This window comes from Zonotrichia leucophrys, chromosome 11 (genome assembly GCF_028769735.1).
Source record: "Zonotrichia leucophrys gambelii isolate GWCS_2022_RI chromosome 11, RI_Zleu_2.0, whole genome shotgun sequence".
NCBI lineage: Eukaryota > Metazoa > Chordata > Aves > Passeriformes > Passerellidae > Zonotrichia > Zonotrichia leucophrys.
The window spans coordinates 9984176-10128354 of record NC_088181.1 but is presented as its reverse complement, the minus strand read 5'-3'; the positions used below and the strand labels follow the sequence as shown (position 1 = coordinate 10128354).

The window sequence follows — 144179 nt, the reverse complement described above, 5'->3', positions numbered from 1 at the left end:
AGTAAGATAATTTGAACTCTCCCAATGGATAGGAAATGTGCCAATGTACTGTTAAAATTATTCTCTGCACAATGAGAAGAGTGGCCCCTTTCTCTGAGCCCCAGAAGTTGCTCTACCTGAGGACCTACATATGTTCACATGCTTAGCGGATTCCCCCACAACTCCACAGCTGTGATCAACTCTCCTCTTAGATGTACAAATCAACAATCAAAGGCAGTAAATATGTAATGGCACGTGACTTGGGACACCTCCAATTTGTGACTTAGACACTCCTGTGCAGCTCCTGAGGTGACCACATGAGGAAGGCTCTGCTTGCTCTACTGCTAGACCCCATGGAAGGACAGAGGCACAAAGTCACCATCAGAGCCCACCTCAGTATCCACCCAAATGGGAAAGTAAGTGACAAAAGTAAGTTCCAAAGACACTGCTCACTTGCTGCTTGCTGCAATGTGATGGCCTGAGGTCAGGCTATGGCCAAGGGCTCCTGCAAACGCCCTCCTCAGAGCCCAGCTGTGCCTATTCATCATCATCTGCTTCATGGGGATTTTAGTCTGTCGGGCGGGGGCACCTCGGCTTTCGTGAGTACTCGGAATGTTATGTAAAGAGAAATCTCACTGTTTCCACTGTGAAATTTTGCCTCGGGCAACTTATGAATGTTCCAGGGAAGATATTCACCATTTTCAGCAAAACAGCTGACAGATCCATCTGCTGCTCTTGGTGATATTGGGTGCAATTTTCAAGTGCCTCAGCAACATACACTCCTACAGTCCCAGTGAAAAGCCAAGTTCCTCCTGCATGACAATTTCAAGGGATGGGAGACAATAAACTTTTGCTCTAAATTTTTGAATAATTTTAAGGGTGATTTGCTTTTGAAATATCTCAACATTGACAATTATGAAGTTTGGTGGAGCTGGTTTTATACAGTTACAACAAGTTTCCCAAGAAATGTAGGTGCTCAAAGGGGAAATTTCCAGTTCTTTTTGTCTAAATATTTTATTTTATAAAACTTACCCTTATTTTATCCAGAAAAAATATCCATGGAATTTTAGTTGCCTTAATATTATAATATGGAAATCTTGTTATCTCACACTTTTTAAACAGTAAAAATGTAGGTTTATAGCTATTGCAATATTCTTTGATAGCCTGGTGGATTATGTTTTCACTTGGTTGCTTTTAATGCAAAAGTAAAAATGCTTCTTTTGATATAAAGAAATGAAACATTCCAATTTGAAATTTATTTTCACTGTATGAAAACCAGGTTTGAAGATGAAGTGCTTAATTTCAGTTTAAATTACATGGTTTAGCTGAATTCATATATATTACTTAAGATTTTGATTAGCCAAACAAACAAATTTTTCTTGCTTTGAAACCTTTTCACCATAATTTTTCAGCATGATTCTGAATTAAAAGTGAGTCATTCACACAGATGTCAATGCAAATTTATGGGTCAGGGAATTTTGAGTTTTCTCTGCCACAAATGTGTGAAAGAGAAGGACTTGAATGCTGCTCTATGGAAGAGCTCCCTGTAAGTTCACCTGCAACAGAGCTGCGCAGGCACCTACAACCGCCACAGGCACACTCGTGCCCATGGGCTCAGCTGCCAGCAACCTCAGCTGCCAAACATCCTGTGGATGTGGCATCAGGGACACACATATTTATATATTTAACCCACAGGGGAGCACATCACCATGTCTGTAAGGGAGCCCCAAGGCTGGCATCCTTTCCCTATGCCTTGTGTCAGGTTAATAAATAAAGATGGTCACCCCTGCTTTGGTCCTCTTGACCCGTGTCAGCAAGCAGGGAGTAGGAATTTGCTGCATCTGACGGCCTCCTCACCTTGTGAATAAAAGAGAACAGTATAAAAAAATAGCCCACTGAAACTCATGTTTGGCAGCTGGCAACCTCTCCTGAACTGCCATGGGGGCTTTCATCTTTCTATGAACACTGCACAACTGCTGGGGGAAGAGATGGCGACAGAGCAACAACAAAAAAATTACACACAACTGTGTTCATCGGTGCCAAATCTCACTCTCCCAGTGCTGGTAAAAAAGGCAAAGTTTCTCAGGCTTTCCTGTAAGGTCACAGCTGGTACTTCTATGAATCTTCTTATTACATGGGAACGAGGCAGAGGTTCATAGAGAGAGACAGATGGCGAGGAGCAATGTTACTTATCCTAATGTGCATGTGAGACAAAGAGCTGCTTGGCATACCTCTCACTCCCAGTCCTCGCTGGGCCATGGCGGGCAGCCGACCCCCGCCAAGTGTTTGTTCCCCTCCACTTTCTATTCCTCCCCTCCGTGAGTCTGATCCTACTTGTCTTTGGTGTTTACATGAATCATACTAGATGTTTTCCAGAGATTTGGGCTCTAATGAGCAAGGCCAGCAAAAACAGCAGCAACAAACAAACAAGCCGGCCCAAGCCAAGCTTGCCCACCGCCGTGCATTTGCATCCACGTAGGCCACCCGCTCCGCCTGCCCCGTCTGCCAAACCCTGAGAGGGCTGGCAGCGCTGGGAATGGGCAGCCTGGGATGGAGCTTCAGGATTTGGGTTGTAGATGTACATATTAATAACGCTGAAAACACAAACTGTGCCTGGGGTTTTCATGTGGGAGAGACAGGAGGGAAGCAAGATTTGTGTTGGAGGGAAGGGGGATATTAATTGTGGCTCAAGCCAGGACTTCAACTGTGGGAATTAGGAGAAGGAAAAGAGAAGGTAAAAATGCAGTTTGCATATTCATTGAAGTATAGCTTAGAATATGAGGGAAGAAGGGCAGACTTTGATCTCTGTGGTATAAGGCTATCGCTGGAAGAACCTCACTCATTCCAGCTGAATTATTTCTGTTTTTCAGCAGCAATGGAGAGGAGAATCTAGTCTCCTGAGCCCAACCTCTTTCTTCAGCTGCAAATGGAAAAATTCACATAGCACTTCCACTGCCATCACAGTGAAAATGCATCTGGAATTAATGCTGAAATCATATGAGCAGGATCTTCCAGGAAAGACCTTGCAGAACCAGAGGCAGCACTTCTGAGAGAAGATAAGACAAGAACGGCTCCATCACATGGCAATTGCCCTTTCAGACCACCAGCCAAGGATGCAATTCTTCATTCAGGCAAGTCACTATTTATAACCAGGCTGGTTGTGGAGAAACCCATGCTACCTCCTGAAAATGTGATGGCCAAAAATGCAAAGATTGCCCCTCAAACTGGCACTCAGAGGGAGGAGGAGGAGCTGGACTGGGAATTGGCAAGTTGCAGCAAGAAGATGAAGGGAATTGCTCATCCGAGGTATTTTTATCTTGTGGTTCTGTAGGCAGGAAGATAAATGGAAAGGCAGAATATGATTTGCAGCTTATACAGAACTTTGAGTAACTCCTAACTAGCATGCCATCATGGAGGGAAAGAAGACAAGATAAAAGCACAGCTTTTTTCTTTGCCTTTTTTTTCCAACTATTACTAAAACAGTTTAATTCCTCAGCAGAGCAGATGATATCACATTCACTTTAATACCAATTGCATTTAACTAGGTTTTACTTAGAAGTCACTAGAGAACTTTCTTTCAAACAAACCAAACAATGTTTAATATGTTGGAAATGCGACAAATGGACACATGTAGATGAAAGTCTACTGCAAAATTGTTCATGATCCATCCTGTACCAGCTCTATTGATTCACACACATTTCTCTATACACTGAGACCCCCATATTCCATATACCTCAGAACCAGTGTAAATTTTTGTAGGCTCAGCAAAAGGCTGATCCCTGGCTCTATGTCATTCAGCCTCTGCTATCATTCTGCCTGCTGTCCTTGGATCACAGGCCTGGAAGTGCCAATAGTTCTTCCTGAAAAGAACTAGGCACCTCTTCATGAGAAGAACTAGTGGAACCATCATTCTCAGCTTCAGTGATGATGACTCCCTGACATAGGAAACCAAGGAATGGGGTCCCCCTTCCTGCAGCAAGGCTTACACAGGCTCATTGTCACAGCTACTACAAACCTAGAGACACTGGGCCAGCAGTAACTTTATATTAATGAGCATCATTTCACTCAGGACTAGGAACATGGCCACCCCCCAGGCATCAATGTTCCTGTGACTTGCAATTAAAAGGAGATGAGGCAGCACATGTGCTTGAAATAAATACTGAAAATGTTTGAGGAACTTTTGTGTTTACTATTTACTTGTGATTTTTGTAACAAACACCAAGGAGGAGGAAAATAAAATTTCATTTGGCATCATTATGGTTTCCTTCATGTTTGTAAGCAACTCCCACCGTCTCCACTACAAAAAGCATCACCACCACTTCTGGATGTCCCACAACACAGCATGGCCAGTTTCCAGCTCCCACTACAACACGTGGGAGTTTCCCTATTGGTTTCAGTGGGACATATGAGCAATCAGCACCTCAGAAAATCAATTAACTTCCATGACTCATCTGTGCTTTAGCCTAAGCTGACTTGTCAACATAAGGGGCAGAAGTCTGCTGGCACTGACTTTAAAATTCAAAGCACCCTTTCTACCTCTGATATAATTTCAGCTAAGACCTACTGCAGCCAAGTGCTTCAGGATTTGAGAGTCTCTGAGTTTGAAGGGCTGTTAACATTTTACAGGTTACTGTTTCTTGCTGGAATGGGGTATCAGGTTCTGCTGCAGCAAAACAGGGTACTGGATTCATGCTAACACACCTTCCCTGCCAGCTTACCCAAAGCAAGAACAACTGTTCAACCAAGAACAACTGAACAACTGTGAGGCAGACCTTTGGCAAACCAGCACAAATGCAGAAATCTGGGTTTTCAAACACACAAGGCCCCTGGCCACAGCCACACCGTGGGGTAGGAGCCAAAGGTGCAGATTTCCATGCACACAACAGTCCCAGATCCTGCCAGGATCTCAGCACGGCAGCTCTGCAGCCACAGGAGCAGGTGGATGGGCTGTGCCATGGGTGTGCTGCCCTGCCTGGCACCAGGAGCCCCGGCAGAGGCAGGGCTGGAGCACAGACACCTCCTCACACCGAGCGCGGCTCACACTGAGCACGGCGCACGCGCTGCCGTGAGCAGAGTGGGGAACTAAACCAATGGGTTAAATATTTTCTTTCCTTTGAGGACAAAAGTAAAGGGAGCATCATAAAATGTCCTAATTTGGAAGGACCATCAAGTCCAGCTCCTGGCCCAGCACAGGACAGCCCCAAGAACCCCACCCTGCTTGCAAAAGGTGCCTTATATTGCTCTTCCCATCCATGCAATATTCATATTTGTACACCTAACTCAGAGAACATTTTCAGCAGATAAGCAAAAGAAAGACTTTATTTAGAGGTTAAGTATTTACAATACTGCAGTATGTCTCATATTTCTGCCAAGCATCTATTTCCTAAGCTGCACTGAACACAGAGACTGTATTTCCAGTACAAATATTCAAACTTGCACCTTGATTTCTGCACTTTTATCACTGCAAATAGTCATAATAAAAACACTACTAGCAACAACGCGATATTAATATACTCCATACTTAATAAGAAAAACCCTACAGTGAGCTGAATTGGCATTCATTATTCCAGTTGTTTCATATCTTTAAATGATTCTGGTAAATCGATAAAGCTCTGCAAAGTGGCTGTTGTCTGCTGATTTCTAACTCTAGTCAGTGGCATCCACTCTTTAGTGCACCACACACTTGCTGTGTAGCCATTAGATGAAAGCACTATCACCTGTCAAACAAACTGCTAGAACTGTGATAAATTAATGATCAAATAGTACAGTCTGATGTACAGTAGCAGTGCCGAGGCTAGTTACAACCAGGCCTCATGCTTTAAAAATGTAGCTGACATTAAAAAAAAATCAGCCATTAAAGAAAAATGTCACACAGCTTTTCAAAAAAATATCTATTTAAAAAATGACCACATACTGATACTCCAGGATTTGCGGTTTTACTAAGGAAAAAAAAAAAAAAAAGTGAATATTACAGTAAAACCTTTCTGTATACTATGACTTTTCAAGGCAAGAAACAACACAGAGCTAAGCTGAGAGGATGTTTGTATTTTTTTGGTAAGCAGTGCTGTGTACAAATCTGTACCTTGGAGGAATCCTCTGGTGTGTGACGGACAAAACTCTTGTTTGCAAGGGAAATGTCCCGAGTTCTTCTTATCCCCTAATGCTTTTGATTTTTGACATCATGGGTAAAATATTTCAAGGAAGCTCCATATCACTTCTAAATATAAACAATACAAAATAAGCCTTTGCTTTTGAAGCACTTGACATCCTTTGAGCTTTGAATTTCGACTCCTAATAACTCTTGATGCTCACTGCATTAATGTATAAAGTCCTTTTTGTGAGCTAGAAATGGTTCCTCATGTCCCTCCTGCCATTGGCTTTATGAGCTTAATTTATTCTTTTTAATATAAAATCTCATTACCTGAACATGACACCACCACTTCCATTTTATCTTTGATATAAGAACAGAGAGAAACCAAAATCAAAACCTTAAATAAAGTCTGTAATCATCCCTCACTTTCTCTTGCTTTTCAAATTTCTAAACAAAATTAAGTAAAAATACCTTCCAGGGCACACTAAGAAATGTAAAGAGTGGGGAAAAAAAAAAGAAAATTACTTTATAGTGAACTAACAAGGGACATAATTACTTACACAAGCAGCATATCTTTTTCTTGATGATATTCCTTCATGTTTATTTTGCTGTATTTGTAAAAGATGGGGAGTGCCTAGGAAGAATGGATATGCTGGAAAGCTTGATCTACTGAAGCAAGTTCTGAACAAAGAGTTACTTAACCTTAGGCAAAATACACTTTTTCTAAACTTTACTTTAGCATAAAACACTTAATAGACTGCCAAATATGTAGTAAAGGATTTTTAAAAAATCTTTAAGAAGTGGATACAGCTAAGGAAAAGCCACCACTGAGAGAATTCATTGAGATGGAGGATTTAGTTGGGACTTCCTGAGTCCTGATTTTAACTGAAAATTGGAGTGATCAAGGTATTAGCACATGAAAGCATCACTTCCATGCACTAATGGCAGCTCCTTTATGTTGTTGTTGTTGTTAGAGATGTGACTTAAGCGTTGACTTAAATTATGAATTTGGCAGGGATCAAACTCCATGATCTAATTATGTCTTAGGGCTTTCACTGAGTCTTTTGAGGTAGCTGGTTGCAAAGATAAAGACTTTTTCACAAGGAACATGCTTTTCATCTGAATTCACATCCCAGATCCTGCAGAATCTTTATGTTCTGTCCACTTATATGGAAGTCTTCAACAAATAAAGGCTTTCCATCCCTGGAAAACTATATTTTAACTGTGAAATGTCAACTACTCCCTGTAAATTTTTCACTCATGTGCTGTGCTTTTTCCTCTGATACTAACACTAAGTGGGACTGTGTTCATCTGAGGTTATCATACTGGATCTATTGCTGTGAACATCAATTAGAATGAGTGAGACTAAATTAGGCACTTTGTGTTGCTGAAGATTCATTTCAGGTACCCTATGAAAATCCCATTTCCCACTCAAAAGTCATTCAATGCCTTGGGATTAGGGTATGTTTTAAAACCATGACAACTTCAACAATTTTTTATATACTGGCAATAGGAAGCTGGATTTTACGTTCACACTGAGGGAACAATAGATGAATCCCCCTGAAAATTTGTGCAAATGGATATGTGAGAATTTGGCTCCATGAACCTGCCATCCGATTGCATTGGGAAAAGAAGAAAGCTTGCTAATCATGATGAGAAACTGATATGTTGTTGAATATAGATTGGATACATTGATTCCAATGTACAAACACATTCTGCAATAATTACACCAAAGGGTACAGAGCTTGTAATTAAACCATCTGAGCTGATGTTAGCTCATTTTGTCATTTATCCTTTGTTTACACCCCCACTATTACTAAGTACTCTTCATTTAATTAAACATACTCGTAACATTCCTTCAATTAGATAAATAATGCAGCTGCTTCCTCCATCACATAAGGAGGGGAAATCAAGATAATGCAATATTTATTTTTATTCTAGTTCTCTCTCTGTCAGACACTTTGCAATCAAATCCATGCAGCTGCCAGGTCTATCAGTGGTATTTCAATGCATACACATATTAAAAGAAGAAAATATCTCATTATCTACTTAACTATCATAATCTGTTAAAAATTTTGGCAGACCAGGTAAAGGAAAATTGAAAGTGGCTTTATAAAAACAACTTATTAACAGACTCTTCAGTGATAAAAGGCTTCAAGATAAATACCACAGATAGTAAAAGCTAGTTTAAACCACTGATTTGAAACTCTTACAAAAGGTTGACGGTTTCTAAATAAGTAGCAATTAGTCTGAAGTAATCCATTTATCTCCTCTGCAAGTGACTGAAATAAAGAGAAATTAGATAAAACTACATGCAGAGAAACAACTAAGTGATAACAGAAATGCAATCAGATGGAATTGAACAAAAATTATAAAGGCAGGGCAATAATATATAGTTCATTTGCTTATTGGAGGCTTTGATTCATTCCCTGTGGTAATTGTAAAATTTAATAATATCTGTATACTTACAGTGTTCTGAAAAAAGCACCACCATTACACATTGTTATCCCTGTAGGTTGGATGACAAATGCCTGGGGCAATACTACCATCAAAGCATGTGACATACCCAACATGGGTCTTCTAATCTTCATAGGGACGACAACTGTCATTTTAAAGTGCATGGCAAATGAAGAGGGTGTAAGAAAGGAAACTTCTTATTTTTGGGGGGCTGCTGGTGGTAGGGACTGCTTAAGCCTCCACTGTGATTTAAAATTGCAGTAGCAAACCCCAAGTAATTCACTTGAACAGTTATATAGATTTCTTAATGCTTAAAAAGTGCTGTCCAGGCTGGGAATAACCTTCCTGGGTTATTCCTTCGAGAACCCATACTCTCCTAGCTAATATATACAGCTAATACACTGTATAGCTTATATGTCAAAAATAGATCAATGCCTGCCAAAGGAAGATGTGTACTGTTCCAGCAAACAGCTCTGCTTAAAAGTTTGTGCCTTTCTTTTTTTTCCAGTGATAATTTTTTTCAGGCTATGCAAATGAAAGAAAAAAATCTCCAGTCTGTTGATTTCTATTTACATTTTTTGCTCATGTAATTTTAAGTACTAGCCCTTGTCTGCTTCTCTTTATTTCCCTGTGCTACAAAACGTGGCACAGGCAGTGCAAATCACCAACCCTGATAGTTGGAATAGGATTGTCACTTTAATGTTCAACGTGTTTTCTTCTTAACATTTTTTTGCTTTATAACAAGACTGTACTGTGAGAAACCTTTTGTTATGTATATACAAACAAAAGCAGTCAGAACAAATTTAGTACACTGAGCAGGGGAACTAAAAGTTGACAACAGCTAATAGACAAGGTACTCTGTACTAGATTTAATCTGCTCTTAAATTTGCCTTCCTGAGACTACGTTGGTCAGACAGATAAGTGTCATACACCTTCAGATGGAAAAAGTTAATGCAGGATCTAGATAAAAAACAAACAAAAGCCCCACAATCCCCCCAAACCATGAGTTCAAGATATGTTTTATTCTATGAGCTCCCAAAGTAATAGTCTGGCATTTTCCTGTGGCAGCTATAATAGTGTAAATACAGATTTCACACAGTCTATAAGTATTTTTTTTTTCTGTGACCAGTGCAGTGAAACTGTGGTCTGGGAAAAAGGATCACAAACTGATGAAATGAGAGCACCCAAAACCACTGGCCACTTTAGTTCCATTAAGTGGCACTAGAATCACCAATGAAATCCAGGCACCCAGCAGTCTTTCCCTATACCCTGCACTAAAAATAGTGCCTTGTTACACCCCTTAGATTCCTGCCACAGGTTTCAGTAAGATGGGGACCCGACCAACTGTCAGCGGGTTGTTGCAAGTACTAGATGAAGTTAAACATGAAACATCTTTGTTCAATCAGTACAAAATAAAAGTGATAAAAGAAACCATCTTTCACAGGAAGTTCTTTCTGTTGCTGAAGTACAAGATTTATCCCCTTTAAAAAAAACAACCCAGACAGTAGAGATGACAGAGCCATTCTTATTTTGAAAAAGGCCTGAGATTTTCAAGGAGTGTGGGTTGGTAATTTCTTTCAGTGGAGTTCAACACTGAGACAGAGGACAGAGACTTAGATCTGTGCTCAGATGCATGGTTATGCAAATTTCAGAAAGTCACAAGGACAACTTTTTCTGTGTCTGTTCATTGCTACTTGCACAATGGCCTCCCATTACCAAGCAGAGCTTCCAAGATCTGCAGCAATAAAAAAAACCTAACTAGTAACAAAAAATAAGTATACTTATATTGAACTTTAAAATATAGTAGTGGAATTTAATGCAGTCTGCATTTCATTAGTTTTAACCCATATTGGATTAACTTGAATAAAATGAGTAGATAGGAACATTTTTGAATGAAATGCCTGAAAACAAGCATGCTAGATGAAAATTTCTCCCATACTCTCTTTTAAAATAAAAAAAAAAAAAATCATGCTTTTAATCTAATCTATCATTTCAAAAAAGAGTTTCATAGCAAGATGCTGTTGTATCTGATCTGGAGTTTTGAGATATTGTTCAAGAGTCAGATAACGTGGCAGTGATATACTTAACCCAGGAATTCTGAATGAGGCTGGACTAGATGAACAGCCAGATCATCACCAGCCAGCACTCACCAACCTGGCAAGATTCAAATCCCCACTGCAGAGGGAATGAGCAGGCTTTTCCAATCAGCTGAGAGCAGATGAAGCGAACATTCCTGGGGAACGCTGCAGTGCAGGGACTGAGCTCCAGGCAGAGAATCAGCAGCCAGAGCTCCTCAGTGCCCCGGGGCCAGGGGATTCCCACACCGAATGGTCCCAGCAGGGCAGCACAGGTACCACCAACTGCTGCCAAGGACAAATGGGTTAGAAAGCAGATTTTATTTCCTCATGCTACACAGCATGGTGACATCAGGCTGTTCGCTTCTGACCCACAATTTATACATGGAAGAACATACACACCTATATAATAAATATACATTCATTAATGATACCTTGCTATGTATTATACAGAAACAATGCTAATAGGTTTTAGGTCGAATTGATCAAACTCTGCAGACCCCTCTGCCAAGAACTGCATCACCTCCAGAAGCAAATTTCATGCACACCTGGACCTCAGTCTGTTGCCCTGCCTGGATTCAGCTTTGCATGACCAAATTCATGTTAACAATAAAAAGTCCTGTTCTGCCAGTGATCATTGATTCCACTTGCTATAACTGAGATGGAAGACTTGTACTAAACCCAGTGCTCCCAATTGTCAACATTCTGTTTCAACTCTTACACACTGAATGCTTTTATTTAGTTTATTTAGTTTAATAACTCCTCACATGCTTGAAACCAGGCAGACTGTTTAATTTAGGCTTCTAGCCTTACACTTAGGCAAAAGCATCAAAAATGACCAAAATATATCCCAAAGAGTCAAAAAGACAAAAAGTAGGTTAAAATCAATTCAGCCTTAATAAAAACATAATTAAGAATGTTATGGAAATCTGCCCAGAAAACGACAGTTCTCAAAATATCTTTGCAAGGATCAGCAATTTGATTTTGTACTACAGTAAAATAACTAATATTTTTCAAAATGTAAACTTTTCAGAGTTTAAAAAAAGAAACCTGGATTTCTCTTGAATCAGCCAGCTCATCTCCAATTCTAGAAATTTTGTCAAAACACTGCAAGATTTTCCACACTGAGCAAAGATGCATGTTTTTTAAGCACATTCAGACAGTCCTTCCTGTGTTGCAGGTCTTAAGTTATGGGATGAAATAAGGGAAATATTCCCATTTTTATCTTATGCCAAAAAGACTAATAATTCTTTTTAGTTTTACTATGACTTCTCAGGATTAAGCAGCCAGGAGACAGACTTTCTGCTATTTAATATTTTTTTTTTTAATACTAATAAAATGAACTCAACATCCTTTCAATTGAGTTGATAATTCTGTAGACACATATATACTTCTCATTGACTCATGGAGTATTTGATGGAGCCGCCTGAAGATTTAGCCCTAATTCTGACCAGCATAAAACAAAACCCATTGAGAATCATGACAGAGTATTTGATTCTGTGTGTGCAGAGCTCACATGTGAACAGTAGCCTTTGACAACCCCACATTACAAAGATCTCAATGATTTATGCTGGCACTTTTGCAGGCATGATTTATGCAGTGTGGTGCTCTCTCAGCCATGAACATCCTCTATTACTGTGAACTTACTTTCCACGTCCCACTTTACCAGTCACCAAGAACCCAGTGCACAGAGACAATGGCAACTTATTGTTCACTTCCTAAATCTCCAGTACAGTGCTCTGCCCAGATGTAAGAAGGTAACTTGATCCCAATTAATGAAAGTGACTGGGTCAGCCTGTCACCTCCCATGCTCTTTATGTGCTGCTCAGACATCTATACGCTTATTAAAACCTCAGGCACTCTACATAAGCTCTGCCTTGAAACCAGTTGCCAGAGGCATCACTGCTCAGAACCTGTCTACAGGTTCCTTGGTTTCAGATCTGACATCACATAAACCTCTCTTATCCGCCTTGGCAGCACAGATCAGATGAAAAGAGGCCCTGTCCTCACAGAATAATACTCACAAAAAGGATGGAGGCACACAATAATAAACATTTCACTGCTGCTGTTCCTCACAGATGTACCTTACTGCTAACATGCTCCAAGGTTAGACAATGCCTACCACACTTGGCAAACCTCCCTTATTTTTTTATCAGTTCAGAGTGTGGAACCTTTTACTGGAAGCTTTTTTCCCAACTAATCGTCTCTGTACTGTTTAAGGCAAAGCTGGAGCACAAGCAGTGACAGAAAACGATTTCTGAAAACATTTTTGCTTCTGAATAATTTTTTGTCTTTAGACTGGTTGATGATTATCGTCCAAGTTCTCCTCCTTGAGTTTGACTGACCACCAGTCACACAGCATCATTTTTACTCCTAACAGGATGGGTACGTTTCATCTTGACACAGTCAGTTAAAACCTAACACTGGAATTCCAGTAAGAGTGATTGACTTTGATAGAAAGAATAAAGTAGTGTGAGGTATCTGCCTTGCATCTGGACTCTGGGCTACCTCATGTCCAAACAAGCACCCGTGACAGCACAGGCCTCTTTGTTTCTGCCAGCAGCCCAGAGCCACTGCTGTCCTGCAAGAAGCTGTTCCATGGCTCTGTGGCTGCTCAGTCCAATAAAATCCTCCACTTTCAGAAAGCAGCTTCCTAAAAAATGCAGTTGTAACCCACGTCTGCTTCTCCTAAACTGGTGACCTACAACAACAGCCAGTCCATCTTCAAGAGATTAAGTCTTTTTATTTAAATGGCACACAATGTAACGTTCAGGTTAGGCACATAAGAAGAACAAATGGTCTCTTAAAAAGACTTTGAACTTTATTTCTTCTTCAAAGAAGTTTGGCTCTTGGAGGAAGTGGTTTAATAACTGAACTTGCCAGCACAGGCAGGAAATAGTATTTCCTATTTACATCCTGGCACCAAAACTAGATTGTAGTAGGAAAGGTTTCTGATTTCCTTAAAAAATGCAGTGGGATGGGAAGAGCAAAGCATTGCCTTGGAAAGGACTTCACTAATTTGAATTTTCAATTGCTGATTCAGAGAAAGGGTTTGGATCTGGTCTGTGGTACAAATCAAAGGGCCAAGAGCCTTTACCAGCACTGAGTGATAGGGATGGCTGGAGTTCTCCTGCTTTAACAAGAACCCCTGTTTATTATTATCATCAGAATTTCCTCTTCTTTTGCAGGCTCATTCACAGGCTGGCTAATGGGTTTCCATAAATACTAACAAGTGCTGCCTTAAGGCTTTGTTGTGCTGCACAACATTAAGCAACAACAATAGGGAACAGCTGCTCCCAAATAGCTTTGCAGTTAATTACACCATATACCTACAGAATGTCTTCGTGCCCTACATTAAGGGAGCTATTGCACATGTACTGTCCAAATAATGATGGAAGATATTCAAGACAGTGCTACACATTCCAAGCAAAATAAATGGGAACCAGACTCAAACATGGACACTGCCCTGGCTGCAGGAGACATGAAAAGCAAAACAAATGAACATTACAGTAATAACATTATCATCACAACAGAAGAAGCTTGCGTGTATTTTTTCATTTGTATTTGTATCTGTAAAATAAGTATTAGATGGCCTAACATCTGGTTTGTCAGAGAAGTTTGTCAGGTATTTCACAGATGTGTAATACTTTTATTTTTACAATCTGGAACAATCACAGTCTGGCAGACAAAGAAATAACTTTTATAATCAAGTTCCTCACCCAAACACATCCCCATCTCCAAGATATGCACATGAAACATTTAAATTAAGAAATAACTCCAGGATGATAAAACCTATGCTTATAAGTGGTTTATATTACAATTTATAACAGGCACATTTGCTCAGATCTTGGCTTTCTTTAATAACTTTTCAATTCTTAGGCCCAGCTGGAAGCCTAAAAATAGGCAATAGAAAATTGGCATTTGTTTTGTTCAAGGTATTTGAAAGGATAGCATATTAATCTTACCAGGGCCAGGTTAAAGGAATTCTGCAAGTCTCCAAAGAAAAAACAAATTTACAACATACATGCGGGCAACAAATGCAGCCATTTAATGTGGGATTTGAAATTGTGAATTCAGCTCAAACGTCTCCGATTCTCAAGCTTGACCAAGATTACCAACATTTCTCTCAAACATGTCCAATCTCAGCCTGTTCTCTGTCTCTGCTCTGGTTTTGTTACTGTCCTTCCACTAGTACATCTTATAAAACTCTAAACCATAGGCATCCAAAGGCAAAGATGACAGCAGCATGTCTGGTGAAGGAATAATGGCAGGTCCTGGCATAAGTTTAGGTCTGTCCAGAATTTTGCTCAGCCCCATCTTTTTCAGCAGTCCATTGTGCAAAGCTAGGAAAGTAATTTCAACTCCATGGGCCTCACTTTTTACACATCTACCATGATGCTGGTAATGCTGGCCTTTGGAAAGGGATGCTCTGCAACTTCTGTAGAAAAGGGAGTTGCCATAATATTCCCTTCTTTTTTAACATGCAATGGTACTACAGTTCAGAAGAATAAAGAAAAATTAAATTAAAAGGCCATAGTCCATTTTATTCCATGAGATTAAAAATAAACTCAGAATTATTCATATTAAAAGAAAAGCACAACTAGATTCTGTCTCTAGGTAAAACATAGAATCATAAATATGCTGAGTTGGGTGTCTTCTAGTTGGTGAGCAGTCATCTGAGCCAAACGTTTAGAAATATTTATGTACTCACAGATGTAGAAAATCATAGCTCCCTTATTTATCCCATGAAAAAATTGCTGTGGCTGGGCCAAGCCATGTGCTACAGTAATGGCACCAAATGCAGCTGCACTACACACTGCTCAGGAAGGAACTGCTGCTAATAAGCCACAATTTAAAATACTTTAAATTGCAAAGTACTCTTTTGAGTAAAACATGCCATCTCTGCCAGGGTTAGGGTGCCTGGCCCTAGACACTACACGCCAAGGATGTGTGAGATGAAGCTCCAGTAAGAGCAGCCTGTGATTGTGGTTATGCTGAAGGTCCTGCTGAGCCACACCACACTGACAGAACTCAGAGAGGTGAATCAGCTGCTGCTCGTGTTTGTTGCACCAGCTGGGGTTCATGAACTTTCCCCTGACCTCTCTTCTAATTCAAGACTTTGTGGTTTTTCAATGATTTAAAATTTTAGCTTGAATGTGTATATATACATACATGTGTGTGTTTATATGTATATATAACCTCCACTGTGCTAAAATTAGGTTCTCCACAGCTAAAACTACCAAGGGACAGAAGCAGCTCACATTTTAGTCACTGCTAGGGGCCAAAAAGCCATCCTCTTCCTGCTCAGCCTTACTAAAAGCAGCTTCATGTCAGCATGACAGATGTAGAGAGGTACCACTGTCTCAGTGTGTCTGCATTGCTCAACTTTTAATGTGAGCCTGTTATTCTGGTCACTGCAACACTCAATCCAGAGCTGGCTCTGGTACCTCCCCAGGGCTCTGGAAGTGCTGGTAACCAATGTGCAGCCCACCACATTCTTGGCTGTAGGTGAGAGCATGGAAAGGGAGAGCATCAATTCCTCCTGGGCAGGATTTAGATCCCTCAGTCTCAGCTGGATTTCCCTGTGCTTGGGAAACCCAAGTTTTGTCTACAAGATCAGCACTACACCTGTACTGGCACAGAGAGCCTCTACTCAGTAGCAGTGCTGAAATCCTAATTCAGAGCTTTTCCTTGGAACAGCACTGATGTGTCCACCACCACTCTGGGGTAAATGGTGCTCAGATGCAGGAGTTACAAGCCCTACACAGGTTCATAGAGAGAAATGAGAGACACTAAATGAAAAACCTATAAATATAAATCTGAACCTCTTCTATAATCAAATAAGGAACAAGACTCTTTAGATAACAGAGCTGAGTGCCACCCAGCCATCCAGACTTTGCTTTCACTTTGTTATGAAACTACAACAAAAATCTCCCTCACTCTCTGCACCTTTGCTGATGGTCAAACAGCATCAAGAAACAGAAATATCCATAACCCTAGATACAGAATAAAACAAGACATATTTTTCCTGCTTCCCTGGGATAGTCTGAGGAAGTCACAAATGACCAATGAAGCACACATGGAAGCACACAGCATGCAATATTCCCTATCTTTTTGCAGTTTCCCCCTGTGAAGACCAACACTAATCACAAAAATTTTCCCACTTAGGTGATTGAACTGTCTTGATGCATAAGAAGTCCATTTTAGAAAATGTGTGTCCCCTGAGACTCCAACTCAGGATTTTTTAGTGTTACACCTCATTATTTGCTCAGGGTTGAAATTCAAAATATGCCTACTTTCTTTTATTAGGCTCCAGTCCTCCAGTTACAAAGATGAATCATGGCACTGCTCTCCCAAAGACAGGCTGGACCTACTTCACATAGCTCAAACACCACATACAATTAGCATGCAAGACTTGTTGCCTGAGGGTATTGGAGAGGCCAGGAGTATTAACAGGTTCAAAGTAGGATTAGACAAATCCATGCAGGATAAAGGTCCATCAGCGGACGATCACTAACCACTATTATCTGAAACCCACAGAGCACGTTAGGAGAAGCACTGCTGTGTCTGTGTCCTACATCTTAGCCTCTTCCTTGGGACCCACTGCTGTACCAGGCTGAAAACAAGATACTGCTCTGGACAGTCTGGCAGTCCTTATAGGAAGGAGAAACAACAACATGACCAAAAAACTGAGAACCAAAAGTCAATAGTGACAGCAATGAAGGCAAAGTAAAAAAAAAAAATCTAGTCTCTTTTTAAAGGGAAGCTTAATTATTGAAGACAGGACACAGAGTGTAAACCCATTCCATCACTCTCCTTCCCTTCCTCATTCCCTTTGGTCCTTGCTCCAAAGATGAACAGGCTAGAGCTAGCTTTTGTACCACCATTGGTGACACACAGCTCAGCAGTCAGATACAGGACAGCCCTGGTGGGTTTGAGTTAGAAGAAAGCCATCCTGAATCTTTGTATTCTTTGAAGCACCTGAAGCTGACCCCTCTGAATCCTCCTCCTCTGCCACTTGCATTTTCAGACATTCAAAACTCAGTTAACTTTCACAGCAAATGATGAGTCTGAGAGAACAAGACTGTTCCTGGGCTATTTTCTCATTAATTGTTTTAACAGGGCTCTTTCCTTTACCTGCTACCGTTCACATTTAAAAGTCCTTCATTTTGAGAACGTTTACTTTAGTGGATGAAAATGTGCTTTTGAAGTATTTCTGCTTGGAAACAAGATAAAAAATACTTCAAGAGTGATTTTATACAAATGTAACATTTTCATTTAAAGTAGACAAACAACAAAGTGGCTTAATGTTTGTTTTTGCCTTAGTTACAGGCAACAGTTTCATGAAAAAAAAAATCCTGCCCAGGTACTTAAATAAATATGCAAAAATAAGATTCATTTTGGGCTAAATTCAGAGGAGTAAGACATTTAAAGGTACATGTGCCTAGAAAGTCTGAAATACAGCTATGCTGTGGTGCTATTGATGCAATTTGAAGGCTACTAAATTTGGGGAATCAAACTGACACACTAGGGATCAGGGCCAAAGCTGTGTCAGTTATGCCAGTTCTTGGCAGAAAAGAATAAAAAGGTTTCTACTTCCATTTGAGTAAATATGAAGAATTTGCAGTAAATATACAAATATTTTAAATACAACAGAATATTTCATCTGCTGACTTAATTATATTTGTAATAAATTAATACTTACATTTTTAAAACACAGGCATCTTTAAAAACATTTTAAGTAACAGTAAAGTTAATATTAAAAAATGACATTGAATTAGGTAATTCTGAAGAAATAATAATAATTTATTTGGAAGGTTGGAAGTGGCATCCAATTTTCTTTCCTCTGAAAATGTTTACTAAAATCAAGATAATTCAAAAAAGTTTCAGTGACCTGAACAGAATTACTCCAGGAAGGGAGAAAGGAAGTACCAATTGAAATATTGAGTCCAGTTCTGTATGCTTCTAAGAAAAGGCTTTCATTCTGATAATTTTAATTTATATGTCATATTTTTTTATTGCTCTTTAAATCATGCAGCTTGAAGGCCTGGCTTATATTCTTCTCCAGCTACTCATGATGCAAAATTAGACACATCCTTTTGTATACATCCCTTGAGGGGTTGTGGGTGGATCTTGCCACTGGACGCTACAAAATATCCTCAAATCAAGAGCTTTCTGTGTTAAACAATTCAAATCCCAGGAGCCCATCCAGCCAATTTACCAAGTATAAATATAGTCCCTCTGCCATTCACACTGAGCACAGTGAATTCCATGCAAAATCCCTGGGGAACTGCAAGAAATATTTTAATGTTCAGCACTAGTCTTTAATTTTGAGTTCAAATTATGTCACTGACCACTTTTCCCTTTCCTCTTGAGGCAAGTGTCTTGCTCAGAAGGCAGGTTTTAGGAGAAGTACCTCATGGTCCTCTTCCTAAACACTCTGGCTGACCCTGGGGCTGACCCCAGTGAGTGGATTCTCTCCTAATACACAACCCACATAACACATGGACAGCAAAACACCTTCGGATAGGGTGTGACCCTATGGGAAGCAGGGCTTTATGCCTACACTTAGGGTGTCAACATTTCCCAGTATAAGATCTTATTTCCAGTTCTTTACAGCTTTGCTAAATAAACTGGCCTGAAGTCTTCCATAATGAGGCTCTGCCTCAGGCTGTGTGTTTTGGAGAACTGCTCGTGTTGCTAATAAGGCACTAATCCACACTGCAGCTCGATTAGTAGTCAAAATGGTTGACAAAATCTGTAATTATAAAAAGAAAAGTTCCCTGTGCTGACATATCAAAACAGACCTCTCAGACCGCAATAGGGAACAGCCAGGATAAAAGATTCTCTGCTCCATTAGCTGTAAGGAGAGTGGGTAGGAGTTTGGCCTGAATAAAACATACTGTGGAAGGAAGAAATATTAGAATCAAATGCTCATATAAAAGCTTTGCTGCAACATCAATAATCTTCAAAGTACTTAACTGGGGAGGTAGGCATTGCAATGCCTCTCTGACAGATGGGAAGATGGAGGCACAAAGAAGCAGCGTGGCTCCTTGCAGGCCTGTGCAAGGCAGCACTGGGGTGCAAAAAAATAAAGATGCCCAGAAAGAGATGCCAAAAATCCACCCCCTTACTGCTGAGATTTATTTTACCACCACTGCAGTCAGAAACAAGTTGTACAATGTCTTGCTAAAATTGAAATTGCTTTCTTATGGGGAGCACAGAAAATTTCTCACCAGGAATAGCAACAATTGTTATCTCTAGGATGTACAATTTTCATAAGTGAGCAAATAAATTGAACTATGAGAATCAAAAGGTATTAGACTGAGCAATTTTTTTTTTTTCAGGAAAAAAATCCTAAAAACTAGCACGGAAATTATATCAATGATGTAACTGAGAGCACAATACCATAAAAACAGCACCTCTTGCTACTAAGGATTTAACCAGGGGCTCTACAAGCCTTTGGCATTAGTAGTTCCTGGGCCAAGCCCTGCCCTGGAGGAGAGGTGAGAGGATATGTGCAAAGAGGGGGATGAATCCCAGAGGGCAGCCTGGGCTTCCCAGTGGGAACAAGGGTGGCCTGTTCAGCAGCCCAGCACAAAGGGGGATGAGTGTTGCTGTGCATGGGTCTGGGAGGGGAGGCAGACGCGCAGGCGGGCTCTGTGCGGGGCTGGCACACGCGGCTATTTCCGAGCAGACGGTCACTTCCTCCTCCTCCTGCCCCAAATGAGCCTCAGCCCACGCAAAGTTTCCAAGCCTTTCATTAGTGGTTGTGTTAGTGTATAATGGCTATAATGAGAAGGCCATAAAAATCCAAAGTTAGCTGAGGGTCCTTAGCCATTATGTGGCTCTCTTTCCAGATTTTTATTTAAACTTTAATGACTGCCACATAAGATCAAGCAACAACAAACAACATTTGTATTACAGCTGTATTATTTAATTCCCATTAGCTGAAAATGCTAGGCTACTGGCCAGTAGCTCAGGAAAATAAGTGGTGACAGGTGAAAGAAAAATACCCTTCCTGTACCTCTTCAAGCCACTTTAAAGCCTGAGGCTCTGCAATGTCGTTTACACCTAATGAAACCTAATGTCAGACCACACTATTTAGCCAAATGTTATCCTTTTAGGGAAAAAATGGACCTTGCTACTTTTAAGGACACGGTGCTTTTTCTGGCCATAATTTCTACTGTCTAATTAAACCATGATAGAACTGATCCCTTTAGATTTGCTATTAACTTATTTATTTCTGCTTTTGAAGGTGCACTTAACACCACCTTATATATTGGGAGATCTAGGTGCTGAAAGCTGTAATTTACCCTCTGGTTTAATTAGATCAATGACTTTATTGGACAGCCTAAAATGTCTGAAGTAATAATCACAGCCCAAACTTCTAATTCTGCATCAAGCACAAAAGGAGGAGTGCATACTTCTCTTCAGTAAAGAGTGAAGTATTTTAAAGGGCTGCTTTCATCTCTAATGGCTGCACTATCATTTTGCAGTTCAATTTCAAATGTTTTGGGTTGACCCACTAACACAACAAATGTAGAGTAACAACAGAGACTCAGTGTTTTCCATCATGCTCTTACAGTTTTCAAGACAAGTCCAGGAAGCAAAATTAGCACAGTGCAAATTCATATTGATCTGCCTGGCTTCTGAAAAAATACATTTTCTTTCAATGTCAATTAAAGTTAACAAAGTGAGATTTCGATCAGGTTACTTAAGTAAAAGGTCACAAGAATGGGTTAAGAGAAGATAAATCGCATACACACAAACATTACTTTCTCAGAGAAACATACTATCTGTTCAAAGAAAAGCAAGCAGTATATGAATTTTAAAAAATGAAATGTAATCAAGTTTCATCAAGCTTCTTCAGCTTCAGTAATTTTCTTATTTGCTATATTCATTGCTTATTTATTAAACAAGTCCAGTGTTTTATAAAAAGATGAGAGAAAAAGAGAGAGAGAGAAAGAGAGAAAGAGAGAAAGAGAGAGGATTTGTAATACAGATATCTGTGGATTTTGCAATCCAGAACTTTGTGCCAAAAATAGTCCTATTGATTACAAGGGATTAAAATTACTACTTAACACAGAAGCAGTGGAATCTGGCCTTGAGCAAAATCCCACTAAAATCTCAGAATATAAATTAGGAAAAACAGTCAATGAACTGAATATTCATGCTCTGTAACAGAATCAAAGAAATTTTGGGTGGAAGAGACCTCTGGAGGGCTCAAGTCCTACCTCCCACTTGACCAAGTTTGCCATAGGTTTTTCCCACTCCTGTTCTACCTTCCCGGAGAAATTTGTTTCTTAATTTCCAACTAGAACCTCCCATTTTCTGCTGTTTTCAATTGTTACCCCTTGTATGGTTTGTGCCAGCACTGAGAAGACAGTCTCTGTTATCCTTGTCACCCCTCTTTAGGTCACTGCCAGTTGCCATTGTCCCTTTAGCCTCTTACCTAGAACTGAACAACACCAGCTTTCTCAGTTCTTTCTGGCAGCCCGAGTATTCCAGGCCCTGGACCATCATTACAGTCCTCTACAACTCCTCCACATCACTCCTGAACAGGAATGGCACAAGGGAACAGAAAAGGGGTGCAACTGGATTCACTATTCCAAGTGCAGACTTGGCAACACAGAGTAGAGGAAGGTAACAGCTCAACTTTAACTGGAACATGAACAGAACACAGCTGGCTCCAGGAAGAGCAGATTTATCCCATTTATCAAGCTCAGATCAAAATTCCAGACTTTTCTGTCATACTGCAGTTTCATAAGGCCTACTAAATGCAGGAAAGTGTTATTTTTAATTTCTTTTGATTTATAACGCCCTATAGCATGGGGAGAGTAATTTGCTAGTACAGATCCTTATCTCACTGATTTCATTTGGAGGAAACTGAGCAATGTTACAAAATTAGTAGCTTTCCTTGTAGGGTCAGAGAAAGGAGTGGAGATGATTTTGTCTGCACTTTTGGAGTGCAGTCATGCACACCTAACTAGTGCGGTCAGCTACCAGGATCAGACACACAAATCTAAAAGGCTTCACACAGTCATGTATTTGTAAGACTTCTCATGTGCAAAAAAAAAAAAAAAAACAAAACAAAAAAAAACCCAAACATGATTAGGAAACTGAATTTACAGAACCAAATCTCCCTTAGGCCAGAAATTCCTAAGGAGTATTTAGGATCCCTAAATATTTGCCAAGGATAATGAGGTCTCTCAATGATGGATTCTCTGGAATTTCAAATAAACATCTTACACTATGTGTTTACAGTCTATCTGTAAAATGTCAAGATTCTTGTGGCTAAAGCAGCAACAGGGAACTTAGGACTTGTGTTCAATTTTTGGATTTGCCACAAATTTCCTTTGAGGGGCCAGATGTTTGTCTTTCTGCAGCTCTCCTCCCCAAGTGCACATACAGAGAATCATGTTCTCCTTCACCCAAATTGCTTTTGTAACTGAAAGGAATTAACAGACAATTTTTTCACATTATAATTATTAAAAGAGGCACGTCAGCCACAGCAAGTACCTTCAGGAAGCCAGAGGAGATTCCTTATAGAAGTATCTATCTTGGAAAAGGCCCAGCACTGCCAAGTCTACTACTAACGCGTGTCCCCATGCCACACCCACATGTGTTTTAAATCCCTCCAGGGATGGTGACTCCCCCACTTCCCTGGGCAGCTTGTTCCATTGTTGGATAACCATTTTGTCCTCATCTCCAATCTAAACTCCTTTGGCACATTGAGGCCATTTTCTCTTATCCTGTCACTTGTTACCTGGGAGGAGACACCAACACCCACTTTCTGCTGCTTTCAGGCAGTTCTAGAGAGAAGAAAGTCACCCTAAAGTCTCCTTTTCTGCAGCTAAACAGCTCAGCTGCTCCTGAAAAGACTTGTGGCTCTAAAACCTTCACTGGCTCCATTGCTCTTCTTTGGGCTCTGCCTTGTGCTGCTCCCACCAGCATTCTCCCTTTCCTGCATTTCCCCACGCGGGATGAAGAACAGTTCCTGGGCACAGTGCCAAAGCAGCTGGTAAAATCATAGGTGCAGATGGTATTTTGGGTCTAGGAAGAGGCTCACAGTTATTATGAGCTAACAGGACCGGACACAAATCTGTTTTAAATGCAGGATGGTTACCCAGCTATGCACCCCAACCACATGCAGTGGGAATTTGTGCCACAATGAGCAGTCTCAGTTAGAGATGGGAGAGGAAGAAAGGCTAAAACACCTTGTTTCCTTGCTTGTCTTCCAGTATCTGTGCTAGACTAAGTCTGGTCCTTCAGCAGGACCTGCCCAGCCACACTTTGCTGTTTAAATGAACCACTTCTACGTCAGCCACTTGTAGACAGCAGTGTCAAGTGTACAATGACTTTTCAAATTTACCACTTCAGGCCTGTGGTGAGCTTTGCTGCTTCTCTTTTTCTTCTTCTTCCCTTCCAGTTCAGTCCCTTTCCACTTCTTTCCATTTATTCCTCCTTACCTCCTAACTCAAATTTTCTACCTTTCTGAGAAACATGAGCTCCCATGACAGCGCTATCACATTGCTCACTTCACTTGTCAATTTTACTTCTCTTCATTGACTTGCTTCTATCTTCTCCTTCAGAATGTAACTTAACTAGTTCACAGCCTTCTCATAAAGCCTCACAAACAGGGCAAATTACAGTAAAAAAAACCAAACTTAAACTGTTTTACCTGGCTGTGACTTTGACAGAAATTTTATGTGACAAACCTTAGATAGCTTTCACTCACACTACTGATTAAACCTTGCCTCACTTTGGAGAACCTGACTCATCAACGTTAAGGAAAGTGGCCAAAATTTCAGGTAACTAACCTGTTAATCTCCAAGTCGGTTTTATGAATAAGAACATAAATTTTTAACAAGTAAAATATTGCAAGTCTTCCTTGCATGATCCACTGGGTCTAGTTCAAATCCAATAAGAGGTACCAATGATGATAGGAAAAAAATAAAGGATGAAAATGCATTTGGAATAATGCACCTATGCATAACACTGATAGGAATTATTGGGAAAAGCTGTGCAGTTCTGGTTTCCAAACTTTAAGAATGGAAAACCTCCAAAATGAACATGAACATGATATATAGTTAATACTACTATTAACAGATAACAAGTTCTGGATTTCAAAGACAGGGAGAACTATCTAAATAATCCCAGACATTGGGAAGCTTCTCATCCCTCTGAGCCCCAGTGCTCCTTCTAGCAGGACTATGATTCACATCATTTCACCAGATTCAAATCCTTATAATTGACAGTGCCTTTGTGTTTTGTTACAATCTTGTCTTTCAAATTCCTCCATAAACCCACTTTTCCCAAATACTCAGTGTTAGTCCAGAGTTACTCACTCCTGCCAAGCCCTCAGCAGATTTCAGCGTGCTTTAGTTATATCACACAGGAAAAGCAATGCCCTAATGAAATCAATTCCTAGGGAAGCTTAAATTGCATATGTGTTTTTGGATAAGAACTTGTTTCTTCATGAGGGGGATGAGATTTTTCCACTAGGTTTAGTAGATCAGGGTGACATGTAATGTTACCACTCATACATACATTCCAGTGTTTATGTAAGCAGCTTCATCAAACCCATCACGGTATTATATAGAGGGTTAAAATTAAGCAGTGTAGTATGTAAGTGTTTATAGGACTAGACCCAGAGATTTGAAGCATATTAAAGGTAAATTCTGTCTAGAGCCACTATGTGAGAAATGATGAGCTGAATGCAGGAATAATACCAGCAGTCTGACCCTGTATTTTTTTGCAAGACTATCACCACAAAATCCAAATTTGAGGGGCAAAAATTACAGATCAAAGTTTAAGAATTCAGGATTCACAGGAGGACGAATAAGAAATTTTTGCATTGCCTGCAAGACCTTGAACATTTCAGATTTCTGGTGCACATTTCTGAAAACAAAAACTCAATAGTTGCCCATTGCTCTTAACACAAGGAGTGCCCGATGTTTGCTTCACCGTTCACTGAGTCTGCGAATGACAGGAAGAATGTTGACATTTTGTGCCACACGCACGGGAAGAAACAGATCATCTCCCTCTGAAAGGTGCTTTATTTTATGTGAGAAAAGACAAAACTCTGACTTCCACATCAAATAAATCATACAATAAGAACATTATTTTTAAAGGGAATGAGTATTTTGCATATGAATATTAAATGACATCTGAGCAGCAAATATAGAAATTATAATATTCAATATCTCACAGAGAGCTGACACAGAGCAGAGGAGTTCTGGTTACCAAGCTGTCTTAAATCTACAGCCTCAAAAAAACCCTTCATCAAAATGTAATATTCATGCAATAGGGACTCTTTCATTGTTATGAAAACTGATTAGGGTCAAACATAAAATCTTGGGTGCTTCATTTACTCCCTTCTTCCACAAGCAAAAGAAAAAAAGAGGTGCAAAAAGCAACCCAAGAAAAAAAATAAACCTGGCAAGCATTTTCCTGGCAGCATTTCAGGGAGCTGCTATTTTGTATTTGGTAAAGATGCAGTCCTTACCAGCCAACACACAGACCCTGACAAGGAAACGGAAGGCACATTAGTAATTCAAATAAGGGGCAAAAGAGACAAACTAAAATTAAAATGTGCACACTTATTTTCTAGCAAATCAGCAACAGCATATAATCTAGTAGGAAGGGGGTAACAGAGCTGATAATTTTTTTAAAAAAAGATGTGGGCAAAGCTCTTCTTTTTGAAGAAGTCACAGAGCTAAAATAACCATATTGTTAGGCAGTGACTCATGGGAACAAAGACAACAATGCTATCTAGGATCGTTATACTGGTGCCTTTTAATCATAATGTTGGTACAGTTTTCCCTCACTCTGACCTAGTTTAAATAGTTTAGAAAGCTTAATAGGCAATGCTGCTTACAGCACTGTCAGGGGGACCTGAATATATACAACAAGTCCTTTTGTGAATGAAAATTACTGATTCATGGCCCGTTACACTCCATGAATTCAGAGAAACAACAGTGAAGTTAACTCACGGAAGTTTCACACAACTGAGTCTGAATTTGTGCTCCTGCACTTTCCAAACATTCGTGTTTACAATCTGGCATCGTCAACATGGCGTGTCCTGGAACAGCTACCCGTGTCACAGTGCTTCAGTGACAGCAGGGCACAACCCACCTCGGGGCAACGTGTAGGTAAAAATTCTAAATTTAAAAACCACTAAGTTGAGCAGGAAATGTTTTCAGTTCTCATAAAAAAAAAGATTTATGAGAACAATACTTTCACTAAAGTTTTTTTATAGAAGTTTTTGTGTTTTAACTGACAGGCTGGAAATCAAGAATTTTCAGTCTTGCAGTTTTCAATGAAAACAAAAAGGTTGCCAGTAACCGCCATTTCCAGTAGAAATATCCTTTTGGCAAGAAATGATATCTTTGTTCATTTTCTTATTGAAAAACATTGATCCATTCCAGTGATTGATGTCAACTATAGGACACAACTGTATTTTCCATGGGATAACTGATGAACTTGCTTTTAGTGTTAACTAGATTAATGTGTGCTATCATCTGCAAGTTTATAGTCCACCAAAATATAAAACCCACTTTTCTGAACCTCTGCCTCTGAAGTCACATATGTTACCTACAGATACTGCTTGAACTTGTGCTGAACATAATTAAGTTGCTCTGTGCATCCCTGTGAGCCGCACTGGCCATCGCTCTTTATTTGCAGGGTGAAATTTTCTCCCAGTGCAAAGCCCAGGCAAATCTACTGGAATCATTAAGGGGCTTTGCTCAGCTGCAGCAGTAACAGCCCCTCAAGGGACACCCTGCCCTTCCTCTGCTGCTTAGTCTGGGTCAGCTCCTGGATCCCACAGAGACCAGCATAAAGGACAGTGATGAAAATGAACCATAAAGGAAACTCATGAGGTCAAGCCAGTGCGTGCATTTATTCTATCCAAGATTCAATGCTCAGTAGTAGGGAGCTGTATGACCTCCTCCAGTGATTGGTTTGGTAAAGGCAACTCCGAACATCTATATTCTGACTTTATTTAGAAAAATAAAGCTATCTTTCCAGAATTATTGACCAACAAAGCTATTCCTCTAGATTTCACACAAGCAGGATTTATTTTTTTCTCCCCTCTGCCTCTCTGGCTCTTGAGAGGTATTCTCAATTGTACAGAGGAAACAGATGCCTTGATTTCTCCATGTGGCTCAGCCCTGGACTATTACAAGGAAAAATGTCCCAACTGGGATTTTCAGAAGCATTGGCTTAATCCTCCTCCCACGAAAGCCACTGGTAAAAACACCCATGAATCTTCAGTTGGAAGAAAAGAGGACAGTGTTAAAGACTCTCAAAAACCTCAGTACTGCCACATGTGGACGTGATCTAATCTTGTTAGAGAAAAGTGCTCTTCTGATTATCAGATAGATTCTATTTTCTCCCAATGAATAAAGATTAATCCACAGCAAAAATTCTCCTTAAATAAGGTTTTCTCAAGGCAAATTAAGGGAAAGGGTTTTTAGGCAGCGTATTGGAAAAAAACATAAACTGGAACAGACCACCGGGCAGCTTGGAAGAGCAAAAGTTTACTTTGTAAAACCAAACTTTGCAACCTTAATTTTGTTAACATGAGAGTATCCTCTAATTTTATCTACAGCTACCACCTTCTCCAAGTCACAATTGCCAAAAAAGGTCAAAATATCTTAACGCTACATTCCACCAAGTCACTAAATGGAACAGAAGTCGTATTACTGTAATTCATAATTCAAAACTCAAATTTCATAAGACAACATAAGAAATGTCATTTTAACCACACTAATTCCTTCACAGTTAACATGAGTGGGTGTTGGTGCAATCCAAGCTGAAAAAAGCCATCTAATTTCAGCAAGTATACCACAAGCCAACTTGGCAACCCTCCACATGGATCAGACAAATGTCTGCTCTGTTGAAGCTGAAGGCACAGTGATAATTATCACAGCTGATACTGCATCAGTGGTAATGACAGTGTGGTTTGTAAATATGAAACAAACTAGGATTCTCTCGTTCACAAACAGGGATTTGGTGCTGCTGTGGGAACCCGCCATAAACCTGCCAGATCTGAATGCAGCCCTTGATCCAAACTAGGGCACGTTCCTGTGTAACTGGGTACTCATTCAATGGCTGCAGTGCACATTTAATGATCACACTTTTTGGGTGGGTGTTGGTAGAAGCTGGACAAACACATGACATGACAATTATGTGATGATCACAACCACAAGAAGGGAGAAGCAGCCAGTGCCACCACTCCTACTGAAAATGGAGATGCTGTGACCATTTTTCACTTTGCTCAGTACCCTGCTATTGGGCTCAGGTAGATCACCAGGAAGGAGTCAGGTCTTTCCAGAATACTTAAGCATGCTCAGTTAAAGTTTCCTAAGGCATTTAGCCAGCAAGAAAAACCCCTCAAACTATGAAGTCAAGGAAAGACTCTCATTTAGTTAAGCTCTCATTTAATTAGACAGCAGAAGTCATAATGGATGAAATAGGTAGGTGTTTCCCAGCCCAAAACTGCAGCCACACAAGATACATCAGAAACCTAAGCTTTGATTCCTGCCCTGTCCCTCCAGTGGCAGCAGAGTCCAGAAGGGAATAGTGGTCTTGCAGAGGTTTTTGGCTCAGAGAGCCCTTCTGACACACCACAAAGCAATGCTCATGTGCAGAAAATGAGCTGGCTCTGAAGGACTTGCAGGTGACCGAGCAGCCCTCCAGACCAATGCCCTCACCAAAAGCCAATGGATAAAAAATAGCTTGAACTCTCTCATCTGTGGGACCTTGGCATGTACCAGAGGGTTTTCCCCAGAGCCAATTAAGATTTACTTATACACTGTGTCTCATGCTTTAACTCCACAACAAAAATGCTACTCTGCTTTTCTATTAATGAATATTTGTTCTTCATGCTTCTTCAGGAGAGGTGAGCTTGGCATTTAAGGCAAAAATATTATGAAATTTCCAGTTACTAAGCAATATCAAGTCATTAGGAAAGATTCTTGATACATAGGTATTGGCTCCAATAAAATGTTTTTGAGCAAGTTCTCCCCTGGATAAAAACCAAGATCAATGGAACATTTTCAATTACTTCAAAATAATGGGATGTGGAAACGCAACAGCTATTTCCTATGTTTAATTGTCCTCCTCCCCATTTTATGCTATCTTTCTAAAATGCTAACAATCACATAAAACCATGTGTTTTCACTTTCCCTCAGACCATCTTTTTCCATTACAGAAGTCTTGAGCTCTTTCCCTCACCAAAAACCTTACACAGGGGCAGAGAAGAACCAAACTAAACTTGACATTTCTTCTAACTTTTGTTTTTTGTTTTTTGTTTTTTTTTTTTAATTCATTGGCTTTGCCCACATAGGATTGATCTTATCTCATCCCACACTTCTCTCCACTCATTGCAGGTGCAGGAGAGTAGCAGAGGCTGGATTGGGGTTTCCCTGCTCCATTTTCCCTCCACTGCTTTTTTTGGCTAGAGAACACAATGAACTCCTAATCATGAGCACTTGGTTCAGCTACATAGCTGTAACTGAATTGTCAGGTGCCTGTCAGCATGCACAATATGAAAAATAGAAGTATAATAGAAATTTTTATTGCTAGTACTTAGAAGAAACAAATTAAACTGATTTGTGTATCCAGAGTAGCGGTGGATATTTGTATATGAAAACTCATTGGATTTTAAAACAAGAGATGAATTTCACATATCTTTCAGATTGTATGAAGCTAATAATCTTTACTATTTTATTATAATTATAGGTCCAGGTAGATCAGAAATATTGTATCTCAAACATATGAGTCTCCTCTTTGATGACAGTTTTACTACCTACTTCATTAGCTGCCTGGCAAGTCAGTTTTGTAAAGATGAAGCAAAAGTGAGACAAATTTGCTGGAAGACAAACTCCAAACTGGACTGGGTGGTTTGCACTATTCTGTCACTGCTAATGGAGTTCAGCTCTATTACTTATGAAAAAACCCTCTGGTATGTAAAATGCTTACTTTACTGCCATATCGTTTTTACTAATAAAGCCAAAGGGGGGACCTGCTATGCACCCCCCTCACACAGACTGCCAACACCCACAGGGTTCATGCAGGCTCCAAAATTCATCCAACCACTGCTAAACAAAGCAGTTCTCATCCCCTCTCCAGTTCATCTCTGCAGTGGGCTATGCTCAGGCTTGTGCCCTATAAAAGTAGGTTTAAATTCAAGATAAATTAGCCCACATGGAGTTCAGTGCTAGCCTAGCTGAACTGCTCTGGGGAACACAGGTTACCTTATTGGCACACGGGTGAGAGCCAAAGCTGAGTCTCTACTCTCACAAGAATGGGTAAGACAACAGATGTATTTTTAAGGCCCACACACGATTTCTCCCTTCAACCATTACTCCACATTGAAATGCAATCTTGCTTTCATTAGGAAAGAGATACCTTCTAACTGAAGTTGCTATATCTGGAATGAAAACGTATGTATCATATGGCAGCCTCATTTTATTTCATTCCCATCACACTGTAGTGCACACTTTTCCTCCTCCTCATTCTCCAAGAGTAAGAGAGAGCTGTTGTTTGTGTATAGCATGCACATTAGCACAGATAAACTGCTCACTGAGTGTAATGATTAATGATTGAATAGTGCAGTTGTTGCAAAAATAAGTCATGCAGTGAAGAGAGATCTGAAGATTATATCTAACACCAGGGGATGGCTTATTAATCTTACTTCTTGAAGAATTCGTGAGTAAATCATTCTCCTTTATTAATGATATTTCACTTTGCTCCATGAGACATCTTTTATACATCCAGAAGGGCAATTATCTGTTTAGGCCAGGAAACAATATTAGTTACAGACAGTGCTTGAATGTTTGATCTAAGTCACTTAAATAAAAAAGGGAAAAAGAGAATGAAGCACACTCCAAAGACTACCCCAAACAGGACTGCATTTACAGGGAGGTTGTTTTGGTTCCCCTCCACCTGGAAATGACAAATTATGTGCTTTTTTGAGTCTCAATTAATGTGAAGCTTGCATACTCTAACAGTGATATAAAAACTCAGGGAAAACTACATTACTTTTATATCTTCTGTGTCTGAAGGAATTCTATTATATGTGAGGTGGTTAAACATGTCTGAAATGGTTTATTAATATAAAAGTCTTTCAAAGGGAGATCTTAAATTCTTGATCACAATGAGATATTGAAGATGGAAAGTAGAGGTTATAATTTAAAAATTAAAAAAAAAAACCCTCTTCTTGGTTTAAACCTCTCATTTTTTCCAGCTGTCCATCATCTGCTATCCACAAAAATATTGGCAGATTTAAGGAGGGAACACCTGCTTAATAGTAGCATTGTAAGAACTGTAACACAAAAAATACACAATGCTAATACAAATCCATAAATAATCTCCAAAAGGATATTCATTTTAGTTTTAAACACCTTAAGTATGGAAATAAAAAGTTAAATTATTATAGACATTGAATTACATAACATGGTTTGATCACACAAGTGCTTTGCAGATTCACAAAACTGACAAATATCTTCCGTGAATTTCAAAATATTAGTAAGCTGAGTCATAGTTACCCTTTAGATTAATAAATCAATTAAATGCAACAGTTTATTTGACAGGTAGTTAACTAATGAAAGGCAGCATGGTCTAGTGGATAGAAACATAAGGAGGCACAAGAAATACGGGGAAGTTGTACTTTGTTTTCAAGTGTAGGTTAAGGCTAAGGATGATCTGCAGGGAGGACTCTGCAGAGATGCTTTTGCATGGGAAGGCATTTCACAAAGGTGCTCTGATAGGGACACCTGCCTGGCCAAGTGGTGTGTGAGATTTGCACTTTCACCAAACGCCCCTGGGTGTAATTGGTGAGCTGGAGCTGCTCATTTGGGTGTCACAGGTTCTGCTGCTGCCAGGCTTTTCAGCTCAAAGCAGGAAAATGGAATTTAGAGCAGAGGAACTACAGCTCTGCCTTGTGAAGAAATCACAAATGAGCCTGCACTGAGAGATCTATTTGGGTTTTGGAAACATGAACATCCTTACAGACTGCATTTGTCATCTGTTAATTAAATTATTTAATTAAAAAAATCATAACAGGAAAATCTGGTAAAATAATACTCTTTTAATAAGGTACCTATATTGAAAGGGGAAATAAAACCTATTCAGCAGTGCAACAGTACCATTTTCAGAATGAACCATGTCTGGTAATGTGGTTTTTTTGACAGTACCAATCTGATTGATAGTTAGAGGACTTTTATGTCATTAATAAATGCTTTTGCCTGGAATTTGAAGTTGTTTTATGTTTTAAGTTGTTTGTTGCAAAAAAAAAAAAAAAAAAGCAAGCCAAAAACCCCCCAAAAAAACCAACCCAAAACCTCCAAAAAACCACCAAAATCACCCACAAAAAAAAAAATAAAAAGAGAAGTAATGACAGAAACAAAATTGATCTAATAAAGCTGGTTCAGGATTTTCACTTGAGTACATTCTAGATATTCCTAATTTTCATTTGGTTGGTACTTTTGACTCAAGAAAATAATGAGCATCCCAATCATACTTTAAAGCCAAAAATATGCAGGTCAAAATATGACTGCACTTTGTATCAAAGACTGGTTCTGACTGCAATGTGTTTTCAGCACCCAGCTTCAGATTGCATATTTTTTATTTTCATTTTCAAGCTCATCTGACCAAAATGACACAAGAGCCCCTTTCCCCTAAATTCCCAAGGCATATTAAGATTCTATTTCACTGGTTCATTTCAAATCCAGATTTTATGTTGCCTGATAATCATTACAGTACTGACACAAGCCGTACCTGTTCATCCACATAGCATTCAAAACTGGGGAAAAGGGGTTTACTCAAAGCCATCCTTTCACATTCCTAGGTGTAAAAAGGTATGTTGAAGCTTTTGGGCTGCTACAAGTCTACCCCACAGAAGTTTATAAAATAAAGGTTTGGCCTGCAGTGCAGTTACCCATTACAAAGAGACCATGGTCTGTTACCTGACCTTGATCTTTCCCTCCACACAGCCCCACATCACAGCACCAGGTTATGCAGAAAAGCCTCCACACAAAAGTCAGATCCAAATCCACATTTCTAGAACACAAGAGTCTGTGCAGGGGCCCTAACATTGCCCTGGATTTGCTGAGAGCAGTTTTAAAGAACAAAGGTAAAAAAGAAAACAATCTATTTGAAAACAGAACTATGTATTTTCATTGGAACTACCTCCAACCTCATGCAGGCCTCAGTGACGAGAAAACTGGGTACCAAAGTGATTAGAAAAGGAGAATAAAGGTTAATAATACTTATTCTTCTCTGAGAATTCGCTATAGTCCTGCTCAGGAAACCAAGGTAGTGAACAACAGCAAAAAATCCAGCTTTTCCAGCAGGTGCCTGGCTAATATTTGAGAAACAAGCAAATATGTGATCTTTTTAGGGACAAATATATACCCCATCTGTTGTGTGAACCAATGTCTCATCCTTCTAATCTGGAATATTAGCAGATATGTTCAGATTCTCAAACCTGACCTGCTTCTGAGAGGAGAATTATTCAAATAGGTTACACCAAAATAATCAGCAGTTAAAAACTAACATCAGTAGATAGTGACTCTATCAGCATTTTTCTCTTGCTGCAATTTTTTTCTTAAGTAATTAAAAAGTGTCTCTGAAAGAGCAGTATGTACAGTATGTCATAAAGTCTCTCTGAACTACCTATATTTACCCCTGAAAGTGAATTCTTTATAAGACCTAGGATATCAAAGAAACGAGGGATCAAAGTAGTTTTAATAAGCAACCCAGTGTTTGTAGAACCTGCACTTTCATGTATCATGTTTTGTTCAAGTTCTTAATTTCGGTTCCTCACCACAGAAGGCACTTAAGATAACTATCTATAACCATATTGTCATGTTGAATCCTTTGATTATTTAACATGTACACCTTAGTGAAACAAAAATGCCTTTTTTTCCCCATAATATTTGGACTTCATTGTATTTTCTCACATGAAACATAGATTTGATTTGTTTGATAGTTGGATCATACTGTAGCATTTTCTTTAGTATTTCTATTTATATATTAGCAAAGTTCAATGTAGCACAGTTTTATCTATTCCTATACACTGATGTGATCTATAGCACCTTGATCTTTTATAAATTCAAAATAAACACGTAACAAAAGACTGTAAGAGCTACAGAAAACAATGTTTACTGGGCCTTAAAAGAGAAACCAGAGGTTTCCCAGTGAACACCAGTATGCTCTTTAACATACTAAAATCAGTATCTCACCCTCTTGCTTGAAATTAGAGCTTTGCTATGTTTACAAATTGTTTTGTGGTAAAAACAAACAACTTAAAACCCCCCAAACTCCCATATATGTTTGATCTGTAGTTATAATAAAATTGTCAGACTGAGAATTACAACACTCTTGCTTAGAAGCACAGATTGCAAGATGAAGGAACTCTAAGATCAGACTGTATGCAAAAAGCAATAATTAAAAAAATAAAAAAAATAATGACAAATGTGTCTTGTAGCTACTCTAACATCACATCTGGATATACAATTTTCATCTTGCTCTGAAAACTAACATACTCTTAGCTTGGAACCTGAATTAGAAACAAGTTAGAAACCTTTGCAGCAGCATACTGAAACATAAGCAGGCAGTTCTCTTTTCTCCCCTTTTTTCTCCTGTTTAAGTCTTACAGTAGGATCCACAGACATAAAGGGAGAAGACTGTTCACAGAAGAAGATACACAAGTTTAATTCCAGCCCTTTTGGGAAGTAAAAGCTGGTGCATGAGCAGCTAGGTGAGAGTTTAAAGGATGCCTCACAACAAGGGAGGGTGTTTCCTCAGTTTTCACCAGTGTGACTGCAGCTACTTGATTTTCATTCAGCAAAGAGCACTGGAAGGGTTTTCTGGACATTTCAGATGCAAATGCCTTCCTTCAGCCTTTTTGCATGCCTTGAAAACACAGAACCTCAACCCCAGCACCACAATAAGCACAGTAGCACTACCATCAAAATATCTCAAGAAAATCTTATTAATAGAAACAAATGTGTGACATTTTGCATCATACATAAAGAAGATGATATTTTGCACTTCTGTTTCATCACACTCACCTGACCCAGACCCCAAAACAGGAATCTTCCTAAATACAATAGTTCTCAAGTCTAGTGGAGCCTTCAAAATGAACCAAAACCTCACACTGGAGCAGAAATCAGTGCTAAGAGACTCAGATTACCTTTCCACTACTCAAATGACAAAAAAAATTGCTGGATTCAAGTTTTCAGCTCTGGTTCCCTGCAATTCCACAAAGGAGTGAGGGTGGTGTGTGAGGGAGGGTAACTGGTCAACACAGCTCACTTGGCTTCTGCACACAGGAAATAACTTCAGGGGAAAGTTCCAAAAGAGGAATTGAATTCCCTGACAATACAGGCAAGAGATTTCCCTGTGTTTCTTATCTTCTAGACCAGACCTAAATCAGGCTGTCATGTAATCAATGGACTATGATAGCCTGATTATCATGTAGGATAAGTGATATCTATTAGAAAAAATTGATCCTGACATAACTCAGAAAAGGCAGCAGCTTAAAGCTAGAGGCCACAGGCCCTGGACTGGCCTTTGTACATATTTAATGGCTGTCATTTTCCTGGAGGTGCCTGAAAACAGCAAAACTCTCAAGGTAAATCTATATTGATTGAATAATCCTTGTCATCTGTTAGGACTAACAAAGCTGTCACAGTACAGCCACAAGCAAACAGATTTTATTTGATAACTTTCTTTCCATTTCACCATGGAAGCACAAGTACTAGAGTTTCAAGGGAGCCCCTTCATGTTTGGTCTGTTTTCACTCAGGTAATTCCCCGGTGGAGGCCCCTGTTTTCAGTGGCTGATTAACTGCCACGTACTTAATTAAACCTGCAGCATCAGAATTACAGTTTATGAAAGAATCAGAAGGTGGCTGCCAGCGAACCCCCAGTTCTGCAGGGCTTGTGTTATATTAGGAGCTGAGCCTGAATGATTATGGCTCGGAGCTTGATAAAGATTGTAGGGGTGGGTGTGCTTGAGGCTGTCCCTTGTGACAGCATCTCCCTTTATGAATACAGAAAAATTCATCAAACAGAAATCATTAAATGGAGCAGATGGGGTTTGCTGTGTGGCTGAGGCATAAAGCGCCTGCAGATGATGAGCACGGCACGAGGCAGCCGGGCAGATCAAAACCACAGTCCTGGGGAAGGTGGGCAGTGCAGCACCCTTTGCTGTTGTTGTCCTCTCCACGCACAACTTTGCTTTTATAGAGGTCAGAAATAGTGTTCCCCCAGTCACACTCCACTTCAATCTCCCCCAAACCTTGCCTGCTTCCCATCTGCATCTGCCTCGTGAAACCCATGCAAAATCACAGAGAAAAAACCAGTGTTGGGTAGAAGAAAAACTCCCCAGCTCCTTAATTCCCTCATTTTACACTCTGATAATATTTAATACAACATGACAGTTGTTTTTATTTTCATTGAATCCTTTTTAAATAGGTCAAACTTTTATTCTGCTTCTATTTTTAAAAGCTAGAATCTACTTTGTTTCATATGAGATTCAGGTGCCAGCACCTCAACACAGAACTGTATATGGACAGACTTGAGCTGTATTTCATTTCTCAAGGCCAGTTCAACCTCTCTTGAAATGGGAGCACAAATCCAGGCATCCAAGCACCCACAAGCAGGGATATAAGAGATCCACATCCCACATGCACCTTGTCCTGCCTCCAGGTGTGAATTTCACCCTCAGAGATTTTAGAAACATCCTCTCCTATTTCAATAGAAAATTCTGACTCCTAAGCCTGCAGAGAGTAAATGTAAACCTCAATGAAAAAGCTCACTTATTCACCTTAAGTGCATTTATCTCAACTGATTTTTTTTTTGCCCTTCATTAAAGGGTGTATCTTCTGCCCTCAAAGCACATGGGAAGAAAACAATTTAACAGGGAGCATAAAGTAGCAGATTTGGAGTCTCAGAATGAAGACTGCTAAAGGTAATTTTTTGTTTCATTGGGAGGGTGAATGTTTGATTATATTAACCTTACCTGCAAGTTGCATATGTTTCAGTTTTGCTTCATCTTCACCTACCAGAGCTCTTTTTAAATTCAAAAAGGCAGTAATTTTGTTTTATATTTCATCTATATAGGCTGCCATAAAATCTATCAGTCTTAATGATCCTGTTAATTGTCTTTGGTTTTTAGCACCATTTTCACCAATTTATTTTCAAAAGTATACAAATGCTCTTTCAATGCAATCATTTCACAAATATTTTTTATATAAAAAACTGACTCATAGCTGAAATAGTGCCACTCAGGAATCTGGGAAGTTAGCTTCACACATATCAACATTTCTAGAAAGAAAATACCAAGTAAATTGCACCCTAGAAACTTTGCCCAGAAGCAGGATCTGTAGATCCTGCATTCTCTTAAAAACACTGGATGACTTGGATTTTTTTAATGACTGAAAACCATCAAGAAGGATTCTGATTTTTTTCTTTTATAATTCTCTCACCTGAGAAGGCAGTAACTTGGAATGCAAGTATTCCCTGCTGCTTAAACTGGACAGTGTCTACATGGAACTTTTCCACAGGAAGAGTAGAAAACAAAATGAGGCTTTAGATGAGCCAGAAAAGTGCTCAGCTTGCCACTGCTCCCTTCTTTTGCCTTATAAAATATATCTCTCCTTAAGCATGCATGGATTAACTGATCTCAGGTTGGTGCAAACTGGGAGTAACTCCTTTGATCTCAATTAATGTAAATGAGGGGGGAGTCCTGTTGCCACTGTACCCACGTTCCTGTACATCAGCATCCCACATTAACCAACCTCCTCCCTGGGTCCCTGTGGCAGCCCTGCAGACACCTCACACTGCACAGCCCTCACTTGAAGCATATTAGGTTTCCAAATATCAATTATAAGAAAAGAAAGAAAAATACTAAAAAAAATACTATCCCATATTCTGGGACCTTGCTCTGCCCAGGTACCAGGGATACAGACAGCACCTCTACATGTTTTAACACAGCCCTTTTACTCAAGGAGCCTTTCATAGGGAGATTTTCAGACAACTGAAGTAGCAGAGTTTGGTTCTCTCCTAAGGAAAAAAAAAAAGAAGTTTGACATGCTTGGGCATTAACTCTGTGTGGATCTCATTTGAACCACCTTTAGATCAAAGCACAGGTTTTTCCTGGTTATGCTTTAAAAAAACCCACTTACTTTCTGGTTTCAAAAGGAAAAGATCTGCTGACTTAGACATCAATAGCTAGCTTAAAACTCAGTGAATAGCACTATTAACTTTTTTATTTTTTATGTTTTATTGGGCCACTTGTTCCATTCCCACATCCAAATGCTTGGAGCTCTCTATAAGCAGCCAGAGGAGAGGAAATGCAGCAAAACCTTACCCATCTCAGAAACACCATCTCATTAAGACATTGCTGCTGTACAAACTGACTTCATGTGCCCCTATTCATTCAGTTAGAACACAGAGCCAAATTTTCTATATTCTCAGCTGGAGAAGGGAATGGTCCTACCACAGTAAATGCTGCCTCTCTTCCCCCTCGTAGTTTCTCTGGTCTCCTGATGGACCCTACTGATATTAATGTAACATACCTGCCAGGAGGATTAAACCTGGATTGCCTACAATCTGTTTTACAATACTAATGTGAGATAGGCAAAAGAAAACAATAATTACCTGACACATCAGTTTTCCTAACACAATTGTTTACATTCTTCTTAAATTAAAAAAAAAGGTAGGAAAATATTCTTCCTTTTTTAACTAATGCAGCACCAAGCTCTTTCTGAGCTTTCAAAGTATGTACTTTTTTTGTAAATATGCCAAAGTCAAGGCCTGTACAGCATGTGATCTATAATAAACTTCAAAAGAACACCTTTGACATTTTAGATAACTTGCAAATGATGATGCAGAAAGATCTTTTGCCACTACAAAGAAAGAACAAAAGAACCAACATGAAAGAGAAATCAATAAACATATGGCAATTAATAAAACATTTTCTATGAATACCCTACAAAGAGTTTTACAACAGTATAAAAATCCAACAGTTGTTTCAATGTGGATTTAAAAAGTATCAGCTGTTATATTAAGATATTCTTTTTAAGCAACAAAATGTACGTAAAATAACGGATATGGATTTTGTTGTAAATCCATCAGTTGCAGTGTTATGGATCAACTGGGACTTTTTTTTAAGGTGACCCAACACATTTTGTAATGAAACCATCCATTTTTCAAAGAATAAAAACAATAGCTGGAATCAGAAGCATTTGTTTGTTAACGTATGGTTCAACTCAGCAAGCCTGGCCATTTTTAGTAGCTTAAAAAAAACCCCATGTCCTGATTTTTTTAAAACACATCTATTGATTTTCTTTATAAGCAACATTACACTAACCATTAGGATGGACATTACAATATCTTCATTGTAACCCACGAGCAATAATTTATCATCATCATAAAGACTGATCTACTTGCACATTGTTAACCTGCCGTCTTCCTTTTCAGCAGGGAACAGTTCCAGTTCCATAAATACTGTCAATAAACCTTGTAAAGTCTGAGCAACCCAGGAGATAGCTTATGCTGGGACGTGCTCCCCATGTTTAATTAAACACCCTGATGGTCTGCTTAGGCTGTCCATTCTGGTCTCCACAAAGATGTGGGTCTGTTCTGGTGGTCTGCTTGCATTGGTACATTCTAAGTATTTATTATGACAATGATACCTAAAGAAATGTTTTGAACTTCAGCATCAGGATATTTATCTTTTCACATTTTTGAATTAGGCAGACAATTAATTTCACTGTTATTTAAGCAAAACTTGGGCCTGGGAAATCCAGAGAAATTCTGTTTCATGACATGGTTTTCAACGGGGCCTCCTACCAACACTAGAAAATAAATTGATGAAACAGCAAAAGAATGTGCATTCAGAAAACTCATGGTGCCATTAAAAAAAAGGCTCTGCACTTCCTCATGTAGTCCCTATATTCTGTGTGTCCAGGGGTGGGAAGAGTTAACAATATTATGTTGTTAACAATATTATGTTTTATTGTTTGATTAGTTTCCTTCATTGTCTGCTACACAAAGATTGCACAGGAGATGGGTGGCCTACTTCAACATTTTTTCAAGGCCATTGTAGGTTATGTTCATATTTTCAGAACAGAACAAAGCACCTATTTTGAGGATGTGAGCAGTACCCTGGTTAATGTAGCTCAGGTAAACCTGAATAAAGTTTTTTCTATGCCCTGCATCGGGCTGAAGAGAAGCTATTTTTCATAATTAGTGTTTTGAGACCCTCTCCTGAGGGAGAACTTCCAGGTGATCAATTTAACCTTCCAAGAAATAGTGCATTTAGCTCTTTTCAGATTTTTCAACTGAGGCTCAGAGCACATTTGGCTTTCCACAACTTTGTTATCTTTGCTCTTTGAGCACTGATGACTGGGGGGAGCCCAGCACAAGCAGCAGCACACACTATCAGCCTGAAACTTAGTGTTAAATCCTCATCTCAACAAGCCAGGCAGGACGAACAGTGGCCCAAAGAACTTTTGGAAAAGTGACAAACTAATCATGCATATAATTCCTTCTTGACTTTTGCTCCTGCTGTGGCAGGACTTAATAATAACCTCAAAGGTTGGTGTTGGAACACACACATCACTTAAATGATTCCAGGATGACATGCTGCAATAATATTATTAGTTCTTGCAGGCCTGCTCTCCAGTGTTTCCAAAAGATTCAAAAGAAAATGGCTTAAAAGCCAGTAAGAGGAAGCGTGTGTCAGGTTAGTTTTGCTAATTAGAACTTGAGGCTCATTGTAACACAGATAAAAACTTGTTTGATAGCTCCTTGAAGGCAGATGATTCAAATAAACATGTGAGCCAGTTTCTGCAACTGCTTTCATGTCAAATTACTGAGCAGTCCTCTCAAATAGGAGCCATGAATGGAAAACATCTATATTTTGGTTCATTTTGATAATTAAAGACAAATTGAGAATTAAAGACAATGAATTCAAAAGGACTATCCCTCCACACTCTGTTTGAAAAGGAAACTGGCACTTAGCATCACATCAGGAGTCTACTCCAAAGCACTGAAGTCAAAGGGAAGTGTCTTTCAACAAGACAGTGTTTTGGATAAAGCCAAATAAGAAAATTATTTGTATGGAAAATGCTTCAGATCTCTAGAATGATTCAGTGCTCAGAAAACCAAGCACACTTATTAAATATAGGCCACAAGATAAACTGTTTCATTAGTCTCAACTGGAAGAGATTATCTGGCAATCCCCCTGCTGATGAGACTCTTTCAGGTTCATTATCATAAAATACTTCCTGTTTTAATAAAAGCTCAGTCTTATATACTTTGGTTTTGCTAGACAATTTTCATATCAGAAATTAAGTTTTAACAGCTTATATACAAAAATGGACAGCTTGAAAAATTAATACATACGCCCTTCCCCAGTCAGGTTTTGGAAAAGCCAAAATTCCCAATGAAGCTGAGTAAAATGAAATGAGTGGTATGATCCCACAGGCAAATAAAGAAAAAAAAAGCATATTTAACAAATGTTAAAATAGATGACACTTGAAAATAAAAATCTGACAGTTTCAAGGTAACTCGTTCTCATTTTAGCATACATCTGAATGAAAAATAAGGATTAAACAAGAGCTATGCACCTCCCCAGAAGTAATATGCTTTGCTTTGAACCAACCAAAATGACATTAAACCACTTTTCTAATTCTGGAAAGAACCTCTCAGTGCCCACTTTGGGTCATGGGAGCCTGTGGGTTGTGTCCAGGCTCAGGCAGCTCTGTGCAGCCTGCTCACTGCAGAAAGCTGCTCTAGAGGTGTTAACACAGCACCCAGTGCTTCCCAACAAGAATCAACACACCTGCCAAAATTAAATAATATTATTTTCAATGTAGCAAAAACTAGACAGCCTTAGATGGCAGATAAATATTTGGTTTTCTTACTTTATTTTGTTTATTTTTCACTCCTATCTTAGTTCAGATCTTTGAATGTTACTTACAGCTACCAAATTAAGCTGGAGAATTTATCACAATTATCCAACTCCCTGCTCTTTGCAGTGAAGCAGGTAGCCAGGAAAGCTTTACATGAAAAAAAAAAATCATCAAAGAATTCTTGACTTAATTTAGGTACAGAATCTAATCACAGATATTGGCTAAGTTAGCACTCTGAAAACCTTTCATTTATTAAGCTGCATATATTTGGAGAGTTCACTGTGGCAAACACTGGGCTTTGGGGACTACTACAGAGACTGTGTGGGAGCTTTCTGAGGGTTATGGGATCTCTGCCAGCCTTTCAATATCAGGGGTGTAGCCACACCTTGCCTGCCCTTTGCCCTTCCTAGGACAGCCAGAACCAAACCACAATTCCAAAAACCAAGGGGCAATTCCAAAACCTGTACTCATCCAACCGGTTCTCAGATTTCAAACATACTAAAGAGCACTGGTATTCAGAAAAAGAAGCTAATATTATAACTTTTTTCCCTTCTAGAAAGTTCTCTACTTCTCAAGAACAAATTAATTTTCTGTCTGAAATTCAGTTTAAGCAAATTATTAAGCATAAAGCAGACCTTTTTTGCTTTTCAAGGCATGCATTAACTTCTTTTCTGAATTAAACATCAATAAAAAGGCATGTCATTAGTGTTTATTCTGAATGGTATTTTTTTAATGTAATTTCATCAACTTTCAAGTACGTCCAAATCCAAATATGATTTCCATCCCTCTGTCATGTTAATTTCTCCAGTGCAGGCCATCTAAGCCATTATATAACAGAATTATAAATAATATTCTAATATCTACTTCACAACTCTTTAATTGATAGTACTCACCAGAGTACATTATGCAGGTGCTCACCTTTTTTTCGTAAAGGATAAAATGAAACATTTTAAAACAAGTTTCATCTGTTCTTTATCAGACTGTTCCTGTTCAGCATAACCAAGGCTTACATTGCTGGTACCTTCTCCGCATAAAGTATCAAAGACAGAAAATATCAAATGGTGACAATTAAACCAGGAGACAAGGGAAATACCAGCAGTAAATGCTCTTTAATAAGGATGTGTATATGTAGCAAAGAGACCAGATGTAAACATTTTTTGAAAATTCGGAAATATAAAATACCTTTGGTCAAGTTATTTTGGTTTATTCTTCAATTAAAAAAAAAAAGGCAACTAAACCAAACTGGCACGAGCTGTTCCTCATCTACACTTGCAGATGGTGGCAGCTACACTAGCAAAGCAACTCTGTTCCTTATCAGGACACACATTTATGGGAAACTCTCACAGGCAGAGCCACCAGAAGAGCTGGTGCTCAGAAAGCTGAGAACATTTGCTTCCAGTTCCTGGAATAGTAACTTTCCTACCAGCCAGGGGGAGTCCAGCACTCATGCAGGGACCTTCAGCAGGATTAGCTGTGCCTTGTCTGGAATTTGGTCCTTGTCCCTTTTTTCTTTTGATTGCACTGTCTTAGAAATGTAAAGTCAGTCATGGGAGAGATTTCCACAAGTAGGTTTGTTCACAAACTTGGTCTTCAAGAAGCAAAGAATGAAGGAGAGGTGATTTTCTACAGTTTCTGCCAGCATTAGGCTCAGCAGCAGCATATTTCTGTCCTTCATGGATGGAATACCACTAATTACAAAGAAGGTGTCGCTACCATCCAAGAGATGTGTAGATGTGGTGCTTAAGGACATGGCTTAGTGGTGGACTTGGCAATGCTGGGTTAATGATCTTAGAGGTCTTTTCTACTCTAAATGTTTCTTTGTCATCAATACAGCCAAAGAATGTTATGCTCTGGCCTCAGTGTCAGCAGGCCATATATATTTTCTTCTTCTCTAGGGGTGTATCAGTGCAGTAAGCTGGAAATTCTGCTAGGAAAAACATATAAAAAAAAGCAAATCCACAACAAAAAACAGCAACCAAAAAAAACAAACTTCAAAGGAAAATGAATGGTTTGATTGATATTGTTTCCTCTGTAAGTCATGGACATTAGTTATGTCCAAATAACCTAAATGGTATGAACCAGTGATAAACACAGTCCAGAGTGGAGAATTCTGGATTTTGTTCTTGTCTTTGTATTTGAAGAGCAGCTTTAATTATTTTCTTCCTCTTTCAGCTAAGTCAGATGTTTAAAATTCTTCATTAGCAAATCTTCAGCTTCCAGCTTGCTTTTCTGATTAAAATAACATCTTACAAAGTTTTAACTCACTAAATTAAAGAAAATACTTGAGATTTTGACATTTCTATGACAATTTTTTTATGAGATCTATTTTTTCCCCCTTAATTGCTAACATACTAATATTGCAAAATGATATTTCACAGGAAAATTACTTCTGAAGTTACTTATTAATGCCAGGATTTTCCCATAGCACTAAACCTAGGTTGCAGTTGTCTCCTTCTTCTTAGTTCTGGCATGACTTTGACCGGTTGAATCCCCAAATATGTATCAGTAATCAAAAGGTATATTTCAGTACAGGAGAACCTGTTTGGAAGAATTCTTCTCATTTCTTCTCCGCTTGTTTTATCTTTGCTTGAGATGTGAATAATTCATAGGCCTCTGTCTGCTTTACAGTCAAACGCATTCTGTCCACCCAAGACTGTTCGACTTTGTGATTTATTATTTAATAATTTGCAGGTCTGCGCTGTTGTAAGGTGAGCATTGTGACTGCTTGCAGAACTGTTACAATCTGGTCTAGTTAGCTGTCCTTTCTTTCCCTCTCTCCAAACAGCAGCAGTTATTGATTTTTTTTACAAACCTCTGCCATGTAATCCCACAGCTGCTGATCTCAAAGCTGTTACTATAAAGTAAAAGTTGGCCCTTCTTCTTGAAAACAAGAAGTCATGTTTTGATTCACTTTTTCTTTCTTTTTTTTTTTTTATCAATTGTTTCTTTTTTCTCCTTCTTTGTGCCTTAGTCAATGACAATACTCAGGAAGCGCCACTGGCTTCTCTTAAGGATAAAAATGAAAAATGAAAGCCCTTGTGGGAAATACACGCTGATCCTTTCATTACACCTGCAAAAAATGCCTGTCTGAAACTTTTCAACCTTTGAAACTTTTCCAAAGGAAGTTGAGCTATTTCATCTATTATCTTGGCAACAATTACACATAGTGTTGTCTCTCAATAATACAATATTTGTGTTTAAATCCCACTGCAAGTTATCAGTCACACATAATGGTGAAAAGAACTACTCCAAAAAACACAGTGGCTCCTAATTCTTAAAGATTTACTATGCTGCCAAGCTCAGCGATACTAATCAGTGTGCAATTAGGGCCTGATCGATTGGCTTCAACTGACTTTGGATCAGGACTGTAACAGGCACTGAGGGCACAGCCGCAGCAATTGTAGCCCCCAGTGAATTAACTTCTGTACAGCCTATTTTCTACCTGCCAATTAATTAGAGGATTTGCTGCCTTTGAAGACTAAAGCATTGTGGGACAAAACCCAAATTGTTTCTCTTTTGCTACTGTGCACGCTCAATAAACTCCTGTGGAAATATTCCTATGCTGTCCTCTTCCTCTCTAATCCATGCCTTAATTAAAATTGCATTAAAGCATTTAAGTTTATACCTAAACTGTAAGATAAAACTTTCTGGGCCAATGTGTGCACTTCAATAACACAGTGTGCCTTCAGTTCAGTACAAGATTTAGTGTACAAACTGGCAGCTCATCCTACATTGGAAGGGAAACCACTGCCCTGGGGGAGAAAGGAGCTGGTCATTCTCTGACTGCATCCCCCAAGACTTGTACAGAGGACTCGGGACCAGAATTCCTGCATATTTATCATAGCCATCTGAAGGTATTCAAGTTCAACTGTACCTCAAGTTTCATCCAGAACTACCCTGAACTGAGTCTTGCATCCCTAAATGCATTGTTTTACCACCTCTCACTCTTTGGTTTATATTTTGGCTATAATGGCTAATCTTTAACAATGATTTACTTTCTCATAGTAAGGCTTTGTACAAAAATGAAGCCTTGAAAAATTTTCTGCAAATAGGCAGATTTGACTCAGCCACATACCTCAAATCAGATAAGTCAAGATAGGCTCATAAATAGAAAATGTCTTACTCTTGGTATACTTTAGTTTTTGATCCTGTAAGACATGCCATAGTTTTACATATATTTTGCTTGGCCATGAAGGTAAAGACCTGAAAATAAACTCCAACTACAGAGAGTTGTTTTAACAACCAGGAATCCTTCCCAGGGCAGAGCTGGGTTGCTGCCTTGTGTTCTACCTGAGGTTTCTGAATTCCTTTTACTATCAGCTCCGGAGGCATACTGGAGGAAGAAAATATACATCCCTGCAAAGGGAACCTCTGCTGAGAGGAAGAATTTATTTCCCTGTTCTACTTATTCTGTCTTCCATTATTTATTCCAGACAGAGAGTAAAAACCATAGGATTTTGGCAATGCCTAATGTTTTACATTAATAGTATTGGAAAATCTTTGTGGCAGCAGATATTTACATTACAAGAATACTTGCACTCTATATGTTGCCACTCTACTAGATATATCTATATATATATATATTTTTTTTTTTTTAAAAGAAAAATAGACATTGGAACAAATTATTGTAATAATATAGCAAACCTGTCTTGTCCACCTCTTCCATCTGAGGAAGAGGTAGATAATTTGACTGTATTCCAAAATAAAGCCCTAAAAGATGCACACCTTCTTCCTCTGAAAATGAAAACTGCACACACCTAGCAGTTTTTTCTTTAGCACTTGGGAAATCTGACAGATTTACCTGCTTAAACTATAGATTGTCTTCCACTCTCACCCACCACCCTTCAACCCCAGCCCACTGGTTTGATTTTACACCTGGGAAAACCACTACTCAGGAGCTCTTTCCTTTAGACCCCCTAGTTTGAAAGGTCTAATAGCCCAGATAAAGAAGAGTACTTAAAATTGCATAATACCTTTAATGACTCCCTGGGGGGAGATGCTGCACAATTTATTTAACTCTTTGTACATAGACTTTCATCCTGGGTGCTTATATGTTAAGGACCTCTAATGTGCAAGCCATTAGCACCTTTCACCATAATCTCCTCCCAATGTCCATTTAGATTACAGTAATAGCCACTAGTAATGTAGAGTAATGGCCACCAGCAATGATATCATCATAATGACTTCACTGAACTTGCTCCACAAGCCTCCTTATGCATGGTAATCACATACCCTTGTACATGGTGCATTAATGCAGTGCAGCATGCAACATGTCCAGACACTCCAATGCCCACCTTTCAAAGTTTGGACCTTCACTGTAACATGGCTACCTCCACTTTTAATTATCATCAAAAAAGGAAATAGCTGACCCTATACTTTGAGGCCAAAAAGCAGAATTAATCAAACAAAAAATTTAAATACCCGGCAGTTTTAATTTGTTTGTTTGATTGTTTCTTTAGACAGGAAACACAACACTGTGAAACATTAGGGATAGTTTTGCTGGCAAAATAACATTACTGAAAGGGAAGAATTTCTGGAGAAGACGACTTGAGCAGCAGGCCAATGACACTAGCAGTCATCTTGCCTATCTATGCAACATATAAAAGCATACTGTAGACAACACACTCCTCACCTACACAAACTCATTGATTAAGTAAGAACTTCCTATTATGCCATTTTTCAATGACTGGTCCATAAACCTACACTGTACTTTGATGATATCCCTGCTAATAAATAATTTTTCAGGTGAAGAGCCAGTTGACCAATTTTCAGTATCACGTGTTCTCCCCCCTTTTTTTCACTCATGCCTTAACTTTGGAAAATTCCAAGCACAGGAATGTCTTGCAGGGCTTTTGTCCTTAATAATGTAGGGGGAAATAGCCAACTCTAACACCATCAATTTCAATATCCTTTTGCAGAAATGGCGACAGAGCCAATTATACAAAATATTTACGGATATGACTTCATGAAAGAATATTGACTGTTTACTGCAGAAGAGCAGGGGTGTACTTTAAACAGGGACCCTCCTGAGATGCTGAGTGCTTTGAAGACTGAATGTCCTCTCCATTCTGTATGCCATGAGACAAGACCCCAAAAAAAAGGTCAGTTCTGACAGTTTCCCTCCCAGCACAATTTCACTTTATTACACAAGAACAGTCTGTGGGTAGCCATCTGAATATACAGGAATGAGGTATCTTAGGCTGTTATGCAACTCTGGCACTTAATCAGCCTACAGAGAAATAAACAGTTTAAAATTAACTGAGCTACTGATTGGAGGGTGGGGGGGAGGCTTCCTCTTCTTTCCCTTCTCTTCATTGTTAGGTCTGGCAGGTAAATCCCAGCCCTTGGTAGGGTAGCAGCTCATCTGCTACTGATCACTGAAAGACAGATGAATAATTAATAATAGAAATAAATAACTGATTATTAAACAAGTAAACGTTTTCTTCTTTAACTGATAATGCAAACAATTTCTAGGTTATATTCTGCTTTCCAGTGGAAGCTTCCAAATGTTACCTTCAATACAAACAAAGCACCTCAGCTAGTTCTTTCATACAGAATGGGAAATTATGTTATTGCTTTTGTACACTATTCCCAATGCTTATTGCATATTCACTTGTATACATCTAATGCAACATTATTATCTTGTTTTGATTTTCTTTCTTCCTCCACCCATACCCCCCTAACCTCCTGTCAACAGTTGGGGAAGCTGCTAATACTGTATTGTATATTCATTATCCTAGCTTTTTCTTTACAAATATCATTATAACATCCTGCATTTGTAAAGTAAATAATTAAACGTTCTAGAAAGTCTTATAGGACACAGTAATCTAACAGATGAAAGACATCAGAAATGTGAAAATCAAATGGAAGCACATGTAATATGTATCTTTTAAAAGAGTTTTCATAAAATAGGGTTAATGTGTTAATCAACCATATTTAAAATGCTAATTAATCACTGACTTGCAGTCTATTCATAAATAATTGAATGTCCTATTTATGCAGAATTTCTTATGCTTGGAAATGTGTGGCATTCATTCTGGTCTTGCAGGATGCAGCGCAGCATTAACACTCATTGAACTCTCCCAGCTCTGTGTTTGGTTAGTGCAGCCTCCACTGCCCACTGGGTACATTTCCCACTCACATTCTTGCAATTAACCTAATCTGCCCCATCACTACATCTATCACTAGCATGGAAAATTACAAAGAGCTGCATGAACCATGATGTTTTCTCAGCGCTCCAAACATGGAAGCAAGAGGCACAGAAGGTGTATTTTGGGGGTGAGTTAAGCTGGTGTGGATATTCTATTTTTCCTTCCCCTCCCTCTTTTCAAGGCATCTCCCCCTTTCTCCTTTGAAGGCCAGTCATGCCCCAGACATGGGGAAGTAGTCCACGCTCCAACAACACTAAATTTAGAATGGTTTCTACCTTTACAACACACATTCTTCATTCTCTAGACTCCTTCTCAGCAAATATGTCTTCATGTTTACACCCACAACCATTGATACTGACTGCAATGGGAGAGGTACACATGTGTGTAATGGTGAAAGCAGGGCTGGTAAACACAGGATCTTCAGTTTCCAGCAAAACTCAAAATCCTTTTGTGAGGATGAAAGGGATGATTCCTGACAAAGAATGTGAGACTCACAGAACTAGCTGAAAATTTCTCTGTGAAAATACATGTCAAGGCATTAACTCTTCATGCTTTTGATGAAATTCACCAATGCAGATTATTTTAAAGCTTCACAAATACTTAAAATGGGTGTATATATATTTCCAAAAGAAAAGAGAAAAGCAGTTAGGGGACAATAAACATTTTCATGCTAATAAAATGCTAACTTGTAAAACAGAATTGCAGTAGCACAAGAATTCCCTGAATTCTCAACGCATGTCCTAAGTAGGAGATTCTTTTTGTTTCTGTTTCCTCTCTATTTTGGTATGAAGAAGGAAATTAGACCTTGCCTAATGTGATTTAGTGGACAGCCTGGCAATGTAACTTGTCATTAAAGAATGAGAATAAGAAGAAGAATAGATCCTTCCTTCTAATCCTTCTTGACAGCCTAACAGAATACCAATTTACCATTTGATGAAGGCTTCAGGATGTTATGAAACCTCTACAGGGACTTCAGAATTCTGTTCAGAAAGGAATGAGGATGAGAAACAGCCAAAGTTGTTGGGGGAAAAATGCCTCTGGAACAAGAGCTGCTCTATAAATGGCTGGTTGCAAGCCAGTTGGCATCCTTTAACATTTGGACACTCCAACTAATCCAGTGGAGAGGAAAGGAGCTGGTGGACCTTTTGGAGAATCATTCAGCATTAAAAAAGAAGAAGACTGCTTCAAGCAGTTCCAAAGAAAGACTGGGCTGATGATTGCCTGTCACAGGCTTAGGAATACTTGATAGAGTTGGCCATGTTTCCATGGTACAGCAGTGTGATTATCATTGCTGAATGGTACATCTTTGCCTTTAAGGCCCTCTTAAAAAAAAAAAAAGGCTCATAATCCAAGCACAACTCCAAAACAGGCAAACACTTCTTTTTTTTTTTTTCCTACTGGGTAGGTAGTACCTGCACAGCTCAAGCTGACAAGGAGCAATTCTAAATTCAGTAACTGGCTTTCTCCCCAGGGAACAGCCACTGGGCTACTGTGAGCAAGTAAATACGGGTCTTGAAGAAAGCTAGTTCTGAAATATTTTGCTTTTATCATGTTACCCAAGAAATACTGATTGACACTAAAGTGGAAATCCAGCATCCAAATGCTTTGGAGTTCTCACTTTGGAGGAGTTCTGTGGCAGTACCCAATTTACTATTCCATTCCTATTTCCAAGGAAAAAGGCACCTATTTTTGAAATGCACCTTATTGCCAGCTCTCTCTTAAAGGTATTTTTCAACAGTCTTCTTCCCTCAAGAGCATAATTTGAAAAATTGAACTTAATGAGTGCTGTTCATAACCCAGCAACATGTTATTTTCATCAACAAGGTAAATTGGTTTGTGATCCAGATTACTCTTTTTTGGCAGCTCTGTAATTCAAAAAACAGTGACAGTGCAAGACACAGCAATTCCAGTGGAAATGCTCCTGAGTCAATACCGAGATTTTGGCAGTGGTGAGGAATGCGAGGTACTGCGATCGTTCCGCCTTTTGCCAATCATGCATGATGTGGTTAATATGTTGATGATATCTCTCCCTAACATATTGAGTTAGTGTTTGCGTCTATCCACTTCCCTCTACTGGACAAAATCAGAGCTGTTCAAGTGTTTATGATATCTTGTCATTATAAGTGGTTGGCCCAAGAGAGGGATATGTGCCCTGTGACAATGAGCAACTACTAATGGAGATTCTCCTTTAGCTCAAGTGATAGAAGCTTGTGCTGTTGGAGCAGAAGGTCACGAGTGTAATTCTTCCTGTTAAGTTATGCTATTAAGCTGATAACCACGATGGCTGCATGCCAGCAGTGAGCAGATACACCTCCACCCTTTGTGTTCTGGGTTAGCCCTGTTCAGCCTCCTTTAAACTGCTGCCTTTTGGCTCCAAGATCCTTTTTCAATCACAGATGAAAGGAAGACAAAGGAAGATAGAAAAGGCTAAGAGAAGCTCACTCAAAAATCTCAGACTAAACTTTCTTGTACTGGTGGGTCAGCACAGCTTCCTACAATATAGGAAATGGCCCAGAGTTATGCCAGAAATGCCAAGTGTTACTCTAGATGTTATTTGTGTGTTTGCTTGTCCCAAAACAGTGAAAAAAGAGACCCTTCTCTGAATCAGTGCACAGCTCAAAGGAGCCTATGATGGTGTTAGATGCAGCTTCAAAGGAGACTTTCCTGTCTTTCTACCAAAACCACAATTTTGTGACATCCATCTCCCTGAAAGTCAGTGCCAAGGACTGAAGATGCACACTGCTATTGTTAACATGCCTTTGTTCTCTTTCTCTAATTTGTTTTTTCTCCCAAGCTCATTTTGCTCTCTGTTCCACCCAGGATATAAGATGGAAGTAAAAACTTCCTTCCTTTGTGAGCTTTGGTACTAAGGACCTAACACATTGCTTTCCAAGTACTAGTGGTTGCATAAGGTATTTCAGTCCCAACCCACTTCTATTTCAAAGTCATACTTTAATCTGGAATGTCAGGTAGAACATGGAACAATATTAATCTATGCTACATAAATAATTTCCTTCAATTATCAGGAAAGAGTAGCAAGACATGGATTTTCAGGTTGATTGAGTTTTAATATCTAAGTGTAAAAATTAATAATTTAGGCAGGTGAGGGGTTTTTTTTCTGGTTTTTGTTTTTTTAGCAGAAAGTTAAAGGTTGGATTTCCTTACTTCTAGAGAAAGAAAAAAAAAGGTAATTTGGATCCAAAGATCAGGTTATATTCTTAGGTTGTAAATGTGACAATTATGAAATTATTCACAGAAGAAAATACTTAGAATTCAATGCAAGACACCCAGATTCATCACAAGGCACAAGAGATTGACAATCTATTATGAATGCCTCACATCACAGATAAATATTTCAATGCAAATAAATAAAGGATGCTGAGTGTTTCTCTTCTGAATGACTTTTCACAGCTCACTGAACACAATAGTTCTGGGACTCCTCTATGTCCCAGACTCGTGTCCAAACTTTGGCATCCCCAAAGGCTTCCTGTGCTGAGCACCACCAGGTTACACTGTGATTTCAATCTGGAGTTACAAAGAACCAATTAATCAGTTTCCCCCTAACAGAATGTAAAAAACATTCTTTGGTGCATTAGGACAATCACGGACATTATGAAATTGGTCTGGTTTTATTTTGTGCCCCCTTGTAATTACTACAAAATGTACCAGTCTTGTCAAATCTAATAACTTTTCTTTTTTGGTGCAGGGGATTAAAAAAAACAAGAGAAAAGACAATGATGTCTCTAAGCATATGGCTGGTTTACTCTGCAGATGGAGACAAGACTAAACTAAGATGTACGTCTGGTGAATTGTGCTCAAATAAAGCTTTTCTTTTACAGATTTTTTACCTGTCACTGTGATTATTCTTCTTGATCTGTCTTCTATGCCAAAACCCCAAAAGAGTAAAAGTACTCCATGTCAGGATTGTTTTTTACTTATTTTCAAGCAAATGTTTTAAAGGGATACTTTCAGAAGAAAGGCTTTTTCGTTTTTTTAAACAGGGACCTGCTTAACTATTTTCATCTGTTAAAAGTAATTGTATTATTTTAACCACTGGCAGGAAATTCCATGCTGTGTATTTCTTCATATGAAGCCATTTGTAACTTTACAGCTTTTTAACTTTGCAACAGCTGTATAGAAAAGGAAAATAACCATGTAGAATTACATCACTCGTAGCTGCTTCTCCATTAAAACAATACAACTAGAAAATGTTTGCATGTTCACAGTAAATGTTGAAAAATACATTTGAGTGAACAGAGAGAAACATCTTCAGGACTTGCAAAGATACCAAACTGATCTAGAAGGCTTTCAATTTAAGACTTTAGCAAACGCGAGCTCATCAGTTACCCATCTGAACTTTAATAAAACCTAATCCTTTTAAAGGAGGGGAAAGCTAAACTCAGGAAATTTGGTGTTTCTCTGATTATAACTGTAAAGAAATATATGTAAGGAGCACTTGCTTTCAGCTACCAGTTCATATCAACATGTGAGAATAAAACCTTCACCTTGAATGCTGGATTATAAATAAAATTACTATTTCCATAGTCAGGTTATGGACACATTCTAAAATTTTTAAAAGCAACTATTCAGTCATACACCCTTGATATAAGCCTGATGTTCACAGAATGAAGATTATGCACTAAATAAAGACCACACTTCTTTCAAGTATCCACTGCCTGGGGTATCACTTTATCATTGGTCTCTTCTGAAAATACTGAGTACTAAAGACACATCAAAGAACATTTGTGATCAACTGATAATCTGAAGAGTACTTTGCTGCTCATATACTTTCTGAATCATGACTGGAGTTATCTAGGCTGTGAAAGAAGAGTAGAAAGAAGAAAGGGGCATTTGTTGCCCCAAAACCCAAGAATATTGTATCCAGATGGACAATATTTATAATACATTTAGAGACTTGAAATGGGCAGCAAATAAAAAAACGTGTCCATTTCTATGTGAAATATGTAAAATATACAACCCCTACAAGATAAGAAAAAAATGCAGACATAACTACAGATGCACACTAGTGGTAAAAAGTTACATGTTCATGTGTCCAGTCCATCAGCTTTGAACTACTTTAAAGTACAATTTGTATGCAGAAATACCACAGATAACTTTCTAAGGTCCTACAGAATGGTACCTCATAGAACTATGTTCAAAATTTTCATGAAATGGGTTTTGCTGTTTATGGAATTATTTTGCAACTTGACTTCCATAGCACCTCTCATTTCCATCTTTTTTTTTCTGCAAAAACTCTTTTGCCAAGGAAAGGTGCATTTTCACTGTTACCTGTCTGGATCAAAGGGATTAGTAGGACCTGCTGAGCCACTTCTTTTCATGAAATAGTCATAATATTACAGTCTTTGCTTTTCTGCCACATGTAGTCAGCAGAGTGGTTCAAAAATTATTCATTGAAAACATATAGGCAAAAATTTATATAATTTCCTGGCGAAATCAGATTTAAAAGAAAAATCATGTACCCACTTGGATTTGTTATCTGAATTCACCTGAAAGGAAATTTTGCAGTGGCTTTCAAAGTCCACTGCACAGCAAAGCCCAGCCCAGAGCATGAGTTACACTGGCTTACATTTAGGTCTCAAACACGTGCTCTGCTCACAAAATCCACACAGGGAGTTTCCAGTACATGAGTAGTCAGTGATGAGAAGTTTCTTGTTTATTCCATGTTCTGTACATGGATCAGGTAACTAGGAATTATTTCAGGAATACACATAGAGAAACTGCTGAGATGCCTTTCTGTGTGCTACAAATACTCTTTTACTGATTCACCACTTTCCTACCCAGCTCTACTTATAGGCACAAAATTAATATATAGACATGGCATTTATATGTCACAGATATCATCCTTCAGGATTCTGCTCTGCTCATATGGCAGGTCCAATTCAATCATCAGACATAAGAGTTACGTTCCTACTTGATCCCTTCACCTTAATCCAAAAATATACATTTGAAATCAATTCTCTCTGTTCAACATCACAGGAAATTACATATATCTCAGAACCGACTGAGGTATCAGTTGACTCAAATTACATTTTCTAATGCACTGAAAGACTTGTTTTGGTAATGACACTGAGGAATAAAGGAAAATAACATAAAAACAAGACTTATACTTATCCCTGATACGCAAGCAAGATTGTTTTTTCAATTTGCAGTGCAGTTTTGCATTGATTTTTGATATGAGAAAGCTCTGTCAAATTCTTTTTTGAAAATTTTTAACCGTGTGTACTAAACTTCTGGAAGACAAAAAAATCCTTTGCATTTTCAATCTATCATCATGTCTCTCCTGCCTGCACACAATTGTCCATCTTGATTAAAAGCATTTGTTACTTTCCTAAGTGTAAAACTACACATATATAAAGAATTTTCAGAGTAAAACTCCTGAACTCTTTTGCAGCATAGAAAAATTAGGACAGTATTTTGTATAGGTGCTTTTATATAATACAATTTCTCATGTGACCAACATTACTTTTAGAACAAACACACACGCACACACACAAAATGAGTACAACAAGCTGCATTCCTTATTTTCAAGATAAACCTTTTCAACCTCTGCCAATGGATGGGAGTCTCTAAACAGGGTCCTTAATTCAGACAAAGCATTTCCGCACATTCCTAAGCCCATCCATATGTGGGATGCTCAGCTTCATGTAACACTTCTGCTCCATCAGCAGCATAGAACCACATGTTCAAGTGATGTCCTAAGCTGGGACAGCTTTCCAAGCTGGGCCAGACACAGACAATTGCTAAACACTTAAAAAATCCCAGCTGATAGTTCCAGAGAATGGGTTTTTTTCCCCCATTTCTTGAGAATACTTTTTCACTTCTCTCATGCATAAGCTTTCCAGGTTTCTAGGATGTATCACATATCTAGGCTGACATCCTAGGAGATCCACCTTCCACAGGACTTTTAGTTCGCTGCTTCTAGTATTCTCTATCACAGAAAATTTGTTTTTTAAACCTAGTAGCATCCAACGTGTTGTTGCTTCATATAAATGGTTGCATTCCTAGTATTTCTACACTGTGAATAATTTTCCAGGCTGGAAAAAGAAGAAAGAATGAATATTTGGTCTCTTTAAAAAAAGCAAAAAACCAAACCAAACCATACACAAAATATCCTAAATATACAAAAATACATATACCCTAAAATACAAAAAAAAAGATACAAAAACCCCAACAATAATGTCAATTTATAGCACGAATATTTTAATCCTGCAGTAATTTCAGGATTTCACCATCATGTTTCTTATGTGTGACACAAACCCCAGTGTTTTTAATTTTTTTTCTAACTTAAAAAAAGAAAATATTTTTTAGAAGCACCCAATAGTTCCCTACTTTTCTGAAGGTTCACGTGTGATATCAAGAGTGTTAGTCTTCCAGCTCTTCACAGTAACTGACTCACTGTCAAAGTCCCTGAAAGTCACTGCTGATCTCAAATCTGTTTCTATGGATCCTCTCTACATTACCATTTCAGTTAATCAGTTAATTACCAGGGTATGAATCATAAAAACATTAAAGGTTTTGTTCCCTAGACAAGTTATTACAACATAAGAAGGTGTGGATTTATAAGTGAACCTTCTTTTACATGTCTTTATTCCATACTAAACCTGAAGTGGTCCATCTGCCCACCCTCACTGTGGTGAACGCCGCTCACTTTTACAGGGAAGGACATGGATGGAGCAATTGTTCCAAAGTGGTCATTGATGCAAACCTCTCAGGTTGTCTGAGGGTAACTTGTGCTTGTAGCCCTCCTAACCCTAATCCCTCTCCCTTATCAATTCCAGTTGGGCAGAAGGTTATTGGAAAGCAGGAGGACAAACACGCAGAGCAGACAGGAACAATTTCCAAAGTGGGTTCATTTTAGCAGGGAGTTACTCTATTTCCAAACAAAGGCATGAACTCTGCTATACCCCTTGATGATGCAGGCTTTTGAAAAAGCTGCAAATGTTTTTTTTAGTTCACTTAAGGCTGCATTGTAAGAGATAAGCTTTAATTTTCAAGTTAGCTGCTGACTGCACAAATGCTGAAGTGGAAGCGGCTGTGTAACAGTCATGTCGACTAATGAGGTACTCCAAGAAGAATCTGGTTACTCACTCTCCCAACATGTACATAAACTCAAGCTTTCAGAATGACTCAGTCAACACCTGAAGATGAATCTTGAAAGCTTGTTTATGTTGTTGCAGGGTACTGTATGTACTATAGCTGGATGTACTTAATAATGTCAGTCATTAATGCACACATCTATAAAACAACAAATAATAAATTTCTTGGATCCCAGAAGCTGAAAATCTGGATGCAATGTTAATTAAGGAATTACCATCAGACCACACTGGAAAGTTCCTAATACGTACTCCTTAGACCCCGAGTGTGCTTCTGCTGCAGACCCCCAACTCCCCTGACATTCACTGTTTCATAATAGATCTTCCTGGATGCATGTGTTAGCTCTGATGGCAATCAGACCTCCACTGCTACACACACTCCATGTGTTTAAAAACAAAGGTCATTTGGTGAAGACATTATTAGTTACTGCACACGATTTTGCCATGTAGACTACTGTATACTGTGATGTAAGTGGGAAAAATGATGGCAGTGAATAGATGTAATTATATGTAGAATCAGTGACACGCCACATACAATTCGCAAAGTACAACACAATCAGAGTGTCAATTATTTAAGCCATAATTAACATAGCTCTGCATGTCTTTCCAGGGCTCTCACAGAACATAGAGCATTGTTATAGTGGAAGAAAAGAGAAAATAAAATATTAATGGAGGACTGCTTTGTTCTCAGCACAGTGAGATAGAGGTGGTTGTAAAAACCGGATTCCTGCAGTTGCTACCGCTTTAATTAGGAAGGTCGCTATCTTCCTAGACTTCCTTGGATTCCTTTAATTTCCACAGAGGAAAACGGCTTCTGAATTTTATTGAACACAGTTGAATTTTTATTTTCAAAAATCAAAACAGAAACATTTCTTGGCATCTGTTATGAGCACTGGGTGTTATTTGCTCTTTAGAGATAAAGCTGTTTTTATACAGGGATATAGCTTGTGGGGAAAAAAAAGAAGGGCCAAATATATTCGTACTGGGAAAGCTGCTCAACAGGGATATCACAGTCAGCAGAAAATATCTAGCCAACCTAATTCATCCCATGCTAGAATCCACTTAAGGCCAAGGAAATACAATAGATAATATATAGTTTCACAACACTGAACCAAATGCTGACATTAACTCATTCGTACCTGGAATCTAACAACTTTTTTCTGTAGCAACAGTACAACTCCAACAGGCACAAGAGCTTCAGCATCTCCTCACACCAAAGTGGAGATGGCAATGGCAGGAAATCATTTGTGCTTTGTGGCTAAATGAAAGCTTGGCTGTCCTTTATCTGAACTATAGCCCAGACAGAATCACTGACAAAACATCCAAAACTAACACCAAAACACAAAACAGAGGCAGAAAAATTACTAAATAGCACCATGTTATCACCATTATTCTCCTACTGAATCCAAAACACAGCCCTGTGCCAGCTGCTAAGAGGAAAATTAACTCTATCCCAGCTAAAACTAGGACAGATACGAAGGTTAAAATTTACAGAGGGAGTTTCCAGAAAGAAAAAAAAAAAGGCCTGCATAAATCTGCTCTTCAAATCCCAGGATTTTTTTCTTGGCCATCACTCTAGCCAAAGCTGTTTGCATGTAGGAAAAACAAGACAGGAAATGTGAGAAGAGGTTATCCATGTGGTACTTGGGGTAGCTCCAACTTGAGTGTCTCTGCCTTTGATTCAAGAAAGTGTTTTCTAAATCTAAGCCTGCAAATAGTCATCACTGCTCTCCCTTCAAGAGCAAGGATTGTTGGGTGTTTGAATGAATTCAATGCAAATATGATTAAGTTGCATTTACTCATACAACTGAATACAAAATTAGTCTTCATAAACCCAAGATGTCTGGATGGGATTAGAATTGCAGATGCTTTGGAAGATGGCAACCAGTGCCACTTTTCACATATCATTTTTTCAGGTATAGTTTCCATAATGTGACTTGTAATTGCATGGAACTCCATATTTTCCATAAAGATGCATGCAAATGGAGCTCAAGACCTATTTAGAAGACTTAAAAGATTCATTGCTCTCATGATAGCTTCACATTTGAGTGAATTTAATTCAAGCATCAGTGACCTTATTAATAGACCCAAACACTTCTGCTTTACCATTTTTACTAAACATGTCTTGTTAACAGATAGGCTTTAAAAGTAAATCTTCAGAGAGAGTTCATCCTTTGAACTCTCACCATGAAGCAATTCCCACAAGGAGGAATGGCAGAGTACTTGCAAGAGCACATCCATCCCCCAGCAGAGCTGTGTGCAGAGGGATGTCCTGCCACCCTGACAGGCAAGACAGGCAGTGGATAAAGACCAGGAGATCCTTAAGCATTGGTTCAGTCACAGTCTTTAAAAGCTTCAGAGATTTCTCCAGCCAGAGACCTGCTCACCAGGCAGGCACTCATCACACTCTGTGCCTTCCCTCAGAACTGATGTCATTTCTCTTGCCATGCTGCCCATTTGCTCCTCTTTTTCTGCTTTCAGAGGGTAACTCTGAATCATGGCTGCTGAAAAATAGTTTCCAGGCTTTTGCCTGATTTACATGATGCAGGTCATTCGAGTATGAGAGCTGAAGAGGTTAGTGAGGGTTCAATAGCAGCTGTGGGATGGGAACTGTGCCTGGCTCTTGGTGTGGGCACCTTCAGCAGAACAGAAAAGGACTTGTGTGACTTTGACAATAAGATTCATTACATATTTCACAGACAACAGCACTGATCTGTTTTATGATCTTTTTATGATCATTTTATTATCTTTAGGCCTAATCCTGTGCCCACTATAATTACAAATACAAAATTAATTATAATCACACAATAGATTTCAACTGTTTTTGGAGAAATCACAAACACATCTCTTCTGTTCCCCAACTGAATCTACTCTGTGTATTTATTTTTGACAGCTCTTTTGTAGATTGGCTCTGTAGCTGTAGATAACAAGAATTATGCCACCGTTTGGGTAGCATAAACACAAAATCACCCTCCCAAACACACCTGCTTCCCAAATAAGAATAAGGATCTAACCAGGTCCTGAGCAACACAGCAGACCAGGCAGGGCTGCTCCTAAGAAGAAGAAGGAGAAATCTAAGACTGCTCCTTTTCCACAGAAATTCAGATTTTGTTTCAGAGCTCAGTACTGAGAAAGTATCCTTGAGATATGGTTCATATGATTTTCAGCTGTCAGAATCAGCTTTTTACTGAAATGCACAGCAAAATACACAGCACAGCCCTTTTGGTTCCCCTGTCTCCACAGGCAGTCCTTTGGAAGTGACCTCTCAGGCCTCTCTTCACAGCCTGGTCCTGGGCAAGGGGAGCTGGGCAGCAGGCAGCAATCCACAGGGATAGGCTGGCAGACAGCTTTTAAAGAGAACTATAGAGATTTTAGAGTAGAAGACTCTAATAAAATTGTATCGCATATGTTTTGGACATTTAGATATGTATTTTAAGAGAATAGCTACTGATAGGAAAGCTTAATTTAGACAGACACATGTGGTGATTTCACAAGTAGAGTGCATGATAAATTCACAGGAACTGAGCCCTGTGTTGTATTCAGTGCAAATGTACATGACTTTTTCATGTAAAAGTTCTGCAGAGCTGGGCAGAGCCTAATTACAACCAATACAGAATTTAGAAGTGAGAAAAGAATAAGACAAGAAAAAAGTATAAAAAGTATAACTTCAGAAAACTTAAAGTAAAAATTTTGAGGATTACAGAAAAAGTTCAGGGGAAAACCAAAGTCTTATCTTGCTATAAGTCATAGTGATTTGATTAAGGAAGAGCCCAACGAAATGTCAGCAGGACAGCATACAGAGAGCAGAGCATTCTCTAGTAAGGGTACACAAGAATACTAAACACAATAGTCACTGCCTTATAAAAAACTTGAGACCGACAAGAAATATCAAAAATAGAAGCTGCTGTGGCAAAACTAACCCAGCTACATCATTCTGGAGATACATGGGGTGCGTGACTAATGAGGAACAAGACACTATTGCTTACACACAAGAGAAGAGCTAGAAATACCAGAGATGAGAAACAAGGCCATGGTAAGTTAGGTAGAAACCTTTAATGTTGCAATTCAGGACTTTCCAAAAAGTAAATCTTGCAAGTTAAATATGGTATGAATATTCATTTCTTTTTTATCTAAAGAAATTAAGCTATGGAAAAAAAAACAGTGACAGGGATCTTTGTTTCTTTTCAATGCTATCAAGAGAGTGTGTTATAAAAGTGCAGGAATAAAAAAGGACCAGGATAAAAACTGGAATAATTATACTTCCCTGAAATAGAGAGTGGAAAATAACACCACAATTCTGATGGGGTGAAGGAAGAACAGCTTGTCCACCAAATTGTTTCTAGTGATACTGGAGAGAGAATGATCTTGGACTACATGTAACACAGACTGTTTTACATCTTTGGTTGTGACTAGTGCCAAAAAAAGTACTGAAGAGCTTGAAAAAGGACTCTGTGAAGGTTAGACTCCTGAAAATAGATGAAATAGACTGAACGGACAAAATTACTCCCCATAATTATGGACTATATTTGAAAAGAGAGTAAAGAATCAGCCTTAGCAGACAGATCAGTTCTGGAAGATTTGTTTTATCTGATAAAGCAACAAACCCCAGTGTTAACCAAAGGCAGAGTTTGTGAAAAATGAGAGACTTGTGGAAAGTACCTCCTGCATGGGAGCTTGTCCTTGTCCCATAGCAATTGTCAAGGAGGAGGACTAGATTTTCAAAGCAGAGTAAAAGTGGGAAAAGACAACAAAAATGTAAAGCCCTTAATAGTGATGAGAACAGCCACGTGAAGTGCCTGTTATTTGGGTCAGAACTGAACTGCCAGAGGCTCACGGGCAGAGGTTGAGGGAACCAAGGGCCTGTGTGGGCAGCACGCAGGTGCTCCCATGAGGGAAGGTGTTCTCACTTCACAGAGGAGAAGAAAAACAGCACCTGATTACATACAAGGCAAGCTGCACTAGGCCCACTAGGATTTCTATCCAAACTCCAAAGGCTGATAATACAATGGCATCTCTAGAAGAGGAGCTTGTCTAATCACCCCTAAAATGAATGTCATTTTGAATACAACAACACTTCCAATTCCTTGAAGTACTTACTCAGTACTTCAGCAAACTACGAGATGAGTTTTGGATGAGACCAGATACTACTGGGGATTTTTCCCACCCTGAGTACCCATCGCTGCATAGTCCATTTGACAAGTACTATCAATGCCACTGTTTTCCAATCCAGTGTTTATTTATGCTGTCTTTCTATCTAGCAGACAATCTAGTACTACCACACTGACATAAGGCTTTTCAACGTCTTCTAGTTAGGTTAATTTTATAGACAGTTTTATCTCATATAGTTTTTTGGGGTTTTTTTCTGCCTAGTAAGCTGTCCATAATAAGAAAGTTTAGGAAAAAAGGCAAGGTCAACAGTCATTTACCAACTAAGCTTTCCCTAGGTATCTTTTTATTCTGAGGACAGGGAAAACTGTGCTAAATTCAGATGTCACCATGTGGTCAGGGCTGACAAATGTTGACTATTTCTTAGAATAATACTCGGACTGTAGCTGTCCAATGTGGTCCTGTGGGGTTTTGTTAGCTGGTATGTTAGCAAAACAGAGATCCAAACATGAAACCTTTCTTTCCTCAATGTGGGTGTTCAGGAAGTTACGTGACTGTGAAATCCATAGGATATAATTGAAACAGTTTTGCAATCTAATGAGAGAGAACTCAAAATAGGGCCCTTTGTGGTATTTGCACATTGAAAACAATTGGGAGTTTTCCCTGAAAAATAGCCAAATACTGAGTCCCCAGAGCAATATTTTCCACTGCACCAAGTCTACACCAGAGCACCATCAGTCTCACTCAGGCCTCAAAAATAAAGCTTAAAGGACACAAATGATATATATGCCTTGGGCTGAGCTTCAACCCAAGACTAAATTTCTTCCGAAAACAATCTTATGTTGCTTTCATCATCACTGGCAAAGATACTGCTTACAAACACTATTATAAAGTGCTTTCTTACTCAGAGCCCGATGGCAAGCAGTTTCTCTCCTAAGTTTAACCAAACAAAAGTAACAATAAAATATGGTTTGTACCCATCTGGGCAATTATCACTAGATGCTGGAGAGTAATAATAGTGTGTCTACATAGTAGATGGTCGCATTTCCAGAATGAAATTAAACTAGGTCCAGAACAGGAACTGGTTCTAACCGCACAATAAAATTTAGCTGGAAGTTGAAAAATGCAGTTCAGGCAGGGAACAGTCTCCTTGTCTTAACTCTTGCTGTTTCATCTCTCCTGCCGCTCTGTCCCTGAGCCCTGCAGATCCTTTGGTGCTCTGCAGGGAGTTAAACAGGGTCCTTGCTCAGGGGCCTCGGAAAGCTCCTTATCTACAGATCTGAGCACCTTCTTTTGTTACACTAGGCTCTATTTGTTTCTTTCTTAATCTCAGCAAAGTCTTGTATTCTTTTAGCTTTTTGCCCTTTCACGTGAGGGATTAACAGTGTCGCTTGCAGGCTTTGGCTGAGAGCTGGAGTACCTCTGGAAGAGCGGCTGCCCCTTCCCTCTGTGCACCCAGCTACAGCAGAGCCCCTGAAATGATTAAACACCCCAGCCCAGGAATGGTAACCTGCACTGACACTTCGGGGACAATACCGAGGGGAACCATAGAGGCAGATGGCAGGGGACCGACAGGGATCGCGGGATGGTGGGACAGGAGCGAGCTCTCACACGCGAAGGAGCCGTGTAGGTGACAGCGGCGGGCAGGGACAGCCCAGGAGCCGCGCTGCAATGACAGGCGGGGGCAGATGGCACTGCAGGTGACAGGGCTCGGTGCGGGCAGAGAGCTGAGCCAGGGCACAGGCACACCCAGTGGGACAGGGGCAGGAGGTGAAGGTGGCCGGGCACTGGCTCTGCAGCTCCCCGGCAATGCTGGGGTGCGATCTCCCTCTGCACCGCAGCTCCCCCGCAATGGGGCTGCACGACCCGCTGGGCAATGCGGAACGGGGACACAACCGAGAGAAAATAAAACCTTGCAAAAAACTGAAAAGAGGTGACAGGAAAGGAAGTGGGATGAGATTATAAGGTGTTTAGAAAGCCCTGGACAATTTAAAATGCTCTGAGTATAATCAAAAATCGTTGTGGGATCTGCATCCAAACCAAAAGCAATGAGAACGTGTTACTGTAGTTTTACCATGGTAGCATATATGCCATAGCTACACTGCAAGGAACAGCACACCAAGAGAAGTGTTTGATGTAGAATTTTTAACTTCTGTTTCATGCTTATTTTCTGCTTAAAAGAACAGAAATCTGCTGTCAAATAAACTTACTCTTTCTCATGGAAGTTTATTTAATCTCCAGCTTTACCACAAGCCCTTCCCCTCCATCTCAAAATACACTCTTTCAATAAAGCAAAAATACTAATTTCTATTGCAAGGCATGCAGTTACCTCAAATAAGCATGTTTAAAAAGCACAGATTATTTGGCAGGGGGCAGGGAGGATTGCCAGTTTTAAACCTTTACATTTTCATGTCTTCCCTATTAGGAAATTAGAAACAAAATGATCAGTTGAAATGTAAACCTAAATGCTTTTGAGCCAGTTCCCTTGTCCATTTTTTCTTCGCTGCTTTTACAACAGAATCTGAATCTATTTGTTATTTCAAGTGTTGGCCTATTTTCAGCAGTGATTATGATGGTACCACAATGTGCAACTTGACATCTCCTCCTCTCCTCTCATTCAAAGTCTCCCAGGGCCCAGCCATTTCACACAGGCTTGCTTTAGGCATTTATTAAATATGCACCTTCCAGTAGGGTTTAAAAACACCAACTAATCTCATCAGAGGCCAGAGACCTCCAGATATGTAAATCTACATCTGTTCCTCTTCAAAGGAAAGATTCTCCTGGATTACTCCAGGAGAAATGCATCCCACCCGGATATAGCCACTGAACCAGAGAAAAAGAACTCCCATGGCAAACGTGCCACCTCAAACTCACCAAGATCCAACGACAATGAAATTACACTTAATGTAATTCACTGTTAGCTTTAAGGAGCAATTAAGTAAAAGGCAGTACAGCACTTGCCGTAGGCTGTTGGTTCCAACAGGGGCCAGTGGAAAGAGGCACATAATGTTAAAATTGGTAACGTTAGTATTAACATAAGGATGAACTGTAGGTGGCTGCTCGACTACAGTGCTGTAAAATAGCAGAGTCCATTAACAAGCAGCAATCACCCTTCCCTTTTTTCTTTTTTAAAGTGTGCTGTAGATGTTTGCCAGTGAAAGCATGCAGCAATAATTAACTGTCTATTAGCTTGTTTTATAAAAAGACCCAGAATTCTCTCTCTCCCCAATGCCCCACCAGTATCCTCACCTTCCCATACTGAGAGGGGAGATCAAACAATTTTATGAAAAATATTTCAGAGCTATTAGAGAGACTACACATTTCACTTCAGCAGCATAGCCTCGTACCCAGCAAATTCACTTCTCGAGTAAGAGTGAGCCTTTCCTTGGATTTTTACATCCCCTTTCGTATAATACAATTTTAAATGTGAGCACAAAGGATTTTTACCAAGTCATGTTCTGTACATGTATGAGTTCCACATTATTATTAGAGATGCTTACATGCTTCTAAAATATAGCCTTAAAAGACACAAATTTGTAAGCCAGAAATTAACATGAAACCAAATGTGGTTTTCATTCACTCATATCCCCATAGTTTCATTGACTACATTTCAGATTCAGGATTTGACCATCACAAAAATAATCTGAGTGTTCTACTGTCTCCTCTTTCTACATTTTTGTTTGACAGATTTTTGGTAAGCTGCAGAATTTTTGGTTGAATCAGACAAATAAATACAGTCAATCTCATTTGGAAAAAAAAGGTATTGAAGTACATGGAAATATTTTTAAAAACCAGTCCTGAAGTACAGCAGATAATTTTGTAATTATATAATTTACTCAGGTTTCAGATACTTAACAAACATTTATATATTTCTGATATTCTGAAAAAAATCTTGGATGAACACAATCTGTAGACTATGGATTACACACTACTAGAAGAGGCTAATGTAGTGATTTTACTATGCTTAAGGTTTATAAAAGCACAACTTTATGATTAAGGGGTTTGAAGATTTTTATTTTATTTATTTACTAAACATGCAAAATGTAGCAACTATAAAGATCTGGGGGATATATCCCTTAAGAAAGACAGAAGAGGGGTAAAAAATTGTTTTGAAAAGAGTGAAAGACATATTAAATTAAAATTAAAATAAAAATTAATGTCTAATGAAGCCATCACATAAAAAGTGAAACTCATATGCTCAATTACGGCTTATATTTTTCTCACAGATAAGATCTGAGCAAACTCTTTAAAAGTCAACATTTTCTGTCATAACAGCAGTTCTACCTCTCACATGGCAAACAAACTACACAAAAAGGAGGGAAAGATGAAACAAGGGATATGCCCAGTGTGAATGGACCTAAATCTTTTAATTAACACCCTCTGAAAAGCACACTCTTTTTCCACCAAACTAATAAAAAGTGTGAGTGTGGGGTCTTTGTTGTTGCTCAAGCCTTGCCTGCGCTCTAAGGAACTGAGGAAAGGCTAATCAGGGTTATTTAAAGCCACTTTCTACTTGCCAGGCTCCAATATCTCATTAATTCACTCTTAGTTGGCATCATTGTCTGATAGTGTTTGAAAATCACCAAAGAAACAAGGATTTCCCCTAATCCTGTCCATCAGAGGTAACTCTCTGGAAGAGGATACCACACCACAGTATGTAGGACATGGGATACAAGTGTGCACATAGGGAAATTCACTGTTTTCATGCAAACTACCATTCTCTATAGCTCAATACATACCTGACAAATCTAATGAGGAGATGCCTGTTTAGGCCTGAATTGTATAATAACAAGAATAGATATTCTGATGATAGTTTAAAGAAATCATCCTGAGTAACTAATATTTTCTTGGAACTATTGCCTGCTTTCTTTAATCATATTTGCAAGAACTTGACATAAGAAAAATTGGTCATGTGCATATTTTACATGAGAAAAGAAAGATTTTGGTCATGGTCACATGTCAGAAAAGCAATTGTTTCAATGACTTTGATCTAGAGCTTTAACTTCAGTTAAAGATGAGGAGTGCTGTTCTGGGATCTTTGTTTTGGAACAATTCTAACCCTGGGGACTGGAGGAAAACCTCAATAGTACCAGCATGCATATCTTCAACTGAGCATCATCCCTCTCAAGTCCAGAGACAGATGAACTGAGCATAAATTACCTTTCCAAGAAGTTTCTCCTCTGTACAAACCAGCCTTTATTGCCCACCAATACTGAAACTAGCATTTATAAACACAACCAAATGATGCTTTAAAGCATCAGCACATCACTGAATGCTCCCTCCCCAGTGGTTGCTATAATTCACATATCTATGACCAGGTCAGGCCACTATTGGGAACCAGCTGGCTTTCAGACCTCACTCTCTTCACATAGCCCCAGTTTTCTTTAATTCCTGTAAAAGGAACAAAATAAGATTCCCTTACAAGCTGACTGTAGTGAAACAGCCCAGAACCACAGCTCCCAGTTTAGTATCATGAATATTTAAATGTTTTTGTCTTCTGATATTTAACTTATTTTGTTATGTAATCTTTACCATTTCTTATTTTTTATTAGGTATAAAAATTTCAGTTTGAAAGGATGTTGTAGAATTTCCATTATAGAGTTGTGACCCAGAATATCCAATTATCATGGCCATACTTTTAATGAATATTTACAATACATGCTAAGCAGGAAGATTCAGGTATTTTGTTGTATAAATTACCTTCAAATCCTTCTAAGGAAGTGCATCAGTACACAAATTACCTTTACAGTTTTCCAAAACCAGGATCATTCTTCACTCTTGTATTTTAGGGTGAATCAAAAATTCAGGAAAAGCACATACATGTACTGTACACACAGGTGAACCATTATAAAGGTAACATGAATTACTATAAATCCTCACATCCCAGTTCAGATGTTATTAGCACTGGATTTATTGCTGAGCTCAGAGCTCTCAACACCGTTGATGGTACATACATTCCAGGTTATGGTTCATGGAAGACATACATGAAATAGGGGAGTGTGCAGCTCTTTCCCACTGACTTTAATTTCTCCTGTTTCTAAGTACATTTTACCCTGCACTGTTACAATAAAAGTCTTCTAGAGGTAACAGTAGACAAAATAAACAATTACTTCATCAGCAATCGATTGCAGAGCAGCAGGGCAGTGGCATTGGTTAGTGCTGCTATCACTGTGCTCTGATACTTTCTGACAGCCTTCAATACTTCCCCTGTATCACAGACAACTGTCCCAGACTCAGAACTCTTCATTCAGTTTTTCACATTTCTAAGTGCAGTTTCAGTTTTAATCTATATCTTTAGAAAGAGCTTACTTTGTCTCATGCATTTTATATGCCCTTTACTATTATGGGGAAGGAAAATGTAAGTATTGATTCTGGACTAGGTAGGATTACTGAATCACAAAGACATATGCTGAAACTGCAGCATAAAATGTATTCTATAAAACAAAGTGAAATAAGTGGAAAATGATTGAAGCACAAATTGTTTATGAATCCCTATAGAACAGACTGCTATAAAACCAAAAGGGAGAGAAGTCCTTACATCAAGCAGTATAAAACCTAAATAATACAATTTTTACTGCACCTGATAAAATCAACACACAAATAGGAAGATTATGCCTCCAAATTTTTCGATTAATAGCAAGCCATGCATACCACAGTGTATGGGCCTGAAAAATTTGCCAAAAACGGTAGTGTCTTTCAACTTTAAATAATGGGAACAATTTTATAAATCTTCTTAAGCTACACAGTTTCATTAAAAGATCACTTAGTATTTTAATCAAATCCAAGGAATGTAGACTATAGAAAAAAGATTTCACACTTAGTTTGAAATCTGTGTCATTTAAAATCTTCAAGTTACCTAATGGTGAAAGTATTTCAGAAGCTAAAAATATTAATTTCTTGTGTATTTGTGCCATAATAAACATGGATACAACAAAACCCCATATAAAATGAGACTCCAGTCAGTGAACTAATGTAGATAAATGTGGGCTTTCTATTCTGCTGGACACCTCACCTTATTTTATATTACAATGCTACTTTATTGCCTCTGCTGTGGTTGTGAAGTGTCACCAATTCTCTGGCTAATTAAAAGATGGGCAGCAGATTGCCATTAATGAGATTTGGCTTCCACAAAATGAGGCTCTCTTGGTGTGTGGCTGCGTAAGTCAGCTAAGAGAATCAGACCTCCCCTTAGATGAAGGGAATCTGTACAGATCACATCGGAGTAAATCTAAAAGTAATCCGCTGTATAAAGGAATGAGCTTTTTGCAATTGTATTTTGGAGTGTATGCAGGGGTCCCCCTTAGGGTTTTGCAGCCACAAAGATATCACACTCACTTGAGCTGGGATCTTGGAAGAAATACATAGCCAAGAGAAAACAAAGCTTTCAGGTCGGCTGTATATGTATATGAACACATAAAAAAGCCAAATCTAGCTAAAGCTATTCTCCTCCATGCTTCAGTGGAGATGGAGGAGAAAAAAAGAGATACTAACATAAAAAAATTACCACTAAAGAACTTCTCTTAAGACTTTTATCCCCAGTAAGACCTTTATTCTTCTGACCTTTATCAAGATCAAAAAAGATCAAGAGGCAAAAGAGCTTGATCTCTTGTGTGGTAATGACCCTATTCTAGCAAGTTACTATCCCATTAAAAAAAAACCCAAACAATATTCATCTCTTTTAACAACTCTTACCTATTAAGACAAAAATGTACATGTTCAAACCAAAGTCTACTGACTTCAGTGGAACTTCACCTAGCCCACTGCATCTTGAACAAAGGAGTGTAGCACCTTCTCCTTCTGGAAACCCACTACTGGCAAAGCCTTCTGGAGAGGCAGCCCCAGCATTCTGCACCCAGAGAGCAGCCAGGATGATCCAATCCGCTGCTGCCCCTTCTGCATGCCAGGACAGGAATTTTACACCAGGGATTTCTCACCTTCTGGCTGTTATCCAAATCCTGCATTCCCAGAGGATTCTACCCAAGAAAGGGCACCCAAAGGTGTTTCATAAGATGTAAAGATTTCATATCAAAGCTGGAAAAACTCCAGTGGAAATTGCACAGGGGTGTGTTAGAGGCCATGCCACTCTTAAATTTATAAAGGTGGTATTAATCTCTAGAAGAAATTTTTCCAGTCAAGTTACTCCTGGAATGAATTCAGCACAAGATTCTTTGAGTTATTTTCCATTCTCAACATTTTAAATAATTCTCAACAAGACAAGCACATGCATTGGATGCCAATCCACATGCATCAGAACCTAGGCCAGCAACTCTCTCCATGGGCTGAGAAAAATTCTATGCATCATCTTGTCACTCCTTCATTTGCCATCATGTGGGATAAACACTTGCTGGATCATCAGAGAGCAGCCACTGCTTGAAACAGATTTGCCAACACAGGCTGTTGGGCAGAGTTCAGATAACTGTTCTTATTTTCCTAATCTCAGTAATATATATTTATATATAAATAATTCCTTATGTATCTATATGTCAATTTTATCTATATATACATAATACATACATGATCTGCACACAGAAAATTCAAATACAGGCCTTAGAACTGATAAATACTGACTGCCACCCCAAGCCTTCCCCACCTGCCTTTGTGCACTTGTGTTTGACAACAGTCTGAGCTGCAATTTGAGGGCCTGAAAGTTCAAAGTCATGTCAGAGTTTCAGTTCCCTCTTTCTTTCTCTCTCTCACTTATTTGAATTGTTTCTGCTTTTGGTCTTTTCTTTGGAAGTATGTGTTTTCAGCAGCTATCTCAGGAGAATGAGTTATGCTCTCTTCCCAAATCTGTAGAGAACTTTGTCTTGCTTTCCTCATACATAAAATAAAGTCAGAATTTAAGTCACTGATTTTAGAAACAATGGATCTTTTGAAGTACTTTGACGTGCATTGATTCCATGTATGCCATATTTTAATAGTCTTAAAATAAACAGCAAACTATAGAAACAAAATACATTCAAAGAAGTATTTTAATTAAAGGCACTTTGGTGTCCACATCCAGGGTACTGAAATTCCTAGGAGACTGCTGATTTGATATACAGCATACGTCTATGACAGACAGAAGGATCAATAAATACATGCTTTTTTTTCCTACTATATAAACCTTTTGTTACCTCTCCCCCAGTGCACTCAGAGAACTTCCCTCCATCAGATTAGCTAATCTCCAAGTGATACCAACACAAAAAGCAAAGCTTTTTCGTGACTATATTATGACTCGTGCATCCCTGGTTAATAGTTTAATTTAAAAGTGCAAAAGGAAATACTGGCCACAAAGGAATGGCTTTAATTTGAGAAAACTTCCAATTAATAGGATAGCTTAATTAAAAGAACAGCTTAAAGTCTATAATATAAACTTAGTGGTGAAAATCTGCAAAAATGCAGGATTTTTTTTTTAATATACAAAAGTAACATTACTGATCTTCAACAAAAATCTTAAACAGTCATCATTATTCAGAGAATGGTTGCAAAAGTTAAAGCCAGGCAGAATTATGACAGTTTTAGAAGTGTTGGGCTGCTCAGCCTTGTTGGACACATACCAAATATTATTCAAACTAAATTCATGTGTTTGTACCAATCTTTGATATATATAAAAAAATTCTTTTATTTCCCCACAAATGTCTAACCTTTGGCCACTCTTTAGTGAAGCTGTATTTTCTACAGTGTACTCTTGGAGAACAAAGTACAACAGCAACTGGCAAAGTTTTTGAACATAGTACTGGAGGGAGGCTCAAGGAGCCAAAATCATTATTTTTGTATGGAGTGTTTCATACCAAACACAAACACTGGGGGGTCCTGACTGAACTCCTTTGCCCTCCTGCCGTTTGTGCCTGTGATATTGGGCAATTACACAGCTTTGGCTGAAATAGCATGTTGGATAGGAAATTTCTCACTTATTGGGGAGTTTGGACTGCACTTGTCAACAAAAATGAGACCATACAGCAATCCTAATGAATTTAAGGGGCAAATCATCTTGCTTCTCTCCTAAGATCTAGCCACCTTCTGTTTTTTCCCTTCTTTAACTAGGATAGACTTTGCTCTATGCAGTTTGAAATGTAAAGGAAACCCACATCCCAAATTAATGTAAAACTACACCACAAATAAGAGTTCTATGGCTGAATAAGTCTGCGGGAGTTGCAATTAATGAGACTTGGCAGTGGCTTTTGCCAGCATGCTTATGCTACTGCTGAAACACAGACACACAGAGGCACAACACAGAGCCTTGCACATTGCAACACAACTATAAAGGACAGGTTCCATTAATCAAACTACTTTTCTTTTACCCAATACTTATTCCAAATACATTTGCATATTAGAAGGATTCCCAGTGATGAAAAAGCTTTTTCTAATCTTCTTTAAGACATCTTTTAGGAAAAGTTTGGGGTTCATCTTTTTTTTCTTTTGTTTTCACTTTTAGAGCAGAGCTCTTCATGTGAAATTTTGTGATTTCTCAACAGATTTCTGTCTCATTTCTACTCTACACTAAAATCTTTGTTCTAGTACACACACATATGTATGCAGATGTATCACACAACAGTAATATACACATACCTATATAACTTCTAGATACTTAGCACTTTTCTTGCATTCCCATCTCTCCTAAGATTCCTATTACTCTCCTAAGAAGAGATTTTTAAGCTATCTTGACTTTAGCACAGAAGTTTACTTATTTTAGCTCCCAAAGGAGAAGTCTGATTAAGAACTCTTGAAACCCTCATGTTTAACAAATGGATGTTGCACTTAGTCCCATGCTTTGGTTGACATGACTGTGTTCAGTCAAAGGTTGGACTCAATGATCTTGCAAGCCTTTTTCAACCTCAATGAGTCAATGACTCAGTTGCTCCACCCCCCCCCCCCCCCCCCTTTTTATTAGGCCATGCCCAGCAAAAATCCACTGGACAGTCCTCAGGTGGCTTTCTGGTTTAGAGATAAATGAAATCCTACTTTTACCAATGATATCAGTTTCACTTAGAGCAGCACTGAATCCTGATATTTACATTGCCTTCCCTGACTGACCTCAGACATTACCAAAAAGTTCCTCAAGGCCTGTGATGGATCTTCACTTGATATCATTTACTTGGTAACTGGAATGGCAAAGGATCTTGAGTTCTGTCAATGAGGAAGGCTTTCATGTCTTCCTGCTAAGAAAAGTCACCTGAGACAAAGGGAGCTTGTGCTCTCCATGAACTGGTCTCCACGTGGGCTGAAGGGCTTATCCCAGGAAGCTGGGGGGAATTACAAACTGCTTTGTGGGAGGTTGTGGACCCCCATTTCCCTTCTGTTCTGGAACTGGCAGAGGCAGTGAGCTTTCCCCACCAGGGCAGACAGCCCCTGAGTGGCTGGTGAGTGGGGAGCAGGCACCAAGGGCACGGGGCTGCCCCACCTTGGCCTCCCCTGGAGCTTAGGAATTGTCACCATGGCAGTGCCAGGCCTGCCCTGGAGCTCAGGAATTGTTCTTGGCCTCCCCTGGAGCTCAGGGATTGTCACCATGGCAGTGCTAGGCCTCCCCTGGAGCTCAGGGATTGTCACCACAGCGGTGCCAGGCCTCTCCTGGAGCTGAGGAATTGTCATCATGGCAGTGCCAGGCTTGCCCTGGAGCTCAGGAATTGTCCTTGGCCTCCCCTGGAGCTCAGGAATAATCACCACAGCAGGCCAGGCCTGCCCTGGAGCACAGGAACTGTCACCACCAGGCGCTCTGTGCCAGCCACAGCCGGGCAGCCCTCTGACGAACATCCCGGAACCAAACGTGTGCTTCTCAAACACACAAATTAAAATGTACATTAGCTTAGCACTGGTATCAGCACTGCTATAATTGCTGTTTCAGGACAAAGGCCAGATAACTGCCCTGTTTTCTCATTATTCTCTTTTAATAAGAGTCAACTTTGCAATTAAACAACTCCCTAAAAACACATATTGAGACATATCTTTGTTAGTAGGTCTGAATGCTGGCTTGGTGCCCTATAGAAGGAAATCACTAGGCTGCAAGCAAGGTATTTCAGCACTTATAGATGGATACTTTAATGGCAGTCATTGCTACAATTTTAAAGTATCTTTTCTGGAAAAAAAATTAAGGGTTGTCTGCAGCTAAACTATTTATTGATCACTTTTCTCCAAATGTGAGAAATAATACTTTTGTTCTTTATTATGCATTGATTAGGCAAATGAAGAACTATATCAGATGATATAAGAGCAACATTCCACTAAATGTGTAACTTGTTGTATTATGAAGTACCTCAGCAGTGAAAACCTACAAGATCCACAAGCTCTCTTGGTTTAAAATATCATACTAGGAAAGCAAATCATCTCTTCCATGACTGTAAACCAGATGAGCATTACTTTAGCTTTATAGGGCTAATACCAAGATAAACTGGAGATAACTGACCTGTTTGTGGCAGGTCTGATTGTTTGAAGGACACTTCTTTTGCTGATTAACTGTAGAACTATTTCAGAGATGGCTCAAAAAAATTTTATCCCCTTCCCACCCCAAATTCCTTATCTTTATGGAAGAACCAGTACATAAAACAAACAAAAATACCACAGAGCACATATCTATTGGAATCAGCATTGGAATATGCAGAGGCCAATTAATTCCATGCACTGTTCACCAGAACCTGTCCTCCTGAATTTGGTGCTGAGCCAATTGTAATGAGAGAAAGGACAGCTACTTATTGATTCATCCTTTTTGCTATCCAAAATAAAGTTTATAAATGCAACAAAATACACCTAATTATTGCTTTCTCCCATGTTTTATGTAGCTCCATGTGATTTTCTGCAGTGTTCAAGTAGCCAATTTGCAAGTAGAGCAAATATTTGCAGTATTCAAGTCACCATTTGCAAACAGTTTGTAAATATTTTACCTTTGAAAACCTATGGATTTTGTTGACACTGTTTTATTGCTCTGCCAAATATTATAATATTTTTTCTTTAAATCAATGGGGAGATGCAGAATGAGATCCACACACTGTTACAAGCTGGTCTGAAAGGCAGTGGAAGGTCTGCAGCTCATGAATACCAATCCCCCACTCCACCACTACTGCACCCTGGCATCCCAGACTTCCAGACACAGCACAGACACTTCATGGAGTTTTCAGTAAGTTTAGCTTCTCTTATTTGCTTTTGCATAATATTTTATCTAGAAAGCAGGCAAGAAGTAAAACAAAAGCATCCACATAGGTATGTGACACTCTCACAGGGAATTTATGGGGTTTTATCTGTTCAACACCACTAGATCACCAGATGGAAGCAAGAACTGAACCTGAAGTCCTACAGTAGAATTGAAATATAAAGGAAATAGGGAAAAAATGGTGATTGGCCTTTAATTAATTTTACTCAGCAATAAATTTTGCTATGTTAGAGTACTGAAACTGATTCCAAAAGTAAGAAAAACAAAGATCTTAGTCTGTGAAACCAAGTGGGGACAGCTTGGATATTCTACCCCCAACAAAATAGAATCTGACCCTTCTAGCTGTGAGGAATCTGTTCTAATTGATGTCTGATAAGGAAGTGTTGGAATAAATTTTCTTTGGCTGCACTACTTGAACTTGTGACATCCAGTTAAATTTTCTTAACTTTGCCAGCGGCAAAAACAAATCTTGTATATATCATGGTTTGCTGAAGTTTCAGAACACTCTAAGGTGTCCAGAATATTAATAATCTTGCTTTTAAGGACTAAATTAGTTTGTCTTCTTGTGTTGTTTCACAACAGTGTCCCCTCTGTTTGCAAAGGTGGAGTGCCTTACTACTGGCACTTGAGAGGAAAGAAAAAGCTCGAGTAGCTCATGCTGGGGGTCTCCCCCTTCCCTGCCCTCCCAGAACCCCTGCTCAAACACACACAGCTCCCAGGGGACAAAACACACATGCTAAACACTTTATAAAGCACTGAGCAATGCAATGGCTTAGCAAGGACCCCAAGTAATGCTTTGTGTAACTTCACTGATTTCAGTGGAATTAAACCTAGGTGGCTTTTGGCACAACCATCCCAGCAGTGCAGAGGGGGCTTTTGTTCTGAGGTCCTGGTTTTGCTGGCACAAGGGGGGCAATTCACAGAGCACAAGGAATAGCAGCTGCAGTGAGGGGGTCTGTCAGCAAGGACAGGCCCAGGATGAAGGATCAAACAGGGGCTGAAGAATGCCTTGTTTTTACTGCTGCATTAAAAACACAAATAAATCAGGCAGTGTATAGCTTACAACCTTGTAGCACTGCTGCCGGCCTTAAAGTCTTAGTGGTGCGCTTTAAGAGTATCCATGTTATCACCTGATCTTTTCTACTTACCATAATAATTAATGTAGGAGCAGTACTCAGAGGGACTGGCTCCAAGGCCACAGAGGGGAAGAAGAAAGAGTACATTTCAAGAGGACTCCTTTTCTCAAATAAATAAAGAGGTACTTGAAAACCATATCAAATATCTAAAGCTGAATTTAATAACAACTTTTTACAGAGCTTTTTTTGTTTTCCATTGAAATATGCAATATTATCTGAAAAAGTAGCATCTATAATTAACTGACAACAGGATTTGAACTAAGTAGGAAGAAATGGTGATTTTAAACATGTTCTTTATTCCTCAAATTTAGTGAAATTGTACTTAAGTAGAGGCTGTGGGGAGACAGGAGCAACACAGGAGCACAAAATTCCGTATCTAACTTATAAGTGTATATAACAGTTATAATTTTTCTTTCCTGCTAATCCAAAGTACTGTGTACATAGATTCCACTCATATCCCCAAAAGCCAGTTTTTAGGGAGTAGAAACAGCAGAAATAATTCAGTGTAATAGTGCCTTTTTTTTTTTGCTATGCCTTGGTGCCTGCAGTGGCATTGTCCCTGCCAGAGTCCAACGGTGTGACTTTGGGCAGGCAGCACAGAGCTCTGAAGAGCCCAGCTCAGCTCTGCTCCCTCCTTCTCCCAGGCACAGCCTGACCTTCCTGCCCTGCCAGCCCCGATGGGAATGGTGGGAATGGCAGCCCCAGCTCTGCCAGACACTGCTGCAATGGTGACCTGCCCTCCCCCTGGCACAGGAACTGCAATGGGCACTAACAGGCAGGTAACCCATGTCCCAAGCACCACAGAGGAACTCCTTGCTAGAGCACATCATCCCCAAAAAACACCCCAAAGAAGAATGTCTCCTTCATAGTGAATAATCTGGCCCTGCTGAGCCCCTTCCTTCCTGAAGGTCTGCTTTTATAAGAAAGCATCCCCTTTGAAGTTCAGAGAGTCAGATTAAATTATATTGTTTAAGAGAATCAACATTTACCGAGTCATGCAAAATTCTTTAATGTAGACTGGATTCAAGAGACTAAGGATGAGCATGTATACTTTAGCCCAGAGGAAACTGTACAAAGTGGCTGAAACTACACTAAACATTTTTGTGAAGTTGTAGTGAGGGTTTCAGTCCTCTTGTTCCCACAGCTTTGTCAGTCTCTTCTTTCTCACTCCTCACCTCTGCAGAAGGGCCAGCACACAGCTGCCCCTTCAAATTACTTGGTGCAACTCTACAAGTGCAAAGACTACAGATCACTCACACAAACTTTTCTAGTGATTAGCAGTACAGGTTGCCATAAAAAGCAGACAGCTTCTGGTACAGTGAGCTAATTATGTGGTTGCTACAAAATAATGGAAACAGAAAGTAATTACACTGTTGTAGGTATTACTGCTAACATACTACCTCTTATCTTGGCAACATTGCAGATAATTAGCTCATGTCACTACACTGGTATTTTTCTCTGTGCAGTTTTACACCTCAAAAAAGTAGAAAAGTTCCATGATTAATAACTACTCCAGAAAGTTTATAAAAGACCCAACTGCTCGAGAGACAAAGGACCACAGAAGCTTCAACTGGCCAAGAGATCAAGTACCAGCAACAAATGCACTCTGTGATGGAAAACCTGATTAAAATTTCTCAAAGAAATCATTATGGGTGAGAAACTAATTGAAAGACCTCCCTCCTGCCAGAGCTTTGCTAGAAAGAGAAGACTTCAAAGGCATAGAGGGAGAGCTAATGTTTTCACACTTAAAACTGAAAAAAGGCAATCCTCATGTTTGTGTTTGTTCAGTACACACTTCTCAAATGTTGCCCCCTCATGCTCTAAATCTGCTGGGTGGAAGATCTAAACCTTGAATATACAATGCTCTTTAGCTGGGGTGTATGGTGCTGTTCTTCCATGCTGTGTGCCTGCCTATTCATGCGCTTTTATTCTTTATTCTTCAGACTGATATATAGTAAACAATATGGTTAGCCACTTAGAATTCTCTGGGTTATTAAAATGTGAGTAGCATTTTTTTCCCCTCTCTCCTGGATTTCATCTGGAACCACTACCTAATTAATATCCAGAACCCAGCAGGAATCTGAATAATAATAAAAAACAACTTTTGTTGTTCCTTAAATAAATCTGTGTAATTTAAACCACAATCATGGGGATTTCATCAAAAGTAACTCAGCTCTTCCAAATCCCACACCATCGTTACAAACAACTTTGTAGTGCAATTTCCAAGGCAAGATATCTCTTCACTTTCATATTTTAAAGGAAACATTCCTAATGATAGCAAGGATGCATTTTATATGTAAAAAGCTGGGATCTGGATGGTTAGAACACAATGTACTCCCCCATATCTTCTACCAGTGCATACACCAAACTGTAAAGGATCAGTTCATACAAATCCTTCCTTCTCTCAGAGACACATTGTCTTATCAGTCGAGAGCTAAGGTGCAGTTGGAGTATAATGTAAGTCCATTTCTCACAAGCTTAGAGCTTAAGCACTTTGTTATTGGTTATTAGGGCTGGACTCCTAGAGATAAACCTACAACTACTGTACACCAGTGAAGGGCAAATAAGCAAAATCCCTGACAGAAGTCTGTTGTAAAATGATGAATAAGCCTTCTAAATTGCCATAAGGCGCTAGTCACAATGGAATTGTATTTGTCAGACATGCATTGTAACCCTAAGGTTATCATAGTGGGCCAGCAGATACAGGAGGAGTGCTTAACACTATCACCCCCTAATCATATCTCCTACAGGCTAAAAACTCTGCAGGGAGCATTACCACTTAAAGAGGTGGTAGTGTTTCTATGGACTGAATACAGACAGCATTTGGTAGAAAGAAAAAAAACCTATAGAAAAGACTGACAGATATATTCACCCAGGCTGCTCACATGTACACCCTGAATTGAGATATATAAAAAAAAATCCTTGCAAATCATATCCCCAAGGCTAGGGTTCTAAATAATAAAATACTGTAGATTACTACTTTATTAGTTTTTTAAAAGCATATGAAAAATTATCTTTTGCCTGTGGAAAGACATTTTATCTGAAATTATAGCAACTCCAATAGTTTTAAGATATCAAATTTAGAAACTAAGGAGCTGTAGGAAATAGATGATATACCCTATTCTTGCAAATTAAATTCTCTAGTTCTAGTCCCCCATAAGTTATTTAATTGTATTATTCTTAAGCCTGACTAACACAGATGTACATTGGAAACCATGACTAGCTAATATTCTAAATCCTATTTATTACCAGATATGGCCAAAAACATGACAAAACACTTTTTCTCCACTGAAAAATAGTAATTCTGGCAGAAATGTTAGCCCTCATAACTCTCTGCTGGAAATGATGCCCAGTTATCAGACACATACAAGTGAGTGAAAGCAGTTCCATAGCAGTTCTCAGCCAAGTGATTAGGACATTCCTGCAAAAAACACGAGCATCCTTTCATGATTCAGGGGAAGGAGCTGAGCCTGGCTTTCCCTGCAGCCCAAATGACTGCTCTGGTCACTGGGCTGGGCTGTCATCCTGCTCCCTTCCCCTCTCCCCCCCTGCCCATGGCCACTAGGACATTCAATTATTTATACCAAGTGGAACAACTCCAACAGGAGAGATTGAGCCACACTGCATGCACCTGCTCTTCCATTCGTATTTTGCACATTAATAAAAATTTCAAAAGCTTGACTCTTTTAGGACAAAGGATCATTTTCTGGCCAGTCCTATGCATTATGTGACAAAAGAGAAAAGAAAGTGGTCACAGCATTTGCAATAGTGTATTTTAGCTTTCCACTGTTCTTTATAAATGTGTGCACTTACAAACATGTGTAAAATATGGTAAATATTCAGATAGGAGAAAAAATAAAAATAAAGCGCCTCTGATCATAATAAATAGAATCGTCATTCTCAGAACTGAGCACTAGGTAATTCTCCTTCTCATTTCAAGGATTACCAGCCCAATGGTAGCATTTTAGTTTTTAAATATTAGGCCTGATGCTAAATATAGCAGAAAGAGCAAAATATAAACCCATTCAATGAAATGTACTTTAAAGAATGCATAAAAAGAAGGTGGGGGACTGCTGCATTAGAGCAGTTTTAAAGTACAATCACACGTGATAATAAATAGAAAAAAGGTAGAATTGTACATCACAATGCTTCTGCAGTCTTTGTGATGATTTAGAAAACATTTTGTATTCATTCATGCTTAGGCAAACAAGAAATTTAAATATCAACAGCTTTGCAGTGATACAGCAACACAGCATAAATGTTGGTTTTGCTGGGTGTATGAAGACATAATTAAAAGCTCAGTTTCTTGGTGTTCTTTATATGATGTCTTTAACTTATGGCCATTTGTATGGCCATCTAATGCTTGATATCACTATATATGCTCTTTGGATTTCCTTCCTGCCAAGTAAAAGCAAAATCAAGCTCTTTCACCCAAAATATTGAAAAAGTAACAGAATACATCAGAATTTTTTCAAAGAGAAGACAATGAGTTTCAATACTCATGAGATTAAAATCACACAGAAAAATGGATATGGTCTTACTAACACAATATTGGACAACAGATTTGGCTGCAGAAATAAGAAAGTTTCTTGTACTCAGCAAGGAGAATATTCTCCTACCAGGCCATGGAGGGCACAAAAGGCAGAGGTCCCTTTTTCCTGATAGGTATCTCTCTTCTCTTATGCCATGCCCCACTGGCTCCATTGCAATTTAATAAGATGAAGATTTACACCTCTGGAGACTATAGCAATGCTTTTCAGGAAAACGAGCTCACCTTTCAGATCTTCAAGCCAAGAACTCAATTTCACTGATTGCTTGATTTATAGTGTAAAACCACTTATTGCAATTTACATGTGCACTGCTCTCACTCTTTCTTGGCCTAGGAAAATCATTGTTCAAGTAAGGGTAACAATGGGCTCTTGCCATGGAAATTAGGATGCTGCTGTTCCTGATTGAGAAGACTAAGGCTATCAAGAGGAGTAAAAGGATAAGACATAGAATTAAAAACTGCCTATCAAGGGAATATTCCTTGGTACTTGGACACTGAGTGTCCAAATGAAGTTTTTTTTGCTGTTTCATTCAATTTTGAGGTTTGCACAAACAGAGACAAAACACCTTCTCTCTAACATATTGCAATTCCATATGTAGGCAGACAAGTATTTAGTGTGATGTGCAGTGTGAATCCACCCATAGCAGGACTTCTCCATCATTTCTGTATGAAATACTCTTTTTCCTTTTAGAAAGGACTGATAAAACCTCTCACACAAGCTGAACATCCCCCACTTCCTTTTTTTTTTTTTTCCTTTTTAAGCCGCATTTGACAAGCAGCCAGTTTAAGCAGTTAAAGTCATTGCTCAAGTGGTAGACAAGTAGATAAAAAAGCTCCCTGTTTGGAAAAGCTGGGCAAGATTTTACAAGGTGCTGTGAACTGCTGGCAGTGCAGTTCCATTCTAGAGGGACTAAGAATGAGATTGCAAAAGGTGGGCTACAGAACTACGAAAAAAGGATTAGGAAAGAATCAAACTTTCCTATGTGATAAAAAAAATACAAGAATCTCTTTACAAATAAGGAATATGCAGTCTGGGATGTACAATTTGTACCAGAGTAGCTTGTTCTGCATTGCAGACACACGAATAGCAGCCATTAAAGTAACTTTTGAGGCTTTAATCTCTGGGATCAGCAATGGTAGATCATATTTTCTTTTCTGCTTAATCCTGAATTTACAAAAATCTTCCTCCAAGTTCTCCTGGTCATTCCACTAGCAGTTAGCTTCAACACATACACAAGTTACCCAGATTTTTTGAATACCCCTAGCGAATCAACTTCTACAGGGAAACAGATTGAAGAACTCCCACTGATACCAGTGACAGCTGCCTGCAAGGTGTTCTAGCGGACGATGGCGCTGTTTAATGCAGGGCATTAACTGCTGTACATCCTACACCCACAGAGCTGCTGAGGAGCTCTTCCTTGGAGCCTTCACCCTCAGTGGTGATGGAAAACCTCCACAGGCAGCTCAGAGAGGCACGACTGGCAAACACCCAGTGCCCCCAGTGTCCCGGTGGGGCGGGAGCGGCGCGGAGCGCTCCCGGTTTGTTTGCAGGCGCGGAGCAGCAGATGGCACTGTCCGCTGCGCCGAGCGCCGGGCACGGCCGGCACCGAACCCCCTGGGAGATAAGCCCAGGGCCGGGCACGGCCGGCACCGAACCCCCTGGGAGATCAGCCCAGGGCCGGGCACGGCACACACTGACCCTCCCGGGAGCTCAGCCCCAGGGCCGGGCACAGCACACACCGAAGCCCCGGGGAGCTCTGCCCCAGGGCCGGGCACGGCACACACCGAACCCCCGGGGAGATCAGCCCAGGGCCGGGCACCGCCAGAAACGGTGTCGTGTTCGCCCACAAAGGAAAATGCTTGCCTCAACACTGTTCAGTGTCACAGCCACAATTTTCATTGGCCGGGTTCAAACCATTCTGCACGTTCCCCCCAGAGGAGGCTGCAGCAAGGCTGGTGACCAGCACTGCTGCTCTACCCATGGAAAGCTGTGGGTGGCCACCTATGGAGAGGGATCGTTTTTCCATATCAGAACTGGATGCTAACTGGAACAAGATCAAAAGCAGAAGGAAGTGCAAGAAAAAAAAACAATAGGAAATTGGTTGGCTAGGAAGGCTGGAACAAGCATTACCTCAACAAAACTAAGCAGAGAGAGAGACTGAGCAATTTGTGGTATCTCTGTTTATTTTGTCTTGTGACATGAAAGCGGACAACGCAAAAGGGACACACGCTTACTCATCAGATCTGCTTCCTAGAGCTGATCCTTCATGTCCAGCCCCTACTGAAAGTGAAGGAAGTCCTTAGCAATTTTATTCAGGGGTTGTATTCAGTCATTTTTGACAAAGAAAAATATTTTTCACTATAAGGTACTATACCATAATAAAAAGATTTTAAGTGCCTTTGTGAATTCTGTGTCTGTGTACATGCAAAGCCTTCTCATCAAAGAGCTACCTTGATTAACACTAAAAAAAAAGTAAGCCACATGACTTGCAGAGTAGTAGTTCAAAACTACAACTTCTTGGCCTGTTCTCCCACATTTTCCCTACTCTCAACCCAGAAAACCACTATGGTACCAGTCCCACACTCTCAGACCATGCTAGCTTGTACCAGTGCTCATTCAAATGCACAGCATGCCCAGAGACTGATGGATGTCAGCAGTCCAGGACACAGGAGCAGCGTTACAGGGAGAGATGGAGGAACCAGGGCTGAGCAGGTCAGCTGTTTCCATCCGTCTCTGCTCTAGCATAAACTCACAGGTAGTCCCCTGAGTAGCCTGCTTTGAAGGCTTTATAAATCATAATGATGGTTGCTCAGAAATTTTCCTGTGAAACATGTTTCTGGGAGAAAACATCAATTTATCACTACTAAAACATTCAAAGGGTATGTACATTAATTTTGAAAAAAATGAGGAAGGATTCTCACATGACCATCAGATTTCCAGTGGAAATCTTACTTGCCCAGTAGCTTGCCTGCCTTGCATTCTCATGGCCCACATTTATATGGAACTAACTGATCCATGGAAACCCTGTTCCTGAGCCATCAAGGCTTGGACTGCCAGCACCCATTAGGTCGTCCTCCTTAGCTGCACTGGCAGGGCCCCATACAGCTCACAGAGTCTTACAAAGGCCCAGAGGACAAGGGTCTCACACACACACACTCAAATAGGAATGAAAAATAGAAATAACAGACTAACAGTTTAAATGTCTGAGTGCAGAGTCTCTTTGCAAATTTTAGCATACTGAGAAATAGCACTTCAAAAACACTGTCCACAGAATATCACAAGCAAATCTTTTGCTGCACTATTAGAAAAGGAGACCAAACCCAATTCAACACTAACTTTCAAAGGCCAAATGCAGTGCAGATGTCAAGATCAGAAGTGACTGTCTCTGAAAAGCCCACTCAGAGACAAAAGGTTTCAGATATGACTTGTTGCCACATGCTGCCCAGTAATTGTTCTGAGAATGAAATCTGCTCGTGCAATGATGGTGAAAGGAAATGCTGAACTCTTTGCTATACCTCACAGCATTGGAGGAGCCCTCATATGAGAGGAAAAAGAAGCAAGCACAAAATTGTGAAATAAAACATTCTAAAGAGACCAAAAAAACCCAGTATGAGAACATGACTTAAAATAAAGTGAGATGTCTTTATATAAATGTTTGATTACAAAATGAGTGCATTGGAGAAACCCAGTCTCCTCCGTCCCTTACTGGTTTTCCTTTGCAAAAGCAAAGTCAGTACTATTGTTACACTCTCAAGCTAGATTTATTTATATACTGGGGAAAAGCTCTTCTCTGTACTGGTGTCCTTTCACCTGCTCAAAATAAATTGACCTCCTCATGAGGAAGTAGATTAGTTACTATTATGACCGCTCTAAAACTGAAAACTGGATATTACGAGCTAAACTCTGTTCCAGCATTGACACCAAAACAAGTCCAGTGATTTACTGAAGTCACTTTGGAATTGCAAAAGGGTAAATCTGGCTCCATGTCCCTTCAAATAATGTTTTCAATGTGGACAAAATAAAGAAAGTTGGAAGTCTAAATTGGCATGAAATCTGACTGAGAAATCTGAATAATAAGTAAGAAGAGTAAGAGTAGAGAAAACTGCATTAGATTTCTCATTAGTACGTATGTTCTAGGCCTTTGTTTTCCCAGCTTGAAAAGGAAATAATCATAAAAATCTAATGATGCAGTATTTTGCTCGTGTTTCTTCACAATGACATTTTCTAAAGTCTCAAGTCAGTCACAGTACAAAAAATTACTGCTGCTTATATCCATATATAAGATATTTTTCTTCAAAAAACCCAAATTCTAAACAAATACACCAAATCAAATTATATTGGAAGTGCAAAAAGCTGTTTGTATTGACATTCAGCTATCATTGCTTTTTTTTTTGTTGTTGTTGTTTCAGGTGAGTTTTTTGGAAGAAAAGTTACTCCTCTGCTGTACTCAATTTAAGGTGCCACACAGGTTGGAGCCATTGGGCATCTTTTCATCAGTTGCAAGAGATTTTGTATTAAGCTCTCAATAAAGTCTTTAAGTTGACATCTTTGTGATTCAGATGGAAAATGACCCCAATGAGTTTAACTACTAAATACCCCAAAATCAATGTCTACCACACACTTCCATTTTATTTTCATTTTTGGAGATGTATTGAAGAAAGAAGAGCTGGGGAAGAGGAAAGGTGCCTTTACCACTATGGCACCATCCCCTTCTTCCTGGAGGGGAGGCAATTTGCAAACACCCCTTTGACATGTGAAGGGCAAAAATGACACTTCCCTCCTAGTTCTATATAAAATAATTGGAAAATGTGGAGAGAGAGTTTTAAAGGAGAGTCTCAGAAAATAATAAAACCAAAGAGCAGATGAGAATTTGTGAGGAGCCCCTAGAGGTAATGGAGAGATCTGAAAATCAAACACGATTAATGTATTCGTGTGTTCCCTTTTGTATATTTAAATATAGGGCTAGGAGGAACCACTGTAATAAACTAGCCTGACCTCCCTGTGCAACAGAGACCACAGGTCCTGCCTGAAATAATTCTTGTTTGAGTTAGAGCTTTTTTCCCCATAAGGGAGAAGCAGGAGGAGGATTCCACAATAAAATCCTTGCACTATTTCAGTTCCCCTGTGAGGCACTGGATCCCACAGTGTGCTCTTCACCAGCTCTTGTTATGTCTCTCCAGTAAGTTTTAATATAAACAGGTGACAATCTAGTCCTTTAAACAGTGTAAGAGGGGTCAGCCTTTGCCTCTACCACTACCCAGAGTGGTATGCCATTAACTAACTCTAATATGTTAGTTTATTTTTTTAAAACAAGCTGAGCAGGCTCAGCCCACAGTTTCCACTCTCATTTCAAGCAGACCGTTTCTGTAGGACCACTGTGGTCTGAACTGCTTTCAAAGCCTTTAGCCCAGTTCTAATTTTGCTGTGAGTGTATCTTTAAAAAGAAAAATTGTTATGATGACAGCTAAAGAAAGCTGGAGTCTCTGGGGCCAGTGTCATGTGTTCACATCAGGAAACTGACCGCTGTTGTTAAAAATTAAATGCTTGACATGAACTAAAGTCACAGAAAAATATGATTCAGTCTTTCAGCAAGCACTGTTTATGAAAGCTTGAAAGAGCTGAAAGCCCAATATGATTTACATCCTGGGAGCTGGTATGCAACTTTAAACTTATTATTTTTTTAAGTTCATCTTGTCATCCATAGATAAATATAGATTAGGACAAACCAAAATAAATGGGTGGGTACCAAAAGCCACAAAACAACTAACCATAATGGAAGTACTTGTCCTCCTGTTCAATAGCAAAACCAGCATATACTTGGTTTAAATAGCTGGTTGGGGTAAAATGAGTATTACTGGACAGGAACACTTAGCCAGTATGATCCAAACAAGTCAAAAAATAGCCAGAGTACAACCACATAAAATAAAACACTGACCAGATTTAAGTATAATTGGTCACCCTCCCATGTTTTCGGATTCCTGTTATTATAGCTTAGGAGGTTCTGTAATGTACCTTTGGAAAAAGTCTAACAGTTTCACTGGGCTTCCAACCTTTGCACTTCAGTAAGATGATCCACTGAGAATGTTACTGTATGAGACTAAAAAAAAACATTAGAGCCCACTTTACACACAGAGGTGCAGCAGACACTTCTGTGATTGTTCATCACCACCAACATCTCCAGCCCTGTTTGCTCAATGGATCCGCATTTTGAAGGCAACATCTGAGCAATCCCAACGTTGCATGTTCCACCATAAGAAGGTGCCCTATTTTTAGCCTAAAAGTGGCATTTAAATAAATATTTGTGCTATGTCATTGGGAAATAAAGGTCAGACAGCATCCCACTGTTTCCAGGATGAGCAAATCCAGTTATTAGACCGCAAGTCCCCACAAACACTTGCTTGGGGCAGTGAGGAGGATTATTTAGCCATGTTACATAACACAGCAGGCTAAATGGGTGCTTTATATATAGGAACAAATTCAGTAGTATTTTCTGCACTTGACTTTTTTTAGGTCCCCTTTTGTAACCACTTCAGCAAGACTCGGAACAGCACAGGCTGATGATACACCTGAATTCCACCCACAGAATTTATTCTAACAAAAGTACCAAACCTTGGCAGCTCTCCTCGTGGCAGGAAGGCCTGGCTGTCCTGCAGCCTCAGGAACACGAGGAGAACATCAGTGCAGAGCTGTCATGTGGCACTGGTATCCTGAGCCACACAGTGCCCACCAGCTTAGCTCTCACAAACACCTTCAGTATTTAACACACAGGGCACGTAGAACACTTCTGACATTTCCTATCACAATATTTACAAAATGGTTACATGTATATATAGAGAGAAAAGCCTTGCAAAACTTTGCAAAGATCAGAATCTTTCAGAAGTAGAATAAGACATGGCAGGAAGCATTTGAAGTTATCATATGCACATACTAACATGTATATATTCAGTAATTTGTTCACAAGCCCACTACTGTTTTGAAGAGGGAAAGAAAATCATATATGACTGTCTTCATTGTTTTCCCCTGGTCCTTAACCTCTGCTTTCCTTCTTTTTCTTCTCACAGATTGCAAAATCCTCTAGGAAGGATTCTCTCTACTTCAATGTTTAGAAAGGGCCTAAAAAATCACGGCCACTAAATAAGCATGTATTAAATGGCATCCCAATTTTGAATCACAAGGGGCTGGAAAGTGCAGTTCAAACAGCTGCTTTTTTCATTTATGCATCTCCAAAGGTCAACCATGAGCTTGAATGTATAATACATAATCTGCCTGTGCTCATCAAAGGAGAGTTCCAATCTTCAGTTACTTTAGGGAGGAAAAAGCCAGTCTGCCTAACACCTAGTAAGATGCCCTGTGGGAAGTAAAACTGGTGTCAGAAGCAATGTGGTGATGGTCAGCTCTTTATCTAATCTTTGTAACAGTTGAATCAGTCAATGCTTCGGTTTTAAATTCTCAATCGACAAGCAATATATAATCTTTGACTTCAGGAAAGCACACTTCAAAGGAACACAGTTTCCTGAGACAAGTGACTGAAATTTTGTAATGTACAGAATCTCACCATTAAACATAAAAGCCATGATAATACTAAGTCAATTTATGATGCTTCTTTCTTTTGCATTTTCTTTTAAATAATGAGCTTGTAAATCATTAATAACAAGATGAAGACATTTAAAACATTTATGTGAAATATTTATATTTATAAGAAAATTTAAAATACATTAACAGCTGAGGTGGCAGGAACTGTTTACTAGTAGAGCAGAAAAATACTGGTACTGAGTTTATGAAACCAAATTTAACACAGTATGTTTGATTCTGGCTGTAAAGTTCTAATACCCATTGAACCAGATGGGAACTGACAATTAAAGGAATTCTTGCTGTATGTGAAAGAGGAAGGTAGTATATTCTTTATACAGAAGAAGAATTGATAATTCACAGCCATTTTAATGTGGCATGAACAGTTTACAGAAAAATGTAGTCCTGGGAAATTCATAATTAAAAACAGAAATGGGCAGTTCAGTAGCGTGGCAAAATGTATTTTGTGTAATGCAGTACTGGCACATAGGAATATTTAAATTAAAACAATGTAACCTTTTAAACATACCCTGACTGGTATAAATTGCTCATTCAGAATTTATCTGCAAACAGATTTGAGTGGGTGAAGCCAGGCTGATAATGTGAAAGATGATACAGCCTGTTAGCAAACCAAAAAATCTCTGAAATCCAGACTTTCTGGTCACCACATTCCTGCTGTTTGTCTTTCATCAAGCGATGACTTGGGTACCACAGACACTGCCTCCCTTCCTAAACAACATTTTTATTCTATCCACATTGTCAATCACAGAAAGGACAAGAAGAGTAAGTAATCCACAGATTCAATTCTCTCTAATAAGCAAAGGAAGGTAGAATGGTCCAAAGTAGTTCAAGAAGATGATCAAAGACTATTTCCTACCACTGTAACTGTAGCTGGTGAGGGATAAAAGAAGACATCTCACTTATTGGCACAGGCTGACAAATTTCCAAGCCAGTAACATCTAACAGAGCCATTTTTCTTCATAGTTTGATACCTTGCATGCAGTTTCTGCTGCTTGCCAACTAGTTTAATATCCAAAAAGACTTTTTATATCACTTTAGCAGCTTAGTGAATGAACAAATTGTGACAATTAAAAAGACCAGTTTTCATCATTGCTCTAGATGTTGCACTAGTCCTGTTGATAATGAGCAGAGTTTACTTGAAGGTCACAGTCTGTTGTTTATATATTTGCAGAGCTGCCAGATTTATTGGTCAGACCCAAACCCGAAGTCTAAGAACAGAAACTGGCTTCACTTTATTTTTAATAAACGGCAAATTTGTTTAGAAAAACAATGCATTATAATGGTTTACTGTAGCTTTAATTAAGGAGAAAATTGTAGGAAGCATTCTGGGACAGCAGTGCTACGCAAGCTGTGATTGTCAAAGGTTAAAGAGATGCAACATGAAGAAAAAAGTTTATAAATGCTTTATACTATCAGATAATTCAAAAAGTGGCAAAGGAAGATTTAGAGGAAAAAACAAACTGGGGCAATTTACTCACTGATGGCTCAAACATACTGGGGACTAATTTCATTTTCAGCCAAAGATTTCCTAACCTCAAAGTGCCCACTTAAGATATCAACAAATTTTATCTCTCTCCATAATATGCGTATTTTCTTTTCTGCAGTAAGGGTTCCATTTTAGCTGGTAGGGGCAGACCCTTGTATTTTGCACAGCCAAGGGACCTCAGACATCCACAGACTGATAGTTTAATTTCCTGCTTAGCCAGGCTATCCTGTCACAGACTGGCCACAAGCACTTTGCTCTGCATGTAACAGCAGTCATATTCCAAATCAGAAACCTGCAAGTACAGAAGAATATGGAGAAGTCTGATAGACTGCTTGAAGATGCCAGAGGACATTTTTGGATACATGAACTCAGCTCTTGAAGAACACTAGACTGGGTCCCTGAAGAAGAATATACTTCTCCAGAATACGTCATGCTTAAAAAGGAAACCCAGATTATAAATCTGGTCAATTTGGAGAAAGAAATGGTAGAAATTTATGAATTTAGGGTTGTACCTTTAGTGCTGATTTGAGAGACCAGCTGAGGGTTTGTTGATCATTGCACTACGCACACACAAGAATCTGACTTCCAGCACACAAGCTGACATGCTAATAAATCCATAGAAAAAAACAACATGAAAGCTGACACATAAATAATTCAAACATATTGCTTGTTTTTAAACAAGGTCCTACTATTCCATAAACATGAGTTAAAGTTTTAAAAGAAAATTGTTTTCCTAATCTTTTTCATTTAAACAAATATGATGACGTTTACTCTATTTAAAAACTATTCCTAATCAAAGGCTTTCAATCAGCCTTATACTTTCTTTGCTAATTGTGACATATTTCAGTGTGGACTTTCACCACTGATGAGAAGGCAGTGTCTTTGTTACCTGATACTGTTGAGGATTACTAAACTCAAGAAAAACAATGATCAAAACCAAAAAATTGAGCTAGGTCCAGCTTGTTTGTTTGGTCTTAAATCATTGTGCCTTCATATTAATATGATCTTGACTGATAATCACAGGAGACTGGTGTCTTAACTCAATTAGCTGCTATCTTCAACTTCCTTATAAATTTAAAATACCATATTTAAAACCCACTTTTATAAAGGAAACAAAAGTCCAAGAGCTTGAGAATCTCCTATTAATTAAAAATTGCTTTTTATAAACAAAATAAATCTGAGAGGGTTTATTTTGAATCTCTCCATCATGCACATGACTAACTCTGCCATCAGTAAAACTGCTCAGTCCAGAGCTAACAATGAAGCCCAGGAAAGACATTCTGGCTAGTTCCACTACAAGGTGAAACTCACAAAGTGGGGTCAGGAATATCTCCTGGCAATGGGGTGTTCTAAGATTACTGGCAGGAAATGGGTATTCATAACTGCTAGCTAAATTATTTTTTAATTTAATGTGTTGGACAGAGTGGGCAATTGGTAAAATTCTTCTCTCAGGAACATAAATGTAATTCTGAAGTGACTCCATTGACCTGAGCACTGAAGTAGAAATGTGAATCTATTTCTATCTGAAATGTATTGCAGCCTGTCGCATTAGTTCTGTGATCCCAGCAGATCCTACAAGTAAACAGGGTCAAGACATGTCAATACACAGATGGGAGATTGTCACACAGCCTCTAAACGGGTGAAGGAAGGGGTGTTGGTACCTGCACAGCCCTCACTTCCCCAGCACATCTCCTTAGGGCCTTTCTGTGGGATGCCCGCTTGGACCCAAACCTTCTCGTCACCTCAGCTACAGTGCAAGGAACCCCAAGAGACATTTCTAGTTGTGGAAGGCTAAAACACAGGAATTCTTCCACTTATCCCTTTTCATGTCCCTTAAGGCTTCCTCAGGTCCCATCACTGACAGCAGCTCTCCTCCTTACCCATACTCAGCTGGGTAAGCTGCTTCCACAAACAGGCCCTGCTACTTTTCCATCAGGATGAGGTTTCTCAACAAAGATCTGGTTTTTTCTGAATTACTTAAAGCAGCAAACATCCTTCAGACTGAAATGTTGTAAGAAATTCATTCACAGTCAGTCTGCTGTGTGTAACAACAGGGAGGCAGGAACTGCTGCATCCCAGATGGAATGTCCTTGCCAGGCATTTGGGTCTTCATAGCAAGAGAGGGAAGCAGGTCCTTGCAGCGAGATGATGTAAGACTCATTTTCAGACAATTTAATCAGCTTTAGAGCTTGTTTGTTCCCAGAAGAATTGCCTCTATCCAAAGGCTCTGCTTGCTTCTAGCACTTGTAAAAGCAGCTCTGACCAGTCATCCCCACAAAATGTATTTACATAGTTTGGGTGGGCAACCTAAGATACTGGGAAAAAATTCCTGACTGGATCTGTGGTGAAGATGAACAGAATTTATGCTTTGTGTGATGTTAGGTGGCAGTATGCTGCTATGTTAAAGATTTGATATGCTTTCCAGTGCTCTGGGAACATTTGGGATATTAACCCTGGAGCTTCAGGCAGATTGCAAATTTCCATTCTACTGACCTACATTATTGCTGCAGTCTCAGTGCCTGCAGTAGTCTTTGTTTCTTGTCCCAAACTTCCATTTTTCTCAACAGACAACCTGAGAGACTTCATTATAGGGTAGTGATCTGAAACTACATGGTTAAATATACAAAGCACTTAATTATTTTAATTAAATGAAAATATATGTTCAATGCTATTAGTCAATAAAAATGCTTAGAAGATACAAAATTAGAAAAAGACAATATTCTCGTAAATCATTAACATATTTTTTCAAGTTAACATCACAGTATGAAAAAACCCCACCCAATTTTAGTCCTTATCTATTATGTAAACCACTGCAAAATACCAAAACACACTAATAAAGTATGCAACCCATCAATAGGTGAGATCTACTCTTTTAACAAATTGTGAAAGCTTCACTTCTTCAAAGTTAAAAACTTCCACATGAAGCAACTTAAATTTTGCCCATGCTCTGCCTTGTAACAGTGCTTCCATATTTTAATTATCTGTGGCTCTGCATATACGTGACAATAGGATCAAGCCTTATAAGACAAGTTCTCCTTTATTTCCACTTCCTCAAAGTCACTAAACTTTCAATGAACTAAGACTGCAGGATCAATTCTGCTGTGCTCTAATTTTAACATCTGAAAATAGCAATAATCAATACAGCTGAACAATCCATGATTTTAAATTAAAAATCAAACAAAATCCCCATGAATCTTCTATCATTGAAAAGGCCCTTAGAAAAGATGCACCAATGGATTTTCTAAGCTTGGCAGATTATAAATAGACGTAGGTACAGATAAAGACTTTTCAATGCTATCTTCAACACAAACTTTCCAATAATTAACCAACTGTGAGGAGTATACAACAACAGTTTTATCTTTACACCTTCAGTACATCTCCTGATAATCCGGCCCTCATTTTTCTGTATTTTATACTTGCATGAATGGTAATGAACCTTTTACTTAGGGTAACAAATAACAAAATTATCAGATTTACATATTTGTTTTGCTCATAGAATATCTGCAAGTAGCTGCAAGTTCCTTTCATTAAAGAGATGTATTAAAAGATATTTAAAGCTTTATGGAATTTAGGTCCTCTAGAAAGTGAATTTCACTGGAAAAGCCAAGTATTTTCTCCACAGAATACTTGCTGACCAAAATTATTATTTTTTTAACGTCTTGGGTTCTTATGGAGAAAAAAACATCATCTCCTATGTTTTTGAGCAACTTTTAAATTGTCTGTAAAATAGACAGCAAATAAGGGAAAACAATGTTTCCATTAAAAAGCAGTGCATATGAAAACAACTTGTTCTTTAATAAATATTAGGTTCTCAGAAAGGATTTCTTGTTGGAATGTTTCAGAAGGGAGAAATGGTTTCTAAAACTATGACTAATCAATAGACAATAGCAGCCACTAAGTCTTCTAGCACGAGCTAAAAACTGCTACAACCACATGATACAAAGTGTTGGTCTGGTATAGCCTCACTCTGCCAGTTCCAATTTGATCCAAATTTTTTGATGGGATAATTTCATACTAGTAAAGCACACACTGGATCAGGTATCATCTGTCTGTACCACTCAGAGTTTGTGTCAGACAAAGTACAGAGTGTCTTCTGCAGTCACCAGAAAAGCAGAGAGCTGGGACAAGGCCAGTGTAATGGATGTGCTCTGACTAATTCACCAGAAGCGTGATCATGCCAAAGCCAGAGCAAATTAGAGCTGATGGGTAATGCAACAGTGCCCAGGTCTAGTGTTAATGATTGCCACAAAGTCAGTGGCACAGTCACAAAGCCACCAGAAATTATTTCTCTGATTCACAGAGTGCAGACTTTTTGAATTAACATGCGTGTATTTGAAATTATGACTTTGGTTCTTAAAAAACAGTTTTGGGTACAATGAGATTCTTTCTGTACACAATTGCATGGTAGAACTTCACTATGAGTATGTTGCGGATCAACCTAATGGAAAGAAGGTTTTTAAGCACAAGAAAAAAAAAGAAACTATTCAAATCATGCAAACAATTTGTGAAGTCTAGTTGTTGATTTTTTTCATAATAACAATTTTGTAGTAATAAATCAAGCAGCAATAGTAACAATTATCTAATGATCAACATCTCAGGGCCTTGTTCAAGGATGCAGCAGGGTGACAAAGTGCCAGCCCGCTGGTGACCAGGTGTCTGCACTCCCTGCACAGCTCCACAGCTCCCAGCCTGCAGAGCCATCAGCAAACCTCAGGCCCAGCTTTGATAAATCCTGTTCTAAGCCCCATAGCCAGAGAGCAAAAATTTGGATATGTGATAAAAGATAACTTTGACTCCTCTAAAACATTTCTCAAGGGTGCTGTGCACAGTTTTAAGTCACTGCTCTGGCAGGCTCCGACGCCTCTCCAGCAGCCCTGCGCGAGCAGAGCTCAGTGGCTTTACCACTGCTGTCTGATGAGAGGGGGCAAACTAACCCAGAACTGTGTCATCGTTTCCCTGCCTTTTCCCCATGCAGTGCCCGCTCTGTGGGAATGCTGAGGCTGTGAAACTGCAGCAGGCACAAAATTACACGTTAGCTATCTCCATTATAACAGGCTGTCATCGTTCAGCACAGAGCAGCCATTAATCATCCAACAATCATTCATCCATCCTCCCGCTGAAGCATTAAACTGTGGCCCTTTCTGTCTGTCTCTGGTGATCATCCAGGTGGAAATTAGAAATCCCAGAGTGCTTTTCAAAAAGAACAGGGGCTAACCTGGGTGACCCTCAATAATAAAAGGGAAAACCTGTTTCCATTGTCCACAGCTGTGTGTAAGCTATTGCCAAGTACATAATAGGCGCCACATTTACCTACACAGTCACTGCTTCTCCTGCATTTAACTCATTCATCTGTACAGTGGTTTGGGACACCTTGAGTATGAAATATGCTTTGTGAAATCAAATTCCATTATCCCTTACAGCATGCTGACAAGCATTTTCAACCAAAAATTTCACACTGCCCCTATGATTCAATCTTAAAAGAGTCTCCTCCCAGTGTAGCAATTTGCAGTAGTGCTTCACCTTCATGCAGGGAACTAAGTGCTCAATACACCATAAAACAGATGCTAATAATGGTGGGTGAAATTGACTTAACATGGGCAAGTGTTTGTTGTTGGTTTTTCCTCTCTTGTTTCTTAAATTGGTTTTCTTTGCAGTTAAATTTTGATGCTTGTGCTCTCTAGATTGAATAAAATCCTGTTCTTTCTTGTGGAGCTTCTGACTGAAAGACATTTAGGGACTTAGATAATCACCTTCCTAACTAGATTTGATCTGATTTTGAGGTCATTTTCATGCATTAGCTTAAAAGAATTACAACACAATTTAATAATAAATTCTGTTAATATAACTTAGCCTTGAAAAATCGCACTTATATTGAGCAAGTAATATTTTAATGTTTTATTCACTAAAGCCCAATTCTAAAGACATTTTGATCCATAATCACAATGTACTTAAGCACATCCAATTTTTCAGTGTAATGATGAAATTTAAAACCAGAAAAAACAACAGCGGTATAAGGCAGTTAAGTGTCTCAGTCTCATTAGAAAAGGGTAGAAATTGAGCTTCTGATGCCCTTAATATTTTTAGAGTTTCTAGCCAAGGGCAGATAAGTAAATGTTAAGTGTTGACCAAGCCCAGAAGAAGGGGATGTGACCTGCAGAGGTCCAATCCCATCCAACACTTTGCCACATGTGCATGCTCTCCTACCTTCTCATTTGAGGGAATTCAAAGTACATAGATTCATTTACAGAACTACAATGGATTTTGCACCGTGCTCACTGCTGTGTTTTCCAAGTGACAAACAAGAAAAGAGAAGCAATCTACTGGATTTTGACTTAGTCTGCAAAATTAATTTTTAGCAAAGTTACATTATATAGAAAAAAAATGAGGCACAAGCACAGCTATGTGGAACAAGAATAAATATTGGCATAGGGGACATACCATTATCCATGCATTGACCACAGCTCTGAAAAATTTCATAACTACACTTATGTTAAGGGAGAGAAAAATGTGTTATTATTCTCTCACAGCTTTGTTTCAAATGAAGAGATTTCATGGACTGAATTAATTTCTAATTGTTCCCTGATGCACACTGGAAGGCAAGATGTTCATAGGAGAAGGTTCCACAGTTGTGTGAATTTGTGTACATGGATGTGCTCAACTTAACAGATCACTGACATGATGTTAGAAATCAAATATCATTAAGCTCTATCTACACTGTGTGCAGAGTTGGTAAGGTTAAAAACATGCATATACTGAGGAGGTAAAAGTGGTTAAACTACAACTGGAGAATGAGAGGACTATAAATGCAGACTATGGATATTTAATTCATTTTTTAATACAGCTTCCATAAGTACTAAACTTTCAAGTATGTTCTTAAATTAGGGATTATTTACAACATGTGTTGGGCAACTGCACATTCCTTTTTTGTCACACCCTGAGCTAAAAAACTGGGACAAATGGTCTCCAAATGCAAAACTAGAGAACGCAACCTTTAAAATAGCACACTGGAAACAGGAGTGAAAACAAAACACATAAAGCCATATAGATTGCCTAGGTGAATTTCGTACACAGGCAGATGTGCATAAAACCCCACTGAACCAACATCCTCCTGGTGTCTGAACTGCAAGTGTCCTGCCTGCAAGGAGCAAAAGAAAAAGGTCTGCAACTCCCCCACTTGATACATGGCTGGTTACTTGACCAATGATTTATATCAGGTGCCTAACATATCCAGTCTCAATTTTTCTGCAATTAAGGAGGGCAGGGCAGGCCAGTGACAAACGGTTTTCCTACAGCACTTTTGGCTTTAGCTATTATCCCTTAGATATCTTTAAACTAATTCATCCCTCTCTAGAATCCCAGGTTTGGGTTGATAAATCAAGCGAGACCTGTGTGTGCTGGGAGCTGATTACAGGGTCATTCCTCAGCAGAAATGTTTGACCATAGTTTCCCAACTTCATATTTTATCTAGCAGCTGGTGATGTATCATCACTAATCCAAATGCAAAGTATCAGGAAATAAAAGGAGGCGGCACTGTTTATAATAAATCACTGACAGGGGAAGCTTGACCTTTTCGCTTCCTACAAGGTATTTCATTGTTAGACCACAGACAAACAGAATTTTTCATCTGATGCTTAATATGCATCAGAAGAGAACAAAGGTTTATAAGACAAGAAGAGGAGGGTACTACCTCCACTAGAGGACACTTATCTTTCCATAGATCAAAAAGGCAATGCTGTTAATAATACTTTTTTAAAAGAATCTTTTGTTCCTCTTATTAGACCATAATTTAATGATAAAATGCACTCTGTTACCTTTCGTCCTGAAGGAAAATTCAGAGATTCTGTTAACTTTACAAAGCCTTTTTAAAATGCATTCTTTTTAAGAAAAAAAGCTTATGTTTAAAAGCAAATATAAATGACTAACACCATAACGATGTAAAAACACAAAATTATATCATTATTATCAATGCTCAAGCTGCAAAAGTATCCCCCATATGTTTTTATTGGTAGAGCAGTTGTGGCTACAGGTGACATTACTGTTCAGACTAGACAGAGCACAAACACTTAACAAAAGGCTTCCTCTGCAAGGAGCTTCCATTTCACCTTTCACAAAAGAGGATGGGAAACAGAGGCGTGTGCTGGTATAACAGACATGATTAATACACCATCTTCCTTGAAAAAAAATAAAATCTGTTAAACTCAGGTATCTTGTTGGTCTATCTCCCCCAAAACTCCACCAGGTTACATCATACTCAGCTGCAACGTTCAGTTCCATGACAAACAAAGCAGCCACAGTATTTTGTTAAAAACACAGAGGCTGTTGAGTTACACATCCCCTTTGCTCCTTTTGAACAGCATGACCCAGCACCAGCATGAGACAGCTGGCATGGCTGCCTCTGCAGGCCAGAAGGATTCAGGCAATGGCTCTGTGTGCCTTGGCACCAAGAGATTCTAAACACATATGTCAACTACAATCACATGGAGCAAACTCAGGATCACAGCAGCAGGTCACCTGTATCATCTCTTTTCCTGTAGAAAATCACATTTTATGTTTGGGCTTCCTTTGCATTGGCTTCCCTAGAAAGTTGGTGATTGTCAGAAATGCTTTCTGAAAAATCTCAGGTGGGAGCTCATAAGACCTGAAGCCAACTTTATTTCCTATGTCACCAGGCAGAGAACATGAACGCAGCCTCACTGGCTATAAAACACCCACAGTACTTTGAGCATGTGCTCAGCTTCTGTGAGTAGTGCAGGGAGTCTCTGGGGTCTTTTTTGCCATTCTCCCCTCTCGCAAGGAATTATACCATAACTGTTTCATTTGGATCTCTGACCTTTCCTTCTTGGATTTTCTTGGGTACTTACACACTCACCTCAATTGTACACCAAAAAGCACTGAGATATTTTGCTATGGCCCACTTACAGTTTTCATACCAATCTGCACACTAGGTTTGCTGACTGTTGGTGTCTTTAGTGGTACCAGCAACCTCAAAAGTGACAAGAGGGGAGCAGAGCACTGGCCTTACTCCTGCTAGGAAGTTGGAGGTTATTGTAATCCTGAGGAAACATCAGCTCAGCTTGCTCAACAATAAAAATGATATTACAGCAATCCCTGTGGGTGTTTCTGTTGTATTGGTTGTCTCCAACCTCACCCTTACACAGAGCTGTCATATCACTACCACTAAGCTGCAAGTGGCTTTTTTTAATTTGCCAGCATCTTAATGTATTTTACTATCATTAGCTGCTACTTCTCCTCTCACACAAAACAGGTTTAGAAAATCTATTTTACTAAGAGCTAGTATATCTAATTTGTACGAATTTACTAAAGCTTGTCAGTCACACTAAAGCATTTAATCATCTGTGACATTAAAATAAAACACTTTAAAACCTTTGGCACAGAGTGTTCCTGTTAAGAAAGTACTGTAATAGTATTCACTCTGCTGGCAACACAGGAAAGAGCAGCAGAAATTCACATGAGCAAAATACAGTCACTCTCAGAAAACTTCCATACTGGTCAAAGTTGGAAATTCTTCTATGCTCCTTCAAAGAACAGCTTATTCCCATTGTAATGATCTGAGATGTTTCATCCTTCTATATACAGCAGCCATGCAGGCAGGGGGAAGCTGTTATAAAGTCAATACTAGGGGGTTTTAGTGTAATTAGAACCCTTCATTGCCCAGAGGGAAGGAAAAAAGTAGGAAACTTTCTCTCTGCTTTTATATTACTACTGAGAAAAAATCTGAACACTTAAATTAGAAGAGTTATCTTAAGGGGAATATGTTTTTGCTTTCCTATGCTGAGTCTTCACTGGGGTGAGGATAGTTAGAAACTGCCATTTAATTTCATTCCTCTCCTCCTGCTTTCTTTTAAAAAGAGAAAAATAAATTGCAATTGTCACATTCATGTCACTCCAAGACCCAGTCTCAAGGATCATCATCCAGTATAATGAGACTCGGTGTTATTTGGTGCTAGGAGTGCATTTCAAACAGGCAGCTCTTGGTCCCCAACCTTCAGCAGATGCTTGGCCACAGATTCACGGGGGTGACAAGGTGATGTCAGGCCACCTGAGCTAACCTACCTGTGTGGATTGGAAGACAGTAGTGGGGAGGGAAGGAGGGAAAAAGGGAAGGGAGCAAATTGCTGTAATTTCATATGCATAAAACCACCTCCTACTAAACATACTCTGAGTTTAGAACAGCTGTCTGTGGAATACTCTGAATCCTATGCCAACACACTGAAAACAATATTGCTTCAGCCCCGTTTACCCCTCTAATTTTCTTTCTTTAGGCACCCACTTTCCCTTGCTGTTGATGGGAATTCTGTTCATGTATTAGCAAGGGAATAAATTCCTTAATTTTCAAATCTCAGTCCTATTTTCTGTGAACTAGAATCTCCCCTCTTCCTAATTCAATTTGCCTCTCTGAGACTGTCCCCAGTAGAAGGTGAATCAATCACTTCATGAAAGGCACCTCTGCATGACTGCCAGGAGAAAGTCTCCCCACTCTTTCAGCATTAAACCCATGCAAAGTAAAAGAAAATACATTCAAGAACCATAGTAAGGAAAAAGGAAGTGCCTGTAAATTTGCCAAATTCAAAGTTAGTTTAATTGGTATGTTATTACCCACAGGCCAATATTGTGATATTTCACTGAAAAAAAAAATTAGAAATTGTCCATGTGTCCCCTGAATTCCTGTGTTGTGCAGTGGTATAACAATAACAGCTCCAGAGGGTACTGTGCTGAAATTCACACTCTCTTGAGAAGAACCTACACAGTCCTGGATTTTCCCCACTAATTTCCAAAGGACTTGTAACAAATGAGTTTATAGGCAGCTAAAATAGAGTCAATCTGAAACAGAAGCATGTTTTACGAGCAAAATCACCCTTTTCTTAGATCTCTACATTTTCTACAGTAAAACATCTACTTTCTACCCAGAAAGGTTTTAATTTCACTTCTGTAACAGGCAACTATGAGTTTCATTCTGGGCAGTGTGTTTGTCATTGGGAGTAAATGAAGAGGCAGAGGCCAGACACAGCAGGGACTGAGCATCTGTGGCTCCTCCCTGCCCATGAGCCAGGGACACATCTCACAGAATTTGCAGGCGTGCAGCCCCTTCCAGGTGAGAGGTGCAAACACCCTCCATGCAGAGCCTGGGTCAGTAACACCTGCCTGGGACAGGATGGACTGGTATGGATGCTAATGGTGCCCACTGCTTCAAATTGCAAAAAAAATGAGTACTTTGGGAAAAGAAAACGGTGCACCCAGGGCTATTCAATTGGGAACTGCTTAAGAAACTCATGAAACAAACTCATCTATGACAATGAGCATCCCAAGGAGACTGCTGTTGGATTGCTCTGTTTTTATCCTGCCCCCCATGATATTCATGACAGACCACTCTCAGAGACAGATACTAGGGAGACAAATCTCCTGTCTGACCAGGTATGGCAATTCCTACACAGGGCTGCGTGACCTGATTGCTTTGCTTGGATGTTAGGCACACAAGGGGCTGACTCTAACTTCATCCATTTCCCCTATTCTCATTTTCAGCCTGGTGAAGATGAAAATCTGCTGTCCACTTCAGGTGTAAAACAGAGAGGCTGAACAGCTCTGCAGAGGAAACAGTTCGCATCTCCTTGTCAGCTGCCCTGGGAAAATCTTCTCATTTTTCTCTCCTCCAGCCCAGAAGCAAAATCAACTAATATCATGGCTGCCTACACAGTGCTCCCAAAACCTTGCTGGCAATTCTTTATAGTGCTTCTGGTGAAAAGATTTATGATTTTTCTTATTTTTTCCCCCTAGAGCCTAGTTTAATATCACCTCTTTTTATAGGCCTCCCTCTCTTCACTATAAAAAAAGGTTTCCCTTTTGCTGCCAGGGACAAGCAGAAAGTGCTGCAGTACCCAGCAGTTTCTTCCCAACCTGAGATTCCCACCCTGCTACTAGAGCACCCACATTGCTGTGGCACTCCAGTCTCCCCAGGATCCTGCAGGAGGAATTCCTCCACTCTGAAATGCTCTCATGAAATTATGAATAATGAATACTTAGATTTTTTCATCACTGCTGCTACCTCATCTCAGTGGTTCAAGGCCAAACAAAGCAAGTGTAAGGACATATGTGAAATATTATATTGGACTAATATAGTTGGAAAAATAGACAAGTTCTTCAGTATATAAATCTCTCTTTAGGCGACCTTGTGCATCCAAAGTTTGTGCTTTTTCCTGACAGTTTTTCTAGTCGTCTTCTCCTTTGGGAGTTTCTTTGTTTTAATTCAACAAACAATTCAGCAGGCTTGTCAAGAATTAATTAGGTGGCTCAGGCAAAAATGCTCACAACAATCTCCTACCTCTGTTTACTTCAGGACTGCACCAGCCTAGCTGAACCTCTATTTCTGCTGCAATTCATAAAACCTGTATTAATCCACAGATTGCCTTCCCTCACAAAACCCCAACAGCTCACCGTCTCCCCTGCTTCTCTGTTTGGCAAAACAAAACTCGGGGAAGAAAGAAAATGATATGGTAATTAAATTCTCTCTCTGTTTTAAAGGGACAAGCAGTCTTTCTGTACTAATCTGCTCCTTGAAAATTCAAGACAAATACAAGGGAATTAATATTGTACAGTTCTTGCTAATGTACTAACTATAAATTGCTGGCTACCAAATGAAAAGTAGGAACAATGATATGCAAGATGTTATTAAAAACCATTCACAGTACCAGAAAGTTAAAAATTTCTATCCAGAGGATTCTGCCATAGCAGATGGGATTACACTGCAAAAAAATAAAATCTCCAATATAATTTGCCTATTCGTTCTTCACCAATCCTTTCAAGATTAAGGAGGGTTTAAGTCATGGTAATTTGGAAGGGGAGGGATCCAAACCTGTGGGTACTCTTAGTACTGAGTAAACCCCAGAATTTCCCATAGGTAAACAATGAAACTTAATTAACAGGTCAAGTGAGTGATTTGAGGGATTTTTGTAACACCTGTTTCCATATACTCAGAGGGACTATTTTTAGCAATATTTGACAGTGCACCCATTTTGACTACAGACCAAATGGAGTGGATAAGGTGAACTGATTTTCTGATTTTACTTGAGACACTGTTGCCCCTTTTCCATATGTTCAGATTCCTGTGGGTTTAATTTGTTCCCCTGCAAAATACATAATAACTGTGCAGAAAGGGTAGAAGATTTTTAGTTTTTTAAATCTTAATAAAATGGAATATTTTCCATCAGGGTGTGTTGTGGCTCAAAATAAACAGGGGACTGACAGCTGGTAGAGGATGATACTGAAGTGTTATACCAAAAATATTTCTACCTTAGTATACACAGCATGAAATTGATTCCAAGGGAAGATTATTGGTTTCATATTGAGTTGCATTATTTAGATGGATGCATCTCATTCTGTCTCTAGGATTCAGGTCTAGTACCTTGAGACCCCTTCAATCCCTCAAGGCTGCAAAGATTTAAAGTTTCTTGGGCTGGAACTTTGAGGGACTGGCTCTACAGAGGTGACAACACAGCAGACTAAGCCAAGAATTCTCAACTCTGCTGACCTGGATCTCTCTCTCTGGTGCTGCAAGGACTAGAAAAACTCTTTAAAAGGTCTTCATCAGTTCTAGCACAAAGAGAAAAATTTTCATCTTGGGAGAAAAGGTCATGAGTCCAATTCTCAGCTTCTTGAGGTCAAAGATCTTATATGAATATTAAAGTAAACAAAATGTAGAGGAGGAGAAACAGGCATGTAATGCAAGAGACATGTGAGATCAGCAAATCTATGCCTCCGTAAGAATATATTTATAAAAACTCTGTGTGCACTGTGAATTTTACCTGATTGCCACTAATAGCAGGTAAAAGGATTCTTAGTCATTGTCTGATTTTTCATTTTTCTCAGTAAGAGTACTCCTGCTTGTGTTGTAAAGATCCCAAGTCTTAGGTCAGACTCCAAGTGCTCCAGAAGGTACTGACACTGTCCCTGGTGCTGTGGTACTGATACATTCCATGGAAAATTTTGTTATGGATTACCTGCACTCTGTATATTCTTATGTTGTAAATTGAATTTTCTACCTGGACTACACCTGCCATGCTGAATAGGGTCTCATCGTTTGGAGAGAAAAAACAATAAAGCATCATGCCAGGCATCTGACCAAGAGACCTACACTAAAGAAGTACATAGGCATTAAACGATGAAATAACCAGCGCTGTAGATATTACTGCAACTTTTGTAACCAGAGGTTTCTGGCTCCAACCACTCCTTCCTTCTCCTGCTACAAAAAAAACCCCAAAAAACAACACCAAAAAACCCATAAAACCACCTTCCACAGAGAGCCTTATATGTGTAAATAATGCTACTGAAATCAAGAAAGCAGGTACATCTCTATTAACGTGACTGCCAAATCAAGTTCTCAACCAGTCAGCACATAAAATAAAGACATATGAAATTAAATTCATTGTGTTCAATCAGTAAAAAAAGTAAAAGAACTCAAATTAATTATGCAAACTTTAAAAAACACGTTTAGGGGTATGATTTGTTTAGAGAGGTACGTTTTGCACACTACCTGAATCTAGCTGAGAGAACACATAAAACATTCATTTCATTTTCTGCTATGTGCTCGTTTAGTACAATACACTCAGCCATAATGATGTAGCTAACAATTTTATGGTCTTGTATGATTCATGCTGCAAAGGATACCATGCCACACTGAAACCTTTTTATTATCAATCATTGGGAAACACAAGCTTGAAGACTGGCATTAATTAAGAGGGTAAGGATTTACAAATGCTTCTGCTTCATTCTCTAAATATAAATATTCATGGTAGTATCTATGGATCACTTTTTGAAGTAAAAATTGATCTTGGAAAATAAGGCGTTGTAAAGGCAATAGAAGCATAATTATGAAAGGCTGTCTTCAAATCTTACAACTGGAGCATTTTATGACAATAATTCTCTCATTCTTGTAAAAACAAAAATATTGGAATAATTATGGAAATACAAAAAAGGTGACCATGAATTTAGGTTCCTTGTTAAAAATCATTTTTTCAAATAAAAAGAATTACATATCTATTTGCTTTCTTCTTTTCCTTTACCATTTGTTTCCCTCTGGATCCTTTGTGTCTGTTTCTCAGGAGGCCTGTGAGATGTGCACCTCTCATACACACCTTTGCATTCCCATTTCCTTGTGCTCATGCCAATATTGCTGTCACTTCTGCCTCTGTATCTTCCTGAACTAATCTCACAGGTTTTCTACACGTATTACAAACTGGGCATTAGCCAGAACTAAAGTAGCTCATTTTCATTTTATTTATACTCTTAATTCCCTTTGTGTAAGTAACTATGGTAAATACATGCTCATTAAGCACACATAAAAAGAAGATATAGAACTGAACGTACCTGCTTGATAACCCATTACTTGTTTATATTTTTGTTAGTCCAAAGATCACTCAGTAATATATATATGAGAAAAATTACATATGTAATTAGAAGGATTGGTTCCACCTCACCTAAGATACAGAAAACAATGAATTTATTAGAAACAGATTGAATACTGCAAATAAAAAGACTGGCAAGAGCTAGTGATGCCTGTGGTGAGGAACTCATTCCTGCAAAGATTCTATACCTCATTAGACTGAGGTAAGACAAACACTTGGCTAACTACAGGTCTGAAGAAAGCACAGAAATTCAAGGTGTTCCTAGCTTTAAACACAAAAAGAAAACTTGGTTTCCACTGCAATATTTTCTAGGTCATCAAGAAACAGATGTTTTTTATTTAACAATTCCATAAGTAAATAAAACAGCTGGTAATAAACATTTAGGCTAAATGACTGAAAATAGTGTATCCTCAACTGTCCTGAAGGTAAGGGAGCTATTTAAACTTGCCCACACTTGCTATCTCCACATTTAAAATCTGCCTGCTAACAACTGCCAAGAAGAACATTGATAAAAAACAAACCAAATAGACTTCTTAGTTACTTTGAATTTTTTTCACCCTCTTTTAATGTTGACAAGACAAGTAGAGGATGCAAAAATATCTTTCTCTCTCTTCAAACCCCTTGTTGATCTATTTTGTCTTTATTATTTTGTTCTAACAAGCACACCCCAGCTTCTGGAATGCATCAGCCTAAAACACCATTTAGCATCTTCTATTTTCAGATTAGTTCTTATTAAGCTAAACCATTCAGTGAATAATGCCTGTGCCTGTACAGTTTGTGATTAAATACAACTATATTCAGAGCTTTCATGTATGAATTCTGCTTGGGAGAAAAAATTGCCATGCTGCTGGACAGCATATTTGAATATTCTTCCCCATCACAATTATTTATTATTTCTATTAGCTAATGTTGTTTTACTCCTAATTATGGGTAATTAGATGATGAGTTGTCAGCACAATCAATTCACTTAGAAGCCTCTACATTTAATTAACTCAAGATGGTTTTGAACATTTAAATGTCAAAACAACATTTAGAAAACAGAACATTAATATGTTGTTCATTGAGCTGTACATTATAGAATGTGACTTAAAGAACCAAAGGTTTTGGTGTGATGACAGGTCTCAAAATCTGCTTGTAGAAAGTCCAAATTTGCTGTACATTTTGACAGCTTTACTACAATGTCTTTGGACTTGGCAGGTCGCCTGGTACAAAACTTCAGTGCTAATCTGAGAATACCAACTACTGCAGGATTTGGTGGATAATGGAAAAACACCCTTCCCAAACACCAGCATCTAGGAAAGCTGCAATGTCAACCTCCATCCATTTTAATGTCTTTAGCAAGGGGATGGCTCCTCTCAACAGAAAATGGAAAGGAAAGGTAGAGTCAGAGTCATCCTCAGCTGAAGAAGGGCTCTGAACAGAGAGAGGTGTAAGATGGCAGGGCCTTCACATTCGTGTTTGTCCTGAACTATGTGATAAGTGACAATAAATGTGCCCACTTCTGTTGGTTTTCACCCGGTTCTGCAAAAGGATGATGAGAGCAAATCAGAACAAGACAGACTGGAAATTTCAGAGAAAGAAAGAATCTGCCCCACCCAGAGATTTTTATTTAGTGTTACCATTGCTGAAAAAGCACCCTTCAAAGCCTGACAAGCTGTTATAACACTTGAAACTTTTTGATATCAACAATGAAGTTCATTGTTCTGTTTGAACACACCTTTCCAAAATAATCATTAAGCCACCATATGACCATCCTAACATTAAAGTTTCCTCTTTAGCATATGAAATCATAACATGATCTTAAAAAACTTAGGAGCTACTGAACATGTTAGTGGAGTTTTCTATTCCTAGCAGGTATCTCAGTCTCTCTCCCCAGAGATGTACAGTTGCAGTGGAATTGTGGTGAGGGATGCCAGGCCAGCAAGGACACCATTCTATTGCTCATGAAGAATAGATTTGATCAGGGATCTGGCTTTGGGACCCTTATGAGCTCTCCTGGAGATGAACAGAGCAAGGGTGGGAGAAGAGCTCATGATCCATCATGATTTTGAAAATCTACTGGGAATGTCGTCTTTTCCTGTGACTACACCAAGCTTGCAAGGTACTAAGCCCAGGCTGGCAAATTCTAAGAGTTAATCCTTATTCCCACAGTGACCACATGTAAGGGTTTTCATATCAGAAAACCTGCCAGAGGGAAACTGAGATGTTTGAGATTATATCTGACAAGGATTCATGTTTTTCTCTTATCACCAGGACTTCTGGAAAAGTGGCTTGGAAAGGCTTGAGAGCTTCAGGCCTCGCTCAAAGCCAGCTAGTTCACTAGACAAAGGCAGATTCTTGCCCTATGAGCTTTACACATTAAAAAAATGTTGGCTAAAAAGCTTCCTTTTTCCAGCCTACAAACTATAATTGTAAATTTCTATGCTGAAGGTTCAGAGTTGATGGAATCCATCCTGCTCTAGTGAAATCTCAAACTGTTCTCCAGGGTCAGAACTTCTGGCTTTAGGAAAGGACTTTGTTACAGCATCTAATCTATGGTCATCTTTCAGTCAATATACACATTTGCTTAAATTTCTTACAAAATCCCCATGGTCATCCAGACTCAGCTTTATAATGCTGAACAAAGCAGCAAAACAAGAAAACAAGTCACCAGCTATATTTCCAGCACTAAGTCAAGTCATACATATTTCAATTCACATGGCATTTGCTCTTTCACATCTCTGAAAGTTACCCTGCTTTTCCCTCTGACAAGCTGTCATTGTTTCTAGTAACACATTTTTGTTTCAATGTTGGGAGACTTTTCATTACCTTCTGTATCAGAAGAACTGTTTTCCACAGTACATATCCCAAAGGCCCGAGTGAAAGAATGCTGCCTGCTTGCTTTAGTACCAAAGCCTGAACTTGAGAGTCAGCACAAATGACAATAAAAAGAAATTACTGAGAATTTGGGGGTGTCTCATACCAAGTAGACAGAATAACTTTAAGACCTTTAAAATAAACACAATTTCCTTCTGTTGCACAGTAGGCATTATTCATTACCAGTATGGATTTGTTGTGGCTGTGCTGTGTTTTGGTAGTGAACATCAACAACATGACAGAAATGTTTCAGCCTTTCTATTCTCTTTCTACAAATGTGAGTGTAACAGTAAAGCCAAATGACAGGTACTCCCCCACTTGCTGGTATTCCATCAGTCAGGCACAGTTGGAGCAGCATGGGGCCCAGATAAAGCCAGCACCTATTAGCTGCTTCCTTTGATTCTCCTGCTACTGCTCAGACACAGAGCAGGATGCTGCAAAGGATAAGCAGCTCTAAAAACAGACAAAAAAATTATTATCCCAAACAAAGGCCAATAAGGTATTCTGAAGACCTTCTCTGTTTCACTTTCTGGTTTCTAGAACAAACTGTCCTGTCAAGATCTCAATAGTTTCTGTGAGCCTGAAAGATAATTCAAGATTCCTGTATAGTTTGAGAAAGTTTTTAAAAATGCAGCATGCAGTGCAACAGTTTGAAGCCTCTCATACAAGACTGAAAGACAAAGAAGAAAAGTAATCATGATGAATGCCTTTTCCTGCTCTTGTTCTTTTTCCTCTCCATTTCTAAATTCCTTTCTATTGCCAACAAGAACACACAATTTTCAAATTCATTTTACAAAATTAATGTTAGGCTAGGGGAGGACTGGGGATGCTACTTCCTCAAACTAACAATTTTCACACATTATTTTTAGTTCTTGGGAGTATCCAGAGCGAGCTGGGGCAGTGAGATCAGTTTGTAGCTATTATGTGTGTGACTGTGCATTTCTTTTCCTCATGGTAGTTAATTTATAGATTCTTACATATAAATCCACTGTTTTTCAGATTAATGAATTCAGAAAGTTAAAATGCACATCCTACAAGCTAGGAGTGAATCTGTATACATATACACAAACACAAATAGAGGAAGTCTTAGGCAACTCAGTGAAGTTTACGGATGTGTGCTCTTTGAAGTTTTATGCTGTATAGTTAGACATGCCAAAAGCTGAATTTTGGTAAGATTGAAGTAAATTAAAAATAAATGCAGAAATTCTCAGAGGTTGGTATGCAACTTAGAGAGCCTTAAATGGCCAATGAATTTCAGTTTGCAGAGTCACTATGCCATAATTGCATGGTTATGAACTTTTATTAGTTGATTGCTCCCTTCCAACCTGCCCATTTTTTAAATCATCACAGGTCTTGCTCTGCTCACACTGAAGCCAAAGATTGTGTTCCAGCTGCTGCTCCTGGCACGTGGGGCAGGGCTGCAACCCCCAGTGCACACTGCAAGCAGAGGAAAGGTCTGTGAAGAAATGAGTCCTGCTGCTCCCACTGAAAAGCCCACACTAAAATAGTCCTTTTTTCCATCAGGGATGTCCTAGATGCTTATGTATTTCCTAAGTGGGTTTCTTTGAAACTGAGCATAGAGAATTAATATTAGACTGATTTGCCAACCATATAAAAATCAGCCTACATCTCAGCTGGTCACAATGCTGCAGGTTTGACAGAGTCTGAGTAAGGCAGACTTCTTGAATTTTGAGGCATGTTTGGACAGCTTTGACTGTGTTTCTCCAACCTATATACTTGACTGAAATAATCCTTCAGGTAGGCACCTGAAGGATGTCTCTGTTATAAAAGAGACATAGAGTCCCGATCTTGAAATATTTTCAATCTTTCAGAATATAACCAAATGCATAAGTAAAAACTGAGATGTTTTAGTACTTCCCTCATCTCAGTGAAGTATATATCTAAGTGGCATCAAAATACTGGGTATTTCTGCTCTGCAATATTTATGTAAATCACTGCTATTTTGAACAGTTCTCTGTCAGCACCAACATTTGTGCCTTGCAAAAGGCATTATTCTATGCTTATCCTTGGCATTCCTACTGAAATTGTAATTCTGAAAAATCATCGCAGCCATCTAAGGGAGCTTGTGCATGAAGTTCCTGCTCCCTTAAACACTGCTTAAGCCAGAATAACTAATAGTCTTTTTCAAGGATGACTAGATTTATATATCTTCCCCCTGGACTCAATGCTCCCATGCAGCCAAGAAACCTTTTATTAAAATGCTAGCAATATAGTTACATTTTACTCTCAATACCTGCAGACCAAAGATTTCTACAGAGATCAAACTGCAAAAACAGCAAAGCAGGAATGACTGAGAATCACACTGATCTCACAGAAAGCTGGCACTGCATTTCCAAAAATAAATTCCAGTTCCAACCCTTTCATTCCCACAATCAAATACAGGTGCAGCTGTACAGCAGTAATCAATGGCGGATAGAGACAGATGTGCAACTATCCAATTTGCAAACAAAGAACGCACATGTCAGTAGCATGGACGACCACATCTTCACTTCAAAGAGTTTAGGACTGGATTTTGGCAGGCAAAAACATGCATGTGTTTGGGAGGCTCAACAGTGCAAGAAACGATCCTATGCTCACTAATCAAAATCCAGCAGAGGCCTTCTTTGACAATTTGGCCCTAAATATTAAGCAGTGCCTGGGGGCTGATTAAAATTGACCTCTCTGGGGCATAGATCATGCAACACTAAGAAAACAAGCTGAAGAAACAGAAGCAAAGACTGCTGTTCTCTGCATCTTTATTGGTATGAAAACTCTTAAGACGCCAAACAAGGGGGGTGTTCAGGGGGAGACGTTAATATCTGAGGAGGGAGATCAAAAGCAGTTAACGTTCCTGGCACTGCATTGTGGCATGTGTATCTTTATACTTTTAAACTTACAGTATTAAAAAAAAGATTTTAAAAAAAGGGAAAAAGGAAAAAGAAACATTTCTTTGTTAAATCAAATATTGCCACATGTTACTCATTTTAAGTTTGCTGTCCTAAGATCCAACTTAATTTAGTCTGCATTGAACATTTCTGATCTGAACATTTAATGTGGCAATGTTTTCCTCTGCCAGGAATATTATCTGAATGTTAAACATGAACTCAATTTATTCATCAGAACATGGCAAGCATGATACCAAAGGTCACTTTGTTTATATTGTCCTCCAACTCCATAACTTACAGCCTGTTTCTTTCATCTTCTAACCTTAGAACACTCAACATTATTGGATGTTACAATGTGGGGAAGAGAATGGGATTTTTTTTTTCTAAAGCATTTTTATTTGGAACTAGAGGGAAGGAAACAGCCTTGTTCAGCAGCAAGGAAAAGCACAGAAACATGCAATAACACATCTACTCCATTATGAACTGGTAACTGATATGCAAGATAAGGTTGCCCTGGTATGGAGGATGCATAAGAAGCTGTGTGCATTACATCTTAATGCTCACAATACAATTATGGCTTCTTGATTCTGTAAGCAGTTGCTGATCTCAGCCACATCAGAATAAAACCACAACCACCACATACGCATTTTTCATGCAAAACATGGCCACAAAGCCTTGCAGAACCTGAGCCAAATTCTGCTATTAATTACACTGGCAGAAGTTCGCAGTAGTACCACATTCACATGCAGCTCTGCAGTTCGAAACTGTACCTACAGCAGTAAGACTAGCTTAGAAACTGGTACCTATTCTTCAGAAAGCACTGTACATTGCTCATTACCAGTTAGGACAATTCCAATGCTGAAAATGCTTGTCCCTCCTCCCCTCAACATCTAAAGGGAGCTTAAATCTAAAAAGAATAGACCTATACAAATGCATAAGCAGGTAGATGAAAGACACATGAACAGAAACATCCATTTCAAAATAACCCAAACCATTGTCTTTCTGAAGTGGCAGAAACATATTCTTTACTATTTGCCACTGCTTCTGAATAAATATTAGCATTCACCCTGCTTGCTGATAACTCAGTTTATCACTTACTGAATTCAGATGTTAAATTTTCTTTTACCTTATTAAAGAGTCAGTTCCCTGCCATTATATTGAATTGCTAGGATTTTCACACAGTCATATATCAGATATCAGGAAAGCAATATCCATCTGTTAATTCACTATCAATAAAATCCAAAGAAACAAAACTGATTATTGGTACTCAGGCTTTTCAAATCCAGGCCATAGAATCATTCAATATGGTATTGATACTTCCCATCAAAACCTCATCTGTGCATTATAAATGTAAGGCTGAAGAATAAGAAATATCTCAAACTTTATGAGAAGAAGTTCCTTTACAAAAAACCCTAATGCTGAAGGGAGCTCCCAGAAATGCTGCACTGAGAGAAGGCTGGACAGGTAATGTGATGCAGACATGCAGATGTTCAAGAGGACTAAATCCAGTTCCAGGTGCACTTTTCATGACTCAAAAGTCCCAGTCCCCCATGTGACTGTTGGGCTGTCCCAGAACAGCGTTTTCATGACTGGAATTCCCTAAAACTTGAAGGTCTAAAATGTGGTGTTATTTGGAGATTGATAGCCAGCTGTCCAAAGCATCAGGTATTGGACTAACTCTGCATTTGTAATCTTAGCTCTGATTTTGGAGGCAGCAGAACTAAACCTTGTTTACCCTCCAAGAGGGCTCCACTGATGACAACTTAGAACATCAAGGCTGTATTTTAAGTGCGTGTATTAGCAGATCCCATAGTTATATTTCTCCTCAATCATATTTTATGCAAGTAGTGACCTCAGCAGTTAGTTCTATTCATTCAAAAGCATCCATTTTAAAAATTTTAAAGATACAGCCACCTAAAGTCTAATAATTACAAAGATTTTTTTTTCAGTGACAGACAGACATATACACAAGTGTGTTAATTGACAGAGTACCTTACCTCCCTAATGCATTCTTATGTTTTATATACAGGTAAGCTTCAAGAGTGCATTTCTTAATCCAATGAAATATTTATCAGATCTGAGATCTAAAGTGTACATATTCAATTTTTTATGCACACCTTTACATGATTCATGAAATTCACTCATAATGTGAGTTCTTTTCATTAAATTTTGTTTTTATGTATCATTGTTACCTCTTTTTTTACAACCAGATTCATATTGAACTGACAAATATCATTCTGGTATCTTTGAACAAAGTAGTTCTTACCTTTTGATAGAAATCATGAAGCTCTAGCTCCTGCGGTATTTTTCTCTGTAAATAAACAAACCAAAGAAAAGAATAAAATTCAGGAAAATGTTAAATCTGCTGTGAAAAACAATGTGCTACATTATGTGAGTATTAAACTATGTTCAGAGATGGACAATGCTACATGGAATAACACTGATTAAAAATAGAATATTCTGAATGCATATAGAAATGTACCATCACACTTAATCCAAAATGGATTTTGGACTGAAGATTTTTTGGTTTCTCAATCAAATTCGTGTTCCCATACATCTTAAAGGGCAGCTGGGTTTTCAATCAAAATCAATCTCCAGTAAACCAAAATTTAGTCTTGCATTGCAGGTACAAGGGAGTGTAACTGACTGGTGAGGAATGGTTTGACTGTTGAGATATTTGTGTCGGGGTTTGTGTGGTTGTTTTGTAACCATATGATCAGGCACAGCACTGAGGGCGGGATTTGGGCACTGGAGCACAGAGGACTGTGAGCTCTGCTACTGCAGCAGCAGGAACTGCTCCAGAGATTAGGTGCTTTCTTTGGGGGTGACCTTTGGCTCCACGTCCCTCTGTGGAGGGACTCGGGGTCCTCCAGCAGCACTGAGTGAGGGTGCTGACAGTGCTCATCATCCAGCAAATACTGTGGCTGCTCAGGAAACAGCTACTCAGGCTTTGTAAAACCAGGCTGGATTTGCAAGTCACACAGGAGCACATTTTATTCCTCTAGGAAATGAGTAAATGTCACAACACACTGATACCCTGCAAGCCAGATACAAAGACATGTCACAGTGTTTGGCCAGCATTCTCCAGAGTGCAAAGCATGCATTTATAGAAACTATCTAATAGACAGCTGGCCTCCCACCTCAGCCCTTCTGTATTGCCTTTTTTCATTTTTCTGGAAACACCAGTTTGGGTCCTACACAATAACACACCCTTGAGGTACTCTCAACTCACACAGACTCCACAGGAGACACGAGCTTGACACTTTGTATAACCTCAACTGCAAAAATGGGACTAACAAAGAAAAGTTATAATGTCATTTTTCAAACTTAGCTAAAAGGCAAAAAATGCTGATATTGCATTATAGAGTCACAAAATCATAGGGAAAATATTTTACCTTTCCAAATAATTTGTGGTACAAAATTGCACTACTTAATGCTGACTGCACATTGCATTTATTTTTCTTAGAGAAGAAATACTTTTAAGTACTAACCCCAGCTACTGACCCTTTATGTGAACTAATTCCTCAATTAACATCACTTTTGCTTTCCCTTAGTTTCAGTGGGAGGAAAAGAAAATCCAAACATCATCTCTCTTTCCTACATCATTAAGATCAAAATTTGCTCAAACACAGGTTATAGGCAGAAGACAATGTCTCTACTGTGAAAATGTGGGTAAGAAGTATTTCTTAGGCTTGAAATTATTTGATGTTCAAAACCAGCAAAAGGATTCTGGCTTTTAATACTAACTCACTCCTATATTAAAAAAGTGTGGTACATGTGTATATACACAACGTGTATAGCTTTATATGTTTTATATATATGTTCCACTATATACAGTAGTTAACTGGCTGAGATCAGGATTTTATTTTTCCTTGAAAAAGTTGTTGCCACAAAGACTACAAAATATTATTGCAATAATTCAGTGACAGGGCTATCTGTGCAGTCAGCAATTTCAGCTCTGTTTATGGTTCAGAACATATAGAGTATTCTTGCAATTAAAAGGTAACAAAAAAGGAGACTTGTTTAATAGCTGAAACCACTGTAAAAACTAAGGTCAACTACTTGAAAGAACAAAAAGTGACTGCAAGATTAGTTTTCCTTGAAGTTTTTCTCTAGAGCCTTGTAATCTGGCATGCCAAGCTATACACTCACTTCTGAGAAACTGCTCCAAAACACCAGAAATCTCAGCTGTAGAACATCACTAAACCTCTATAAAACAGAGTCCCATACAACTTTTACTTACATTGTTAAGTTAACCATTGATTCTAGAGATATTTAAAAAATATTAAATTAAAATAACCTAATTTTTCAGTATTTTGATTTCACCACTTCATCAGGATTTCCCAAACTTTCAAAAAAGCTTCTTGTTATCTGTAGAAAATAAACTTACTGGCTTTCAATGGCCAAGGGAATGCTCTCCCTCTCAGGAACATTAAATAATATTTGGGCAGAAAGATTGTCCTTAACTTCTACTTAGAAACCAGAAAATTATATTAGTCTAGAAAAAAGCATTTCTCCAGCTGAGCATGCATGCCTGTGGCTGGACTAAACTCTTCCCCCAATTAAATTATATCAGTGTTGATAGCTCAATCTCCAGGAAACTCTGTCATTATGCCATCAGAGAAAAGTGATGTTGATTCCCCCCTGTAGATCTCATTAGTGAGGCCAAAGGTGGGAAGAGAACCTCACTTATTCTTTCAAAAACAGAGGATCACCACAGAGGTGTCCTTTGTGTTAAAGTACAGCCTGGTGTGTAAGTCATGTTTTAGATTCATTTAAAAAAATGAACAAATCCAACAAGAGATGCTGCCACTCTCCTGCTAGTTCAAAGCAAAAAAAGCACTTAAACAATTCATGGTTTATAACAAGGCAGATCACAAAGAATAAAAGAAAATAAATGTTACATAAATCATGTAATCTCTTTCCCAATGCAGTTCATTAACAGCTTCAAAAATAAATCAAATAACATTGCCAAAAAGAAAAAAAAAAGAAAGCTGAGATAATTAGATTTGTACAGCGAACTTATTGTGCTAGCATTCCAAGACATCCTGAAAAGCATACCAACACATTTCTGGCTAAGAGCATTACTAGATTCATTTTCCTTTGGAAAATGACTTAGTGTGAAAGTATCCCATGCAGAGCAGCTCCAAACACTGCTCCATGCTGCATTTTTAGTTTCCCAAATGTTCAAATTAAGTACCCCAAGTAAACCAGAGGCGCTGAAATGGCCAGGGCACAGAACCCATGGGCAGGCCACTCTCCTTCACAGCAGCCCAGGAGGGCAGAGAACACAGATTTTCTGCTCTCCCTCATCCTGGAGAAGGGAACTGTGCAGCAAGTGAAAGCTGCTGGACTCAACACTAACAGCCCCGGAGATTATGGATCTGCTTTGGGGTTTTTGTACTGTAAAGTCATAGCAGATTCTTACAAGTTCATCAGAGTTGTGAGGAAGAGAAGCTTAGATATGCCTCAATGAGCAGCAATACACTTCAAGTTGCTACATCCTGTACACTATATAATATTTATACATCTTAGCATTTTTTAACTTCTCAGAAATTTCTACCAATGAAATTTTTACCAGTTTTTCTGCACCTGCCCAAACCTTCTTAGCTATTTAGCTGCAAAAATAACCTTTTTCTTTTTCTTCTGAATAGGTACCAGCATAGTCTATGAAAACTTGTGCTCCCAAGAGATGAAGCAGTTTTAAAAATCATCACAATATCAACTCAATTTTGATATGCTGGACAGAGAAGTTAGAAGTCATGGCAGAGAATCTGGACTAATACATCAAGCCATGGGTTCAGGAACTTCTCTGGGACCATTTGAAAATCCCTCACACTTTTTTCTATCTTGTCTATGAGGTAAGGTGAGATGACACCACTGATGTTTCACAAGACTGAAGGAATGGCCAAATATTACAAAAGTGGGATCTCTGGTGAATATATGACATTCACAAGTGATATAAAATAGTAAGAAAATAGAGTATGCAAAAAAAAATAAAAGTGCAAAAACAAGCACTAGAACAACCAGAGCCAGGCAAGCAGAAACAGATGGAAAATGCTATTTAGAGACTAGAAAAGGCATCAATAAGCTCTCCCTGGAGGGGGAGCCTATAAACCTAATCACAAGACTTCCTTTGGGGAAAATATAGCAGATAGGCAAATGAAAACAAAATGAGTTAATCAAACCCCCAAAACCACTAAAAACACTGGAGCAAGTTAAAGACGCAAAGTCCTCCATTGAAACCTATTAACGGTTCTACAGAGTCTCCAAAAACACAACCCAGATCCAGTCTCTGGAACAAGATATTTTATAGTTCAAGGTGATTAGGAAAACCTACCTTTGCCATGTATAGTCTTGGAGCTTGGAAGAAAATACTGTGCTGGAAACAGAGCACCAGCAGTGCCAAATGCAGCCAAGACCCAGAAGGTGTGGCAGAGCTCTCATGTATCCCACTTTCCAGTACTTGGCCCCATGCTTTGTTAGTTGCCTTTGTGCATTGTAAAGTTCTGAGTGACTTAAGTCACTCAAAATAATTAAAGTTCGTAATTTTCAGACTTCGAGTGCTACAGAATAAGACTTTGGTGAAAGAATGACAAATAATGCAAGAATCAGCAATTTCTAAACAGCAGACTTGCAAGAGTTGCCATTGAAGGATTGTGTAATGCACTGCTCACAAGTAGTCAGCTGGCTGCATCCATCTCTGAAAGGAGTTACTAACTGGATATCACTGTGTAAGTACTAATTATTACTCTCTTGGGTTTGAATCCAACCCAAGAGCAGAAAAAACACCATGTGTTTTCTCTGCTAACTAACTAGTTCGTTGGCAGAAAACCGAGCAACTAACCAGTTATGGGCAAGAACTACCCACTAAATAATATTTATATTCGCTCATTAATAACCCACAGGCTGAACTTTGTTCTCAAATTATACTGGAAATACTTAGAGAATCATGAGTGCAACTCTAGAAATCAGAATGACGCATGCAGATGGAAAATGCTAGATGCACCATATAAATCACATACAATATATAATCATCATGACTTACAACCCTATATTTAGCAGCTAATACTATTGCTCTTAAGTTGCTTTGCACTTGCTCTCATGAGAAACAATAGTCTCACAACACATTTGTACATTCTTTAGTTTTACAGACTAAAGCTGAGACAGATTATACAATTTCTTTAAGCAAAACACAACAGTGGAGCCAAGGATGAACCCAGATGTCTTCATTTTCAGTCTTCATTTTCAATGCAGGAATTATTCCAGACTTCATTCCTTCATTCAACGTTGAAGATAGATGTTACAAAAATAATTTACACTGCTTTAGGTTTATTTTTTGAATTTCAGTGGAATTATTTTTTTTAATTTGGTAAGTGAAATGAATACAATGTAATCATTGAAATAAATCCTTCTATTGAAATTAGGCTTGGAAAAAGGAACCCTAGCCTGGTATGTGCACAGGCAAAGAACTCAAATTTCAAAATAGCAACTTCCAGCAAAAATAAATTGGACGAGTTCAACCAGTCAAATTTTCTGTTTGTAAAATCAGTTTTGAACCTCTGACTTTCCTCAAAGTATGCAAAAGGAATATGTTTTCAAGAATATTCTTGCCCCTTGTGGGTATAAAAATACTTTAATGTCTTTTAACAAAAGTTTAGGCAACAAAGCTATTGAAGAAGCTGTGCCTCCTCATCTCCAAAAATGCACAGTGTTGCTAAGAGAGATGGTTGGTGACTTTTTCACAATGATTAACTTCTGGGAATATGTGAATAAAGAACAAGTCTCGTTAGCTACTCACAAAAAAACCCCAAACAAACAAACAAAGCCTTAAAATTTAAAAACCCATAAATGTTACAATATTATGAATACCTTTAAATGTTTAATTTCTGCTCAATGTATGGGTTACTGGTTACAAAAGCACAGGAACTTGCACAGGATGACTCCAAACCAGTGCAGGGGGTCAGGACAGACTCCCTGCCCTGACTCTGGCACAGCAAAGCCCCCTTCCACCTTGCTGCTAATCCAAACTGAATTCCAGATCCACAATGTGAACTTATTTCCCATTTTAAAAGGCTTTTTGTGGTTAAAGGAGATATATAACCAGGATGACAATCCACAAGACAGCATAAATTTATGAAGGCAGAATTACCAAGTCAGGGCAAGAAAACATCTTTTGGAATTGCCTCAGATTCTAATATTTTTCCTCAATAACTTTGCCCAGCAATAATAGAGAAAAAAACAACCACAGTGGTTTCTGGGTGGCTAAAGCGGTTATATCCCAGGCATAAAATACCAAACAAAACTATCTTTTAATAAAAAACTTTCCTTCAAATGTAAAATTGATACCTTTTTCTGGTTTATGGATAATTTAGCATGATTACTATAATCGTAACAAAAATGCTGAAATATAACTCTCCTCTTCTTCAAACAAAGATTGTCTTACAGGCTTGGGATCAGTCCATTGACTCTTTTGCATTGGTAGAATAATTCAGAGGGTAAATTTTTAAAGGGACACAGAAATTTGCCTGTCCTGACCCCCAGTCAGTGAAGAAGGAACATGACATTCCCCATGACTGCTTAGCACAGGCAGGGCAGAACAAGCAACAAGCCAATAGCTCCCAAAGAGTTTCTCAGCTGAGGGAGGGAGGCACCCAGTGCCTGACCCTGGCTGCAGGTGCAGAAGAAGCTTTTGAGACTTTGTGTGGAGGTGCAGGCAGAGCAGGACATGATGCCACCCAGCCAGGTGGCAGCAGGCTGCCTCCAGCCACACTCAAGCCAAAATGCCTTGAGCTAGCTCCACTTCACTTCTCCCTTGCTCACCACCCCCAAGCATGGATAATTCTCTTTAAGACAATTTTATCTGAATGGTTGCTTCTCAGAGAAAACAAATTCTCAGTATGGTTCCTTGAAAACTTATGCAAAACCCTTAGAAAATATGGACACTTTTCCATGATGCGAACTTCAACAGCTAAGAGATTCCCGCTAAAACATCAATAGCTTTAACTGCTGTAACTGAGAAATGCCTTCCCTGCTAAAATTAGATCACCTAATAAACAGACAAACCATACATGCCCAGCTCTAATCTCAATTTAGAGTCCCTTTGTAGCTAAAAGCAAACTGTCTCATTCTCTTTGAAGTTCTGGAGAAACTGGATGAACTTTTATCTTATTGCAACCACCTCCTTATAAGTAATGCGCTACTCTATAATTTTTACATTGCTGCAGAAAGTCAGTTTCTGAAGGGAATGTCCATCTCTGGTTCTTACTTCATACACTGATGAATGAGATACCATCTCTGGGGTTTTTATTGTTAGTTTTAGCCAGTGTAAAGCTGACCTCCTGAATTAAGCCAGAACATTGCTACAAGTTGATGCTCCTTTACTGAAAATAAACTTGTTCACACAATTCATAGTCCAGCACAGTTTTTTCCCAATTTCTCAATACCAAATGAGAGATGTCATCACCTAACAGCTTGGTAAATGGTACATTTTGCTAAATGAAGGCTAGAAAAAAATAATTTGACTTCTTCTGTAGATTTTACCTGCTCGGTTTATTTTATGTGGACACAAGGTCAACAGCAAAACTGGAGGCTTGTTATAATCTTATTGCAAAGTTTCCATACCTTCTTGGTGGTTTCTCATGGGCACCTCCTTGCAGCACTGACTCCTTCTTCTTCTTCACAGCACAACCAACAAACTCCATTTGTCTCTTCACCCAGCTAGCCCACTCTTTTGTAGCACTTTCCTTATTGGAGCAGCTGTGGCCTATTAAGGGCAGGCCAGTTCCTAATCTTTGGTGATTAGTGCAGCTGCAGCTCCTCAGGTGTGAGATTACCTTCTGCACTATCTTTATTTTCTTACATTCCATCCCTCCATAGAGACTGAGTCAGGAAAAATGGGGTGTACAGTGTTTTTGGTGGGATGTTGTCTAAATTCCAGTTAAAGATTACAAATATGGCTCTGACGATACTCAGTTGAAAAACAACTGAGAAATTAATAATGAAAATCCTGCATGGCTCTGGCCTCTATTTACTTACAGACTCACAAGCCAGTCCTTTCTGTATCACAATGTTCTCTACAAGCTTTTCTTTAGTGTTGTACTTTGCACAACAGTCAGCTCAGAGAGAGATTACAAACACTTGCCGCATTTCAAAACTGAGAAAATTCCTTGGCATTAGTGATCTAGGCTTTTATAACACATCAAAAATCCTTTGTAGGGGTTTCTGTTGTTTTTGTGTGTGTTTGTTTTCAAAACTCATGCTCTATTTCAACGGTCAGGTCAAACATGGAATTTCACAGTGTATGTTTTGCATGCTCTCCTTCATCTGTTCACTCTAACAGCTTCTCAGTTTCCATCACTCAGAGTAAAATACTTCATCTCCCTGAAAGATTAAATAGTAATAGAAACATCATTAAAAAGCAAACTCTTGCTCAGAAATACATTGTTTAAGTGACAGACCACATTTGGCATTTCTACTGTTGTGTTTTATGGCTGCTTTGTTCAGAATGCTTTACACACAATGGAATTTATAGCAATCTCTTCTAGTGAACAGTATGTCCTAATTTGCTTGAAATATGCAATCCCTATTAGTTATAGATTACACTTTTTTCTGGCTCTTCAATGTTTAAAAAATGTTTCAGTTTTATGAAGCCTGAGATAAAAAAAAAAGGTCCAGTCCTAGAAACAAGCAGCATTTATAATCTGTTAAGATTCCACATATTAATCATATTAAAACCAGAAGAGATGAGTAGTAATGTAACTTTCATTATAAAAAATAAAACCAGAACAAAAAAAAGCAACAACAAAACACATAAATGATCAAAAGCAAAAAACTGTGTTATGAATAAACTGGTGAGATTGTTTTATGTGAAATCTGATTAAGAATTTGTTACAAGGGACTCTTTGGAGTGTACACAACTTAATACTGGTAGGACTATTTTCCACATAATGCTTCTAAGGATAAAACAAGCTCCCCTCATAGCTTGTCTGCATGTTGGCAGATGTCTGCTGTTAACAAGGGAGTCTTGCATACTCTATTCTTTCCTGGAGTTTTAATTTTGTTCTTTTATTTCTTTGTCAGTTCCTTTTATCTACAATGAAAGTCACACATCCTGAAAGCAGAGATCTTCCTTGTGCACATGGAATACCTATCTTTGACATTACCATATATACACACACACATATGTTTTCTAATTTTTAGAAAAAAAAAATCAAGGTATAACCTTTGGGCATATATTATTTACCAGAATTTGGATTTGGATCTTCATTCACTGCTGCAAAATCGTTCTAAACAAGCTTTGATCTACCAGTTCCACACACCGCATTTTACACAAGACTTGGCTTCTCATGCAAAGCAGTGTTTAGCATTTTGTCAGCTCTCAGGTCTTTGCCCCCATCAGTGCAGGCTGTGCTTGTGGTATATAAGGGACAGCACTCATCCCTGGGATGTCACCAGAGTGGCTGCCTTTTGTACATTACATAACCATTATTTAGTGGTTAAAATGAAAGTGCAGGTCAGAGAAGCTTTAAGAGTGGATTTCTATTTTATATGTACATTAGCAAATCTTCAGAGGCTACCTGGCTAATTGAATACCATCATAATTCCCCTGCACTGAGCCTGTGGAATGAACTGCCATTCAAACATGGAATGGAAACAGAGACTGCAATATGGCAAATTTAATACAAATATAAAAAGACTTTTAACAGCGATTGCCAGAGGAGCTCTCAAAATTAATCACTTTCAGACAGAACAATGTTGCTAATTCCTATTTAAGTCTGAAATATTTAACATACTGATCTTCTCAGAATGTAGCTCAAAGAGCACTCTCCTCCTCTTCGGAGCAACTAGGGACCAAGCTTCTTTAATAGGATTGCAAGAGCCCCAGAGTGGCTCTGCAGTGGCTTAGAAAGATGGTGGGTTAGCCTGCCTACTGGGATATTTACTGCATCAGTTTAGTTCAGCTATAATATTTAAAGAAAAACAAGGCAAAATAATGGTTCAACAATGGTCCCCTTTTGTGCAGATCAACAAGGACCAGCAGTGGCTGATAGAGCAAGCCAAGAGCCAGGTCTCACTGCTTGCAGCAGGCTGGCTGTGCCCACACACCTGACCCCTAAGTCAGACCAGTCTGGTTTCCCAGCATGAGCTGATCAGTTCTCATGTCAAACAGATGCACCTGTAAATGCAAAGATGCACTGCTTATTGTCCAGCTTCTCTCATGCCAAATAATTTTTGGCACCTTTTGCTAAATGAAGCAAAAGCACCATTCCATTCCATTCCATTCTCATTTCCTCTTACCAAATAAACGTGCTCAGGTTGTATGATCACTGCAAGCCTGCTGCCACCACCTCCTGCAAGGAAAAGGACTCCTATGCCAAAGTGCATGTCAACCCAGCAGCAGGGTGCTCTCAGCACCCCAAGTACTGCTCTGGGGCCTGGCCTGTCACAGAAACATTCCCCACAAACTGGCAATGGCCTCATACAGGCAAATTAAAGGGTGCATCAGGAAAGAAACAGGTGAATAACTAATCCTTTAACCTTGGCAGCTTTTACCAACATCCATAAAACTGAAAACTGAGAAAACATTAGGTTTGGTTAAAAGTTTTATCAACACAGCTACCAATCCTCTTGGTTTTCAAGTGTCATGGAAATGTTCTGCTCCTCCCTTTTACAAGAAAAACACTCACAAAGCTTGAATGTGAGACCCAAGGACTGCCATTTACCTCATCTGTCTTTAGACTGAGCCACATGTAGGTAATTTTATTCTACATAAGACACATGAAAGGATATCAAAAGTAATACAGCTTAATTAAACGTTGGCTTTATTATATCTATTGGAGTTGAACTGTCAGATACAGTTTAAGTTTCCACAAAATTTTAAAGTCTTAAAATAATATTTTTAAACCATGTTTGTGCATTGACAGAGCTTTTCTAACATTTATCTATAGCAGGTATGGAGACTTGAAATAGTTTCATTTGCTTTGGTTTCATTCTGAGGGCAAATAATGACATCTAAACTCAAGTGGATCTCAGCCGTGCCACAAATCTCACTCATGTTCCTCTTGTGGAAGAGGATTTATGGACTTTTAGTCCACTAATAAATGCCTTAAGAGTATAATGGCAATATATACTGTGCACACTGTCACACTTAGGGTGAGGTACCCCGAGACGTGCACTGTGGCTACAGTGCAGTGGGGCACATGGGCACAGTTTGTAAGGCCTTTGGAAGGAAAAATCTGGGAGACAGCTGTCTGCCATTTCAGGGAACTAAATCATGAACATATGTTTCTCAGTTTTCATATTTTCTTTCAAATAACACCCTCAAATATTTACACACAAACATACATAAGCACACACACAACAAAGCCTCCAAATACACGGTGAATGATTCACTCACCCCTCAGGACTGTATGTCTTCTGGCACACAAAATTCCAGCTGCATAAAACAGTTTAGCAGAAGAATATATTGAAAATCAGCTTCAAAGGACACAGAAGTTAGTGTGAGTTCAGGGAACTAAATTACACAGATTCATCTTGTTGCTGTACTGTAGATTAGTATTCATTCTATGAATCCTGCAGGCTACTGAGTATAAGGCAGTTGTTGGTGGCTATTGTGGAATAAGACGTTTCCTCACCTTCTCCATTTATATTTGATGCCCATTTTTCAAGTAGCTACAGAGAGAAACTGTATAACATGTCCACACAGCATTTTTTATTTTGCTAAGATGATGATGATGAAGGTATTTAGTAATATTTTTCCCTTCAGTCATACCACTGGTCTATCAGAAGAAAATGCAAATGGCATTGATCCTCATTCTACCCAGAGATCAATTTCTAAAACATTAACTCCTGCTCCAGACATCCACAGGCTGCAGCCACCAGGCAACATTGCAGCCTTGTCTCCTCTAGTATGACAAAACGGCTGGGGACTCTGCCTGTTCTGCTTCCAATTTATTGAATGACCACATGTAAGTCACCTTTTCTGCATCCCACTACTTCAGTTACAAGAATTGTCTCAATGAAATCCATCTCTGTATGGTACTTGAACTAAAACTCAAAGCTGAGCTCCCAATTGCAAGCTACACACCACTGTCCCTCATGACGAACACTCCACACTGCCGGCAAAAAATTAATTACTGTCGCATTCACTTCTACAAAGTTTCAGTAAACATACATATCTTTCATTCTTAAAAATACCTGCTGGCCAGCTTCAGGGTGGACATTTTAAACACGACTGGATTACTTCCTTCTTATTACTTTATGCTAATGCTTTTATCATCATGTGCTAATCAACAGGAAAATACAGTTCCTGTTCTGGAGGATGTTAATAAAAAAAGTACTGATTTTATAAAACTATTATTTTAATTATGTACTTGAAAAACTGCTTAGATACATGAAAATTAAATAGATCTAATGAAGTGGAATGGAGTGCTAAGTTTAATTAAACAAATTAAAAAATTTGCAGAAATTATATTAAGTGATCTTTGAAATGGAAATGGTGTACCGAGTTCCACACTCCGTGTTAGGATTACAGCTGAGTGAGCAAAATGCTCCCAGATGCACCCTGGAAAATTCTGCAGGGCAAACCAAGTACACCTCCACACATAAAACTTCCTACAGATATTTGCTCAGATGAAAAGATTGTCTGCACTTCTAGCAAACATTGTAGCAAAGAAGGTTTTCAACACACTTTTTTCTACAAATGGTGAATTTCTACTGAATCTTTGAGAGAATAACTTGAAAAATAACCAACTTCAGCAACGATATATCTGCTGAAAACCTGAGTACTAGTGCTCTGCTTGCCCCTGTACCCCTCTGCAAAGCACCACGAGGTGCTCTCCAGCATTGCCCCAATGCCTTCACCCACCACAGTTCTCCTGAACCAACTACAACCAAAATTATCTGCAGAAATTATCTGGTAATTCTGAACATGCACACACAGAAAATCCAACCAATACTGCAAAACTGGTGTGAGGCTAGAAACAAGAACATTTATGAAGTTATTTTTTTACAGCATTTCTGCCTATTTCTCTCTGTGCTACCTCAGCAATCTGAGGGTTTCCACAGACAGCCCCCCATTAGGCAGTGGCCTGCTCAGCACAATGTGGATACAAATAAACCTTCTGCAGTGTAGCCCTGGTAGTTTACAGCAACTTTCAGAGTTTTTAGTTCTTCTTCTCAAACTTTCAATTAAATACAATAAATCCATACCTCATAGAAAAAGTTCTCTACCCACCACATTTGCTGCCAGCACAGACGATGAGCGCTGCTGTGTGAAGAAACGCCCTCACCACACCACCAGCGCTACGGGAAGGCTCATCCCTGATCCTGCTGGCTCTCAGAGAGGTCATTCCCACTTCCCTGAGCCCTGTGGGGTGGCAGTGATGGGCCCCAGGCAGCAGGATGCTCTCACAGAGCTGCACACCCAACCTGGGTGCTCCTCGAGCCCCTTCAGCCACCAGCGGGGCATGGGCTGCCAGCAAGGCCTCGGCTCTCTGCCGCAACAGCCACATTTGGGTTCTTTTAAAGCCGTGGTTTGGGGATGTGAAACACATGCTGGACTGTCAGCCAAGCTCTATGTTGTGTTTAAATGGCCAGGACTCACGACTGCCCCGTCACCGCTGGGGTGGTGAGGGCCCGAGGATGGAGCGGCCACTTTGGCACCTTCCCACCCTCATGGCTGAAAGCTGCATGTCCCATCCCAAGGTGTTCCCAAACACATAGCAGCTGTTCCCAAACACACTCAGCCCTGCTGGAGCCCCCAGACCAAAACAGTGACCACTGCACTAAGGAGTGGCCTGAGGTGAGGTGAAATTTGGCCCAATACATGGACAGGCCTAGTGCAACACCACACAAAAAATGGTGCCTTTTGCTCACTGCAATGAGGCCAGTAATGAGCACAGCAGAGAATGGGAGCAGGGAGCAAGGGTGTCTCATGGAATTTAAAAGATTGCCCCATGGAATTGGGGCACACTGTGCCACCTGCCCTGGGATGGGACAAACAGGTCTGATTTTAAGCTAAAGCATTACAAGGGTGACCATGTGCTATCCACAGTGCTCTGAAACTCTGAAATTCCAGCACAGACAACCTAATTCTAGATGTAAAAAAACACCCACTCACCCACCTCAAACAAAAACAAGGCACAAAATGCTCTTTAAGGTCATGACTTTTAGCTTTGAGAAGAGTCATCACTCTCTACAACTACCTTAAATGAGGTTGTGGCCAGGTGGAGAGGGTCAGTCTCTTCTCTCAGGTAAGAAGCAACAGGATGAGAGGGATAGCCTCAAGTAGCACCAGGGGAGGTTTAGATTGGATATTACAAATAATTTATTCACCAAAAGGATTGTCAAGCATTGGAACAGGCTGGCCAGTGAAGCGGTGGAGTGACCAAGCCTGGAGGGATTTAAAAGTTGAGTAGATGTGGTCCTTAGAGACAGTGCTTATATTGATGACATATTTGATGATCTTAGAGGTCTTTCCTAAGCAATTCTAGGATTATTTCTTCTCCCTCACACTCTCTATTGCAACTGGTTTAGAAAATGAGGAAAAAAAATGGTACCTTACTATGAAGCATAATGCCTGAAAAGCTTTCAAGAAGACTTAAAATGCACATTTGTCTGTCTTCATAATGAGTTGAGCTCAGAAGTCACAGAAAGGTCATATCACAAAGGGAGTGGCTCCTGAGGCGCAGGGAAGCCTTTATTACTTTAACTAACCTCCTTGAGGGCAATTTCACATCCATAATACAAACTATTCAAACAATGTGCAATGAAAGTAGGTAAATGATCACCTTGTATGTGCTCAGATTTTATTTTGCTCTATTTAAAATCTGGCAGAGCTAATTCTTTCATCCAATATTTTTAATGTCCTCAGTTATATCTGAAAGCATTGTCAGTGCAGCTGAATAGCACAGTAATTAATAATAATCCTAATGATCGGAGCTTTTGAAATAAATTTTTATTGAATAAGCAGAATTAAATTTCTATATAGTCCTCCTACATCTGAAATAAATGCTTGCATTTCTCTTTAAAGTCTTATATTTAATAGATAAAGTTTGAGTGGAGCGTGGATGTGTTTTAGATATATCGTACAGAAATGGGAATGATTTTGTAGTATGTGGTACGTATTATAAATGTACAGAATATCTAAAAAGTGTACTACCTTCTTCCTGTTACTAGGAAATCTTTTAAAGTTTTTTTATTTGATAAAATCACCTATAATGCACTTTTTTCTACTATAGATGTAGGAGAGGAGAAAGCAAACTCCACGTTTTTTAGTCTTTGCAGAATGCTGTGTGGCTTCTTCCTCTCACTTTTGGTTTACAAGCGTAAAGTCACCTGCTTTGGTACAACCTTCCCCCAGCCATGACACAACATAGGCAAAATTAAGAAATAATCATATTCAATGCTTTTGTCCCAGGTGTTGCCAGGTTTAATGACAGCAGAGACCAAGTAGGAAAATATTTCCTGTGTATATAATCCATCCCATCCAGGAACTATAAACCCTTTTGAAAGACAGTTTAGTAATTTCAAATCTAGTTGGATGAGACCAAAACAGAGGAAGAAAAACCAATTACCATCAGTATTTAAAAATATTTAGACTAATATAAATAGCTAATCCAGCTCCCTTCCAGTGTCCAGCAGAAGAAAAGTCCCTCTGAATTTCAATTTTAGCACAAGCAAGAGCCCACTTGCCCAGGTACCTCTGAGCTTCAGCACTCTGGGTGTGGTTTTGTGCTACATGAGACCACTCCAGGTGTAATGCAGATGCTCTTTGTAGTTTGTGTTAAAAGAAACACCAGAAATTTTTTCCTATTTTGCACTCTGTGAACCCCTAAAACAGCCAGCACTTAGTAAAAGAACCTGCCTATCAAAAAAATACAGAGAGAGATTCTGGGGAAAAAAGCCCAACAAAACAACCACCACACCAAAACATCACAGGGAGAGAAGGGGAGAAAATAATCAAAGTTAATCAGAGGTTAGTATCATTAATCAAGGCAAATATGCTTGAGCCAGCAATATTGTGTTAGAAGAGAATAACAGAAAATAGTGAAGAAAAAGAAATGAAGGAATTACTAAGGAAGAAGAAAGTTCTGGGACAAAATCTGATAGCAATCGGATTTTTTTACCATCACAGAACAACTTGTAAAAACACACAGGTCCCCTGACACTAGGGCAGAAGAAGGCTCCACTCTTAAACACGTGTCAAGGAAAAGCCAATTCTGAGACTCCATCCAGACACTTTTATCATTATGTTTCAAATTCTGACCATTTCAGCCTAGGGTTTCTATTTCACTTTTTCTTAGAGCAGCCCCAACTATGTGTTTACTTCACCAACACAAGAAGAATGAGATTCTCACAGAGCTACAAAAGGCAGGGCTTTAAGCACAAAACTCCTAATACAGGAATATCACTAGAACTGCAATAAAATTAAAAGGCTTGACACCATTGCTGTGCTACCTTTACAGTTTTGAATGGCTCTGAAGAGATTTTCTTCTCAGAATGATCAAATAGAAACTAAGGTCCAAGGAGCTGGTCAGTATTCTTTAGTGCCTGCCAAAGCCTTATTGCAGCTCTACTTTTGAAGTCACTAACCTGAGTGCTTACCACACTCAAGTGCAGCACAGATTTATAATATGTTTTTATTTAAAGAGAAGAAATAGCCCACAGTACCAGGCACGAGATGATATATATCCTGTCTGTTCTGAATGAACTGCTGTAGCAGACATTAAAAAGGAAGGGTGAGTTTTAAGAATACAGCTTTAGAAAAAAGATTTCACCAGCTAAACCTATTTCATCCTCACTTATATCTTATTTTTAAGAAGGGAAGACAGAATGAATTAAATTGAAAGCCACGTATTAAGTCTTTAGAATTTTCACAGAAGTTTATTGAACAAAACTCCTAAGAAGCTGCTTGCTTTTTTATCCACAGAAATGTATTTATAGGAGCTGAATTCTAATAAACACAGATTGCAGTGCAAAGAAAAAAAGGTCAGCAGTGTGTGCTCAAAGCTTTATTGATGTCTTGTCAATCAATCTTTTATTTTGTTGTTTAATTCTTTTTTTAAAGAAAAAAATGCATGTAAGCACTTTTTCTCCTAATAGTGGATTTATTGAGCATTTCAACAAATCAGATGATAGATACAATAAGCAATGATGGCCGATTATCAACTTTGTGTTTTCAGGTCAGGTTGTAAATTGACCTTGTGTTCGCTTCTCTTCTTTCTGGGGAATAGCTAAGGCCCTTTTCAAATACAATAATTTCCAATAAACTTTTTTTCTGTGCGTTGAACATTCCAGAAGAGCAAGTTTATGGGGAGAAAAAAGCAACCTTGCTAGACAAATCCATGCAGTCACATATATTGTCTCCCTGTAAACTAATTAAAATAATAAAGCTGACTCTTAAAACTAAGAGCGGTGAATCCAAGGGATGTAAAACTTTAGAGCATGACCTTTAAAACCATTTGGTTGGTTTTAAAGCAACCCTGATCCTGCACACAAATGGAAGAGCTGCAGCCCTTCCAATTCTGGCTAAGTGGTCACCCTTTCTTGCCAAGCTAGCCTTGCCCACCTGGCCACAGTCCATGCCCAATGTCCGATTTCCCAAATTTTCCATCATCCCTTTCAGTCAGGTCATTTGAGAGCCAGTGAGCAGCAGCTGCACTGGACTTGCCCATGGCAGTGCCATGTTATTTGTCACCTATTCATCTTACAACTTCACCACGCTCTTCAGTTTTTCATCTGCAGGTTCATGTTGAGGAGAAGTTGACACCGAGGCGTCTATTGTGACAGAGGATTCCTTTGCCTCAGCTGACACAGTTAATGTAATAGAGTGCAAAGGACACTGACACAATATTTTTCCCTTCCAATATACATTACTTTGCATTCACTGCCATCACATTGTCCATGCACCTCCTTAGTTGGGTCTGTTGTTCTTTTAAGTAGTTCCTTCCCAATATAAAAAATAAGAATATGCAAAGAGAAGAAAGCATGGGCATCTGCAGAGACCCTTGCAAGCTCAGAGAGGATGGAAAACACATTTTCCTCTATGGGAAACATCCACCCTACAAAATCCTTCACAAATTATGTAACATTTACACCTACAACTCCATTGATCTCTCTACCCATCTTTTCCATAACTCAGTGCACTGGCACAGTCTGAGAAGCAACCTTGATATTTTAGCTGCTAACTTTCTGCTGCATGGCAGCAGCATGAGCAGGCATGAAAAGAGAATTCATGCTCTGTATTTTGATGGTCAAAGTGTTATCACTTTTACTACTGCAACTTTAGAATGCATTGGAGGTGCAGGAGCACCTCTCAGACTAACCATGACAGTTAAATCACTGCTGAAGGCATGAATGCAAATTAGGTCACAGAAAGGCTCTTTGACTGTTGTCACAGAAGTTATGAAGCCATGTTCTAAAGGGAGAAGTGCCCTCACTCTAAGCAATGTGTATTGGCAGAGCAAATGACACAGCATTTTGGAGCTATTGTCCAGTTAAACACCACATACAACCAGATATTACCTTACAAACATTTGTCTTTTCTTAGTGCCTGACTGCACCATGACATTTCATAAGGGCCAACAAGTGAAAGTGAAATCCTCTTGCAGCTGGCACTACACTCGGACAAGGACAGTGCATGTGACTTTTGCTTTCCTTTTATTTTGCGAGACCTCTGACTCACTAATGCAGGCTAACAAGAGTTAGCCACATAATACTTTCTGAGGGGTGAAAACCAAACTGATTGCCATCTCTTGCAAGCATCTCACAATCAGCTTTTAATTTCTATAAATGTGTTCAGAATTTACAGTTATTATCTGATCAACTAAAATTAGACTAAAAAGTATTCCTGGAATGAATTGTTTTATATTCCATTTTCACATTCTGCCTTTAATGGCATTTGATTAGCTACTGAATACTTTCAGCTGTCTGAATAGATAGCACATTATTGTTACATTTTAAACAGAAGTAGAATAGAACAATAAATAATGTAAATGCACTTCACATTCAAAATTTTATTAAACTTTCACAACATTTTGATGTATACCAGTGGCCACATGAAAATTCACAACAAGAGATAAACAGAGCAATAAATCACATTTGAATCTCCCTCCAAAAAAGCCCACTTTAGGATCTGTTTTTTATTATTTGGACAGCTCTAACTCTGTCTCTCATCATGGAACAAAAATGTCTGTCCAAGAGTCCCTCTTGGTGTTTTTCTTTTTTAGATAGTTCAGCTGATATTAAAAAAAAAAAAAGAAAAAAAGTGCATCTTACCTTAACAAGATGTACAAGAAAACATCTTTGGAATCATAACCTGGAACTAGAACTATCCCAGCACATCTCAGCATGATTCATCTCTCAGATGCAGGGGAATATTTCCTTCACAAGCCAGGATAAAAGTCTTCCTCAAGGAACCACTGTTCCTCTTTGCTTTCTTTGCATCTACTAGTTTAGGAAGAATTACTAGAATAAAGAGGTATATTTACAGTATTCCTTTAGCATGGTAAGGCTTTCTCTTTGGGAAGCAACTTAATCAGGAAGAAATCTGGATTAGGAAAACGTCTGCAGCTTTGGAGTTCTGGATTGTCACAAGATTCAGACATAAACTTCAACCCTCCACTGTTCACAGAGTGGGATTACACTTATTTTATAACATTGATAGGAAAGCACAAGTGGTTTTCTTCATGCCAGATCCCTGTCACAGAATTTACCTTTCTGTTTTACAAAGCATAAAACTAAATTTCATTATACAATTCTATAATAAACAGATGTAAGCCCTTCCTTTGAATAAGTAAATTGATACTGACCCAGAATGAAAACAGCAGCTTTGACATCAACAGTGGTTCTCCACTTAACACCAAAATCCTGACTGCACAGAAGTCAATAGCAAAAAGTCTAAGTCATCTATCCTGCTGCATTTAGTTTAGCAGTATAAATGAAATGTACAAAGATTCACGTGCTCCAGAAATTTTACAAAAGGAAGTTTTTCCTTTCTTCCACTCATTTTGAGAAGAAGGATCAGAGAGAACAGATGAGGTAGGAACAGTCCTCTGGAGAACATCTGGTCCCAACCCCATTCAAGCAGAGACAGCTGGAGCAGGGTTCTCAGGACCAGGTCCAGTTGAGCTTTCAGTGTCTCCAAGGATGGAGACTACACAAACCTCTGTAAGGAAATCTGTTCCTATTTGCAATCAGCCTTAGGGTGTAAAACTGTTTTGGTCTGGGTTTCCTTTAGTGTAAATAAAATTTATTCTATTTAAATTTGTTCCCACAGCCTCTTGTTCTGTCACCTAGCAGCACTGACAAGAGCCTGTCTCCATCATCTTTACCACCCCTTAGATACTTGAATGCATTGGGAAAGTTCCCCTGAGCTCTCTCTTCTCCAGGCTGAGCCAGCTCTGCCACCCTTCCTAAAAATGCTACTACTTAATCACCCCTGTGGCTCCTTGCTGCACTCAGACCACTATGCCCATATTAGTCCTAAACTGGGGGAGCCCAGAACAAGCTCTGCATAATTTTACATTCTATATTAAAAAAAAAAAAAAAAAGAAAAAACCAAACAAAAAACCCCCAAACCAAAACAGAAAACCTGGGACATGCAGATATACAAATAGCTTTGAGGAAACTAACCAAACATTTAATCATTATTCTTGTGTTTTATATAGGCTTTCTGATAGAAATTATGCCATTTAACAGAGAAATCATATGAAGGCAGAGATTCCTTGCCTGTGATAAAATATTTACTTGCCTCTGCCAATACAGTCATTACTGTATTTATCCTTGCAGCATCCCTTTGAGGGAAGGAATATTAATATACAGATTGTTCACATGGAAAACAGAAGGACAAAGTGACCAGCTTAATAACACACAGGAAGTATGTGTAAGACCAGGAATGTCTGAGCATGAGGCTAAATGTTTTACAGCAGATGTGTGACATATAAAGTAAATTACTTAAACTATGAATGGAGAAAAAATAGAATGATGCAGGATTTTAGGAAAGGATGTCCTAGAGTCCATGTTCTGTTTTCCCTGTGTTTCACATAGCTTCCATGAAAGCATACAGAACTTTTCTTCCCATGTGTTTTCATTAAGGCCCTGGCTGGACTCAAAGAGGAAAAAAAATTAAATCTAGAACTATTGTTTTCTTCTAAGTTGTCAGTTAGTTTAGGTACTTTGCTGTCTATCTCCAACCATTATATCCTGGAGAGAAAGTATAAGCACTCAGTTTTTATTTTGCCATGTTAGAACACATAAAATCCTTTTGCTTCTTCTCATAAAACAGACTTTTCCACTGCCTTAATGATCCTCATGACCCTTCTCTACATCTGTTCCAGTTTTACTGAACATTCTTGTCCATGGGTGACCAACACTACACAATATTTCTGAGGTTGCACCACAGCCCCTGTAATAGCACCAGCACTTCCTCTCGAAATTCCACTCCCAGTGCATCTTAAGGTTGCACTGCCTTTTTCACTGCTGCACCATCACTTAAAACAATTCTGTGTATAACTCACAGTACACAGCCATAGAAGTATGGAATCACTCTAATTGAAATATGGTTGGGTTTTGAGGAATTTCTTTGAAGGAGAGAGCAGTGGACACATTTCATAGATTACCCAAGAAGCCTTTTTAACCGAGAAGCATATGGAGATGTGAGAGAAAAGAGGAGATGGAGAGAGAGAATTGGTGGATGATGCATACAAATGGAGCAGGAAGATGAGAGCATAGGAGTAATGATTTCTTATGTGCAACAGCAGCAGGATATAGGCTCCCTTTCCTGTTTGGAAGTTCTCTGCACAGCTCTACACAGAGGCTTAACTGACTCTCGTAAATTCTAAATTACAGGGGATGGGTTGGAGAGTCCTTGTCTAGAGAGCCTACTCTGGGAAAACAATAGATATTGAAAAAGTTAAAACTTACTCTTTGAATAAGCTTTATACAGCAACAAGGGTCTGAACAAACCTGCTTCTTCACACCTTTGGCTCGGTATTCAGAAAGAACTCTACAGCTCATAAAACCACAGCTTCATGTTACCACCAGAACTATGTTAGTGTTGATGTTAGTGTTGCAAAATAAAGAGGGGGAAAAAAAATCACCATGTAGTTATTTTAATTTCTCATAAAATTAAGATAATACCTTGTAATGTATTTATTTAGTGTAAAAGGAAGCTTTTCATACAGCTGCCATAGCCATAGAAATTATAAAAGCTAGAATTTGAATCCTTTGGGAAATTCAGCGTTTTCCTTCCTTTTCTTGTATCTAAATAAACACAAAGAATCTCCTGTGTCAAAAAACCCCCCCCAGACTTACTACAATTATGCACTTTTCGTCTGAATGTGAAATTAAGGAAAAAATGTTAACAATATTAAAATAGAAAGTATATTTTATATTGTATATGCATTAAATATACATCAGTAAATACAGAATGATGTATTCAATATTCTTGAAGCAAAATTAAAAAGCTGACAATTAATTTTGACTTTTTAATTTAAATAAAGATTTCAGCAGCATCAGCATGTTTCTATGAAACATCTTTCAGCTTAACTTTTTGGTTCTCAAATAAAAAATGTTCTATTGAGGTTTTTTTAAGCCCTAATGAATGTCAACTGGCTTTTTCATAGGAAAAACCTTGAAATCCTTAGTCAGTCAAAACCCTCATTGATTGCATCCTCTGATGTTAAAAATTATTCATTGCTAGTATATTCCCAGAAAGGCAGAGAATGTTGAAACATGAACAAATATGCACTGATTAATCACACATATTTTTATGCAGTGTGTCTTTTTCTTACACAGACTGTTTTCTGAAGAGTTACCACTGGCTGAAAGGTACAAGTCATCTTGCAAGGACTTCAATCATCTTGCTCTATAGAGCTTCCAGGTCAAGGAGAGACAAGGCCATGTAAATGTAAGTGATTCTTAATGAGTTCTCTACCCATATCTTTATTAAGGCACAAATAACCATAAAATGACTCATTCTATTGATTTTGAATTCAGCATAAGACTTATTTCTAAACCCTGAAGAACAGTGGTGGGGAGAAAGAACACTTTCAACCAGGGCAGTAGTTATTACCAGAGTAACTTGCCTCTAAGGGTCATTGTCAAGTAATCAGTAAACACACAGGAACAATTGGCTGTGACCTGGGAATGCTCCTGCCATTGCCTGAACCATGACATGAGGGAGGACACCCACACTGCCCTTCCTTCTGCCCAAAAACTCCACCTGCATTTCACTTGAGCCATGGGAGTGCCATTCTCCCAGTGCCAGTAGATCCTACCCCAGCAAATTTGCAGTCACCAGGTGAGAAATGGCTCCTGTAGGTCAGGTAGGTGGCCGCCTGTCGAGTCTCTAAGTGGGGCTGGCTGTTTGAGAGAGGTGGAAAAGCCCATGCATTATGCATCCGTGGAAACGCTTGCATGTGAGGAAAATATTTTTACACACCTCACCAGTTAGAAACTGCCTTTGCTAGACAGATAGTCTTACTTCACTTCTAAACTCCAGGTAATATTTTGCAACCTTATCTCTTTTTACGTACACCTGCTTCTGGCTGGATGGGTATTTCATAAGTTGCTGTGAAGTCAGTCCTCCTTCACAAATCCCTAAGCCAAGGTCATGGACCCCTTTTTCATCAAGTAAAAATCCACAATTGTAATGCAGCATTGGTTGGGTTCTGGCAGTAATACATTGTCTTTTGAATAAATATACATATACAACCTTGTATGGTCACTATTTCTGAGCTCTTTTTACTGACTTACTTAATATCTGAGTCTGTTTCTATTGTAAGACTCACTTTATGAAAAATCTTGTGATGAGTTTTATAGGCTGTGTGATTTCTGAACATTTCCTTAAATCATAAATCAATTTACTTTTCCTTCACTTCTGATTTCACACTGCATCACCTAAACTTCCTAACATACTTTTGTCCTTTGATTCTTCTTCCATTTAAAAATACCTATAGTGCAATTAAAGAAATTTACAAAAATAATTTAAAAATAGACATATTCCTAATGGGCCTTCCTACATCTGCGATGTCTTCTTTGCGATAATGCATTCTATATACAATACCAGAAGTTGCTATTCATGCTGCTGCATTTTTCCCCCTCAAAATTCATTTTAATTACTACAGCAAAATTGAATTTGCCCGTGCATACATTAAGGTTAACCATGCAGTCAGTAAGGAATGAGCACTAAGAATCAGTTGTGCAACCAAGAAGGAAATACATATTTAAAATCATGATCAGTATTATAACTTAGTTAATTTCTGCTTTAAGATTGAATAACTCTAAAAATACTAAGCTGCTTTCCATGCTTAATTAGGAGCTCAAATTCACTGAAAAACTCCTGAAATGCCATAGTCAATGGTAGTAAAGTATCTATTTAAATTGTTTTCTGGAATGCTACAGGCATCTTTGAGAAAAAAGTGTTATTACCTGAAAACTTTATGGCATGCAGCAGAAAGTTATCATATTCTAGTATTACAATTTTGCCAATAGACAAATTGTCTAAATCACCACAAAAAAAAAAAAAAAAAAAAAAACTTGGAAACGATTTACATGGTAGCATAAAAATTGATGAATGTGGCAGAAACACCATTTAAATGAAAATAAAAGGGCATTAAACGTGAAAGAAAAAAATTTAATTTAAAAAAGTCCTGAAATTGGAAAGTAACTGCATCAATTTTGACTAAATAATTCAAATATTCCCTCATTGATGTAACTAATTTTGAGTTTTAATTCTCATGAAAACCTGCTATGAAAAGGAAAAAGCAGAGAAATTTCTTGTCAACGCAGAAACATTTAATAGTAAAATTATCTAAAAAAAAAAAAGACAGTTGCAGCTGGGGAAGAGACAAAATAAATGAAAAGTCAAAGTAAATATATGGGAGGAGCTGTTACTAAAATTTCTATAGAAATATATAATGGTTTGATTTGGAGCATCTTAAATACCATGAAGTTCCATCTCCTCTTCCACAGGCCAGGATACCTTCAACTAGGCTGAGCTGCTGAGCCCCATCCAACCCTGAACATTTCCAGGATGGAGCATCCACAGCTTCTCTGGGCAACTTTTCCCAATGCCTCCCCACCCTCACAGTGACAAATTTCTTCCTGACATCCAAGCTAGACCTGCCCTCTGTCAGTATGGAGCTGTTCTCCCTTGTCCCATCACTCCATGCCCTTGTCCAAAGTCCCTCTCCAGTTCTCATGGAGCCCCTTCAGGTACCGAAGGTTACTCCAGCGTCACCCAGGAACCTTCTCCTCTCTTAGCCTGTCTCTGCAGCAGAGCTCCAGTGCTCTGACCATCCTTGTGGCCTCCGCTGGACTGGTTCCAGCAAACCCATGTCTGTTATGCTGGCAGCCCCAGAGCTGGAGGCAGCACTGCAGGTGGGATCTCACAAGAGCAGAGCAGAGGGGCAGAATCCACTCCCTCGACCTGCTGGGAATGCAACCCAGGGTACAGATGAGCCCTCTAGGTTGCCAGCTCACAGTGCCAGGCCATGTTGGGTTTCTTGTCAATCAAGTAGCTAAGATTGTTATCAGTATTTCCCCCCAAACCTCCATTTTTAAGGAATTTATATTACTTGACTCTTAAAATATGTTTCTGGGCAGAAACAAGGGCGCACTGTGCACAGGCAAATTTTTAAATTAAAAACGGCCTCCAAAATTACTCCAGCAATTTTCTGCACACAATTGTTTCCATGTGAAAAGATCCACATTTAGTCATGAAAACAGCAACCTCAAAAAAAAAAAAAAAAAAAAAGAATTTATCAACTCAGCATTCACTTTTAAGTAGTACTATGGCCCTCAATTATTGCTACTGTGAATACACACCCCAACACCCAAAGTCCAAATAAGAACAATGCCAGAAAGTAAGACTTGGTAGATTTACCCCTGCATTTGCATATAATTACATAATAAGCTTGAAACTTCAGGGTTTGGAATATATTTGAAATCAACCAAGAGATTATTTGATAGAATCTGAAATCAGTAATAATTTTCCTTCCTCACATACAGTTGTGTCCCTTAGCAAACATACCAAAAGAAGCAGCAAAATGATGAGGCTTTAGGTTTTTTAATAAACTTTTCAAATATTTATTTTTATTCCCTAAGTGAATAATGTCATCTAAATCTTAGCAGTTGATACTGCATCTCTAAATTCATTGTTTTGCCTTTACATTTCCAACTATTCTGCTTTTGTAATCAGTCGTTTTTTGGGGTTTTTCTTGGTAGATAAAAGTGATATTACAAATCACTGTCTGTGTCTTAATAAAGACAATATAATTGCCAAAAATGTCAGCACTCTTAAGCAAGATAAACACTTCTCTTAATCTGAAATGTCAAAGCAATTTTGTTAAACCATAAAGTCCTTTTAAACAGCACTGTGATGGTAGGAACCCATGTCAATAAATTACAAAGCAAAGCAGAGTCAAGTTGCTAAACTGTTCCTAGCTTCAATGGAGAACATACACACACCAAGCAGCCAGCATTTCCCATTCCCTCAAATCCTCAGTCTCTGAGCAACACAGGTAAATAGATGACTTGGAAGTGCCAGATCAGTTACTGATCTTGCTCAGCAATACGTCTCTAACAGTGACAGAAAAAGACTCCCAGGAATAAAATGCAAGAAATCTAAATAGAAAAAATTATATCTTCCTCCAGAAGGAGTTCACTACAACCAGACCCATGTGTATATATAAAAATATGTGTGTCTATGTATACACACATGACTAATTTTTAAAAATAATTTATTTACTAGTTGTTTGTTCTAGCATGTGTATTCTTTTCTAATACTCATAAAAAGTTTCTGCAGCACCATTCCCCCCAGACTTTGTGTGAAAGAACACGATTTTCATTTTTTGGAGTTTGGACACCAGTTAAGCTGCTCTGCATGCACGTGGCTTGAGCACAATCCACAGATGCAGAACCTTTGCACTCTTAATAAAGAGTTGGGTTTAGTTTAGAGAGACAGAGGCCTCCTGTGTTATTACCCACCATGTGGTGCACGAAATGTCTCTCAGCCAGGCCTGCAGCCTGGAGCACCAAGGGCTGCAGGCACAGGGATGAAAAGACAATGCTGGCCAAAGACTGATTACAGTGCACAGCTATTTGCTATTTGGAATTGAAATAGGGCTCATCATGACAAGCCTGGAAGCAAAACTTATTCACTGATGTCTGAGCCATTTATAAAGTTTGAAATTCACATTTTTGGAGATGTTTTCTCTCATTGTTTTAAATTGTGTGCAAACTTGTCCTCATTTCTTATAACAGCGAAGTTGGCTATGCTGTCATTACCCATTTCTATATGCACATATTTTCTAATATAACCAACTAATTGTGCACAATTACTGTGTGCCACTATTACAAGTCTAGAGAATCAGCAGCATGTGTTTAAAAAACTCAAGAGCCTTTTCCCCACTTAAACAGTTTAGGAGGGCAGCCTAGCATTCCAAATTTAAAATTGAAATTTTTAGTCACCACACCTTTTTCTCTCCCATTAATTGTTATTGTATGATCAGCATTATTTTTGACTAGTTTTGCCTTTTAACTTTATCTAGGTTCACAAACTTGAAGACAAGGCTGGTTCCCAAGGGACTTCTGCTCAAGATTTTATAGTTCTAGTACCAAGTCTTTAAAACATGGGATGAAACACAACATATACAGCCAACATTAGAGCTCCTCTGAACTACATCACCACAGACTTTTGTTTTTAGCGCAAATTCCCCCAGTCAATGGCAAGGTAGGGCTCATTCCATTCCCTGTTCCCAGGCTAGCTGGGCTTCACCACTGCTCTGCCAAGCTCCAGTGCTGTGGAGACTTCCACAGGAGAAGAAGAGATGCTGCAAACTAAAATTTTGTCTCTGTTACCTGGAGCTGAAGCCTGGCAATTCACAGAGCCCTAAGCAGTCCTCAGATAATTTGACCTCTGTGGCCCTTTGGCACTACAGTGTTTGTGGTCTAAGCCTGATCCAGACAGATTCAGAGAGATGGGGGTGAGCAGGACAGGATTCTGCTCTTCAACCCTGAAATTAAAATTAATTCCACCAAATCTAAAACTCAGAGTCCCCCACAAATCTCTGAGTTTTCTCATGAAGGGATTGTTTTGTTTCCCTGATGAAAAGCCAGTACAATGATAGACTTTCAGAGCACAAAAATAAATTGCTGGGGCAGAACTGCAAACAATGCAAAAATAAGTCACCTGGGCCACAAACTGTACTGGCCTCTTATCTCTCCAAAAGGTCTTAGTATTAATATGGTTTATTGCTCACTCAGATTCTGGATTAACAGAGAACTCCTTACTAGACAGAACATCCAGTTTCAAAGAACTCACAACTTCTTGAGTGTGAGTGCACACAGAGATAAAGTGTCTTGCACTTTATCTCATCTTTAAACAAATTTAAATACTTGAATTATTTGCTGAAAGGAGACTGTAGTTGCTTATTTAAGTCAGTGGCTGATTAGCTACCTAATTTTAACATCTGCACTAGAAGCAACATACAGGTCAGTTCATTATAAGCAGACAGAAGGCTTTTCCCCAAACAATACTCAGAACAGCAAGAGTTAAATAGTTTTAAGACATTTTCCTACTGCTTCTCTGTGACAAATGCTCAGAAAAGCCTTTTTCTAAGACATCCAGGGCTTGATGGAGATGCTGAAAAAACTGTGTTGCTTTCAGTTCTTTTCATATGACAAAATCTTTAAGCACTTGGAACCAAAGTTTCACAACTGTACTTTCTAAGCTGACAACAATGGACGTATGTACAAGTCATTTAAAACTAATACAAAGAACAATATAATTTTATAACCATAGAGTAACTATCCACTGGAGGCTGGCTTCGCCAGCCCTGTAGCATGTTCCCTACTTTACACATGGAGTTAGTTCTTCTCTCTAAGGATATGTTATGGCTGGAAAGGGAATTTTAGCTCAGTCTTAAAACTGGTTTTCTTTTCTTGACTTGGAGATGCCAATAAGGTATAAATATTTTTGAGGAGACTTTTATTATTCAATAATGGCATTGTTTTATTTCTGGTGTGTGCATACTGGGGTTTTTTCTCATGTTCTATTATACTCAGCCCACACAACTTTTTATTATTAATGAAGTTATTGTGCTTAGAAAGCCAAATACTGAACCTTTGGCTATACCAAGGTAATTCTTTTCAGCACAGAGGCAATGCTGTGGTTCAGCAAGCAACTGAATTTGCCTCAGGAATGACAGAAGCCACCTCCTGAGATGCTTTTTTCCAGTGTCAACTCACAGAGTGGGTTAATAACACAGGCCTTCTCCCTCAAGGTTCATAGATACTCACATTACTTGATGGGACTATTCCTAAACATAAACATTTGCAGAATAAACAGGAAAAATTGTATTTAGACACTAGAGAGTAAGACCCAGCATATCCACAAACACCTGAGCTCAACATACAAAAAAGACCTGTTATCACTGCACTAACCCAGAAGAACATTGATGCCTTAAGTTTTAGCTTTAATATTTTCCAGATTTCATACTGCATTAATATATAACTCTGAACTTCATATAAACTGTTAGCAAGTTCTCTTCACAGTCTAGTCAGACAGAACAATCCTTTTCCAGCCTGAGAACTAAGGACACCATTATAGCTTCAGGCCCAAAAAGTGTAAAACCCAGCAAACTGAGGAGAGCAATCTGGGGGGATAGAACTTCAAAACCTGAAGCTGCAATTGGACAATTAACCTCAATATGTAAATGAACCAAAATTTACAATAATGTGAAAATGTGTGACTCATCATCCATATTGGGTATAGCCTTGGCCAGGCTCTTGCACTGCCCAAGATGTAACCTGTGAAGGCCTTTTTTAATAAATACTTTATTCCTTTAACACTGTCTAGCCTCTGCTCCAGGTAGCCTCTCAAGGCATCAACACAAGGGCAGTATTTTGCAGACATCAACAAGGCAAGTTCTCCTTCTCAAAATTCCATCTTTTTGGATTGAAAGAAGCAAACCACACCAAATTCTGTGCTTTCCATCACAGCCACAATTCTCTGAGTCCATCCATCCCCTGTTGGAGCAGTAGAACAGGGGTACAAGGTGCTCTGTACTTCTTAATCCCAAAATTTCCCTGTCCCATCTAGTCCTCACCTCAATAGTACAAACTTATGAAGGCACTGAGGAGATTCTGGTTCTCTGGTAAAATTTTGTGAGGTGACACAGTGAGATGATTTTGGTATGAAACATCTTTACCTC

At 38.9% G+C, this 144179-nt stretch overlaps 1 long non-coding RNA gene across 1 annotated transcript; it reads right to left on the bottom strand.

Annotated features, from left to right (window-relative positions):
- Positions 1-48653: 48653 nt before the first annotated feature.
- LOC135452866 (uncharacterized) lies at positions 48654-121702 on the bottom strand. Its single transcript, XR_010441719.1, has 3 exons — positions 121582-121702; positions 114224-114268; positions 48654-48921 (listed from the first exon to the last, which is right to left on the bottom strand). It is a non-coding gene; the product is annotated as an uncharacterized LOC135452866 (long non-coding RNA).
- Positions 121703-144179: the final 22477 nt, after the last annotated feature.